The following is a 121,702-nucleotide window of genomic DNA, read 5'->3' on the forward strand; positions in this document are numbered from 1 at the left end:
AACTCACACCAGCTGCCAGGAAGACATTTTATGAAATTGCCACAGGTATAGTATCCTGGTCCATAACTTTGCCTGTGTTGTGGCAAATTTTGTTGTCCCTTGTTCTATGGTGAGGCACATCTCTAAGACAGGGCTATGGGTCAGTTTACACCAGATTTGCCCTTCATCGAATGCTTTATGAGTTTAGATACAGTATAGCAAGTAATAACCTCTTCCTCTGCCCTACAAAGGAAAGAACAACATACCAGGCCAGTGGTACATGGGAATGACTGAAGATCTAAATGCAGACCAGTCTGTCACAGGTAAATAACTTGGAATGAATATGCGGTTCATTTGACAATCAGCCATAGTTTCATAAGAAAAAAAAAAAAATTCTTTTAAATTTTAAAGTAGATCCCCTTTGTGCAGCTGCAGCGGAGAGCCCAGAAAGCCCAGCCCGAGGAGTGGACGAGGCTGGCGATAGTGATGACTGCTCAGCTGGTGAGGGCTCATCTGAACAATCCAACAGGCAGAGGTGGGCAGAAATCAAATTAAAAGTGTTTTTAATGTTATATAGTTTTTCACCTAAACAGAACAGCAGATAAATAATAAAAATAAGTGGGAGAGAGATGGATGGGCTAGGCTTGCTCTGATAGTGACTTTCAGGTCATCTTTATTGTTGGGTGAGCTGTAACTCATCTCCCTCACCTCACGACATTATCGCATAGATGTAGTTCAGGTCAGGTGAGTTTACTGGCTAGTGTTGGCAAGAGAGAGAGACGGGGGGGATGTGGGTGTTGTTTGCATTCCCTGTTTGGGGGCATAAAAGGTATGCGTTAATGTGTGTGTGTGTGTGTGTGTTTGTTTGCGGTGACAGAAATTATGTCTGTTTGAGGGGCAGTGGTGACTCTCACACACTCACTCGCACACTCTCTCACACACTCACTCACATACACACACACACACTCACTCACACACACACACACTCACACTCACACACACACACACTCACACACACACCAGAAGTTACTACCTTAAAGGACTAGTTCATCCTCAAAAAAATTTTTGCTGATAATTGACTCATCCAAGATATCCATGTCTTTCTTTCTTCAACTGAAAAGAAATTATGTTTTTTGAGGAAAACATTCCAGGATTTATAATGGTCTTCATTGGCAACCACAGCTTTACAAATGTTCAAAGAAGGTTCAAATGTCTGTCTCAGTGCAGCTTCAAATGCTCGACACAATCCCAGACAAGAAATAAGGGTCTTATCCAGTGAAACGATCACTTATTTTCATAAAAAAAAATCAATTATATACTTTTTAACCACAAATGCCCGTCTTGTACCATCTCTGAGATGTGCCACGCATTGCGTCATCACGTTGGAAAGGTCATGAGTCACATCATCAAGTTATTTGTCTGTGTACTCTGGTTCAAAAAAGTAGGAAAGGGTGAAAAGCTCCATCTCATTTTTTCCTCCAACTTCAAAATTGTCTGACATCTTTTGTTTTATTTATTTATTTAATTTTAAAAAATTGTGTGACCTTTCCAACGTGATGACGCAATACGTGGCGCATCTCAGAGATGGTAAAAGACGGGCATTTGTGGTTTAAAAGTATATAATTGATTTTGTTTGTGTGAAAATAACCAATCATTTCGCGCAGATGGGAGTTTTACTTACTCAAACATGTTCTGAGGGCAGAAAGGAAAATGATTGGTTTACAGCTTCAACCAATGATTGCTGTTATTTTAGTGCATTACGCGTTGCTCTCAGGGCAGGAGTACTCAATAGATTCAAATCGCTTTTATTTTTTGTGTATTACACGCTGCTCTCAGGGCAGGAGAACTCAATAGATTCAAATTGCTGTTATTTTTAGTGTATTACGCGCTGCTCTCAGGGCAGGAGTACTCAATAGATTCAAATCGCTTTTATTTTAGTGTATTACGCGCTGCTCTCAGGGCAGGAGTTCTCAATAGATTCAAATCGCTGTTATTTTTAGTGTATTACGCGCTGCTCTCAGGGCAGGAGTACTCAATAGATTCAAATCTATTTTATTTTAGTGTATTACGCGCTGCTCTCAGGGCAGGAGTACTCAATAGATTCAAATCGCTGTTATTTTTAGTGTATTATCCGCTGCTCTCAGGGCAGGAGTACTCAATAGATTCAAATCGCTGTTATTTTTAGTGTATTATCCGCTATCCAATTTGAATCTATTGAGTACTCCTGCTCTGAGAGCAGCGCATAATACACCAAAATAACAGCAATTTGAATCTATTGAGTACTCCTGCCCTGAGAGCAGCGTGTAATACACTAAAATAACAGCGATTTGAATCTATTGAGTACTCCTGCCCTGAGAGCAGCATGCAATACACTAAAATAACAGCGATTTGAATCTATACTCCTGCCCTGAGAGCAGCGCGTAATACACTAAAAATAACAGCAATTTGAATCTATTGAGTACTCCTGCCCTGAGAGCAGCGCATAATACACTAAAATAACAGCAATTTGAATATATTGAGTACTCCTGCCCTGAGAGCAGCGCGTAAAAATAACAGCGATTTGAATCTATACTCCTGCCCTGAGAGCAGCGCGTAATACACTAAAAATAACAGCAAATTGAATCTATTGAGTACTCCTGCCCTGAGAGCAGCGTGCAATACACTAAAATAACAGCGATTTGAATCTATACTCCTGCCCTGAGAGCAGCGCGTAATACACTAAAAATAACAGCAATTTGAATCTATTGAGTACTCCTGCCCTGAGAGCAGCGCGTAATACACTAAAAATAACAGCAATTTGAATCTATTGAGTACTCCTGCCCTGAGAGCAACGCGTAATGCACTAAAATAACAGCAATTTGAATCTATTGAGTACTCCTGCCCTGAGAGCAGCGCGTAATACACTAAAATAAAAGAGATTTGAATCTATTGAGTACTCCTGCCCTGAGAGCAGCATGTAGTACACAAAAATAAAAGTGATTTGAACATATTGAGTACTCCTGCCCTGAGAACAGTGCGTAATACACTAAAAATAACTGCGATTTTAATCTATTGAGTACTCCTGCCCTGAGAGAAGCGCGTAATACAGTAAAAATAACTGCGATTTTTTTAATCTATTGAGTACTCCTGCCCTGAGAGCAGCGCGTAATACACTAAAAATAACAGCGATTTGAATCTATTGAGTACTCCTGCCCTGAGAGCAGCGCGTAATACACTAAAATAACAGCGATTTGAATCTATACTCCTGCCCTGAGAGCAGCGCGTAATACACTAAAAATAACAGCAATTTGAATCTATTGAGTACTCCTGCCCTGAGAGCAGTGCGTAATACACTAAAACTAAAAGCGATTTGAATCGAGCTCCTGCCCTGAGAGCAGCGCGTAATACACTAAAAATAACAGCTATTTGAATCGAGCTCCTGTCCTGAGAGAAGCGCTAAGGCGGGAGATGTATCATTTTGACCGGCGTTGAAATATCACGGAAATTTTGAACGAGTTCTGTTCTCGCATAGCAATTTAACAGACAGCGAGATAGCATTGGAAAAGCATGTTCTCTTACGAGAGTTCTCTCGTACTGCGTTGAAAACGTTACGGGAAAAGTCTCTTTTCACGAAACACTGAAGCAAAAATTATCCTTTAATTTTTCATATATGTAAAACGCGTTGCGGCAGCAGCAGACAGCTGAAGCAAGACGGCTTGTCTGCTCATTGGCTGCTCTGCGGCAACTGCATAAGCCTATCGAGCGCAGGCTGATGCAACATCAGACCAATGAGGGCGCTTCGCGCCCTCCTCGCCACTTCCCGCCGAGACGGGCGTGGCTTACCTCTATAAAAGGAGCTCGAGAAGGCTGATTCACTTGATTTTAATCTCTTCAGCGAAGCGCACGCATCGCTGGATCACGAGGAAGCACGCGTCGTCTGATGCAAGCACTTCAGCGGGACGAGCCCTTGAAGCCGCTGGCCAACGCCGCCTTCTACCGCCGTACCTGCTGCGCTTTCCGACGCCATATCCTTTACATTCTTGTTCTTGTGTTTGTGTGTGTGTGTTCGCTTTGCAACACACACCCCTAAAAGAGCTGCGTCTTTTTCAAGATGCCTTCTCATGCAGTGCTCGCGCTCGCTGACGGCGAACGCCTTCACTCCGAGCCAATTGCCTACGGTGACTCTGAGGACTCACCGGGCATCCTTCCGAGGCTGCCCTTCCTGGAAGCGGAGGGCGGGATTAGTTTTTCTTTACGTTACAAGAAAAGCTACCCTGCCTCTGCACGCATCATTCACCGGCGAAGGAGAAAAGAGTGTTCTTAGTCCCACCGTTGGTCGGTCTGACCTCTTTTCTCTCACATTTCTCAGTTCCCTGTTCGGCGACTGGAAATATTATTGCAGCAAGTGAGTCTGTTACACGCTTGCCTGCCAGCAAACGCCGAAGAATACATCTTGACGCCGCCTTCAAAGCCTGTATCCCCCTGTGGCTCAGTGGTGGAATTATAGGTTCTCTACGCGGGAGACCGGGGTTCGGATCCCGGTCTGGCGGCATATATATTTATGCCGCCAATGCTTTGCTCTGTAAGTCCCCTGAAGGCGACTGCAGAGATGCATTTTGCAGCCAGCGAGCGCGTAGTACCCGCTTGCCTGCAACCGAACACCGTTTCTACGGTTCCCGCGCGTCACTGGCGAAAGGAGAATGGAGTGTTTTCAGCCCCGCTGAAACTGGGCGATTTCCACTCTTCTCACATTCTGGCATTTTGCAGGCGTCTGAAAATGCAAATCACTCTGTCTGTTCCCCGAGAGGCAACTGCAGACGTGTTTTTTGTTGCCCACGAGCATGTGGTACACGCCTGCAAGCAAACGCCAGTGTTGATAATACTCGCGCTGACTTTGTCTATGTATCTTCACTGTGGTCCAGTGGTAGATTCTTAGACTTGCGCGCGGGCGATCGGAGGTTCGAACCTCAGGCCGGCTGGCAGAAAATATTTATGCCGCCGAATGCAAATCACTCTGTTTGTTCCCCGAGAGGCAACTGCAGACGTGTTTTTTGCTGCCCACAAGCACGTGGTACATGCCTGACAAGCAAACGCCAGTGCGGATAATACTCGCGCTGACTTGGTCAATGTATCTTCACTGTGGTCCAGTGGTAGATTCTTAGACTTGCACACGGGGGATCGGAGGTTCGAACCCCAGGCCGGCCGGCAGAAAATATTTATGCCGCCGAATGCAAATCACTCTGTTTGTTCCCCGAGAGGCAACTGCAGACGTGTTTTTTTGCTGCCCACGAGCACGGCCAATGATGCTATATGTGTAGAGAAGATGCCCACTGCTAGTGCCCATCCCTACACACTAGCACAGCCCTTCACACAGGGCCCGCGCTCATATATTCGACTCGGGTCGATCACGCACGCAACATAGTGAACGTGCCCACTGCCTAGTGCCCACAAACACTATGTTCTGCATGCCTTGTGGTTTCTGTGAAGACGAAACCTGTGTGCATTCACTCTGCTCAGACAGACAGTGCACTCATTGCAGTAACTGTGCCCGCTCTCCCGCGCCCACACTTACTCACGGTATTTCTGGTGTCCCGGCCACGGCCGATGGTGCTATAAATGTAGTGTCGATGCCCACTTCTCAGTGCCCATCCCTACACACAAGCACAGCCCTGCACTTAGGGCTCGCGCAAATAAAATCGACTCAGGTCGATTGCGCTCCCCACATAGTAAAAGTGCCCACTACTCAGTGCCCACGAACACTATGTCTATCAGATCACAGGCTCTCTGTAAAAACGAGACCTGTGAGCGCGCGCGCTGCTTACACAAGCAGCGCGCCCCAAGCAGTAAATGTGCCCGCTCACAGCCCACATCTACTCACACACATGAGTCCCACGGGACTCGCGCAGCCCCCCCTCACTCAGCCAAACACTGTTGTAAGGTCGAGGGCGAGCGCTCCGCCCGCTGTATTAAGCGCGGCCCCCGCCTCAAATGCCACAGGCATAACGCCTATGTTTGTGAGCCCCATAGCACCTCTGTCGCACGGCGAACAGAGCGCGCTCTGTATCCGGCCCTTAGCCAACCATGCAGATGCATGGGCAGCGCTTCCAGGGGTTTCGGACTGGGTCTTTAGGCATTATAAAGAGAGGCTTCTCGCTACAGTTTTGTCGACGCCCTCCGCGCTTCACAGCGCGCGTCGAAACTTCGGTTCCGCTGAATGTAGCACACCTACTTCGCGCCGAAATATCAAAACTGATAAGCAAAGGGGCGATAGAGCTTGTTCCCCGAGTTCAAAGCGAACAGGGGATATACAGCAGATACTTTCTAGTCCCCAAAAAGGACGGCGGTATCAGACCCATTCTGGATCTAAGACGACTGAACAGAGTATTAGTGAAACGCCGTTTCAAAATGCTCACAACCAGCAAAATTCTCGCGCATGTTCGCCGAGAAGACTGGTTCATGTCGATAGATCTGAAGGACGCGTATTTTCAAATACAGATAGCGTCACATCACAGGCGATTCTTGAGATTCGCCTTCGAGGGTCAGACATACCAGTATACAGTCCTGCCTTTCGGCTTGTCCCTGGCACCTCGTACATTTACGAAATGCATGGACGCAGCGCTCGCTCCTCTCAGACTCAGAGGCATGCGAGTGCTGAACTATTTGGACGACTGGTTGATCCTAGCCCAATCATGATCTCAGCTCATAGAGCACAGAGCCATTTTACTCGATCACCTCGAGAATCTTGGTATCACGGTCAATTGGGCGGAGAGTTCACTGAACCCCAGCCAAACGATTCCGTTTCTGGGTATAGTTCTGGACTCACAGTCTATGACAGCGCGGCTGTCGCCACAGCACGTGCTGAACATTCAGCGCGCGGCGATGTCTTTCCGCCGCGGCGCTTTCACCCCGCTCAGAAAATTTCAAAGGATGCTGGGTCTCATGGCCTCAGCATCGTCAGTTCTCCGGCTGGGCTTGCTCCGCATGCGCCCGCTGCAGTTCTGGTTGAAAGCGCGGGTTCCGCGCAGAGCGTGGGTGTCCGGTCATTACGCCTCAAGGTCGATCAGGACTGTGTCACAGCCCTGGTGCCTTGGATGGCGAACGACTGGTACCAATCAGGTGTAAGCCTGGGGACTTCCTCGAGGGTGAGGATGGTGTCTACGGACGCATCCACCTCGGGATGGGGAGCGCTGCTCGAGGGCAGACCGTCCTTCGGCCTATGGTCGGAACGGGAAAAGCTCCAACACATAAACTGCCTAGAAATGCTGGCAGTGCACAACGCGCTGACGCGTTTTTGTCCCCACATCAAGGACCAACACGTCATAGTCCGTTCGGACAACATGGCAGTGGTGTCCTACATAAATCGCCAGGGCGGTCTGAATTCCATACCCCTGTACAGGCTGGCGAAACGCCTCCTGCTATGGGCTCAGCACAACCTGCGCTCGCTGAGAGCAGTACATGTGCCCGGGCTGCTGAATGTGGGCCCGGACAGACTGTCCAGGAACAACGTTCCTACGGGCGAATGGTCTCTACACCCACAAACAGTCTGGCTGTTGTGGGAGAGATTCGGCAAAGCGGAGGTGGACCTATTCGCGTCCCGCGAAAACGCTCACTGCCCCGCATTCTTTTCAAAGACCGACAGCGCGCTGTCCCAAAAGTGGCCGCGCTGCCCGCTATATGCTTTTCCCCCCGTCTCCCTCCTGCCTCAGGTGTTGGAACGGGTCAGGAAAAAGAAATGCCCAGTGCTGCTTGTAGCACCGTTCTGGAAGAACCAGGCATGGTTCCCAGTTCTGATGCAGTTAGCAGACATCGCTCCATGGCCAGTGCCGTTGAGGAGAGATCTCCTCTCGCAGGCCAGGGGCTCGATCTGGCACCCACACCCGGAACTATGGTCCCTTCATGTGTGGGCGCTCAACGGATACCCGTTGGTCTCGCAGAGGGAGTCATGAGTACCATCACGGAGGCTAGAGCGCCGTGACCAGGCGACTCTATGCTTCAAAGTGGTCGGTTTTCTCCGGCTGGTGTACAGCTCGGAGCCTTTCACCCCTCGAATGTGAGGTAACGGAGGTTCTCTCCTTCTTACAAGAGCTGTTGGATAAGGGCAGATCCCCTTCCACGCTCAAAGTGTATGTGGCGGCTATTTCAGCGTTCTCCGGTTCAACGCTGGGTCAGTCACTAGGAAGGAATGATTTAGTCATCCGCTTCCTCAGGGGAGCTAGGAGACTGAATCCACCCAGACCTCCGTCAGTCCCTATGTGGGACCTTTCTACGGTCCTGGCGGCCATGAAAGGTGCCCCTTTCGAGCCTATCCAGTCAATCAGCCTCAAACATTTGTCTTTCAAACAGTGTTTTTGATGGCTCTCGCTTCAGTGAAGCGCATAGGCGATCTGCACGCGCTCTCCGTGAGCCCGACATGCTTGGAGTTTGGTCCTAATGACTCTAAAGTCATACTCAAACCTAAGCACGGCTATGTGCCGAAATCCCTCAACACGCCTTTTCGGGCTCAGGTCATTTCCCTGGCTGCCCTGCCGGCGTCGAGTGAGGAAGGGGACTCGAGTTTTCTTTGCCCTGTTAGGGCTTTAAGAACTTATATGTCCCGCTCTGCTGCCTTTAGACAGACAGAGCAGCTCTTTGTCTCGTTCAGCGGACGTTCCAAAGGAACGGCTGTTTCGAAACAAAGTCTATCCAGATGGATAGTTGACGCCATAGCGCTGGCTTATACTGCCAAGGGCATTCAATGCCCGTTGGGAGTCAGAGCGCACTCTACGAGAGGCGTTGCCTCCTCGTGGGCTTGGTCCAGCGGGATTTCCTTACAGGATACATGTACGGCGGCAGGCTGGGCCTCTCCGTCTACATTTATCAGGTTTTATAACCTAGAGGTTCCCGCCTTACAGGCTAAGCTTTTGTCGGTGTAATCTAATTACAGGCGCAATGCGCTACCGACTATACTGGGCAGAACTGTGTAAGACCCACGTTTTCCCACATTAGTGCAGGCTCCCTACCCTGGCTATGTGATGTCATATTCGCGTCTGTGGACATGTCTATATAAGGACGGAGGAAACCCCTCCTGTCTTTAGACTCTCCCTGTGAGGTCATGTTAAGCCTGCGGACGCTACAATATAGGGAATTAAGGCTCCCCCCCTTTATTCCCTGACTCTGTGTGGGTCTATCTGGTGATTATGCACTGTATGCCTGAAATAGCTTCCGGTGATCAGTGTTCTTATCCCAGCACGCACGGCGTTTTGCAAGGGGTTCCCGTAGCGTTTTCAACGCAGTACGAGAGAACTCTCGTAAGAGAACGTACTCGGTTACTAACGTAACCTCGGTTCTCTCTAGAAGAGGGAACGAGTACTGCGTTCCCTTGCCGTGCGTTTGGTTCACTCTGGTTCGCTTCGGCGATCAAAATCAAGTGAATCAGCCTTCTCGAGCTCCTTTTATAGAGGTAAGCCACGCCCGTCTCGGCGGGAAGTGGCGAGGAGGGCGCGAAGCGCCCTCATTGGTCTGATGTTGCATCAGCCTGCGCTCGATAGGCTTATGCAGTTGCCGCAGAGCAGCCAATGAGCAGACAAGCCGTCTTGCTTCAGCTGTCTGCTGCTGCCGCAACGCGTTTTACATATATGAAAAATTAAAGGATAATTTTTGCTTCAGTGTTTCGTGAAAAGAGACTTTTCCCGTAGCGTTTTCAACGCAGTACTCGTTCCCTCTTCTAGAGAGAACCGAGGTTACGTTAGTAACCGAGTACGTTTTACACCAGTTACCCCATAAGCAGCTTTGTTTTGGGTACTATTGAGTACTCCTGCTCTGAGAGCAGCACGTAATACACTGAAAATAACAGCGATTTGAATCTATACTCCTGCCCTAAGAGCAGCGCGTAATACACAAAAAATAACAGCAATTTGAATCTATTGAGTACTCCTGCCCTGAGAGCAGCGCGTAATACACTAAAATAACAGCAATTTGAATCTATTGAGTACTCCTGCCCTAAGAGCAGTGCGTAATACACTAAAAATAACAGCAATTTGAATCTGTTGAGTACTCCTGCCCTGAGAGCAGCGCGTAATACACTAAAATAACAGCGATTTGAATCTATACTCCTGCCCTGAGAGCAGCGCGTAATACACTAAAAATAACAGCAATTTGAATCTATTGAGTACTCCTGCCCTGAGAGCAGCGCGTAATACACTAAAAATAACAGCAATTTGAATCTATTGAGTACTCCTGCCCTGAGAGCAGCGCGTAATACACTAAAAATAACAGCGATTTGAATCTATACTCCTGCCCTGAGAGCAGCGCGTAATACACTAAAAATAACAGCAATTTGAATCTATTGAGTACTCCTGCCCTGAGAGCAGCGCGTTATACACTAAAAATAACAGCAATTTGAATCTATTGAGTACTCCTGCTCTGAGAGCAGCGCATAATACACTGAAAATAACAGCGATTTGAATCTATACTCCTGCCCTAAGAGCAGCGCGTAATACACAAAAAATAACAGCAATTTGAATCTATTGAGTACTCCTGCCCTGAGAGCAGCGCATAATACACTAAAATAACAGCGATTTGAATCTATTGAGTACTCCTGCCCTGAGAGCAGCGCGTAAAAATAACAGCGATTTGAATCTATACTCCTGCCCTGAGAGCAGCGCGTAATACAGTAAAAATAAAAGCAATTTGAATCTATTGAGTACTCCTGTCCTGAGAGCAGCGTGCAATACACTAAAATAACAGCGATTTGAATCTATACTCCTGCCCTGAGAGCAGCGCGTAATGCACTAAAAATAACCGCAATTTGAATCTATTGAGTACTCCTGCCCTGAGAGCAGCGCGTAATACACTAAAAATAACAGCGATTTTAATCTATTGAGTACTCCTGCCCTGAGAGCAGTGCGTAATACACTAAAAATAAAAGCGATTTGAATCGAGCTCCTGCCCTGAGAGCAGCGCGTAATACACTAAAAATAACAGCAATTTGAATCTATTGAGTACTCCTGCTCTGAGAGCAGCACGTAATACACTGAAAATAACAGCAATTTGAATCTATACTCCTGCCCTGAGAGCAGCGCGTAATACACTAAAATAACAGCAATTTGAATCTATTGAGTACTCCTGCCCTGAGAGCAGCGTGCAATACACTAAAATAACAGCGATTTGATCTATACCCCTGCCCTAAGAGCAGCGCGTAATAAACAAAAAATAACAGCAATTTGAATCTATTGAGTACTCCTGCCCTGAGAGCAGCGCGTAATACACTAAAATAACAGCGATTTGAATCTATTGAGTACTCCTGCCCTGAGAGCAGCCCGTAAAAATAACAGCGATTTGAATCTATACTCCTGCCCTGAGAGCAGCGCGTAATACACTAAAAATAACAGCAATTTGAATCTATTGAGTACTCCTGCCCTGAGAGCAGCGTGCAATACACTGAAATAACAGCGATTTGAATCTATACTCCTGCCCTGAGAGCAGCGCGTAATACACTAAAAATAACAGCAATTTGAATCTATTGAGTACTCCTGCTCTGAGAGCAGCGCGTAATACACTAAAAATAACAGCGATTTTAATCTATTGAGTACTCCTGCCCTGAGAGCAGTGCGTAATACACTAAAACTAAAAGCGATTTGAATCGAGCTCCTGCCCTGAGAGCAGCGCGTAATACACTAAAAATAACAGCTATTTGAATCGAGCTCCTGCCCTGAGAGAAGCGCTAAGGCGGGAGATGTATCATTTTGACCGGCGTTGAAATATCGCGGAAATTTTGAACGAGTTCTGTTCTCGCATAGCAATTTAACAGACAGCGAGGTAGCATTGGAAAAGCATGTTTTACACCAGTTACCCCATAAGCAGCTTTGTTTTGGTCGACTGATGAAACAGTCAAATCAAAATGCATACAATACGATATTTAGACGATGATATTAGTTCTGTGCATTTTAAATGTTCGCTTATTATCTTAGTAAACGTTAGAGGATGTTGAATTGTAACAAAATATAGTAGTAAATTCACTTACCTTGCAATAAATGCGTTCTCCCACGCACGAACATCTGTCTTTTATTCCGACTATTCCTCAAGAATCCCTCCGCAGACCGCAGCGCACATCAAATTCAAACGTCTAAACCCCGCCCTTGCTTCAGTTTCATTGGTTGAAGCTGTAAACCAATCATTTTCCTTTCTGCCCTCAGAACATGTTTGAGTAAGTAAAACTCCCATCTGCTCATTTCGCTGGATAAGACCCTTATTTCTCGACCGGGATCGTGTAGAGACTTTGAAGCTGTATTGTGACCGACATTTGAACCTTCTTTGAACATTTGAATAGCTGGTTGCAATTGAAGTCCATTCTGTGTAGAAAAATCCTGGAATGTTTTCCTCAAAAGCCTTAATTTATTTTCGACTGAAGAAAGAAAGACATTGGGGTGAGTAAATTATCAGCAAAACATTTTTTGGAGGTGAACTAATCCTTTAAGAAGTTACTACACACACACACACACACACACAAACCAGAAGTTACTACCATTTACACACACACACACCATCACAAAAAATGTACTTGTTACTAGTAACCATTAACCAATACTTGTTGATGTATGTTGTTGTGCCTATTGTCAGTAGGCTGGAAATTCGGGTCAGGGGGATGATGGAGGGCTGTCGAAAATTACAGGCTGAGCCTGACTTGTACAAGGCTCCAATGGAGAAGATGCTGGCCTCCTATGACAGACTGACTACCGACAGCCAGCTAATCTCTGCACTGGCCACATTTGGCCGGCAAAGTGCATCTGCCGGATCAGGTGCTTGGAAGATGGCAAGAAGGGGCATGCAAACGAGCACGAAAATTTGAGTGCAGCAGACAGCAGGGGCTCGTCGGAAAACACCACTTGGAGGCAGACGTGCCCTCATTACTGGGCGACCAACAAAAAGCTCAAGACGAGAGCACAGCTATGGAAGGGCAAGGGGCAATTCACTTCTGAAAAGGCAGGCACCACATAGACTATCGCAGTGTGTCACTGACTGTGTTGCACTTGCCAAAAAACATAGTAAATAGAAAAGTTCTTTTTTTCTTTTCTTTTTTTTTTCTTGTTTAAATTTGACGAACTTTAAATGAACTGAGCACTTGCAGTTACTGTTAGTTCACAATGTCACACACAAAGTAAAATTCAATAAGTTAAGCTAACTTAGTACATATGAGGACACCGATTGCCTTAATTCTTTTAATTTTAAAAAACAATAGTTATGAGTACTCTGCAATTATTTCAGTTGCGTTTACTAAAAGTAGATATACATTGCAGTCAAGAAATTAAGTGATTAATTAAGTGATTATTGAGCATTAGTGATTAACACCTGCTGTTAACGAGCAAAATCAATGAAGGAAAGAGAAACAAAAGAACTACAACTGAAGAAAATATGAGCATGTGGTTGTGTTTAGATGATAAAACTCATCATTTAGTGACTTGATTCTCTGATCTTTTCCAGAGCCTAATCTCTGATTAGACAGGTAATGTATTACTTGTATTCAGAGGTGGGAAATCCAGGGGCCAGTGAGTAGAAGTCCTTCCATATGTTTATTCCACCCATGAACTCAGTCAGCTGATTTCACTAATTAGTTCTCTCTCCTGTCTGAATTAGTAAATCCAGGTGATTGGAACACAATACTGAGGAGGACTTTTACTTTCTGAACCTGGACTTTACACCTCTGCATAGCAATGCCACACGTCAGCCAAGAGCAAAGAAACAAACCAGAACTGGACCTTATCGAAGCCACAAAAAAAAAAAAAAAAAAAAAGTAATTTCAGCCACAGCCTCAGATGAAATCCACTGAAGAGAAAAAAAGACATTAAATCTGTGAAGATCTCAGCAGAGGAGGATTAAACAACTCCACACACAGCATTACCAGCTTCACTTATTACTAACCAGGGGTGCGTTTCCCGAAAGCATTGTTAGCCAACTAGCCAAATATGAAATACATTAGAGTTAATCCTCTGTTAATTCTCAATAAAACTTTTGTAGACGTCTGACAGAAATAAAGTCAGTCTGGGGTGCGTTTCCCGAAAGCATCGTTAGCCAACTATGGTCGCAAGTTCATCGCAATGTCCATTGAACTCTATTGGTAACGAGGAAACTTGCGACCATAGTTGGCTAACGATGCTTTCGGGAAACGCACCCCTGGTTAGTAATAAGTGAAGCTGGTAATGCTGTGTGTGGAGTTGTTTAATCCTCCTCTGCTGAGATCTTCACAGATTTAATGTCTTCTTTTCTCTTCAGTGGATTTCATCTGAGGCTGTGGCTGAAATTACTAATTTTTTTTTTTTTTTTTTTTGTGGCTTCGATAAGGTCCAGTTCTGGTTTGTTTCTTTGCTCTTGGCTGACGTGTGGCATTGCTATGCAGAGGTGTAAAGTCCAGGTTCAGAAAGTAAAAGTCCTCCTCAGTATTGTGTTCCAATCACCTGGATTTGCTAATTCAGACAGGAGAGAGAACTAATTAGTGAAATCAGCTGACTGAGTTAATGGGTGGAATAAACATATGGAAGGACTTCTACTCACTGGCCCCTGGATTTCCCACCTCTGCTTGTATTATTCATTATAATAGAACTGATTTTGCTGTAAGGCCCATTGTTGTGACAATCAGATTTTAATAACCTCTCAGGTATTATGCTGACTTACACAGACATCAATAATCAGCATATGAATCTCAAAAATGGTGACCATTAAAAAAGTATTCATACCGCAATGCATGCTGGGAGCCATGGATAAGTTTTGTATTATGCTAGTACCCAGCATGCATTGCAGCATGAATCATTTTTAATGGTCACCATTGTTGAGATTCATATGCTGATTCTTGATGTCTGTGTGAGTCTTAGTAATGCAATACCTTTTCTGTGAAACTTTTTGTGCACAACTATTTGTAAAATTCTTCATATTATCTGATGGCCACAACATGGCTAGCTCTTATGCTGTAGAATCACAGTTTTGAGTAAAACTAATATGTTGCCCTTTTAATCAGAGATCAGACTCTGAATAAAATCAGTGAATCAAGTCACTAAATGATGATTGTTATCATCAGTCCTTCGCCATCAACACCCGATCAGACTTTTCCTTGCCTTTTGTGCCATAACAAATATGTTCTATAAACACTCAATTATAGCAACCAAAGAAAATCTTAAGTGCAAAAGATAAGGGTCAAGAGCCCAACTAAAGCAAACGCTGATCTCCATCATGGTGACCTTAATTGAAACTTAAATCATCAACTTCTAAACCTTTGTTAATTCTAATAAGAACTTCTGTAGACGAATGGCAGTAATAAAGTCAAAGTGGTTAGTAATAAGTGATGCTGGTAATGCTGTTCATGGAGTTGTTTAATCCTCCTCTGCTGAGATCTTGAGATATTTAATGTCTTCTTTTATCTCCAGTTGATTGTGCTGTGGCTGGAAGTCAGTTGTAGTTCTTGTGTTTCTCTTTCCTTCAGTGATTCTGCTTGTTAACAGCAGGTGCTCATCACTAATGCTCAATCATCACTTAATTAATCACTTAATTATACAATTAGCATTCTGTGATCTAGAAATGTTCTATAATTCATTCAGTTTGAGTTCTGTTTCAGTCTTTCAAGTTTCGGTAATATTTGAGTGCTGTTAAACTCAGTTTTATTTAGTACATATTACTATTAGGTTTAAAGTGTATCTATAGAAAATGTAATTTGCATATTGGTACATAGTGCACTGACTGAAGTAGGCCCTAATTGCATGGGATATCTGAATAAATGTTTTAAAGTTTGTTTAATGTTTGTTGTCTCCCATTTCATCCGCCCCAATGACAGTCTTCCAGCCTGAGAAATAAACTACTTGGTCAATATTCTGCTTATTTACCAGGCTAGTGATGACTCAATTAAATGAAAAACATTTTCTCATTTCTCAAACTCAAGAATGAAATAACTTCAGATAGACTAAATAAATATATCAGTCTACTACTACAGGGACCACAGAATAATCAAGCTGACCATTTTGAACTTTCTATTTTGCATTGGCTCATGAAGGCCAAAAGACTTTGGCAAAGTCCCCACTGTTACAGTTTTTCTCAATTGCTAAAACACAATTTCTGAAACCTTGCTCCTTTTTCTGAAAACTAAAGACAAAATCATCTTCAAGCACTATTTACAAAACCTCTGACTCCTCTTGCAAAATGAAACTTTTGCCTCAAAACAGTTTTACCTGTGTTCAAAATCAAACTCTCAAATCATAAACAAAGTGGTCAAAATGATATACACTATCAAGCATGAACGAAAACACGTTCTATCATTGTAGCTCAAAATTGATCTGAAACTACTACTCTGCTTTGCTCTTTGCAATTTTTTGTGTTCTTCCTCCTCCGTGTAGGCTACCTCTATTTTTACAGTATTGTACCCTGCATCTCACAAACTTGTCTTTTGTCTCTGTGATACTGTAATTCTTGTTCTTTGTTGATATGAAACTGCAACCAGTCAAAATCTATTGAGCAGTCAGTGCTGTTAACAAATGGAAAGCACAATGTTCAGGGCCTTACAATGTGTTCATTGTACAGTATACAGCCTACAATGCACTGTACTACCGTATACAATACTAAAAGGGATAACAAAGGAATGAACATGTGATCAGTGTGCTTTCTTGTCTTTGGGCATCTTTTGAAACAGGTTAAATCAGTTTTGAGAGGTTGTGGTCAATCAATGACGTGTTCTCTATTTGTATTTGATTGTTGCCTCTTGTGTTTACCAGTGTGGATGACGTGCATTAGAGTGCAGAATGTGTTTTGAGAATGAGAATGTGTTTAGCGTTTTTTGTCTAAGTGAGATCTGCAAATTGTGTTTTACCATGTGAAATGGTTTAAGGTATTGACAGCAGACTGCACAATTAGCTAAATGAGTTCAGGCAACTGAGAACTTTGTTCAGCCAATGGGTTTTAGTGTTTTAGCAATTGAGAAAAACTGTAATACAATGAATCGTGTTGGTCGATAACAACACGACTCATTTATTTGCGTTCGTGATTGTCATCGCTAATCCAATGAAATTAATAACATTAATCATGTAGGTCAATCACAATCCCTCTCGACACGTCATCTATCTAAGTTATTTGTCACAGCGATCTGATATCTCATTGTTTGGGGTTACCATGGCTTCTCAGAACATTGGAGTAGTCTTCAGAACGGCGAGCCAATCAGGGATGAGTTCTCTATGAATATTAATGAGTCTTCCGCTACCACCCAAGCGTGCCGCACAAGCCATGAAAAGTGAAGCCAAAACGTCTCGATCGCCCCCCGGTGACTGGTCCTAGTATAGGTCATAAGTCCCGCCTCCCCGTGTTATTCAATGGGACGTGAGACCAACTAAACAATTAAATTACACTTCAAATATCTTTTTTCCAAAGGTGGTTTCTTTCATTTGCTGTCGTTTTTATCATGCTGATGTAAGTTCAAGTGTCTGTTTCAAAAATAAGTTGGTTTTTAGTTAGTTACGTGATGCGGTGGTGTAACGTCATGATTGACAGCTGTGATTGACAGGTTCTCTGAGCGAAGTAGTCACTGAAGCACCAACGGACATTTTTTTCGGGATCTTCGGAGGACTGAGGAGATTGTATTTACTTTATTTTAACAAGCCTCTTGTCGTACTGCAATCAATTTTTAAAAAAGTGTGCAGAATCCACTCTCCCTGCGAGAGTGAGGGCGGAGAGTTGATTTCACGGCTTTACTTCCTGCTCACTACTGCGCAGGTCTGGTCCCGAAATCGCTACTGCGCAGACTCAAGTTACAATATGTCAGCGCCATATCGGGACTCTGGCGGCTTCAGTTCTCATCAATGGAAGAGAGCGAAGGGGCGTCGTCCATCTTTTTTTACAGTCTATGCTACCACCCTGCAAAAAAAAAAAAATCCGCAGGCCGGACTCCCGCATCACTGTCGTGATTGGTCTGTCAACTGACAGACGTGGTGTGATTGGTGCTTCCAGGTCTATCACGCCCAGAGGCGTTTCCCATAGTGAGATACCGAGCAAATGTTTGAAAGAGAGCAATGGCTATCTGACATCTTTGCCAAGTCAAGTGCAAACCAGTACAGAAGTAGGCTAATCAATAAATTATCTGGGAGGGTCATGCCTTTTTTTCACAATCATTTTGGAGGGTCATAGAAAAATGTATTGCTGGTGAAGGGAGGGTCAAGTCTATTTTGACAATAGATCTCAAAACTCCCCTTTAGCCCCTTAAATAAAAAACGAACAGTCCCTTAAACAGCGAGTAGCCTAGCCTATGTGACGTATTTAATGTAAAATAAAAAGAACCATTTAATACAAAGCCTGAACAAGTGAAACATAATACATATATGAACAGAAAAGTGACTGATCTTGTATTTTATTTTTTTGTAGGCCTATTTATTTTTTTATGATGTTGTTGCTTTGTTGTCATGTATTGTATGTTAACTTCTTTGCTACTGCAGCAAAACTAATCGCCCCTTGGGGAAAAAATAAATGTTTTGGACTTGAACTTGAACTTTATTTAAATTTATTGTTGTTAAATAGTGTAGACATCCGATCAAAATCCATGTGAAAACAGCTTACCCTATATTTAACAGAAGAAAATGAAGCCCCGCCCATCACTTCTGATTCTGAAACTGCGGTTCTGCTGATACTATTGGATTTCCTAAAAACTTTTATAGCCGCCAACTCTCTAAACGCAAAGCAGGAATTTCTTTCTGTTTCCTCCAGTTGATTGTGAAAAAGGTTCTGGAACATTTGCTGTGTTCAGAAGAGCAATGAGCTGCCAATACAATCTCTTGTTTTTATTCCTCTGTGGCTTCGCTGCACTCTCTGGTAGGTTCTGACTTCATTTTGTTTTAAAGTTTGTTTAATGTTTGTTGTCTCCCATTTCATCCGCCCCAATGACAGTCTTCCAGCCTGAGAAATAAACTACTTGGTTGAAGTAGAAGAATTAAGAATAGTAATCCATATTAACATTTGTTTAATGCATACTGCTTTATAATAACTCTAAAATTCGTCTAACATCTAAATTGTTAGAAAAATTTGTTAAGGGCATTTTTTAGTGTCAGATCAAGAAAAATATGTCCATGAAGCAACAAATTCGCTTATACTGTAGTTTTTGGACACTTTTAAATGACGTTTACATGCAAACTGCTGCAATGAGTGTTTGTTCGTGTCGGTCTTTAATAAAAGACACACAGAAAGTCGAACATTTAGATATGTAGCCAAATTATAGAGTTACAATAAAGGTTATTTATTTGACTTTATGTTTCTGTGAAGAAGATTTTAACAACGATGGAATCTTGGAAATGATGGAAAGTGGAAAAAGGCTCTTTAGATTATTAAAATGTTCTTCGAAATAAGAAAGAAATGCTTCTTTAGAGCTTTTGACTGAAATGTTCTTTCGAGACCCAAAATGTTTTGTCTATCGCTGCTGAAACTCCTTTTACTTTCATAGTTCAGCACAAAGTCTGTATTTCAGGAACTATTTTGAGTCTTGTTTTATCAAGCACTGATTTGTTGGTTTCAAACATCTAGTTCAAAACAGTCTTAAATTATAATAATTTGTGAAGTTTCAGTATCATATTATTTTTTGTCACTATATAACAAAGGCAGATTTTAAATCAGAACGGTTTCTTTATAGATATATAAATGTCAGGTCAGGGCATGTGTGTTATAATTTTACACAACTTTAAGTTCTGTTGGCCATAACAATGGTTTGGTATTTTTAAGTTACCTTTTACCTTTCAGCTGTTTTTATAATAATTTTACTGTTTAAGTTCTGATTTATTTGGCTGTCTTACGCAGATCCCCATTTGTGACAACTTACCCCGTACAGTGTGATGAAAGAATATAATATTGAACTGTGTTGTCTAAAGTTAGTGTCTGAACCGAAATTTACTTTTAAAAAGAAACTCACCCTGAGAATTATTCATTCTCTGTTTTTATGCTTTTTCCTCATAGTGAACCAAACATGAGCAGTTGAACCCTGTTGAGTTTTATTAAATGCTTTTGATTTTATTTATTATAGTCTCAACAGAGACATGTGGAAAAGATCTACTAGTGGGAACGTCCTGCATCATTAAGCTGACAACAAGAAACAAAGAGAAACCTCCTGAGTTTAGATGGATCCATGACACACGCGGCGTCATTCTTCGCTGGAAAGGTGGGAAAATCAGAGAACAAGCTGAAGGTGTATCTATGGAAGAAGATGGATCATTGAGATTTTCAAGTGTTAGTCTGAAGGACACGGGCAAATATACATTCAGCGCATTTCATGCTGATGGTAAAGAGCTTGGTAGAGGAGAAGTGGAAATTAAAGTATATGGTAAGATGACAAATATTTCTATCCTTCCAACACAATAATAATAACAAAATCAGACTGTATATTTCTATAGTAGTTACAGTATTAGGAAATAAAACGGAATAATAAGAAATTTTCTGTTACAGAAAAGGCCCCAAAACCTGCTGTGAAGTTCAGCTGCACAAAAGATGGGAATGCGACTCTCACCTGTGTCATCGGAGAAAGAGAAGATCTGACTCTATCCTGGTATAAAGAAGACAAAATTATCCAGAATGAAAAAAACCCTCAAGTGTTCTTGTCATCTACTCAAGCACAGGAGAATAAACTGTACTCATGCGAGGCACACAATCCTGTCAGCAACAACAAAAGTGAGAGTGTTACAGTGTCATGTAAGTATTTCTCATTTCACATGCTTTTTATTCTTAATGTTCTGATTTTATGCTATAATTACTTAATCTTCATCTTTTAAAATAATAAAATGTGTGCGTTGTCTCAAAGACAAGATAAAACATCTAAATCATGACCTTTAAGAGTTTTGAACATATCTGAAATTAAATATTGATGTTAAAAATAATCATGTCTGTAAACTGTGTGTGTGACTTTTCGCGGTTTCACTTTAGTCTCATGAAGTATATGAACTGGTTTCTGGGCCATTTCCTGTTTTTGCTGCTGACCTTTCAATCATGAATCTATGACAGTAAAATAACCGTATTTTGGTGCTTAACCGCAAAATGGTGGTAAACTGTGAACTAACTGAATATAGGTCAAAAGTGTGGACACACTTATTTATTCACAATTAGCTTTCACAACTTAAAATTTAGCATTAGAATAACTTCCCTAGAATGAACTTGCTGAGATAACTCAAATATCCAAGCTGTCACTTAATACAGTTTCACAATTCAAGTTGAATATAACTTAAAATTAAGGCAGCACAAACGCTTAATAGTGTTCTTTATTCAACATCAAATTCATGGAAACTATGAAATGACACAAGTCTGGGAATTATGTAGTCACCAAAAAAAGTTAACAGATACAATTAATAAAAAAAAAAAAAAAATATGTTTCCTTTATGTTGATGTCGAAGTTTGTGTTCATTCAGAATCAATGGCATTTAATTTTGCCAACATGCTTGACATTCCCTCATCTTTACAAGGAAAAAGACTATGCGAAGTAAGAGAAAATACAACCCAGATAAGGTTAACTTGGTACTGTATTGGGTCGTACTGTAGATTCCATACTGTAGATTACGGTTTAACTTAATGAATTTAAACTCTGCTAAGTTTTCTTCAATACCTGTTTGAGTCGGCCCACGTCTCGACCTGTTTGAACACTATCACTCGGGAATAAGGTCTCTAGTGCATCCCTAAACACTATCACTTGAGATCTCTAGTGTCTAGCCTGAGCAATAATCAAACAGACTCCAGACAATGCCTTTGAATGTGCTTTCATCATTAATTAATTCATGAAATAATGTTGGATCTTTCAGTATTACCCATGATGCGGATTGTAGGATTTTAAGCAGCTTAAAATAGATGTTTTTTTAATGATCCACTTGTCTGTTATTGATTTCATGTGGTCCATGTCTTACAGGTTCAGGTCCAGGTTTTGGTAAACTCTTTGGCTTTGATTTCTGGGTCATGGTAATCATTGTAGCCGGCGGAGGAGCTCTTCTGCTTCTGCTGATCTGTGTTCTCATCATCTGTGCGTATCGAAGCTGTTGGCAACGTATGAAGCACCAACAAGGTTAGCAACGTCTCCATCGCCTCTAAATAAATCAATGAGCATTTGCGTTTTCAACAAAAGATCAAACTGAAGCTGTAGTTGTCCTTGTTGAGCTTGAAAAGTTCCCGGCACAATCATCAACGTATTTCAATGCCAACTCTTAAATACAGTCATTTAAATAAAATTAAACATATCTGAATGTTCCAGGTTTCTTTGTCTTCAGAGACCGCATTGTGTGTGTGTGTGTGTGTGTGTGTGTGTGTGTGTGTGTGTGTGTGTGTGTGTGTGTGTGTGTGTGTGTGTGTGTGTGTGCTACACTATCTGTCCTGTCCACTTTGGGAGTTGGAATTCCAGTTGTCAGTGTGGAGAAAATTTCTCAGTGTGAGAAAGAGAGAAAAAAAGAGAACATCATGTCGCAAACAATCAGGAGATGCGTGCCTCCCTGTTTACGGCGCATCGCTGTTAATGATATACATGAGTTCTGCTTTGAGTGTATGGGGAAAGAGCATGACACGTGCGAGCACCAGTGGCGGCTGGTGAAAAATATCTTAGGTGGGGCTGTGTCATATTCAAACCATGGGAATAGGCTATTAGGCCTACTTTCTGCCCTTGGTATGTGTATTGTGCTTTGATGTTTATTTTGTTCTATTCCTTAACCCAGTCCCAGTGGTTCTCAAACTTTTTAGAGTTGTACCCCAAGAGGCTTTAATATCCTTCTGCGTACCCACTCTTCAGTCACACCTTTTTCAGTAAGGGACAATATTTGCCCCCTTAAATCGATTTTTTCAACTGCATTTTTGCCTTTACAAATACCTTTATAACATAAATAATGCTTAAAAAAAAAAAAAAGTTAAATAGATAAATATGCAATGATGGTAAAAACGAAATGATGCTTTTAAATATTAAATTAAAAACGCCAGTAGGTGGTGAGTCATTGAATCATTCAGAAATGAAGCAAGTGGCTGTATTTGTGAATTAATCATTGAATCATTGACTCTAATGATTCGTTCAAAGCCGCAGATTCGTTCACAAACACCGCTGTGTGCTGCAGTTCTGCTGTGGCTTTCGTTACTTGGAGCTATTATTTTATTGTAAAAATACTGACAACTGTGTTGAAAATGAACATCACTTAATATTAATATTTCGTTTGTTGAACTGTTGTATAAAATCAATGTGACATTTGCAATCGTGTGGATCTTCATATAATGTGATCAACATTAAACACAGGAACTCGCACAGGGTAGGGGAGAGCGGGGCACAACCTAACGCTTTTTGACTTTCTCAGTTTGTGTAAATCTACTTATGGTTCAGAGTATTTATTTTTTCCCACATTAATTTCCCACATGTCTAGTACAATTATGTGTTTTTGTTTTATTAATACAGTATATACTTTTTTCTTGATATACCCCGAAAGAATGGAAGTGAAATGTGACAACATGCCCCATAGGTGGGGTACATTGTAACATGTGTGGGGCACATTGTAACATGACATATGACAGCTTAAAATGTTATCTGATCTAATAAAAAATATATACAAAACAAACTAAAATATTTTCTAAATAAAATACAATTAAAAAACTTTTTCATATAAAATAATGGCAATTTTTAATAATTAAATAGAAACTCATTTTTGAGTTTTGACTACGAACACATGAAAACACAGCTATACAACATAGTTCAAAACAAATAAATAATTAGTAATTTCTGAACATTGACTCTCAGTCTTTATTCACCTTTTTCTCACGTTTTCTCAATAAAATTAATAAAAGTATAGAATATAATAGCATATTTCTAATAGGGGCACATTGTAACGCAGTGTTACAACATGCCCCCGCCTGCACAACTGGGATTTAAACCCTGCTGGTGTCTTCTGCTAGTTAGCGAAGCATTAAATAACTATCTCAACTGTTAAATAACATCTTGGAGATTAAAATAATATCAGATTTGTCTTATTTTAAATAAACACAAAAAATAGAGATGAAAAATTAACTTAAGTAAGAAATTTACTTTTGCTATGGTTTAATAAATGTCTATGGATATCTTCCAAAAAAAACTAATTTTGGCGGATTTTTTTTTTCTATATAGTGTTGATATGGCAACTAGTAAATAAACAAAGTTCCGTCATCCAAGCATGTGCGGAAGTATTTAAAACAAGCGTGTTACAACTAACCCCGCGTTAGGTTGTGCCCCGCGCTCCCCTATGTCTTTGTATCGAAGAGAGTTTGATTCTTTATATCGATCTCCATGCACAGCCTGTGTCTATATTTGTTCTTCATGCTAGTAAGTGCTAAATCCCTACTTTTACAAACATTGTCGAGAACGGCAGTATAGCGCGATTTGCTGAGGCAGCAATCTGCTCAAGACCTGTCATATAGCCTATACACGCTGCTTAAACGCAGACAGTTTTGACCGCAAAAGATGAGGTAATTTGATCGGATTTCATGTATTTACAGCATTTAACCTGAGAGTTTAAATCGCTGTTTAAATCGTATTTTAAGATGAGGTAGTATTAAAGGAACGGCAAAATTCAGCATTTTGTTCCCGCACCCCCTTCTGTCACCTCACGGTTTGAGAACCACCACAAACCCAGTTTGAGAACCACTGCCTTTACATATCTTTTTAAACCGAAAAATAATAATAATAGTATTACAAATAATTATTAGTATTAACCACCCAAACACAATTTAACACAAACTGCATGATACCAGTGCTCTGTCAAAACGTCAGTAATTATTTAATGCCATATTACAAGACTGAGGCATTCTTACACAAAAACAAACAAACTGCACAAACTTTCCATTTGCATCTGAAATTTAACTCAAACAGTTTAGTTACTTTCTCAGACAGGTCCCTCACTCCGGTAACTGTCCATGCTGGATCTGTCGCTGTTGTTTTAAAAAGTAATCACGGAAAGCATAACAAGGCATTAGCATGACCGCATCCAGCTAGCCAGGGGTGCCTTTCCCGAAAGCATCGTTGGCCAACTATGGTCGCAAGTTCATCGCAATGTCCATTGAACTCTATTGGTAACGACGGAACTTGCGACCATAGTTGGCCAACGATGCTTTCGGGAAACGCACCCCAGGCCGATAGATCGCTGTCTGATAGAGATGTGCTCGGCTCGGGCACGCGCAGCTTGGGGCGCTAAACAGAAGCGCCCATAGCTGACTAGATTTGAGCTCGCTGATTGGCTACAGTTTATGTCAAACATGTATATCTTAAATCAGCAATTGGCTAAGCTGCTTCACAGACCCGCCTTCCTGGGGCGCTTTCTCCCAGTGCCCCAGAGCTGATGAGACGTGGGGGATGTGTAGAAAAAGCAGATATTTTGAATTTCTATGATATTTTTCACATATACTGGATGTATTTAATATCTCAAACACACAAATACTGACAATTTGTATGTATGATTTATGTATGTATTTACTTATTTAATGAGTGTGGCTCATAAACTGTGGTCTGACTCATGGGGGGGCGGCGCCCTAGCGCCCTCTATTTGCCAGCCGCCCCTGGCGAGCACTGTGCGTTTTTCTCCATTAAAGTTTGCGAGTCGAGCTGAGGAGCGAGAGACGGGTCTGTTCCGTTCTCTTGCTCTCTCTCCAGATCGGGATTTCCTTTTGCCTGATTCCGAAGCGGCCCGGGGCTTCTTCGGATCAGGCAGAGGACTCTACATAACTTGTTGCTGGTGCCGCCTCCGAGCATTCCTCCCATGATGATAAAGCGCAGGAGGAACTACTCGAGGTGGTGGCAAAGTTACAACCTTAGACTGTAAAAAATCTGGGACATGGGTGGAGAGCTGAGGTGCCTGGTTGCTGAAACCACGCCCGCCTAGCCTAGCTCAGGCTAAGGAGCTAATGCTATATGCCAATTCCAGTGACGTCATCGTCAGATGTTATCTGAGGCCAAGTTCCTTGGCATGTTTGCACACATGCTTCACAACCGGTCACACACAAAGGTGTTCCCAAAGCGCAATCAAGTAACCCCGAGACATTTTCTAAGAATCCACACTTTCAAAAATGAGTAGAAAAGCTGATCATCAAATTTATCATATTCACTGTCTACTGTATGTAGATTTAGCATTACTTGGTATTAATTTGAGAAAATATAATTCCCAGTGCACGCAAACTTACCAGATTACTAAACACTCTGTTTATATTTTCCAGATAAAAAGGAGTTCAGGCTATCAGAACTTACCCCATGTCATACCAGTACAAACAACTCCAAACAGACCACTAGAGAGCAACCGGCGGCCCCCATCCTGTAAGAAGACCCCATGCCCTGCAGCCCATCTCCGCAAACCCCGCCTCGAACCCAGACTCAACCCAAAGCCCAGATCCATGCTCGACCACCCCCCCCACACACACACCCCCCACCCCCCCACCACCACCTCAGGACAAGGACGATCCGCCTTGCTTACCTCGGCCGAGGAACATACAGCACCGAACCAAGAGGAATCAAGAGCCGTACCGACCAATGGAATGAGACTGAACGATAGTATATGGGACTTTCTTAAAATGGTTTTCATTGACTAAAATCCATATTTTGATGGTAGTTTAGTGTCATTAAAGAAAGAGTTTTATAAAAATGAACATTCGGTCAAATACTCACCCTCATGTTGTTCCAAACTATTAGCTATTATTACTAAACTATTAAAAGTACTAGTAAAAGTGGACAGCAGAGCCACACCTGATTAATTGGGTGAACCGGAATCAATCGAACGCTGGAAAGTGCTCACGGAAAGATTTTGAGTAAGCCATAATTACAGGGCACTGGAAAGTGCAGACCTGGCCGATTTTGGGTTAAAAAATTGTATCTGTCTGAGACGTCTGACAGATTAGTAAGACGCGTGTCGAAAAATCCATGGAAAGTAGTGTAACGAATTACGACTCTGGGTTAATTTGAATTAGCTCAAGAATATAGGGAATTTTGGAAATATTAATAATTATGACTCATGGTCATAATTCATAAGTCGCATGTACATTTATTTGATCATTTATAGAGATTACCTTGTTCTGTAACTGGTCTGACCGTTATTCGTCCAGCGAATAAAGGTGAGATTATCACAGTTAAAAAGGGGTATCTCTTTACAAACTCCACGAAAGTTTGATCTTCTGGCCACGGACATCAAACTTTCTGAGTTTATTAATTAAAACTACTCCATGTAGTCTATATCGAGCTTGTAGCAAGATCTTTTGTCTCATTGACTTTATAAAAGTGGGCTTTCAAATACAGAGACAGTTAAAAGGATATATGGATTTTAATACATGTAAAACTAAAGATTATATGAGCTACAAATACAAACGTACGTAAAAATACAAACAATAAAACAAACACACATTTAACCAAACAAAGAAAATACGTGATCAGGATAACATGAAATGAAAGAAAGAAAGGAAGAAAGAAAGAAAGAAAAGCTAGTAATTATTACATACAGAAACCTAGATTCACGAGACACCGGGAAAACAGCTTTTATCAACTCAATATACTTGCAGAATTCTGTGCTCTTTCTGGTGAGGCTGAGGCAGGAAGCGGACAGCGCGGACGTGTCCTGTTTCTGCTGGGTCTTCCAGTGCCGCGAAGTTTAAAAGGCTTACTGACTGTAATGTTACCGAGAAAGTTCATCTCCCGGGACGGGAGAGGTTGCAAATCTTGGTTGCAAAGACGGCAGGCTTTTACATGACGCGGGCCATGTGTCCCAGAGGCCAAGGCGAGGCCTGTCCAACCGGAGCAGCGCTGCATGTGGAGAAGGAGGAGGAGACCGGAGAAGCGAGAAAGTGGGATCGATGAGAGAGGAGAGAGGTCAGGGATGAGAGCGACCGGAGAAGAGAAGAGAGCGAGAAAACAGGGTCTCTTGCTTTTTAAAGACATCTGTTTACGCCCTATTTTCGGTGACAACAGCCAATCAAATCTTCTGATCTGTAGCGGGAAGAAGTCTTCTTTGTGTGAAGAAAAACACGCCCCCTTGTACCATATGTCTTATGAGGGAAAGGATTCATACTTAGAAATATGATATTTCCTGTAACAAATGCATATTATTGTACTTTGCAGTCAAGATTCGACTCCGTTAGATGGAGAGGATTACAGAGATATCAATTATGACAGGTAAAGATTGGGGAAACATAACGTTACATTTATATGCATAATTACACACAAATAAAGTTTGATTAAACACACAATAAAGTTGTCAGTGTTTCCGTTATGGCAAGTGACGACACTTTGAGAAACATAGGAATACATATCAACATTTTAGTGGCTTGTTATGTGGGGGAATATCTGTTTCAAAGTCCAGAGTGTGTGTGTGTGTGTAATTCTGGAATGTCTGCTTTCTTGGGTCGTAAGGTGTTATGGTCTGAGGTAGGGTTACCACAAGACACTATTGATGAAACTTCTTTCAGTGAACATTTAGAATTCAAACCTATACGCAAACCACACTTCTATTATAAAGCAAAGCTAATCACACACATACATATCGGAAGGTATACACTCAAGAGCCATATTTCTACATGAAATTGTACTCAAAGGAGGTTTTGTGTGTGTGTGTGTGTGTGTGTGTGTGTGTGTGTGTGTGTGGGTCATGAGGTTGTAAAGTCACAGGGAGTCCATGCTGACATGGGGGTTTTAGAACGGATTGTCCAGAACAGGGTTCCTTTGGTGACTAAAATGTCCCTCTGGGGAACAACAGATTGCAATTTTGACTGTTCATGGCAGACTTAGCGACGCCATGGACAGACCCGTTGTCTGAAAAGACAACGAAGGATGTGTTTGGAGACAAGGATTTACTAATTGGAACAGCATGTGACCGCATGTCAGGCATTGTCGCTACAGTAGAATCAGCCAGTATGGGGTCATCTCACAGTAAGCTCGATCATTTTTATACACCAGTTTTCTGTTTTCTGATATGTTTAATGAAAAAAAATGACGGACATAAATGTATGCTGGACATACAAAAGCTGATCAAATATCATGATTATCCCGAAGAGGGAACACGGAGCAAAATAAGATTGAATGTGGTAAAAGGGTCAGTTGAAAAGAGCAGTGAAAAGAGACAGGGTTGTTGCGGCTGTGTTCGTCATGTGTGCAAAGAATGTGAGCAGACTGTGGGTTGTTGGATTGAGGAAGCAGACAGGAGAGAACGAAAGAAAATGCAGAATGAATTAGCAGCTAAAAGCAAAAAAGTGAAAGAGGATGTGTGTGAGAAAACGGGTCCACCAGAGCAGAATGCTACTAATGAACAGTGTGTTTGTGGTTTCCCACATGCAACCGAGATCGTGTCGGCACCGCCGGCATATAATCATCACTATCCTGTGGCGGAACTGAAAGCCCTGAAACTGGACCACGATCTCGACTGCTCTCCGATCAGGAGACCAAGACAACCACAACCACAAAGGCAACCACAAGACCAAGTACAACAGCGGAGGGGGGCAGAACCATCAGCGCCCTTCCCGACACCCCTGATCCGGAAAGAACGGAACCAAGCAAATGACATGTTCTAAATTTGAGCCGCAGTGGGCTTACGAATGGCAGATAAAAGATGTTGATTGGGCAGAAATTATTTTGACATTGGCTAAGGATCGAACAAAACCACTCAACACAGAGTTTATGGTGCCTGATAAAATGCATTGCACGTCACATGTCATAAATGAGCGCGACCCACAGTATGAAGAAACTTGGTTTAATGGAATGGAGAATGAAAGTGTGAAATTTGACAAGATTTCTGGACAGAAAACACGCAGTGCGTTGTCTGCGTGTTTGGATGAGAACCAGCTGCTGTGTTATTTAGTGCCAGGAGAAGCTGTTCCAGGGGCGGATCTAGAAAAATATTTATGGGGTGGCGAGAGGGGGGCAGGAATTTTTGAGGGGTGGCAACATAGGGCAGACGTATATATACTGAATTTAATCACAGTTAAATTGGCCATAACGTTTAATCCGTTGCTGCCAATAGGGATGGGTATCGTTAAGGTTTTAACGGTAGGCTATTACTACTCTTACCGATACTCCTTATATCGATCCTGTACTTTAACGGTATTCTTATCGGTTCTTTTTGTTATATTAAAAAAAAGGGGGGGAAATGATTTAGAACACAATAAATATTGCTTTATATTTTGAAATGTAAAATAAATAAAACATGCATGTAATGCTTTTGTGTTTTATATTCAGAAGACATAGGACACCAAAAACAAAGTACAAACACATGGACAAAAAAAGTATACAATTAAACAAATATACCAATTATATACCCAGTGCTTTAATTTCAGTAACGTCTACTGGCATTACTGTTCAGGATTAATATTGGCTAAAAAGACATCTAATAAAGTCAGATGTAAAATAACACTGCATAGTTTATCATCTTAGATAGATTAAAGCTTATAAAAGCCAAAATTATTCATTCAAGAGCTGCGACTGATTTTCTCTTTGCCTTTTGTTGTTTGATTCACATTAATGGAGCAATCGTCAGCAGGTTTATTAGACTGCTGCCTCTTTAAGACCAAATGCAGATCTAATCATTATTACGCATCATATTTTCTCCCCTTCTAATGCCCATTTAAGACATAAACTGTATTTAAGTGAATAAACTGTTTAAGTGAATCTCCAAGACAGCCATTTTGACATATTAGATCGTTTAGATGCGCACACGAAGCCCAAAATATACGTTGCTTGTCTCGCTGCGGTGTGTTTCCGTGCGCGCGCCGCATTTGGAACAGAGTCTATTGCGTCAATTTTGGTACTTTTAATAGCCTTTTATTATCAAACGCGTCCCGCAGTTTAGCAACAGTATAGACTACATTTTACATAAATCACCGATCATGCAGATTCTGACGTTATGTTTGGGTATCAAAGAAAGTGTAACCGTTTGAATGTTTAGTTCTGTCCTCAATAACAAATATAAAATCTGAAAGATTTATCACATGCACACACCAGTTATGTTTATACTACTTAATCCTATTGTATTTGTTATTTCCCCAGTTGTAACCTGGTTTCATTGCTGTGATATCTGAGAGGAATTGGATTTAATAGGACTGCTTAGCTAATCAAATGATCGATCTCCTAACTGGCACTGTATTGTGTGTTGTAACGTAACGTCGGCGTAACGGCGACCATCAGTAAACGTTATGGATACAAACAATATTTTATATATTTTATTAAGCTGTGATTGTCATTACTAAAATCAAAATTAGGCTAATCAAAGGGTGCTCTTATCACGAGGGTGCGAGGAGATATATAAACATAAAACATATACAGTATGTCACGGCACAAGGGAAGTCTCACGTATATGTTCCGTTTAGTTAATTTTCTGTGTCGTCTGTATTAATTCTCATTAGTTGCCATAGTCTCTGATTTGGTCCAGCTGTTGCTGTTTAGTGTCCTCATTTACCATGTGTGTATATATACTCCATTTTCTGTTAAAGGGATACTTCAGGATTTAGCATTAAGCTTTGTATTAGTAGAAAACCTGTAGTATTTTCGAATTACCGTGCTTTCCACCCTCATATCCCCCTGAGACGAGAGATTTATGTATTTTTTGTCTGGAAAAAATCGCAAAAATCGTCATTTTGCCTCATCATAGGATTTTTTGGCCAGAGGCGAGAGACTACAGCCAGTAGGAGGAGCTGTCCCGCATGTTCTCAACCCGCCCATAGAGGGTGAGATCTCACTCACAGAATGTACACATAGTATCAGCCGTATTTCTTTGGAAGCTAAGTTAACAGGCTCTTGTTCTGTGTGTGGAGAAAGCTGAGTAGTAGGAGAAAGCTGAATGGGTTACCATCCTCTTTTTCCCGGACATGTCCTGCCGTCGAGATAGTTCAAAATGTCCGGGATTCGGCTTTTGCTTTCTGCAGTCACCATTCATTGTTTACATGCACACCTTTTGTTTCAATCTAACTGAATTCATTCCGATTGGTGAATCTGAATGTAGTGTTTACATGAACGCTAAACAAGTGATCGGTTGATGTGCGTTTTACCATTGCTAAGAAAATTCCCGCTCCTCCGTGAGAGATACGAGACCGGCGCGTCTCAGTAATGACGCCACAGGCCTCGCGCCGTTCTCCCGCGGCCCTCAGCCTCGTCCTGCTCGCCACAGTAAACATAATTAATGGCGACTGTAGAACGCAAAAGCCGAATCCCAGACATTTTGGCTGATCTCGAAATCCCGGGCGCGAGATTTTTTTTCCCAGGATGGTAGGGGAAGACTCATGAATATTCATTAGGGAAGGCATCCCCGATTGGTCTGATGACCTACCACTAACCCCGCCCCTAAACCTACCCGTCACTGGGGTTAAGACTAATCAGGAATGACTTCCCTAATGAATATTCATGAGTCTTCCCCTACCATCCTGGGAAAAAAAATATCGGATCCCGGGCAAACTCGTCACGGAGTCTCACTAGTAGCCTAGCCTTGTCGTTTTCAACTGCGCTCTCTTACCGGTAGGTGCGGCTTGGGAGTGGCCTCCTAGGGCAGCGAAGCAAGTGCATTCTGGGAGTTGTTGTCTTTCATCATTTTCTGGCTTTTCTCAGTCTAGAAAGCTCCAAATTCAAAAATAATTTCACATTTTTTCTACATAAATGACCTATTTTAAATACACATTCATCTTTCCAAAGGTGAAGTATCCCTTTAAGTCCCTTGTCAGTTCTTGTTTGTGTGAAAGTGGTTATCATCTTCTGAGTGTGTTACTTGATTAAAAACACTGTAATTCTCACCATTTCCTTCATTGTGCGCCTAGTGGTGGGCAGATCGAGGCGAAACAGGTTAAATACTATGTGAAACACTGAAAAAGTTGAAGCAAATGTGCTGTATTGTGTAATCCGACACCCGTCTCCACAGTGACCTCTAGTGGTCAGAACAGTGTAAATGCAACAAAAACCAGGACAAAACATTCATAAAAACACCTTTTACATATCTATTGCATATTTTTTATTGAGAGTCAAATCTTTCAAATTCAGTAATCTAATCATCATATAAGATTATCAAGTGTCTATATGTTATTTTATCAATTGTCAGGGTTTGTTTTGTTTGTTCTATGAATGGCTCAGCTAAACGGGCCAATAAGAGACTCTTAACAATCATTATTCATTTTAATAGGCTATTAATGTCTAATTAAAATGTCTACAAATGTATAAAACAGATATCAGGTAACACCCACAGACACTTGTTCACTTACAGAGTATGGATATTTGATGCCAAATATACGTTTATTTTATCATTTAAGATAAACATTACATTTTTAAAAAATGTGCAACATGTACAATGTGACAGATGGGGAATAGTGCCAGAAAAGTTTACAAGCATTTTGGTACTTTAACAAGATATTCCCAAATTAGCTTGAAGTATATTAAAAGATTACGAGTAAACGTCTTTCTATGAGTGTTGATAAAGTAAAATAATGTAAAATGTAACATATTTGCACATAAGAAATGGTATACTTTTATATAGTAATGATAAAGAATCAGGATAAATTGACTTACATTATCACATTATACCCCTTTTTAATTTAATACACAATAACATTCATGTCACACCATAAGACAATTTTAGTCACTAAGACAGTAAACTAGTGAATAAATGTAAATTTCAGGACAAAATCTACAAGACCACATATATATTTGGAAATATAAGAGTTGGTAGAATATAATTCCATGACTTACATTTGAGATTATTTTTTAAAACTTTTTTTTTAGCCAAATATGTCAACCACCCATATATATATATATACACACACACACACACACACACACACAAAATAGAAATCATAGTTAATTGTGACACTTAACAATAAGGTTCATTTAACATTAGTTAATGTACCTAACATGAACTAACAATGAGAAATACATTTTACAATATTTATTAATCTTTGGGTAACACTTTACAATAAGGTTCATTAATTAACATTAGTTAAGTCCATTAGTTAACATGAACTAAGAATGAACAATACTTCAGCATTTATTAATCTTAGTTAATATTAATTTCAACATTTAGTAATACGTTATTAAAATCAAAGGTTGTATTTGTTAACATTAGTTAAGGCACTGTGAACTAACATGAACAAACAATGAACAGCTGGATTTGTATTACCTAACATTAACAAAGATTAATGTATAGTATAGCCTACTGTAACAAATGTATTGCTCACTGTTAGTTCATGTTAGTTAATACATTAACTAATGTTAACTACTGAACCTTATTGTAAAGTGTTACCAATCTTTGTTAATCTTTGTAGCGGCACATAAAAATTATCCAAAAACCGCTAAGGAGCTGAGCGCAGGAATAACTTCTGTGACACGTGTCGTGGAAATTTTAAACTGTATATTAAAAATATGATGAAATATAACTGATGTTTCTAACATCTAACCTTATTTAACATCTAACATTTGAACAGGATGTACTGTATGAAACCAATGGAAAACTTGTTGCTTTGAGTGTGTCCATAAGTGTGTATATGTCACAGTGTCTGGTTTGAGTTCCTTGGGTCACCACTAGATGTCCTCCTTCCCCACGGTGTCTGTCACATTCTGAACTACATTCCCCACGATCCTTGTTCTTCATTGCACTCAGCTGTCCCTTGTCACTAATCATTGCACTCAGCCGATTCACCATTAGCATTGTCATTTCCCTGTGTATATAACCCTGTCTGTTTTAGTATGTGTCACGGAGTCCTTGTTATGTATCACACCACTTTGGATATCTGTTCTACCTGGTTCTGTTCTTGCCTGTTTCTTTGTTTTGTGTCTTCTGTTGGATTGCCTTTTGGATTTTGACCTTTGCTTGGACTGGATAATGATTTACAGATTACCCTATTAAATACTGCATTTTGGATCTACCCCTGTTTCCTGTGTGTGGATCGTGACAGTATAAATTACATAGTTTGGGAAATGAAACTAGAGTCTGTTAGAATCTTGTGATTAACAAATGAAGTCATAATTAAAACAAAGTTTGCTTTACCTAGTAACAGAGGGGTTTGCATATGAAGAACCAATCAAATAGTGGGGAAATTATGTAATGCAGCCTGACATTTATGCCATACGTCTATACTATAAAAACTGTTGTATTCTTGTGTACTGTGGGATTTTCTCAATGGAATTTGTCTGAGATCCTCCGGCCTTGATTCTTGGGTTCATCCTTCACCATCATAACATCTTCAGCCTGTATCCCTGCCTCATCACTTCCGGGGCCCGGATAAAATTGAATTGACTAAAATCCTCTGTCAAATGTAAAATTTGTTTAAGACATTTTTACATTTTTAAGACAATTTCAAATTCAGATGGAGTCTTTAGGGAAGTATGAATCTCACACACAAGTGGTTCTGTTTTTGCACTTCCTCGGCATTTTCTGTTCTTACGTGTAAAAGACATTCTGAGCTAAATATTGTGTACTTTGTCTAACAGAAATGTCACATCGATGCTTGCTGGTCACCATCGTTGTGTTCATCACCACAGAAGCTATTTCAGGTAAGTGAAGTTTATAATGTTTTATTGAAGATGACGCAGCATCTCTTTTTGTTGTTTTTTTTCTTTTCTTTTTTGACGAACCTAAAGCAGTTTAGTTTTACCGTGTTGTTGAGGGTAACGCATTGCAAGTTAAGTATTCAGATTACTTTTTAAAGTAACTAGCAGCACATTACTTTTAAATTTACAACAAAATATCTGAGTTACTTTTTCAAATATGTAAGAAAAAATTATGTGGACGTCGAAGATCTCAAAAATGAAGTTTATTACAGCATAGCAGTGGTAAGGTACACATCTTGGGTGTGTAACCCAAATGGTGAAGAAACAATATAACTTGACTTTCTTTCATCTATATGATAATTAAGCCATTTTGGGGATGAGCTCATTCTAAAATATATTTTGGAGTGGAATCTGGGTCGAGGCAGACTTCAATTTCTTACTGATAAGTAACACAAGTTCCTGTTTTCCCATTGACTGACAGCTCTCCTGTCCTCAGGCTGAGAGAAATTGGGATAAAGGCTGAGGTGTTGTGTGCGCTGTGTGTGAGCATGATGCTAATTGTCAGTCTGATATATGCGTCTCTATAACACGCATTGTGTTTATCGTGCAATTTATACGTTTTAAATAAAATGTGTGTTATATGCATGTGAAAACTGCGTGTCAAAACCATAGACTGAAAAAAAATAATACGCATTTTATTACGTGTAATGCGCACGTTCCCCACACCCCTACCCAAACGTATAATACGCACATATAGGCCTACCTCACACACAAGGGCTTTACAGTGCGTATCATAACTATTTTTTTACATATACATTGCACAATATACACAATGCGTGCTATAGAGACGCATCTAATGAGAACGTGTTGTTATTGTAGTTCTGGACTAAATGTGAGCATGCATTTTCTCATCTCACATGTACAAAACAAATGAACTATTCCTCAAAATGAATAAAAACTTCTTTTAAAAGTAACTTTCCCCAACACTGTAGTTTTAAATTTTATTATAATATTGTAACCTAATTGTCAAATATTAAATGACTGTAGTGGATGACAGAGTCTTTATTGTTGAATGTTGACTAACAAACTGTCTCCTATTTTAATTATTAGGTACAGAGGTGGTGGGTGCAGTGGGTGGTGAAGTTTCCTTTGGTCCAGATCATCCTCCTCCTGCTTCTGTCTCCAGCATCACATGGAAACACATTAAAGATGGTGAAACTCTTAAGGCGATTGAATGGGAAGACGGAGAAACTGAAACACCGAATCCGAGATTCAAAGGCATCACGACTCTTGATACAGCGACCGGACAAATCACGATTACTAAACTAACAGTCGAACATAGTGGAGTTTATACCATTGACATCAGCGGTAAAGAGCAGGAACAAAGATTCACATTGACTGTTATGGGTGAGTGAATATTGATTATTATATTAATATATTACTGTAAAAGCATCATATTGTTATTATGATTTTTACTTAACTATACAGCTAGTAATTCTTTCATCTTTTTTTAATCTATATTTTTGAAACAAAATGTATTATATAAATGTTAATATATGTAATTTAACTGCTATTACCCAAACAAAATCTACCACACTATCATCATGTGTTTTGAACAGTACTGCAGTGTTCTTTGACATACCTTGAACTACAGTAAATACCATATGTGGTAATTATTCAGTACCAGGTATTCTGTATACTTACTGTCACTGTATTAAGGCAGTACTATGGTACACTGATGATATCATATAATGAAACCATGGTGCTTTATAAGTACTTTCAAGAATACCGTGATACATGTCCAAAAACATGGAAGTACAATGGTTGTTTTTTTAACATTATGGTTCTTATTAAAATTGTAGTAAATATGCCATCTGATACCAGTGTAAATGTTTTCATTGTTTCTTTCTTTCACAGAACGGGTCCCCCAACCTGTGATTAAAATAGAGCCGAGTGTTAACCCTGATGTTGTGTATTTAATATGTGAGTACAGTGAAACAATCATCTGGAAGAATTCTGCTGGAGAAACACTGACGGGTTCAGCGCATCAACCGAAAGGAGAGTCCATTACTGTCAAAAACAAAAGAAATCCAGAAATCTTCTACACCTGTACACTCCAGAACGCAGTGAGTGAGGAGACCAGTGAACGGGTCTATGAGAGAGATCTGTTTCAAGGTGAGACAGCGCTTTAATCACTGATTATTATTTAAAATTGATTTTTAATACCCTTTAGTTGCTCTCTTCCACCCAGACTTATTTTGATGTTTGTTTGTTCTGAGAGACACTAAGCAGGTTTACAGTAATTTGAAGAAGAGATGGAGCAGGAGATCTGATCCGCCATCATCTGCCGTGGTCATTTTTCATGCATTATGGTCGTGGTTAATATTCTTGCTGGACTCAGACACTGATATTAAACATTTGCAATGAACGTAAACAAGATGGCAGTAAATCTTGCTTATGAAAGACCAACACATTAATGCTGTTTGTTTGCGGTTTCTGTTTTCGAACTTCCTCTATAGTCTCTGTTCTTACACTGCATCAGTTTATTTAAAAAAATAATTCTGATCATTTACATGTTTTTCCCAGGTTTGATAATGTTTTATAAGCTTAATGTGGTGTTGTTGGGTTTTTTTTGCATTAGTTTTAAACAGTGAGTTTGTCATTTGGATTTCCATTGTTTTGATCTGCTTGGTTTTTATCCTGCTTTTCCTGTTTATACCATCTTACACTTTCACAGTTTATTTTTAAAAATGTAATTCTGATTATTTAAAATGTGTTTCTCAGGGTTGAATTTGTTTATAACATATGATTTTTTTTTGCCTTAGGTTTTGAAAAACACATTTTGAAAAACATGTTTTTTATTTGGATTTCCATTGTTTTGATCTGCTTGGTTTTTATCCTCCTTTTCCTGTTTTTACCACCTTTATATGGTAAGAATATTGTGTTTTAATCTTTTAAAACATTTCAAACATATATCTGTGCTTATCATTTGCTTAATACTCAAAACAAACATTCGATCCACTGGGTAATTTGCCATTTGCAACCTGTTTTACTTCCATAATATGACATTGTTCTGTGCAAAATCAGATATTCAGAAAGAAAACAGTTATTTTATTTATTGATTTTATGGTTTAAAAAAAAAAAATCTAGAATGGAGCCAATTTTGCAGGTTAATATTAAAAAAGGAAGATGAAAGATTGTGAAGATAAACATTTTTAGAACAGCATGCACTCATTAATTGTTCACTAGGAATGTGTATTAATAGAGTAAATAGGCTTGATTGTGGTTTCATATTGACTGTATTTGACTGATCGTGTCCCTGTTGTTCTTTAAGGCTCTTGTGCTGCTCGCTGTGGGAAACTAAAGACTTCCAGAGTAAGTTTACTTCTTGATTCCTTGTGGAAAATCATTAATATGTGCAATATTACAAACCAAATGGATCTGATCAACCTGAACTGTTTTAAAATATACATTAAAAATGAGCATTTTTCCCCTCAGAAATGACATGCATGAGTGAATGACTGATGCTCATCATGAACCTCCAGACTCTTCAAATTCAAAGCCACGTGTGGATCTTCTTGACACGTTCACCTGGTCATCGGCTCTGAATCCCAGCTTTACTAAAGCCTCTGCTCTTAACCGTCTGTGCTTCATAACTTCATAACTTTGACTGTTGCTCTTTGACCTTTCTGTCTATAGGCCGCACTGATACTGTTGGACATTCATCCTCAGGTTATGAATATGATGTAACATATGCAAATACATTGTTATTAGAATCAACAATACAAGATTAGAATCTCTTTACAAAACCTTCTGCTTAGTTTTTATCTTTTGGCTCGGAGAATAGAGGAGGCATTTTGCAAAATTTAGATTCCAAAGTAATGAGTTTGAATGTTTTTGTTGTTTTTGTACATTACATCTCTGTATGCGCTGTATGTACATGAATCGCAGTGTGTTTGTATGTGTTTCTCCTGTTTTAATGGTCCATTTTCCCATCATGAGGACATGCTTTCCACTGACAGGTTCTCATGACTGCCATCTTATTCACTTTGTGGATTTTTTACCTGTTGTGATTGGCTGGTGACGGGAGAGAAATAAAGCTTCAACGGTCACTGAGAAGAGGAGAAAATGACTGAAATCAGTGTCCGTCTGGAGAGAATGTCTCCTGCCTTTAGATCTGTTTGTGGATTGAGTTTTAATGTGTGACAGTTTTGATTTTCTATGTGCCAAAGTTTGATTTTAAGATATTATAGTCTCTAAGCAATTATCTTTCTTTATATAATGAGTTGGATAGCAGTTTTGTGACATTTTTCTCCTGGTTTTGGACTAATAAAGGATATTTCATGTAGAATGTTTTTTTTTCTTTTTGGTTCAGCCAACATGTAAGAACTTAAAGGGTTAGTTCACCCAAAAATGAAAATTCTGTCAGTAATTACTCTCCCTCATGTTGTTCCAACCCCGTAAGACCTTCGTTCATCTTCAGAACACAAATTAAGATATTTTTGATTAAATCTGAGAGCTGGATCACCTCTCCATAGGCTTCTAAGGCATTATAACTTTATAACTTGCTGGCCCAGAAAATGTATTAAAGAAATCGTTAATATAGTCCAAGTGACTACAGTGGCTCAATCTTAAGTTTATAAAGTGACGATGTAACAAGGTATGTTGTTTATGGGAAGAAGGAGGCAGGAACCGGCGAACATTCAAAGATTTTAATAAGAAAATAAAACAAATACAAAACGAAAGTAAAAGAATAATAAAACAGAAACAAAACAGAACATAAATTCAGGCCTGTCCTCTCTCTCTCTCTTCACTGTCGTCGCTCCTCCTTTATGCTTCCGCTCCTCCATGGGGGTGCGGGTGGAGAGTCCATTCTCCATACAGAGGATTTCCTCTGGACAGGAGATCCACCTCCACATTCATTATTCCCGGGACATGGGTTGCCCGTAGTGAATGAAAATGCTTCACGCCCTACACGATTAGTTTCCGTGCCAGACTGTGAAGCAGATGGGAACGTGTGCCTCCCTGGCGATTTATGTATGCCACCGCCGTTGTGTTGTCTGATCTGATCAAAATGTGGTGGTTCCTTAGAAACCGCACAAAATGTTTCAGTGCCAGAAACACCGTTAACAGTTCCAGGAAGTTTATGTGTGCGTTTAGTAGCAAGACGAGTCCCTGACTCGAGAAAAGAGCGATCTCTCCACTGACGGAGAGCGCGCATGCAGAGTGACGTCACTATCACTTTGCGGTTGAGGTGGCGTTTTGGACACAAGCCCTGCGCCGCCGTCCAGTTCTGAAACTCCCTCATTCGCAACAGACCCAGTTGAATGACAGAAACTGTCGAGGCCATCAGCCCCAGAAGACGTAAACACAGTCTGAAAAAGGGATAGACAGCTGTGAATTCGCTCCTCGGACAGAAATGCTTGATATAGGTCCGAGTTCAGTCTGAGACCCAGGTAAATTATCTCTTGCATGGGCACCAAGCAGCTTTTGTCTTGAAGCCTAAGCTCTCCAAATGAGACACGAGCATTTTTGTCTCTTTCTCTGCCTGTTACCTTGACGGTGCACACAGCAGCAGATCGTCCAAATATGCTGACACTCTTAGATCCATTATTCTCAACAGTGTGAGCGCTACTTTCACACATTTGCTGAAAACCCTTGGAGCTAAAGACAAGCCGAATGGAACTGTCAAAAACTTGTAGGCTGTTCCCCGATAGGCAAACCTGAGGAATTTTCTGTGTGCCGGGTAGATGCTTATGTGAAAATATGCATCCTTCAGATCGACTGACATAAGCCAGTCCATGGGACGAATAATTTGAGATAACGTCTTTAAGGTCAACATTTTGAACTTGTATTTTCTGAGGTGTTTCTTGAGGTTCCGTAAATCCAGAATGGGACAGAGACCCCCCCTGTCTTGGGAATGACAAAGTACCGGGAGTAAAAACCCTGATGGCTGTCCTCCGGCTGCACAACTCGAATTGCTCCTTTGCTCAATAAAGAGGTTATTTCTTCCTCTACAACCTGAGATGACTCCCCTTCTGCCGCTGACATTAACACACTGTTGAAAAGTGGAGGTTTTACAGCAAATTGCAGACGATAACCCCGGCTTATTGTGGATAAAACCCAGGGGTGTACTGCGCATGCGCGCCAGCTCTCTGTATGAGCAGCGAGCGGACCGCAGTAGCTCTCGTCCACTAGTGATGTGGTAGCGCCATCTAGCGGTAGAGCTGGGGACTGCAGCTCTGATCTGGACCATTTTGTTTTTGTGTGTGTTTTTCTTTTCAAACATTGCTGTGTCCTCGGCCCACTGCCTGGATGCACAGGAAACATGTTTATTATTTTCATAGCACACATGTCTTCTAGAAAACAGCCCTCTGCCCTCTGTTGTAACCCCGTGGGTGGAGGGAGGGAAACTTCTCTGTGAGGCACTGGGGGAACTGGTGCAAACTTCACAATTGAACTGGTCATTGGATAACTTTTTCCTGTGAACAATTCCCGTGTCCAACGCCTTTTCTTGGCGGGAGGGGGAGAAAATGACCGCTCTTTTTGAGGGAGGATATCAACAGATACTCTGTGAGTGCTGTTGTTCATCCCTTTTTCCTGAACATAATGAAGCATTAGGTTGCTCGCCGTTTCTTCCCTCCCTGAGGGTTTGCTGGTCGGTGTCTGGCTGCAGCCGCTGCGAAGCATGGTTTTCCCCTCGGCTGAGCTGGCTTAGACTGTGGCTCAGTCTGCTGAGGCTGAGAAGGCCTAAGGCCTCTGAAATCTGACCGACCACTCCTCTGGGGGGCTTCAAACCTGGACCGTGGTGGTTGAGGAACCCTAGCAGCGGATCTGCGAGGGAGGCAAGTTTGGAAAGCCTCTCCCTTCTGCTTTTTCAGATCACATCGTTGTCGCATAGCAGTGACAGATGCCCCGAAAAGGGCTTTGGGCTCAACCGGAGCATCCAAGAATTCCACTTTTTCTCTGTCTGACAACCCTGACAGTCCCAGCCAGAGAGATCGCTCGCCGACCACTGCCAGACCCATGCTGCGGCCACAGCTCTGGACCGCACCTCTGGAAGTTCTCAGGTTGAGATCCGCAATGACACAAATCTCTTCCCAGAGGGCTGGGTTTGGTGTCCCAGCATCCATTTGCCTCCCCATCTCTTCCATAAGCTCTGCTTGATAAGCAGTGAGGAGAGAGGTGGCATTAAGAGCTCTCACTGCCAGTGCAGAAGAGCGATAAATCTTCTGAAAAACTGAGGCTGATAGGTGCTCAGTGCGTCCTGGCAGTGAAGCTGAAGCTGAGGAAAAGGCTGCCCTGCGGTTAGGGTGGAGATGATGTGCAACTGACAGCTCAACAGGAGGGGAATTTGACATCCCTAACTCCTCCATGTTAACCACATCCAGCCTAGAAAATCCTTTTACAGGAACCCTGTGTGAAAAAGGCTTATCCCAGAAACGTTTCATCTCTGAAACGCACGCGGGGACCGCTGGAATGAGTTGTTTCACTGGTGGGGCACGTGACGGCAGTCTCTTGCCATCATAGAGATCTCTCTCTGCCCCCTGGCCCATTTGCTGCGACGGCCAGTCTATGGAGAGTTTAGCCGCCGCCTTCTGGCACATTTCCAGCAGGTCGAGCTCCGCCTGAGCTGGGGAGGGTGAACCTTTGCTTAACGCGCTGCCTGGCCGGGAGGGATTCGGCGGGTGGATCGCGTCGTCGTCATCCTCCTCACCATCGTCCTCCAACAGACGAGCGATGACCTCGTTATCCTAACCCGATATCATTGAACCGCACACACACGGACGTGAAGTTTCTGCTTTCGACCCGACCCGGCCCGTGGCTTTTAAAGCCCAGACCCGATGTAACCCGACACATCAACATGAATTATCTGCCCGAACCCGGCCCGCGGCCCGACACCGTGTCAGATTTATTTTTTTTCTCATACACGTATTATCATGACCAGCAGACGGGAATTCAAATCAACCTTTAATGTTCACGCCTTTTAACAATACAAACAATACAAACAACAGAAACAATAAACTTTAAATATATAAATAGGCTGTAGTAGCGACGGTGAATTCACCTGCGGCAAGTTTACTTTTCACCAACTCCATCTTCTTCTCTCCAGGCTAAAGAAAGGCGTGCACGCAGCGGCGTCAGGTCTGCCCCCGCCCCTCTCCATGATGCACGTTGCACGCAGCAGCCAGACTTTCTTTATGGTGAACAGCAGCGATGATTAATAAATGTTTGTTTTGTTTTTTTCACTGAGCGGAAAAGATTAAGCCCGAGGTCCGACCCGACCCGAGTCATTTGATTATATTTTCGACCCGAACCCGCGGGTCCCGCCGGGTTTGTCGGGCCGACCCGACCCGTTGAGAACTCTAGTAGGGACCATCGGCAGTGGTATATATAAGGGAGGCCGGACTCCCGCATCACTGTCGTGATTGGTCTGTCAACTGACAGACGTGGTGTGATTGGTGCTTCCAGGTCTGTCACGCCCAGAGACGTTTCCCATAGTGAGATACCGAGCAAATGTTTGAAAGAGAACAATGGCTATCTGACATCTTTGCCAAGTGTAAACCAGTACAGAAGTAGGCTAATCAATAAATTATCTGGGAGGGTCATGCCTTTTTTTCACAATCATTTTGGAGGGTCATAGAAAAATGTATTGCTGGTGAAGGGAGGGTCAAGTCTATTTTGACAATAGATCTCAAAACTCCTCCGGTAGCCCCTTAAATAAAAAACGAACAGTCCCTTAAACAGCGAGTAGCCTAGCCTATGTGACGTATTTAATGTAAAATAAAAAGAACCATTTAATACAAAGCCTGACCAAGTGAAACATAATACATATATGAACAGAAAAGTGACTGATCTTGTATTTTATTTTTTGTAGGCCTATTTATTTTTTTATGATGTTGTTGCTTTGTTGTCATGTATTGTATGTTAACTTCTTTGCTTCTGCAGCAAAACTAATCGCCCCTTGGGGACAAATAAATGTTTTGGACTTGAACTTGAACTTTATTTAAATTTATTGTTGTTAAATATTGTAGACATCCGATCAAAATCCATGTGAAAACAGCTTAGCCTATATTTAACAGAAGAAAATTAAGCCCCGCCCATCACTTCTGATTCTGAAACTGCGGTTCTGCTGATACTATTGGATTTCCTAAAAACTTTTATAACCGCCAACTCTCTAAACGCAAAGCAGGAAATTATTTCTGTTTCCTCCAGTTTGTGAAAAAGTTTCTGCAACATTTGCTGTGTTCAGAAGAGCAATGAGCTGCCAATACAATCTCTTGTTTTTATTCCTCTGTGGCTTCGCTGCACTCTCTGGTAGGTTCTGACTTCATTTTGTATAGAAATATGTTAATAGACTGAAGTGGAGAAACAGTTTTTCTTATATATTTTGTAAATATATTTTTGTAGTTGAGATCAAAAGTTGCGATCAAAGGATATTAAGAATAGTAATCCATATTAACATTTGTTTAATGCATACTGCTTTATAATAAATCTTAAATTCACCTAACATCTAAATTGTTAGAAAAATTTGTTAAGGCCATTTTTTAGTGTCAGATCAAGAAAAATATATCTATGAAGCAACAAATGCACTTATACTGTAGTTTTTGGACACTTTTAAATGCAAATCTATGACGTTTACATGCAAACTGCTGCAATGAGTGTTTGTTCGTGTCAGTCTTTAATAAAAGACACAGAAAGTCGAACATTTAGATATGTAGTCAAATTATAGAGTTACAATAAAGGTTATTTATTGGACTTTAAATATCTTTTTTTGTGAAGAAGATTTAAACAACGATGGAATCTTGGAAATGATGAAAAGTGGACAAAAGGTTCTTTAGATTATTAAAATGTTCTTCGAAATAAGAAAGAAATGCTTCTTTTTAGACCTTATGACTGAAATGTTCTTTGGAGACCCAAAATGTTTTTTCTATCGCTGCTGAAACTTCCTTTACTTTCATAGTTCAGCACAAAGTCTGTATTTCAGGAACTATTTTGAGTCTTTTTTTATCAAGCACTGATTTGTTGGTTTCAAACATCTAGTTCAAAACAGTCTTAAATTATAATAATTTGTGAAGTTTCAGTATCATATTATTTTTTGTCACTATATAACAAAGGCAGATTTTAACTCAGAACGGTTTCTTTATAGATATATAAATGTCAGGTCAGGGCATATGTGTTGTAATTTTACACAAATTTAAGTTATGTTGGCCATAACAATGGTTTGGTATTTTTAAGTTACCTTTTACCTTTCAGCTGTTTTTATAATAATTTTACTGTTTAAGTTCTGATTTATTAGGCTGTCTTACGCAAATCCCCATTTGTGACAACTTACCCCGTACAGTGTGATGAAAGAATATAATATTGAACTGTGTTGTCTAAAGTTAGTGCCTGAACCGAAATTGACTTTTAAAAGAATTATTGAGAATTATTCATTCTCTGTTTTTATGCTTTTTCCTCATAGTGAACCAAACATGAGCAGTTGAACCCTGTTGAGTTTTATTAAATGCTTTTGATTTTATTTATTATAGTCTCAACAAAGATATGTGGAAAAGATCTACTAGTGGGAACGTCGTGCATCATTAAGCTGACAACAAAAAACAATGAGAAACCTCCTGAGTTTAGATGGATCCATGACACACACGGCACCATTCTTCGCTGGAAACTTGGGACTATCAAAGAACAAGCTGAAGGTGTATCTATGGAAGAAGATGGATCATTGAGATTTTCAAGTGTTAGTCTGAAGGACACGGGCAAATATACATTCTACGCATTTAGTGATGCTGGTACAGAGCTTGGTAGAGGAGAAGTGGAAATTAAAGTATATGGTAAGATGACAAATATTTCTATCCTTCCAACACAATAATAATAACAAAATCAGACTGTATATTTCTATAGTTGTTACAGTAGGAAATATCCACCATGTTTCTGTTACAGAAAAGGCCCCTAAACCTACTGTGAAGTTCAACTGCACAAAAGATGGGAATGCGAATATCATCTGTGACATCGGAGAAAGAGAAGATCTGACTCTATCCTGGTATAAAGAAGACACAATGACCCAGAATGAAAAAAACCCTCAAGTGTTCTTGTCATCTACTCAAGTCCAGGAGAATAAACCGTACTCATGCGAGGCACACAATCCTGTCAGCAAAGTCAAAAGTGAGAGTGTTACAGTGTCATGTAAGTATTTCTCATTTCACATGCTTTTTATTCTTAGTTAAATGGTTAAAAATGCTCTTGTGTTGTCTGTAAGGTGACATCTAAATCTAGACCTTAAACAGACCTGAACTTAAACATTGATGTAAAGCATTAAGAAGTGCAGCTCTGGCACTTTTCACGATTTCACTTTTGTTTCATAAAGTATATGAACTGGTTTTTGGCCCATTTCCTGTTTTTGCTGCTGACCAATCATGAATCTATGACAGTAAAATAACCGTATTTTGGTGCTTAACCGCAAAATGGTGGTAAACTGTGAACTAACTGAAGATAAGTCAAAAGTGTGGACACACTTATTTATTCACAATTAGCTTTCACAACTTAACATTTAGCATTAGAATAACTTCCCTAGAATGAACTTGCTGAGATAAATCAAATATCCAAGTTGTCACTTAATGCAATTTCACAATTCAAGTTGAATATAACTTAAAATTAAGGCAGCACAAACGCTTAATAGTGTTCTTTATTCAACATCAAAGTCATGGAAACTATGAAATGACACAAGTCTGGGAATTATGTAGTCACCAAAAAAAGTTAACAGATACAATTATTTAAAAAAAAAGAGGTTTCCTTTATGTTGATGTCAAAGTTTGTGTTCATTCAGACTCAATGGCATTTAATTTTGCCAACATGCTTGACATTCCCTCATCTTTACAAGGAAAAAGACTATGCGAAGTAAGAGAAAATACAACCCAGATAAGGTTAACTTGGTACTGTATTGGGTCATACTGTGGATTCCATACTGTAGATTACGGTTTAACTTAATGAATTTAAACTCTGCTAAGTTTTCTTCAATACCTGTTTGAGTCTGCCCACGTCTCGACCTGTTTGAACTAGTGTTGTCATGATACCAAAATTATGACTTCGATACGATACCAGACCAAAATACCTCGATACTGATACTGAATCAATACCACGGCAAAAAAACTAAAACAGTAAAAGTAATTGAAAAATATGACAGAACTTAATCATTGTTTTATAACTTAATTTTAAAAAGCTAAAAACTCTCATGACCAGTATGATCACATGACCTGCCCTGCTTTATGACCATTCCCTCCCCTTTATTAAAAATAATAATAATAATAATTACATGTCAGTGTAAACGTCCATACCAAGATGTTTGCAACATTCACATTATCAATATACATTATCATTATATATTATCAATCATGCTAACATTTGCAAACCTTTCACAACTCTGAACAGGTTGGGATGACCAAAATCTTTAAATGAGTCATTTAATATTTTTTAAATGTAATTTTATAATTATAATATAGATATTTAATTTAATTGTATCTTTGTAATTAAAAATCAGCAAAAAAGCAAATTACAACCAATATGACAAATACTATAAGAGACAAATAAAATAAACAGTGCTTAATTTCTTTTTTGAAAGCTATAGACCTTCTGTAGCTGAAACAATAAGGTCTTCACTCTAAATTAACTATAGACTGATTCTTAATAAATAGATTAAATTTATTCAGTCAAGCATTGGGTGCCTGTCTATTTTCTTTTGTTGTTGGATTAACATTAATCACACAGAATATTACGCTGCCGGTCCTGTATGGAGCGAATTATGTGCCATAATTTAACAAACAAATCCAGCATTTTGCAAACGAACTCAATCTACTTCGCAAAGGAAAACTCGACTCGCAAACAAACTCGATCCGCTTTGCAAAGGAAAACTCGACTCGCAAACAAACAGAAAGCAATGTGCAAGCACAAAGGTCAGTTTGAGTGAAAATGCAGTGGAGTAACAAATATGTATTGTGTTTTACAAATATAAATAAATGAACCAAGATAATACTTCACAAATATATACAAACCATCCTTCAAATTGCATGTAACCTTTGAACAAATACCAAATCTAGTGCATACAAATGCATATCTGTCTGTTATGATTGTGTGACGCTTCGCTTTTTATGAGATCTCTCGGCTCGATTTTCTCACAAATGTGTCCAGGCAGATTTTCTCACAAATGTGTCCAGGCAGATTTTCTCACAAATGCATCCAGGCAGATTTTCTCACAAATGCAGTTGAGCAACTTCCTCTTCTAAAACAGTAGATGGCGCTAAACTAGAGGCTAATTTAGCGCTAGTCTCCCAGGAGAAGCACTGATCTGAAACTTGCCTTTGCCTACAGCTGAGGAAAATGACCGGTGAACGGGTGTGTTTCTGTCTTATTTGATCTATAATTAACCTTTTTGAGGTTTTCTCTTGCAAAATATTTATTGCATATCTAGACAGAAATCCACATTAGCACTTAGTAGCACTTCATTCTCTCTAGGATCGGGGAATCTATAAGCTGAAAGCTCTGCCATCATGTTGCTTTTTGTCATTTTTTTCTGCATCGGACTCATGCAAAATTACTAAATTAGTTTACTAATGTTCTCATTCATTTATGGAGAACGAAAGAAATAGATTTGTTCAAGTATAGACATAATCACTAATTTAGTAATTTCGCATGACTCCTGGGAGAATTAGCCTCTAGTTTAGCGCCATCTACTGTTTTAGAAGAGGAAGTTGGTCAACTGCATTTGTGAGAAAATCTGCCTGGACACATTTGTGAGAAAATCACAAATGTGATTTATTTCACTTTATTTTCTCATGCATGCACGTTTCTTTGTCAGTGCTTCGCGTATATATTTTACTGTTCTGCTTCCGTTGTTTAGTAGTGAATGTACACGTCCTGACTCCTGCTGTCACACAGCTACACAAATTAAGAAATACTGCTCTTATTATTTACTGTCACTCTTAAAGTAGCCTACCGGTAGCCTACTAATAAAAGTTAATATTGTATCGTTTTTAATAGCAGGGTATTGCGATACCTTCCTAGTACCGGTACATCATGCAACACTAGTTTGAACACTATCACTCGGGAATAAGGGTTCTAGTGCATCCCTAAACATCACTTTGAGATCTCTAGTGTCTAGCCTGAGCAATAATCAAACAGACTCCAGACAATGCCTTTGAATGTGCTTTCATCATTAATTAATTCATGAAATAATGTTGGATCTTACAGTATTACCCATGATGCGGACTGTAGGATTTTAAGCAGCTTAAAATAGATGTTTTTTAATGATCCACTTGTCTGTTATTGATTTCATGTGGTCCATGTCTTACAGGTTCAGGTCCAGGTTTTGGTAAATGCTTTGACTTTGATTTCTGGGTCATGGTAAGCACCCTAGCCAGCGTAGGAGCCCTTCTGCTTCTGCTGATCTGTGTTCTCATCATCTGTGCGTATCGAAGCTGTCGGCAATGTATGAAGCACCAACAAGGTTAGCAACGTCTCCATCGCCTCTAAATAAATCAATGAGCATTTGTGTTTTCAACAAAAGATCAAACTGAAGCTGTAGTTGTCCTTGTTGAGCTTGAAAAGTTCCCGGCACAATCATCAACGTATTTCAATGCCAACTCTTAAATACAGTCATTTAAATAAAATTAAACATATCTGAATGTTCCAGGTTTCTTTGTCTTCAGAGACCGCATTGTTTGTGTGTGTGTGTGTGTGTGTGTGTGTGTGTGTGTGTGTGTGTGTGTGTGTGTGTGTACTTGTCTACCTATCTAATTGGGGACCTTGGTGTCGTTACACACTCACCAACAGGGGACCGCCGAGCCAAGTGGGGACATTTTTCAAGTCCCCTGTTGGTCATGCTTTAAAACATGTTAAAATCAGCTAAAACACGCTCTGGTGAATTTTTTACATTTTTGACCAAGTGGGGACCTACATGTGTGTGTGTGTTTAAGTCCATACTCAGCAGCGCTCCTGTAGGCTGGAGCAGGAACTGCAGTGGCCCATTAACACACGTCGTTCACACTTCTCTATTGTTTGAATGGCTGCTGTCCCAGAGAGGCTCTGAGACTGTAGAGCTGATGTTTAACTGGAGCTTTCAGTAACACTTTATAATAACTCCACGCTATTAATCATTAGTTAAGAATTAGTAAACAGTTAATAATTTTATAAAGTTTTATAAATTAATAGACATTAATAAGCAGTATATAAATACAGATATAAATGCTTTATTCTTGTTTTAAAAGCATATCTATAATGTGTTTAATAATTGTATTTTCATACTTTATTAATGATCAATTTATCATTTCTAAATAAAGTATAGGATCATTTACAAAGCAGTTATTTAGGAGTTGTCAGTGGTTCATAAGATCACTTAGAAAGTGTGAGTAAATGATTAAACTATTTAAATTTACATTCATACATATTATTATTCAGACATAGAGTAATAGTTACTCAGTGTGTTAATAAATGCTTTATTAACATGTATTTCTACTGTAATTCAGGTAGTTATAAATATATATATAGTATATTATATATTATGCCTTTTATCATTCATAATATTATTTCTCTTATTTAAAGCTTATTTTCTCTCTTCATAGATACTTTCTATGCTTGGTTATGCAGTCCCTTTAGGGTTTATGGGATTAATCAAACAGAAATAGCTCTTTAAGGTAACAATTTCAGGTGACTTATATTTAGTATAGTGTAAAGCATACTTTAAACAGTGAATAATGATTTTATTAATCAAAATGAACTTCGCATCCCCAGTTGGATGGTAAAGAACGATACGTGTTTGGCTGCTTTGTACATTTCTTGCCATCACAAACACACTGTAAAGATTTTGGAGGTCAGTCTCAAAATGTTATGTAGACTTGCTGCACTGAACATTTTTAGTTGGTTCAGTTGAAATATATGAAGTAGTGATGTTCATTTAACATTTTGTTTTCTGACTGACAGCTGATGCTTGTTAACCAGTCAGATCAGTTAACTGACATGATTTGAAGGTTAGATTAGAATTAAATGGAATTAGAATAGATAATAGTCTGTGACCGATTCAAATACCTCAAACATGTAGACTTACATGTGCAAATAGCAGCATAAACAACAGAACATGAGGATTCACACACCGTCACATCAAGCACCCGCAGTGCTTCTGTGAACACAGTAAACCAGAATAAAACTGTATATATATAACTGTATATATAATAAATAGGCCAACTTAAATGAACAATTAACAAAACTAAAGTGCAATAAATAATAATATAATTCCCTCCACAGACGCACGTCGGTTAACTAAGAAATACACTTGCGCTCCCCGGGGCGGTTCAGCGCAAAGAGGAGGCGTGTTCCGGCGCAAACGTTCCCTCATGCTATTTTACAGGTTTAGAAAACAATTGCGCCACTGACCGAAAAAAAACAGTTTAAAGTCAGTGGCGCGCTGCGCATGTTATTCATATGCTATTTTAAGGGTGCATGCTTGGCCATAATCAATGTAGCGTGTGCACAACGCGCATATACTTTGATTCTCTCATCTACACAGAAGCAGCAGTTCTCATTTTTGCAAATCATACATTATTACGATAGATAGATAGATAGATAGATAGATAGATAGATAGATAGATAGATAGATAGATAGTTTATTATAAAAGCATACATCTAGCTTACACATTTACCCAAATTATCATACGCATGTTTAATGTTTAACCAAAGTTAATTTGGGTGTGTTTCTCCATCCCCAACGTCCCTGACGAGAACGTCGGTCTCCTCGGCTGTGAACCGCTCCTCGCGTGCGCCTGGCAAATCCGCCGTTATAATAGGACTCCGCTATAGAACAAGCGCGCCTGCTCTTAAAGGGAATGTGAGATGACGCTCTGATTGGTTTATTTCACGTCACGCCCAAACCACACCTATGAATAATGAAGCTACTTCAGACCATCCCCTTTTAGATTTGCGCCGGGCGCAAGAGTCATTTATCCCACCGGGAAAATAGCAACAGCGCCGAGACCCGCCCACAAAGTTACTTGCGCTTTGCGCTTTGACACTTGCGTTTCAGATCGTTAAAATAGGGCCCATTGTGCTTATTGTGCAATTTATACGCGGAAATGAGTTTTTACGTGTATGTGATACGCATGGGTGGGTTTAGGGTAGGTTTAGTAGTGGTGTGTAATATGTAATATGTATTATATGTTTGGTTAGGATTAGTGTTGTAGGGTGTGTGTACACGCAATAAAGTGCGTATCATATGCATGTAAAAAACTAATTTTCGCATAAAACATTGCACGATAAACAATGCGTGCTATAGAGATGCATGTTCATGAGATCAGGCTGGTCATGCACAAGTATATAACATGTTCACATGTGTACTTATCATCAGGTGTTCACATGGTCATGAGTATTACGTGTTTGGGGTTTTTTTTTTTTTTTTTTTTTTTTTTTTTTTTTTTACAAAGTGAACTACTGGCCTGGCTTGCATAATACAGCCCTTTTAGTGTTTATAGGGTTTGTTTGTAAACAATGTTATAGTTGTATTTAACAATATTTTACATTTTGCACGCAGTTGTGTAGTGTATTACTTTAGTTTGAAAATTACTTGCATTATCTTTTTAACTGTTAAATTCTCATTCATTTCTCTTTCATTATGCTTAGATGAGGTTAAATCTTGGCTTGCTCAAAACTTTTTGTCTTTAAATGAAGACAAAACTGAGGTGATCGTTTTTGGCCGGGGGTGAATAGAGCAGAAATATTGCTTTAAGGTAACAATTGCAGGTCACCACACAAGTTAAACTGTACATGATCTAGACTCTAGATAAATATAATGCGACCGCAGCAGTAAGTCAGGGGAATGCTTATATTTATTCCTTTGGTTTCAATTTTGAACATGTTGCAGTTCTTTTTAAAAAGGTATACATTTTAATACAATTATAAAATGATATAACATGATTTGATACTGTATATTAGCAGCAATTACGGTACACATTTTTCACTTTAGCAACAAGTGGAGACCCTCTTTTCTGTAATGAAAGACCAATCTTATGGGTTGTGGTCTCTCAGACATTGGCAGTAATAAAAATAAAATAAAAACATTGTTTCCCTTTGGACTTAAATTACACTTTGATACTGGGCATCATTACATTTTTCCCCTGACTGACAGGAGATGCTTGTAACCCGATCATAATCTGTTATCCGACAAGATTAGAATGTTATATTCTAATTAAATTAAATTAGAATGTATGTATTTCTCAATACTTATCACTTCTTTCAAAGCTCTTCACTCCCATTGTCTTAACCAACTTTCAGCTTCACTGCAGTTAATTTCACATTTAAAACGCATTAAAACTACCAGAACACATCATTCATGTCTCAAATTAAGTCATTCTTTCAGAACTCTAGTGAAGGTTTCAGCCAACAAACTTAAATTAAAGGGTAAATTAAGGGTAAATCCCAGCGTTTTCTCTAGTTTATTTTAGTTTATTTGAGAAGTTGCACATATATTGGTAACAGTACTGTGAGGGTTGTTGGCCTGTTTTCTCACCTGAGACAAACACTGGCCTTTCAGGCCTTCCTGCATTGATATGTAAATTGTGTGTGGGGGGAAGTGCAACAACTCAATACACACACTAGAGTCTACATACACATGAAACATACCTATTTTAGAATATCAAGGATAATAATGAGTTATGGTTAAATCATTCAATCATTTATACGACAGTCTTAAATGATATCTTAAATGATATCAGGTTAAAAGACCATGACATCTTCTCCAAACCAACTTACAGCTTGACAGCAGTTCATTTCACATTCAAAATGCACTGAAACTTCATTCATGTCTCAGATCAACTCATTCTTCCAGAACACTAGAAAAGGTTTTACCCAAAAAACACACATTAAATAAATTTAAAAAAACACAAATAACAGGTAGCATTATAACATTTTTCTGTTGTTCAGAATTCACAGCATTTTATGTCACATGTTCATTGTTTACAGTACAGTACACATTTTCCCCCCAAGTTTCCCCTTTTTATAGATGGTGATGAAACTGAAAGATTAATACCTGTATGTGTTCAGCTACATCTAATTGTTTTGATAGTATTTAATTTTTTAGATTCTGAATATATTTTAATACGGTATTACTGTAGAAGTGTTGCAAATGTCTGTGTCATTCAATGTTGTATTAATGCATTCAGTGACTACATCTTCCAAACTACATATTTCACTTAGACACAACCACTACCAAAACTCAGAGCCCATTTTTATACACTCTTTTATACGCTCAAAACTGTTAAACATAATTGAAAGATCTTATAAACATTGAGATCTTTCAATTTAAATGAATTAATTTCTCACTTAAACACAAAGACCAACAGAACTTGATTTACTATACAGGCTTATTTGCACATGCTTACATATTTTTCCAAGACTGTGTTATTTAATTTAAAAACCTAAGCTAGACTGAAATGTGCAATATTTCTACCGTATACCACATTGATATATATTCTGAATATTCTTTTTTGAAAAAAAATCAGAAAAATGAAGATGTAACTAAACGCATACACAAGTCTTAGTCTTTCATTTTCATCACCATCTATACAAAAGGAAATAATTTTGTACATTAATGTAAACATGAACCATGTAACATAAACTGCATTGAAACTGAATTCTGAACAGCAGAAAATAGTGCATATTGCTGCCTGTTGTTTGTGTGTGTTTTTGTTTTGTATATTTAATTTATGTTTGTTGGCTGAAACTTTCACTAGAGTTCTGAAAGAATGACTTAATTTGAGACATGAATGATGTGTTCTGGTAGTTTTAATGCGTTTTAAATGTGAAATTAACTGCAGTGAAGCTGAAAGTTGGTTAAGACAATGGGAGTGAAGAGCTTTGAAAGAAGTGATAAGTATTGAGAAATACATACATTCTAATTTAATTTAATTAGAATATAACATTCTAATCTTGTCGGATAACAGATTATGATCGGGTTACAAGCATCTCCTGTCAGTCAGGGGAAAAATGTAATGATGCCCAGTATCAAGTGTAATTTAAGTCCAAAGGGAAACAATGTTTTTATTTTATTTTTATTACTGCCAATGAGACCACAACCCATAAGATTGGTCTTTCATTACAGAAAAGAGGGTCTCCACTTGTTGCTAAAGTGAAAAATGTGTACCGTAATTGCTGCTAATATACAGTATCAAATCATGTTATATCATTTTATAATTGTATTAAAATGTATACCTTTTTAAAAAGAACTGCAACATGTTCAAAATTGAAACCAAAGGAATAAATATAAGCATTCCCCTGACTTACAGCTGCGGTCGCATTATATTTATCTAGAGTCTAGATCATGTACAGTTTAACTTGTGTGGTGACCTGCAATTGTTACCTTAAAGCAATATTTCTGCTCTATTCACCCCCGGCCAAAAACGATCACCTCAGTTTTGTCTTCATTTAAAGACAAAAAGTTTTGAGCAAGCCAAGATTTAACCTCATCTAAGCATAATGAAAGAGAAATGAATGAGAATTTAACAGTTAAAAAGATAATGCAAGTAATTTTCAAACTAAAGTAATACACTACCCCAACTGCGTGCAAAATGTAAAATATTGTTAAATACAACTATAACATTGTTTACAAACAAACCCTATAAACACTAAAAGGGCTGTATTATGCAAGCCAGGTCAGTAGTTCACTTTGTAAAAAAAATAAAAAAATAAAAATAATCTGCAAACACGTAATACTCATGACCATGTGAACACCTGATGATAAGTACACATGTGAACATGTCATATACTTGTGCATGACCAGCCTGATCTCATGAACATGCATCTCTATAGCACGCATTGTTTATCGTGCAATGTTTTATGCGAAAATTAGTTTTTTACATGCATATGATACGCACTTTATTGCGTGTACACACACCCTACAACACTAATCCTAACCAAACATACAGTGAGGAAAATAAGTATTTGAACACCCTGCTATTTTGCAAGTTCTCCCACTTGGAAATCATGGAGGGGTCTGAAATTGTCATCATAGGTGCATGTCCACTGTGAGAGACATAATCTAAAAAAAAAAATCCAGAAATCACAATGTATGATTTTTTAACTATTTATTTGTATGATACAGCTGCAAATAAGTATTTGAACACCTGTCTATCAGCTAGAATTCTGACCCTCAAAGACCTGTTAGTCTGCCTTTAAAATGTCCACCTCCACTCCATTTATTATCCTAAATTAGATGCACCTGTTTGAGGTCGTTAGCTGCATAAAGACACCTGTCCACCCCATACAATCAGTAAGAATCCAACTACTAACATGGCCAAGACCAAAGAGCTGTCCAAAGACACTAGAGACAAAATTGTACACCTCCACAAGGCTGGAAAGGGCTACGGGGAAATTGCCAAGCAGCTTGGTGAAAAAAGGTCCACTGTTGGAGCAATCATTAGAAAATGGAAGAAGCTAAACATGACTGTCATTCTCCCTCAGACTGGGGCTCCATGCAAGATCTCACCTCGTGGGGTCTCAATGATCCTAAGAAAGGTGAGAAATCAGCCCAGAACTACACGGGAGGAGCTGGTCAATGACCTGAAAAGAGCTGGGACCACCGTTTCCAAGGTTACTGTTGGTAATACACTAAGACGGTCATGGTTTGAAATCATGCATGGCACGGAAGGTTCCCCAGCTTAAACCAGCACGTCAAGGCCCGTCTTAAGTTTGCCAATGACCATTTGGATGATCCAGAGGAGTCATGGGAGAAAGTCATGTGGTCAGATGAGACCAAAATAGAACTTTTTGGTCATAATTCCACTAAACGTGTTTGGAGGAAAAAGAATGATGAGTACCATCCCAAGAACACCATCCCTACTGTGAAGCATGGGGGTGGTAGCATCATGCTTTGGGGGTGTTTTTTCTGCACATGGGACAGGGCGACTGCACTGTATTAAGGAGAGGATGACCGGGGCCATGTATTGCGAGATTTTGGGGAACAACCTCCTTCCCTCAGTTAGAGCATTGAAGATGGGTCGAGGCTGGGTCTTCCAACATGACAATGGCCCGAAGCACACAGCCAGGATAACCAAGGAGTGGCTCTGTAAGAAGCATGTCAAGGTTCTGGCGTGGCCTAGCCAGTCTCCAGACCTAAACCCAATAGAGAATCTTTGGAGGGAGCTCAAACTGTTTCTCAGCGACAGCCCAGAAACCTGACTGATCTAGAGAAGATCTGTGTGGAGGAGTGGGCCAAAATCCCTCTTGCAGTGTGTGCAAACCTGGTGAAAAACTACAGGAAACGTTTGACCTCTGTAATTGCAAACAAAGGCTACTGTACCAAATATTAACATTGATTTTCTCAGGTGTTCAAATACTTATTTGCAGCTGTATCATACAAATAAATAGTTAAAAAATCATACATTGTGATTTCTGGATTTTTTTTTAAGATTACGTCTCTCACAGTGGACATGCACCTACGATGACAATTTCAGACCCCTCCATGATTTCTAAGTGGGAGAACTTGCAAAATAGCAGGGTGTTCAAATACTTATTTTCCTCACTGTATAATACATATTACATATTACACACCACTACTAAACCTACCCTACACCCACCCATGCGTATCACATACACGTAAAAACTCATTTCCGCGTATAAATTGCACAATAAACACAATGGGCCCTATTTTAACGATCTGAAACGCAAGTGTCAAAGTGCAAAGCGCAAGTAACTTTGTGGGCGGGTCTCGGCGCTGTTGCTATTTTCCCGGTGGGATAAATGACTCTTGCGCCCGGCACAAATCTAAAAGGGGTTGGTCTGAAGTAGCTTCATTATTCATAGGTGTGGTTTGGGCGTGACGTGAAATAAACCAATCAGAGCGTCATCTCACATTCCCTTTAAGAGCAGGCGCGCTTGTTCTATAGCGGAGTCCTATTATAACGGCGGATTTGCCAGGCGCACGCGAGGAGCGGTTCACAGCCGAGGAGACCGACGTTCTCGTCAGGGACGTTGGGGATGGAGAAACACACCCAAATTAACTTCGGTTAAACATTAAACAGGCGTATGATAATTTGGGTAAATGTGTAAACTAGATGTATGCTTTTATAATAAACTATCTATCTATCTATCTATCTATCTATCTATCGTAATAATGTATGATTTGCAAAAATGAGAACTGCTGCTTCTGTGTAGATGAGAGAATCAAAGTGTATGCGCGTTGTGCACACGCTACATTGATTATGGCCAAGCATGCACCCTTAAAATAGCATATGAATAACATGCGCAACGCGCCACTGACTTTAAACTGTTTTTTTTCGGTCAGTGGCACAATTGTTTTCTAAACCTGTAAAATAGCATGAGGGAACGTTTGCGCCGGAACACGCCTCCTCTTTGCGCTGAACCGCCCCGGGGAGCGCAAGTGTATTTCTTAGTTAACCGACGTGCGTCTGTGGAGGGAAAAGTCCGCTTTGCGCGGGTGCAAAATAGGAATGATACATGCGTCGCTGTACAAAGTCAATTGCGCTGGGTGCGAGATAGGGCCCAATGTGTGCTATAGAGAAGCATTTAGTGTGACCGGGTTGGAATGACATACCAATTTCACAAATTCACGTTTATGTTGTTTACATGCAGATGGTAAAGGCATCATTTTCAAAACCTTGCACTTTAAAACTCGCTTTTAAAAGCTTGCATTGTCAGGCCCCCAAAATGGCATTTTCGTTGAAATGAACGGCCAAAACGTTTTCAGTTTTCAGTTGAAAATGATGTCGTGTAAACAGACCCTAAAGCGTGTATTATTTATTGCACTTTAGTTTTGTTAATTGTTCATTTAAGTTGGCCTATTTATTATATATACAGTTATATATATACAGTTTTATTCTGGTTTACTGTGTTCACAGAAGCACTGCGGGTGCTTGATGTGACGGTGTGTGAATCCTCATGTTCTGTTGTTTATGCTGCTATTTGCACATGTAAGTCTACATGTTTGAGGTATTTGAATCGGTCACAGACTATTATCTATTCTAATTCCATTTAATTCTAATCTAACCTTCAAATCATGTCAGTTAACTGATCTGACTGGTTAACAAGCATCAGCTGTCAGTCAGAAAACAAAATGTTAAATGAACATCCCTACTTCATATATTTCAACTGAACCAACTAAAAATGTTCAGTGCAGCAAGTCTACATAACATTTTGAGACTGACCTCCAAAATCTTTACAGTGTGTTTGTGATGTCAAGAAATGTACAAAGCAGCCAAACACGTATCGTTCTTTACCATCCAACTGGGGACGCGAAGTTCATTTTGATTAATAAAATCATTATTCACTGTTTAAAGTATGCTTTACACTATACTAAATATAAGTCACCTGAAATTGTTACCTTAAAGAGCTATTTCTGTTTGATTAATCCCATAAACCCTAAAGGGACTGCATAACCAAGCATAGAAAGTATCTATGAAGAGAGAAAATAAGCTTTAAATAAGAGAAATAATATTATGAATGATAAAAGGCATAATATATATATATATATATTGTATATATAGTTACATAATGAAGGCAGGCTTCACTGCCAGTTCACTTCACTGTTCACACACACACAGCTCCATTGCAGCCTATTGTGAGTCCCCACTTGGTCAGTGTAGAGCGACATTGGTCTGTTAGTAATATAGACATGTATGTGTGTGTGTGCAATGGCACATAACAATGACAAGTAAATTGTTAGGGACTGCATAACCAAGCTTAGAAAGTATCTATGAAGAGAGAGCGTTAAATAAGAAAAATAATATTATGAATGATAAGAGGATATTCTCACCTCTGATTTTGAACTGTTGCTGCCGGTGTCACGATTTTGGGTTTGTTCTTGTCATGTTTTTGTGTCATGTCATGTTTCCATGTCTGTCATGTGATTCCCTGTTTGTCATGTGATCCTGCCATGTGTCTTGTCATTGGTTAATTGTCTGATCACTGTTCACAGGTGTCCCTTGTCTTGTCATTAGTCTTTGTATTTAGCCCTCATGTTTTCCAGGGGTGCTTCTCATTTCTTATTTGTGCATCCTCGTTTCCTTTCCTTGTTTCCTTTCCTCGCGTCTCAGCTCCGCCCCCTGTAGGATGCGAGGGAAGGCTGCAAGGAAAAGACGCGAGGACGGAGGAATCGAATGTAACTTTTTTATACATTGGAATACTTGATCACTCAAGCGTCACTTCATTGCGTCATCAGCAGCGCTCAAAGGATCTGCCCTTATGTTGTTTAAGTTTGTTTATTTAAGAAATTCATAATAAATAATAATAAAGCAAGATACCCTGTTGAAATATGTGAGATTGCAAATATATAAACTGCAAAGGTAAAGTATAAATTAAAATGATTGTGACCGATGTGAAGGGGGAGGAGAATTTAGACGTGCGTCACGTTTAAGTCGATAAAACTTTTCCGCATAGGATACACCTGTGTATCCTCGCTCATGACTCCTCGGGAAGCCTCCTAACTCCTCGATCCTCGACTCCTCGCGGTGCAATTAAAGAATTGAGATGTCCTTCAAGATGGCTGAGCTCGATCGGTTTCCGGGTCATAGGATGGAGGACGGAGGAGAGAGGAGACGAGGAGGGATATTGAGAAGCACCCCATGTGTCTTTGTAAAGTATTGTTTCCTGTAGACCACTGTTTGTAAGTCTTTGTTCATGTTCTGGTTTTTTAGGGTTTTTTCATGCCACGCCATGTTTTTGTTTTATCTTTGCTTTTGTTTGTAATAAACTGCACTTGGGTTCTCATTTACACTTGCCTTCAGTGGATCCTTATTACAGCCGGGCCGTCTGTATTTTTTACCCCGTTGTAGATTTAAATGGTCTTTCCTCAAGCAATTAAGTTTTTGATAACTGATGATGTTCGTCATTCTTTTTAAAAAAAATTTATTGTATATGTTTAACTATGCATATTGTGATCTCTGATGCCTGTGTGAACATATATTATATATATGTTATTATATATTATATATATGAACATAAAGACATAAAGACATACAAAATAAAGACAGACTTAACTGTTCACACACACACACACACAGTTCCATTGCAGGCTATTGTGAGTCCCCACTTGTATAGGTAGAGATCGTTCAGAAAGTCCCCACTTGGTCAGTGTAGAGCGACATTGGTCTGTTAGTAATATAGACATGTATGTGTGTGTGTGCAATGGCACATAACAATGGCAAGTAAATTGTTAGGGACTGCATAACCAAGCATAGAAAGTATCTCTGAAGAGAGAGCGTTAAATAAAAAAAATAATATTATGAATGATAAGAGGATATTCTCGCCTCTGATTTTGATGTTGCTGCCAGGCCGTCTGTATTTTTTACCCCGTTGTAGCAATAAATTATAGTTACAAAATAAAGACAGACTTAACTGTTCACACACACACACACACACACACAGTTCCATTGCAGGCTATTGTGAGTCCCCACTTGTATAGGTAGAGATCGTTCAGAGTTGAGATTCCATCTTGGCATGTTTAAGTTTTTTTTTTTTTTTTTGCGTATTTGAAGTTATATTATGAAAAAAGACCTTAAAAGAAAATTGTGTATTTCATTTTTGTTTCTTCAAAATGACCAGATGCAGCAAGTCAACTTAAAAGTTTTGAATTTGATCTTCAAGAAAGGTCCACTGTTGGATGGTAATGAGCGACATACAGTATGTTTGGTTGCATTTAAATTGAGCAATATTTCAAACACTGAATATCTCTGTATATCAACATCCTAGAAACAAAGGAAATAGAAAAAAATGACATGTCTATTGATTTTATTAGAGTAGAAATTATGTTTTAATTAATAGGCCACAACAGAGAATGAATTTCTTAAAGCAATAACTTTGCTGTAATGTCCACATCATAACGCTTCTGATGTTTTTATAGTGCTTTCATTGTAAGTGTTATGATATTCTGTATTATTTGTTGGTATGGAACTGCTACTGAGTTACAGAAGAAATTATTAAGAAAATTAGTAACAAGTAAATTGTTAGGGACTGCATAACCAAGCTTAGAAAGTATCTCTGAAGAGAGAGCGTTAAATAAGAAAAATAATATTATGAATGATAAGAGGATATTCTCGCCTCTACTTTTGAACTGTTGCCGTCGGGCCGTCTGCATTTTTTACCCCGTTGTAGATTTAAATGGTCTTTCCTAAAAAAAATCATTTTTTTTATTTTTTGATAACTGATGGGTTATATATATATATGTATTAATGATACATGAGTTCTGCTTTGAGTGTATGGGGAAAGAGCATGACAAGTGCGAGCACTGTGTGTTTTTCGCCATTAAAGTTTGCGAGTCGATCTGAGGAGCGAGAGACGGGTCATTTCCATTATCTTGCTCTCTCTCCAGATCGGGATTTCCTTTTGCCTGACTCCGAAGCGCGGCCCGGGGCTTCTTCGGATCAGGCAGAAGACTCTGCATAACTTGTTGCTGGTGCCGCCTCCGAGCATTCCTCCCATGATGATAAAGCGCAGGAGGAACTACTCGAGGTGTTGGCAAGGTTACAACCTTAGATTGTAAAAAATCTGGGACATCGGTGGAGCTGAGGTGCCTGTTTGCTGAAACCACGCCCGCCTAGCCTAGCTCAGGCTAAGGAGCTAATGCTATATGCCAATTCCAGTGACGTCATTGTCAGATGTTATCTGAGGCCAAGTTCCTTGGCATGTTTGCACACATGCTTCACAACCGGTCACACACAAAGGTGTTCCCAAAGCGCAATCAAGTAACCCGAGACATTTTCTAAGAATCCACACTTTCAAAAATGAGTAGAATAGCTGATCATCAAATATATCATATTCACTGTCTACCGTATGTAGATTTAGCATTACTTGGTATTAATTTGAGAAAATATAATTCCCAGTGCACGCAAACTTACCAGATTACTAAACACTCTGTTGATATTTTCCAGATATAAAGGAGTTCAGGCTATCAGAACTTACCCCAGGTCATACCAGTACAAACAACTCTAGAGAGCAACCGGCGGGCCCCATCCTGTAAGAAGACCCCATGCCCTGCAGCCCGTCTCCGCAAACGCCGCCTCGAACCCAGACTCAACCCAAAGCCCAGATCCATGCTCGACCCCACCGCCACCGCCTCAGGACGAGGACGATCTGCCTTGCTTACCTCGGCCGAGGAACATACAGCACCGAACCAAGAGGAATCAAGAGCCGTACCGACCAATGGAATGAGACTTAATGATAGTATATGGGACTTTCCTAAAATGGTTTTCATTGACTAAAATCCATATTTTGATGGTAGTTTAGTGTCATTAAAGAAAAAGTTTTATAAAAATGAACATTCGGTCAAATACTCACCCTCATGTTGTTCCAAACTATTAGCTAATATTACTAAACTATTATTTTCTTTTTTCATGATTTACAATACCACTAGTGGGCACATATCTTTCACTTTACTGATACCCATTTCCCTTTAAGACCATGCGCTTCATACACCGCACATGCTTGGTCAGGATAAGCATCTAAACTTTAAAGCTGTGGGTGTTCAATGCAGAGTTTATTTCTCAATACAGAATTAAGTCCCAGCGCTGCATTAAGCAGAAGGAGATGGAGCTGCAGAAAGCGTGCCTCATTGCATCACTTCTTCGAGAATCAGAGACTGAAAATACAACAGCTGTTCCCACAAACCAGAAGTGAACTTGACCCAGGGCAGATAGAGACTGATATACTCTGTTCACAGAAGGTAGAGTTTGCTCACCACATACCGCATAGTCAGGTGCCCAACCTTTCTACCTAGACCATATATGTCTCAGTATTCCACAGGGACCAGCTATGCCCAGCCACCTCCTTTTGCTGGCCCAGTCCAGTCTCAACCTCATCCTTCAACAGGTCAGTTACATCAACCTGTTAGGCAACTGCAGTTTGACCCACAGCTATTTTCAGTGCCTAGTATTCCATATTTTTTCATTAACTTTCTTAGACATTGTGTGGTTTTAAGCATTGTTTCTCTTCTGGAATGTATGTATGTTTGTACACGTGACATAAGCAAGACACACACAGTAAGACAAATGGTTATGAACCTTTAACTCTGTAGGTATGGAAGATAATTTAGCCAAGGGAGGTTAGAAGGGTCATTCTATTCTAAATCAGCTAGATGTAGCCATGCTGGGTGAGTGGAAAACTACAGAGAAAAGACCTTGAAGAAGGAGTATAAGAAGGGAATTTCCTGGGCTGGGTGTCAGGTCTTGCTCACGTCACGGGGTGGCTGCTGTGATTTTGTGACTAAGCCTCTTGCATGAGAATAAATATCTTTTAAAATACAATTTGATTCTTGGTGTCTCTTATGCAGTGATGATGATTGTTTAATGCTTGTTTTTGCCACAACAATTGGTGTCAGAAGTTGGGATTCCATGTTTCTTCTGGCCCTGAGTAAAGCGGATTGACGATTGATCATCCTGAAGCACTAGGCTTTAGTCTTACCTCGCAGATTTGAGAGAGAAGAGCCAACTGCTATCAGGGCCGGGAGGAACTCCACTGGAATCAGAAAGAACCCGGTGGCAATAGAAGCTTCTTTGGTAAGAGACAGTCAAATTTATTTTTTGTGGTGGTGTAATTTTGGTATGACTGTGAGTGAACCATAGTGGCTGAGACTATTTCTTTGGTGCGGGCATAGAAAGTTACCGATGGTCCGGTAACTAGCTTGTAAAAGTGGACAGAAGAGCCACACCTGATTAATTGGGTGAACCGGAATCAATCGAGCGCTGGAAAGTGCTCACGAAAAGATTTTGAGTAAGCCATAATTACAGGGCACTGGAAAGTGCAGACCTGGCCGATTTTGGGTTAAAAAAACGTATCTGTCTGAGACGTCTTACAGATTAGTAAGACGCGTGTCGAAAAATCCAGGGAAAGTAGAATCAGCCAGTATGGGGTCATCTCACAGTAAGCTCGATCATTTTTATACACCACGGACATAACGGACATAAATGTATGCTGGACATACAAAAGCTGATCAAATATCATGATTATCCCGAAGAGGGAACACTGAGCAAAATAAGATTGAATGTGGTAAAAGGGTCAGTTGAAAAGAGCAGTGAAAAGAGACAGGGTTGTTGCGGCTGTGTTCGTCATGTGTGCAAAGAATGTGTGCAGACTGTGGGTTGTTGGATTGAGGAAGCAGACAGGAGAGAACGAAAGAAAATGCAGAATGAATTAGCAGCTAAAAGCAAAGAAGTGAAAGAGGATGTGTGTGAGAAAACAGCTCCACCAGAGCAGAATGCTACTAATGAACAGTGTGTTTGTGTTTTCCCACATGCAACCGAGATCGTGCCAGCACCGCCGGCATATAATCATCACTATCCTGTGGCGGAACTGAAAGCCCTGAAACTGGACCACGATCTCGACTGCTCTCCGATCAGAAGACCAAGACAACCACAACCACAAGCACAAAGACAACCACAAGACCAAGCACAACAGCGGAGGGGGGCAGAACCATCAGCGCCCTCTGGCACAACCCGCTAAGAAGAGGAAGAGAAAGAAGAGGAAGTTTTCCGGGATGCATCTGAAATGGATTCCGACACCCCTGATCCGGAAAGAACGGAACCAAGCAAATGACATGTTCTAAATTTGAGCCGCAAGTGGGCTTACGAATGGCAGATAAAATATGTTGATTGGGCAGAAATGATTTTGACATTGGCTAAGGATCGAGCAAAACCAGTCAACACAGAGTTTATGGTGCCTGATAAAATGTATTGCACGTCACATGTCGTAAATGAGCGTGACCCACAGTATAAAGAAACTTGGTTTAATGGAATGGAGAATGAAAGTGTGAAATTTGACAAGATTTTCTGGACAGAAAATGTGTGTGCGTTGTCTGCGTGTTTGGATCAGAACCAGCTGCATTTCTGCCTCAGACATTGATATTTCTCTGGCAGACATACCTTCAAAATTGTGGGCAAAACACAAGTACGATGTGGGTTTGATCAAGGGACGCGAACAGGTTGTAATCACCCCAAAATCTGATTACAGACCAAAATCTGATTATGTAATTTTTATCATCCGTTTTTTTGTTTGTTTGTTTTTATATATAATTCCTTTTTTACTGTAACACTGCTATTAAATTTAATCTTAAAACATTTCAAATGTGTGTTGGTTTCTTTCATCTGTGCTTATCATTTGCTCAAAACCCAAAACAAGCATTCTAACCATTTATAACATAAATGTTCTGAGTATATCTATTGTTACATATGCAGATAGTTTATTTTCAAGGAAGGACAAGATGAAAATATCTTACTGGCACCAAGCAGAGAGAAAAATAAATAGCTACTAAAATTTAGTATTGTGTATATATATGTACATATATATATATATATGAAGAGGTCAGATGCAAAAGCCTCTAAGTGCCATCTGCAATTTTCTTCTATGATAATTTTTATAAAGCTTGTATATTTAAGTTAAGTAATTTCACTTAAATGACAATTAATAGGTAATTTGCATTGCCATTTAAGTAAAATTATTGAACTTAAATATACAAGCTTGATAAAAATTATCATTCTAGAAGAAAATTGCAGATGGCATTTTCAGATGTTACTTAGAGGCTTTTGCATCTGAACTCTTCATATATATATATATATATATATAAACATAAAACATATACAGTATGTCACGGCACAAGGGAAGTGTCACGTATATGTTCCATTTAGTTAATTTTCTGTCTCATCTGTATTAATTCTCATTAGTTGCCATAGTCTCTGATTTGGTCCAGCTGTTGCTGTTTAGTGTCCTCATTTACCATGTGTGTATATATACTCCATTTTCTGTTCAGTCCCTTGTCGGTTCTTGTTTTTGTGAAAGTGGTTATTATCTTCTGAGTGTGTTACTTGATTAAAAACACTGTAATTCTCACCATTTCCTTCATTGTGCGCCTAGTGGTGGGCAGATCGAGGTGAAACAGGTGAAATACTATGTGAAACACTGAAAAAGTTGAAGCAAATGTGTATGGGATTAATATCCTGCCATGATTCAAAACTGAAAATAAAGTTCTGAAAGGTTGAAACTAAGTGTTCGAAAACTCAAAATCTTACAAAAGTTTTGCAAGATCGAAAAATAGGATTTGCAAGCTTGCAAAATGTAAAAAAATTAAAATATCTCTGCAAACATTGTTGTTTTTGAGATTTCCTTCTTCAGAACTGCAACATTTTTTTTTACGATGTTGCGCAAACAATTTTTCAGAGTTTCAAATTTGTCAGTGTTCTCCCACTGTATTAGTTTGTTTTCCAGGTTTGAAACCTTGTAAATGGTGACCTGAAAACTGGTGTGCGAATGTGTGAAAAAAAGTTTTGAAACTCTGAAAACAGAGTTTTGCAGGCTTGCAAAGTGGTAAAAATTATAAAATCTCTGCAAACATAATTTTGTTTTTGAGTTTTCCTTCTTCAGAAGTGCAACACTCTTTTTTACGGTGTTGTGCAATCATTTTTTCAGAGTTTCGAATGTGTCACTGTTCTCCCAGTGTATAGTTTGTTTTCCAGATTTGAAACCTTGTAAATGGTGATCTGAAAACTGGTGTGCGAATAGGTGAAAAAAAGTTTTGAAACTCTGAAAACTGAGGATCGAAAGGGCGAAACTTATTACATTACATTACTTTTGCACTCCTATTGCAGACTATTTTTTCAGAGCTGAGTTTACAACACCCACTTTGCGGAGATACGCCCACACAGTTGCGAGCTTGCGACTCACGTGATTTGTGGCAGCGTTGTCACGCAGCTCTGCTCTGAAACTCAGACTGAGCGAAAATGAAGCTTCGCAACTTCGCAACTTAAAAAAAAAGCCTGGAGGGAGGGCCTTCTGCTCTTGGCCAATGCTTTGCTGTCTGCTGACGTACAGTCCAATCACAAGTCGTATTTACTGGAAAGGTGGGATTGACCGACTGCTCCCCCAATGACGAAATTCTCTCGAAATTCTCATGCTCACTCCTCACACAGCGAGCGACTCACTTTCTTCAGCTGGCGAATCACTCTCCTCACACAGCGAGCGACTCACTTTCCTCAGCTGGCGACTCACTCTCCTCACACAGCGAGCGACTCACTCTCCTCAGCTGGCGAATCACTCTCCTCACACAGCGAGCAACTCACTCTCCTCACACAGCGAGCGACTCACTTTCCTCAGCTGGCGACTCACTCTCCTCACACAGCGAGCGACTCACTTTCCTCAGCTGGCGAATCACTCTCCTCACACAGCGAGCGACTCACTTTCCTCACACAGCGAGCGACTCACTTTCCTCAGCTGGCGAATCACTCTCCTCACACAGCGAGCGACTCACTTTCCTCACACAGCGAGCGACTCACTCTCCTCACACAGCGAGCGACTCACTTTCCTCAGCTGGCGAATCACTCTCCTCACACAGCGAGCGACTCACTTTCCTCAGCTGGCGAATCACTCTCCTCACACAGCGAGCGACTCAGTCATGTACATTGGCCTAATATTATAATAAAATCTCAAGTAGCTGCTACTGTATTGGTGCAATAACTAACTTCAGTAAACTGTTAAATTTTTGTGTTGTAAAAGTCATTTATTCTGAAGCAATAATCTTAAATTGATTCTCATTGCATTTTTTAAAAACATTTATAAAGGCAATTTCCCCCTAACTGTCATCTTTCAAGTCAAATTCTATACATTTTAAGTCACTATATTGCTTTTACCAATCAAATTGACTAGTATCAACAAAAAAAAAAAAAAAAATGCAAAACAAGCATAAAACAAACAAACAAACAAACAAACAAAAAAAAAACATTGTTTTGGTATCAAATATTCAACATGAATGCATGGGGCAAAAATTAAAAAATATTTTGTGTATATTATGTGTATTTTATGTTTGTTTAATGACTGCTGCTGGCCAATAGAAAAAAAAAACAATAAAACTTATGAATACAATTGTAGTTAAAAAACAAAAAATAATCATAAAACATAATGGGGCATTCATGTTGAATATTCTTTTGAATGGTGTTATCAAATAATGATCTGTTATAATCTGATAGAGAAAAACAACATGCAAGTAATTTATAGGCCTACAGTTAACTAATGTGATCTTTACAAAAAACATAATGGTGTATGTAACTTTGAATTGTGTTTTACCTTTTTTGATACCAATGTGAATCAGCAAAAACAGAAATGTCACTTTTTCAGAATATTCTATTTTAAAGATAATTTATAAAATAAACTTTTTAAAAAGCCGTGCATCCTGTTTGCGTATCCTGTGCGCTTTCGTCATTGGCGGAGCAGTCGGTCAATCCCACCTTTCCAGTAAATACGACTTGTGATTGGACTGTACGTCAGCAAAAAGCAAAGCATTGGCCAAGAGCAGAAGGCCCTCCCTCCAGGCTTTTTTTTAAGTTGCGAAGTTGCGATAGCCTGGTAATACCAGACTCTGCTACTTCACTTTGCTTCGTAGACAGAGTCTGGAATGGCATAACAGAGAAGTGTTTTCTCTCTTGCTAGGGGGCGCTTGTCTGAAGTTTAAAATCATTGGTTACCCGTAAGCCAATCACATAACGTTTGGTTATGGCGTGTGTTATGCGCATGCTCAGCCGCATTTAACTTTCACTGTAAACACATGTATGATGCGAAAACAAAACCATCGAGCGAAATACCGGAGTGAACATGGCTGTGAACGACTTTTGCAGATTATGTGAAGTAAATCTACGCATCCACGGTACAATCAGCGTGTACGTCACGGCTCTCAGCCCGCCCTCTGTTCGTTGATTGGCCCGGCTGTTTCCAGACCGGTGGCAAACAGAAAGCTCTGAAGCTGTCTCAGACTGAGTACAGAAGCGAAATGAAATTGAGGCTAAAGTTGCGAAGCTTCATTTTCGCTCAGTCTGAGTTTCAGAGTTTCAGAGCAGAGCTGCGTGACAACGCTGCCACAAATCACGTGAGTCGCAAGCTCGCAACTGTGTGGGCGTATCTCCGCAAAGTGGGTGTTGTAAAGTCAGCTCTGAAAAAATAGTCTGCAATAGGAGTGCAAAAGTAATGTAATGTAGAAAGTTTCGCCCTTTCGATCCTCAGTTTTCAGAGTTTCAAAACTTTTTTTCACCTATTCGCACACCAGTTTTCAGATCACCATTTACAAGGTTTCAAATCTGGAAAACAAACTATACACTGGGAGAACAGTGACACATTCTTTGGCTTGCTCAGTTGGGGATATTTTGGGGATATTAATTTAATTTTATCAATCAATAAATTTACACTAGAAACAACCTTGTTATGTTATTTTGGTTTAATGCTGTGAAGCTGCTTTGATGCAATCTGTATTGTGAAAAGCGCTATATAAATACACTTGACTTGACTTGACATTCGAAACTCTGAAAAAATGATTGCACAACACCGTAAAAAAGAGTGTTGCAGTTCTGAAGAAGGAAATCTCAAAAACAACATAATGTTTGCAGAGATATTTTTATTTTTTGACATTTTGCAAGCTTGCAAATCTTATTTTTCGATCTTGCAAAACTTTTTTTTGTAAGATTTTGAGTTTTCGAACACTTAGTTTCAACCTTTCAGAACTTTATTTTCAGTTTTGAATCATGGCAGGATATTAATCCCATAAATGTGCTGTATTGTGCAATCCGACACCCGTCTCCACAGTGACCTCTAGTGGTCAGAACAGTGTAAATGCAACAAAAACCAGGGCCAAACATTCATAAAAACACCTTTTACATATCTATTGCACCATTTTTATTGAGAGTCAAATCTTTCAAATTCAATTATCTAATCATCTTATAAGATTATCAAGTGTCTATATGTTCTTTTATCAATTGTTTTGTTTGTTCTATGAATGGCTCAGCTAAACGGGCCAATAAGAGACTATTAACAATTATTATTCATTTTAATTATAGGCTATTAATGTCTAATTAAAACGTCTACAAATGTATAAAACAGATATCAGGTAACACCCACAGATACTTGTTCATTTACAGAGTATGGATAGTTGATGCCAAATACATGTTTTATTTTATAATTTAAAATAAACATTACATTTAAAAAAATGTGCAACATGTACTTCTCATTTAAAAAGACACTGGTAACACTTTACAATGAGGTTTCATTTGTTAACATTAGTTATCTACATTATTTAAAAGGATAGTTCACCCAAAATGTAAAATTCTGTCATCATTTACTCGCCCTCAAGTTGTTCTGATAAACCTGTTTCTTTGTTCTGTTGAACACACACACACACACAAAGTTATTGTGAAGAATGATGGTTACCAAACCATGTCTGGTCCCTATTCCCTATTATGGAAGTCGATGGGGACCAGCACCTGTTTGGTTACCAACATTCTTCAAAATGTCTTCTTTTGTGTTTAGCAGAGGAAATAAACTCATACAGGTTTAGTCAGAACAACTTCAGGGTAAGTAAATGACAGAATTTTCATTTTTGGGTGAACTGTGCCTTTAACACGAACTAACAATGAGCAATACTTCTACAGCATTTATTAGCCTAATCTTAGTTCATCTCAACATTTACAAATACATTTTAAGATCAAACTGTGTATTTGTTAACATTAGTTAATACACTGAATTAACATATAAACATTTTCATTACCAAACACTAATAAAATATATTGCTTATTATTAATTCATGTTAATGCATTAACTAATGTAAACAAATGAAACATTACTACTAAGACATTTCAACAACAAATAATATGTTCAATTTAAAAAGAACAGTTTCCAACTGGTTCATGAGATTTCGGAGGGCCATTTCTTTGTCCTCCTCTTCCATTTTGAGGAAAAGAAGCTCTTCCATGGGGCCCTTGCACACGTCTGTTGAATGTATCCATTGCAGCCAATTTCATGTGTCTGATTATTGGGAGGTCCTTCATTATAAAATGGCAAAGAATAATGAAGTTTTAATATTTCATATAAATGTAATATTTGCAATCTATCTATCTGTATACTGGGACGCACCTAAGTGAGTCACCTAAACGAATGTCACGTCTGTCTTTTCGCTGATTGAAATGCCTGATGCCTTGCATATAACTATACAGTATATATATATATATATATATATATACACATACACATATACATAGTATATATATATACACTTAACAATAAGGTTAACTTAACATTAGTTAATGTACCTAACATGATCTAACAACGAGCAATACATTTTACAATATTTATTAATCTTTGTTAATCTTTGTAGCGGCACATAAAAACTATCCAAAAACCGCTAAGGAGCTGAGTGCAGGAATAACTTCTGTGACATGCTTATTCTTAAAGCTTGCATGTGGTTTTCTTTTGTACAGGTTGCACGGTCAACAAAATATGTGGTCACATGACTTTCCCATTACATGGCTCCTACAATCTTAGTTAATAAAAATCCAGCTGTTCATTGTTTGTTCATGTTAGTTCATGGTGCATTAACTAATGTTAACAAATAGGCCTACAACTTTTGATTTCCATTTTAGTAAAAGTTGAAATTAACATTAAGAAAGTGCAGTGAAGTGAAGTGAGCAATAGTGTCTTACTCTTAGACTTGCACTCTCAGACACCAGCGCTTCCTCTGCAAGTGACGTCTCTTGCAATCTGCTCTCCGATGCCTTTTTTTTTGTTTGTTTTTTTTTTTTGCAGAGGAAGAGCTGGTGTCTGAGAGTGCAAGTGCAATCCATCTCAGAGCCAGGAGCGGACCTGGACCTGATGAATCTGTGGTCCGCGGATCCAGTTCCCACCCAAGTCCACACCCTCGAGTCTTCATCTTCCTCGCCGCTGTTGTGCCGAATTTCGACTTGAGTCAGTACCTGATTGCCTAATCCCCACCCCTAATCATAACCCCTTCCCCGCAACTAATCCTAAACTTACCAATACTAGGAGGGTAATAATTTCGGAGGGTCAGAATTCGGCAGAACACCGTTCCCGTCCGGAAATAATCTTCTTCAGCCTGTATCCCTGCCTCATCACTTCCGGGACCCGGATAAAATTGAATTGAATAAAATCCTCTGTCAAATGTAAAATTTGTTAAGACATTTTTTAATTTTTAAAACAAAATGTCAAATTCAGATGGAGATTGATGTATCTTTAGGGAAGTATGAACATCCAAACATGCAGTTTAAAAGTGTTTTCTACATTAGATCAACTCGATACCATGTTTGTGGTTTGTTTTTGGACTTCCTCTTTATTCTCTGTTCTTACACTTTGTCTCAGGCTTTTAAAAGACGTTCTGAGCTAAATACTGAAGTGCATTAATGTGTACTTTGTCTAACAGAAATGTCACATCGATGCTTGATGGTCGCCATCGTTGTGTTCATCACCACAGAAGCTATTTCAGGTAAGTGAAGTTTATAATGTTTTATTGAAGATGACGCAGCATCTCTTTTTTTTTTCTTTTTTTTTTGTCGAACCTAAAGCAGTTTAGTTTTACAGTGTTGTTTAGGGTAACGCAGTATTGCAAAGTAACTAGCAGCACATTACTTTTAAATTTACAACAAAATACTACTTAGTATAGTTACTTTTTCAAATAAGTAACACAAGTTCCTATGTTTTCCCATTGACTGACAGCTCTCCTGTCCTCATGCTGAGAGAAATTGGGAGTAAAGGCTGAGGTGTTGTGTGCGCTGTGTGTTATTATAGTTTTGCATTTTTCATTCGTTTTTATTTTTATTTCGTTTTGACTTTTTGTTTTCCAATTCAGTTTAGTTTTAATTAGTTTTTAAAGTGGTTTTGCTAGTTTAGTTTAGTTTTTGAAAATGCTTAGTTTTAGTTTAGTTTTTATTAGTTTTAGTGTTAGTTTTAGTCTTTTTTGTAATTTGGGTTATTTGTCAGGGGCAAGATTCAAAAAGGTCAGAAAAAGTATTGTGTAATAATAGCTCAACAAAAACATCATACCATTTTAGAAATATGTATTCAACAATAACACCAGTACATAAAATGTACATATGGGCACAAATATCTAAACAGTTTACTCAAGACTCCACAGTAAGTGCAAAATGTGTAAGTGACGTGTGCCAGGAAGAAACCTAAATAGCCAACAGACTAAAGAAGACATACATGAACAGCATGTATTCAATCCATTTTTGAGCCACACAAGACATTGCTGTCAGTGTCAGGGAGCTCAATCTGAGAAAAGAACATGAAAAATGAAAATTAACTCTAGAGTGTCAACACATTTATATGAACCATCTCAAAATGAACTAGGCTACTCAATGAATTGGACTGCCCAGCATTAGATGCATGTGCTGCAGCTCTATGGCAAATCATTGCAGTTGAATAGCAATACTGCATATACTTGACATCATTAATTAACAGTGAATATTTTGAACACCTTATATATTTATTGTATTAAAGTTTAAATGCAAGAGAAAAGGCATGAGAGTCCGGTGTTTTTGTCAATTTTAAGTTTTAATTTAAAATGTTTGCAATTTAATACATGGTTAAATATTTCACCACTTGCTTGAGCAACTTAATATATAAATCTATTTAGAAGTAATGCATTGAATGATACGTTGTTTAAATTGTGTTAACGTGAATACGACTATTAAAGAGTATATATGTATAAAGAGAATCGCATATATAGAATTTTTTTTTTTTAATAAAAGTTGCTGATAACTTCTGGATTTGAAATAAAAATAGTGAGTATGTGTTTGTGGTGCAGCCGTGGATCAGTTACGCACTGCAAACGCATCATATGTGAAAGCACTATAGCGTGCTGCTCCTGCACCGCATACACACTGCACACGGAGTATGTGTGAAACAGGCGTTAACCTCTGCTTTCTCATCTTACACATCACACTCCACTGTTATGGTGGCCTTTTCAGTAGATTTACTCCCTAACATTGCTGTGGAAACATAATAAGCATGGAAACTAAAATATGGTAGTATCGTGCACAGCACACATTCTGCAGTTCTGGCGCCTCACTGTAAAACTCGACGTACATTCACATCACATGTTAATGCAGCTGTAGAGTTACACTCACAGGACACTGCACTTATTCACAATCACAAAAGTTCATTATTTGCTTGTCCTTTAAAGCTTTGCCGGGTAAAAATTTCATTGGCGTTTGGTGCAGGGGAAAAAGCTCAAAGGAACGGCGGTGTACATCAATGAACACCTAACATCTAAAAATGCCGAGATTGCCCGAGTTGCTCGGCAGCTATGGAAGGAACGCAAAATAAAAGCAACCTGGACTAGAGATTGCAAGGTGTTGATAAGATTGAATGGCCCCTCGCCTGAAGCAGAGAAAGTGTTGATGATTAGGGAGTTGAAAGATCTGGACCGCTACAAATGAAGATGATGGCAAACATGCTTTTTGGGAATATAGTATACTTTGGGCCAGGTGAAGACCAAAGGATTAGTCACGTTTTTGGCCGGATAGCCTATATATTTTATTTTTTACTTTTTTTGAGAGGCGCTCGAAAAGCTATCCTTGGCCGATGTCAAGGTAGGAAACACTTTTCTACTTTGACTATGACTGTATATAGTAGGGCTATTTTTTTTATTTTTTTTATTCATCGATCTGGATTTACAATGCTTTCCTGGAGACGCAGGCGCAAACTTTATAAACTGTTAATATTACACTGCCGCTGCTACCGCTGCTTTTTTGTAAACCTACTTTTTTTTCATTTTCTGCCACTGGGACTGCCACACAAATTTTTTTTTTTTTTTGGACTTATTGTGGACTAAATCATTTATTTTGTTTTCCATATGGCGGCACTTGTTGGTTAAACACAGCAGTTGTAAAAACAACATTTGTAGGGTATTATTATTTGTTTGCTTATAAAATTATGACTGAGACTGATTTCTCCGGGCCTACAGGGGGCTACACCAGGGCCGTGCAGAGACCTCTGGAGGGGCAGGTGCTCAAAGTATAAAAGGGGGCACATGGAACAAGGCTTTAAATGGGGCTGTGTTTTTCCTGGCTCAAAATGAGGCGGAGGTGGTAAAATCCTAATAATGTATTTTAATAAGATAATTAAATTTGTATTTTTTTGTAGATCATCATATAGCCTAATGTGTTTCCCACAGTATTTTTGTGGGTTGCGCTCGCTATCTCTAGGGAGGTCCGGGGGCATTTTTTTGTACATTTTAAAGATAAATTCATTAATCTGGTGCACTTTGAGTCACCCGAATCCACTGTTAAAAATAAATAATCCACCCGCAAACCGCCCATATTCTTTGATTTAGATATCTGCATCTGATCACCACATTACAATTATTCAAATTCTTAGTGTTAAGCATGATAATATGGTAACATATCACACTGAAGTTGTTACGCTGACGGCTGAAGCAGATGCAGAAGCAGGATCCAATTGCAGCAGGTTTTATTAAATAAACTCAAAAGATAAATATAGCTGCAAGCAGCAATTATCAGGGCCAAGCAGAATAAGAAAACAAGACATGCGAACATGTCTGAAAGTGTCAGACCAACTGCAACAATGAGCAATTTAAGACATTTAAAGAGGATTTTAGGCGAAATGGCTGAAAAATCATAGAAACAGTAATTAAAAATATGATTTAATTGATTATCACTTTTGACCAATAGGTGGCGCAGTTACAAAACTGGTGTGATGTGGTCAGAGTGAAGTGACAATGACACATACAAAGTTTGGTGTCAATATGTCAAGGCATTGCAGAGGTAAAGCCTGAATAGTGCTTTTGGCATCATGCCTCAACTTTGCTGCTGCGCTATACGAAAACGGTTTCGTCTATCGACACGAAATCCATAACTTTTAGTCGGCACGGTCTGGAGATGATACGAATCGATTTTGGTGAAAATCGGACAAACTGTCTAGGAGAAGTTCGAAAAAGTAGGTTTTGACTGAAAATCAAGATGGCGGACAGGAAGTTAGGCCAAATAAGGAAAACTTGGTATCTATGTTCTCGGCTTGACCCAAGGAATCTATTAAGATCAGTGGCATTTCAATAGCCAGATTTATTCAAAAGTTATTAGCCTTTTTTGGAAATTTTGTTATAACTTTTGACCACTAGGTGGACAGGTGGACAAACTTTGGACAGGTGGTGGCGCTAGAGGGATTGAGTTGGAGACTCCAGATTTGCCATGGTGACTTTTTAGACTGTCCTTTATCAGTGTGCCAAATTTCATAACTTTCCCGCAAGCGGTTCTATGGGCTGCCATAGACTCTCAGTCGGAAGAAGAAAAAGAAGAATAAGAACACTAACGATTACAATAGGTGCCTCCGCACCTTCGGTGCTTGGCCCCTAATAAACTCAGACAGAGACTAAGGAACAGCCAACATACAACATTAAGAACTCACAAAGACTGAAACAAGACACAGGGCTTAAATACACAGATAGACAAGCTAAACAAGATAACAAGGGGGCGTGGCTAATGAAAAACACCTGGGAAAACTAATCAACATAACGGGGAACTGCTAAACATAGAATGAGACAGGGGAACACAGACATGAATCGTGACAGAAATAGGCTGATTTAAAATTAACATTTATTTAAAATAAAAGTTCTTCTTTTGGCCAAATTACATTTCCTTAATAGCCTAAACAGAGGCTTTTCTCCCTTCAAACTTAAATTGTCAATGTTTCATTACATCACTGTTTGAAAATCCTCATTTTTTGTACCTTTTATAATGGGTATTTTCCCCCTAATTTTATTAAATGTATGCTCCATCTTTCATTTCAAATTCTTAAATTTGATCAATATATTCAATTAAAATAATAAGACACTAGGCTGTTACCAATCAAATTAAATAATTTACATTGAAAAATTATAACTGTATTAAATTAGATTATTTTAAATATTTTTGAATATACAAAAATAAGGAATGTTGAAAAGAATGATACTTTATGAAACTAAACCGCCAGTAGGAGGCGGCAGGCGACCGTTTTAATGAGCGAGTCATTGAGTCATTCATTCAAACGATTCGTTCAAAAAGCTGATTTATTCAGAATGAGGAAGTTTATGAATGGGTAATTGAATCTTTGACTCAACCGATTCGTTCAAAACGCTGAATCATTCAGTAATGCAATTATGCAACAAGTGTTGCTGTGAGATGCGCGATGGTTCTGCGGTGATCTTTGTTTGGAACTATTTTCGCTGCTGAAACAGAACAAAAACAGTCATTGCGTCTAAAATGTAAGTGACTTAATTTTAACTATTTGTTTATTGACCTGTTATGAAATCAGTCTCGGTTTCAATCTTGATGGCATTCAGGAAAACAGTTACTTCTACAGCCACACTGCAATATAAACAACATCTCTGCATGCTCTCTTCACGTCGTCCTTGTAAAATAATAATAATAAGTAAACAAACATCAAAATCACTTCGCTGAGAATGAAACGCCACTTACCAGCAGCCGCAGATTTGAAGATATCTTCTGGTAGTGCGCGTAGCCGCGCAAAATTAAAAAAATGTGCGTGCAGCCAGAGCCCGTCTACGGAGAGCCTTGGCACTTCCTATTAGCCCCATTGTATCGATCTTGGTTGCAGTTCCATTAGAATTCCACTGGAGGTGATCGCGGGCGAGTGCAGACTGAATGGGAGTCTATGGGGCTATACGGCTAAATTTGTCTCTTTCACCCGATTGCCGTTGAGAAATCTCAGATTTTATTGTAGGTTTTGCAAGTTCAACATGGGTTATAGGTCGAAAGTTGAATGAACGAGTACTTATGTCCTTTCGATTTCTTACAGGTTGAGTTGTTGTTGCCCATAACACGCTAGCATTCTGCTAATGAACGCTGATTGGTCAGTGAAGGACTGCTTACGACCAGAGATACCGCTTGATGGCATCGTGGCATCCGAAGCGGGACCAGAAACAAACAAAACAAAAACTCTTCTAGCACGTGTGTTTACCTGTGTCGGCTGTGTTGTGTGTTTCCCTGTGTCGGCTGTGTTGTGTGTTTGCCTGTGTCGGCTGTGTTGTGTGTTTCCCTGTGTCGGCTGTGTTGTGTGTTTGCCTGTGTCGGCTGTGTTGTGTGTTTGCCTGTGTCAGCTGTGTTGTGTGTTTGCCTGTGTCAGCTGTGTTGTGTGTTTGCCTGTGTCAGCTGTGTTGTGTGTTTGCCTGTGTCAGCTGTGTTGTGTGTTTGCCTGTGTCGGCTGTGTTGTGTGTTTGCCTGTGTCGGCTGTGTTGTGTGTTTGCCTGTGTCGGCTGTGTTGTGTGTTTGCCTGTGTCAGCTGTGTTGTGTGTTTGCCTGTGTCAGCTGTGTTGTGTGTTTGCCTGTGTCAGCTGTGTTGTGTGTTTGCCTGTGTCAGCTGTGTTGTGTGTTTACCTGTGTCAGCTGTGTTGTGTCTTTACCTGTGTCAGCTGTGTCAGCTGTGTTGTGTGTTTGCCTGTGTCAGCTGTGTTGTGTGTTTGCCTGTGTCAGCTGTGTTGTGTGTTTGCCTGTGTCAGCTGTGTTGTGTGTTTCCCTGTGTCAGCTGTGTTGTGTGTTTGCCTGTGTCAGCTGTGTTGTCGATGCCTCGAGAGAAAAGAAAGTGCAGAGTGCGAAAGCACCAAAGTGACTGAAGGATTGCCGTAAAGCAGTATCTCTGGTCGTACGATGTGTATGACGTCATTGACGTGTATGATCGTCATATAAAAGACTTTTTAAAGCAAATAAGTGACTCTAAAAAATCTAACACCCAGCAATGTGTCATTTCTTTGCATCTCCTTTCGAATACAACATTCAAATTACTAGAAAAAAAATTATATCCTGAGAAAAGTGGATTTTGATGGATATTTCGCCATAGACCTCCATTCATTCTGCACTCGCCTGCGAGCGCCCCTGCATGGACAGAGACGTGTTACTGCAGCCAGTCCAGAAACCGGAAGTAAGCAGAGAGTGCCAATTCTCTTCCTATTAGACATTCTCTGGTGCAGCGTGAGGAATCGTCCCGGATGAGTTCGTCAGGTGAAAGGTCATCATGTGGGTCATTTTATTTACGGCTGAATTATTTTTAATTAATTTTACTAATGGTTAGATTGGGTAAGCATCCACAAAAGGGCCTTTAATGACAAAAAAAGGAGAGGAAATTTTGCCTTGACAAAAGGGCACTTTGGACACCAAGGGGCAAAGGGGCAAAGGGGCAGGTGCTCGAACAGCATGAACAGCTAGAAAAGGTGTTATGTCAGCTGAATGAAAAGAAAAACTATATTTTGTGTGGGGACACAAACATCGATTTGTTGAGTGTGAATAGACAAGTTGCAGCTAGTGATTTTTTGGAGATGCTAGTAGAGGGTTGTTTCCATTGATCACCGAGCCAACTCGGATAACAACAACATGTTCGACATTGATCGACCATATTTTTACAAATGTTTTAGAAAGTAAAACCAAGAGTGGTTTGGTGATCAATGATATAAGCGACCATTTACCTGTTTTTTGTGTTTTGGATTGTCAAATACCCAATGAGAAGGAAGCTGGCTGTAGGACTAAATATGTTAGAAAAAGGACAGATGAAGCAATTTGTAGATTTAGAAATGACTTGAGTGAGCAAGACTGGAAAGAGGTGTATGTCGGGGAAGTAAATGCAGCATATGAAGCTTTTCTAGATAAATATCTTACATTATATGAAAGGCATTGTCCATATGTGCAATGTAGATATAAGGACAGCTTTAGCAAAAACCCTTGGATTACTAGGGGACTACAGAATGCATGCAAAAAGAAGAATAAACTTTATAGAGATTTGATCAAATTTAGGTCAAAAGAAGCAGAAATGAAGTATAAGCTGTATAAAAATAAATTAACAACAATAATGAGACAAGCGAAAAAAGATTACTTTGGTAGCCTATTAGAAAAAAACAAAACTGATATTAAAGGAACATGGAATATTTTGAATAAGCTGATTGGGAAAAGTACATCAGGTCAGGACAGTACACCACACCATTTCATAAACGAGGATAATAAGAAAATTAAAAACTTAAACGAAGTAGTAAATTAATTTAATTCCTTTTTTGTAAATGTGGGACCCAGGCTAGCAGAGAATATTGAAAAACATAACTCAGGGCCACAGAATGGAGGGACAAGGGGGAGTAGAGTACTCCAATCAATGTTTCTTGGAGATGTTAGTGAAAATAAAATTCTATCTATAGTAAATGCATTAAAAAACAAGACATCTACAGATACGGACGGGTTAGATGTGATCATTGTGAAAAAAAACATTGATTGCATTGTTAAACCTTTAAGTTACATATTTAATCTTTCATTTCAAACAGGGATCTTCCCTAATAGGATGAAGGTAGCAAAGGTGGTCCCACTATACAAAGACGGTGATAAGCATATGTTTACAAATTATAGACCAATTTCGTTATTATCTCAATTTTCTAAAGTCCTTGAAAAAAAATTTGTGCAAAAATTAGATGAATTTATTGAAAAAAAACAGTTGTTAAACGAGAGCCAGTATGGATTCCTTTCAGGTAGATCTACAGCTTCTGCGACCATGAATATAGCTGAGGACATAGTAAATGCAACTGACAACAAGAAACACACAATAGGTGTGTTCATCGACTTAAAGAAAGCATTTGATACAATTAATCATTCAATCTTGTTATTAAAGCTACAATTATATGGTGTGAGAGGAATAGTATTGGATTGGTTAAGTAGTTATTTGAACAAAAGACAACAGTATGTTCAGTATAATAATAACAAATCCAATAATATGCAAATTCAATGTGGTATACCGCAAGGTTCAGTTTTAGGACCAAAATTATTTATACTTTACATTAATGACATTTGTGATGTATCTAAGTTATTGAATTTTGTTCTATTCGCAGATGGTACAAACATTTACCTCTCAGGAAATTACTTAAATTAATTGGTAATTAGTATGGAACAAGAAATGGTTAAAGTGAAGGAATGGTTTGACATTAATAGGTTGTCATTAAATCTAAAGAAAACAAAGTTTATGATTTTTGGTAATAGAAAAAAAGATGAAAGTATAGTACTATCAATAGCAGGAACAAAAATAATGAAAGTTAGGGAAATTAGGTTTTTGGTTGTGCTGCTAGATGAAGGGTTGACTTGGAAACCACAAATCTCACACATACAAAAAAAGATATCTAGAGTATTTTTGTACTAAATAAGGTAAAACATGTGTTAGATTATAAGGCATTGAGAACTTTGTATTGTGCACTGGTGTTGCCTTACATCAGCTACTGTGTGGAGGTGTGGGGAAACACATACCAAAGCAACACAAAGTCACTCTTTCTATTACAAAAGAGAGTCATACGAATTATATTTAAAACAGATTATAGAGAACACACAAATATCTTTTTTTTTTTTTTTGCTCTAAACTGTTAAAATTTAAAGAATTGGTCGAATTACAGACACTTATTGTTATGTTTAAAGCAAAAGATAAAGTATTGCCCACAAACCTTCAACACTTGTTTATCCTTGAAATGAGGGAAGAAGAAAGGGACATTTTAGGTATCAAACTGCAAGGACAACAGCAAAACAAAAGTGTACTTCAGTGGTGGGAGTGAAAGTTTGGAATTCTCTGCAAAATGAACTAAAGCAATGTAAAAATATATTTCAGTTTAAAAAAAGATTTAAAGAGAAAACAATGGATTTGTATGAACACTTATAGAAATTGATGATGATGATGATGGTTGTGATCATGGTTTGCTTTTGCTTTGGAATTTGTTTCAGGTTGATGTTTTGGTTTCTAGTTTGTTTCATTTGTTATCGTCATGCATTGACGGGGACTTGATGTGTTGAGTTTTTTTTATTTATTTTTTATTGTTGAGGGGGCAGGAAATATAAGATATTCTTCACCCTGCCTCCTTTTCATCATGGTTTTATAAATTATATATATGAGGATGATGAAGTAAGTTTTGTTAGAAAATAGCCATGAATGAAATAAACATAATCAATCAATCAATCAAAAAATCAATCATAGATGCTAAGAAATTTAATAGTTGTAATAGTTTTTCTAATAAGAGAATGGATGATATGTTACTTTGCCGGACTAGGTCAGAATAGATAATTGGGTAAACTTCTATAGCGATGAATGAATGACTAAATTAAATATATTTTAGGTGTTTTCATTTGCTAAAATAGCAAAAGAAAAACTTTCAAAAAGGAGATTGATTTTGGGAAACATATTTAATTTCTAGATTATTATTAAGTTGAAGAGCTTTATAGTATAACCAAATAACCAAGATTTTTTAATGAAGCCCAGAGCATGAATTAAAGAAAATTATGTAGGGGGCACAAAGTTAAAACCTAGATCAAGAACAATGTGACCCAAACATGTTACATTTAAACTATAAAGAAAAATAAAATAAAAAAATCTTTCTTAATTCACAATGAAGTTACAGATTTAATGATCTGGATCAATGGATCCATTATGAACTATTCCGCATTGCCAAAAAATAGAGGCAGGACATGTTATGTCCATCAGTTAATTCTGGGGAAATAAGATGAAGATAGGTAGTTAAAGATTAAATGGCATGTCAGCAGCTATTCTCATGGCAAGAGCTGGGTTAAACAGAGTTCATTTTAAAATAATGACATTGTTTGAAACAAAATAAGGATAAGGATAAAAAATGAAAAATTCTAGAATTTCTTTTTTGGTTAGATTTATTACACAGATCCTTAAATAGACCTGACTAAGTAAAACCATCGCCTGCTTGAATTAAAAGCTAGCAAAATAAGGTTAAGAAAAATGGTTAATCACCTGTTAAAGGCCTAATAGGTCAATGCGATTCGAAATTCGCGATTCGAAACTTGACTCAATGTCTAAAGTTAAAAGGCAATGTACTATGGGATGATTTGGTAAAGAGTATCATGCAAGTATGAAAAAAAATCATTAGAAGAATTAAAAATCCCTGTATTGGTCGTGGATTACAACCAGAGAGGGGGAACTGTGGTAGATTTTTAATAAATAAAATAGTAAGCTGTATATTAAACTAACCATGTCTCAAACATCTAACCTTACTTCTCTTTTCAGGCCTAACATGATAACTTTGAAACACAATGTACTAAAACGTTCTGTTCTGTGTTTTTGGATGTTGTATTTTTGCCATACCCCTTTGACTTTGGTTGTGTGAGTGTATAAATAACACATTTGGGAATTAAAACCAGACAGATGACTAAATTTGAACCTTGTGATTAACAATGAAGTAATCATTAAAACAAAGTTTGCTTTACCTGGTAACAGAAGGGTTGGTCTATGAAAACCAATCAAATTGTGAGGAAATTATGTAATGCAGTATGACATTTTTGCCATACCTCCTTATTCTACACAAACTGTTGTATTCGTGTTAACTGGTGGGATTCTCAATGGAATTTGTCTGAGATCCTCCGGCCTTGCTTCTTTTTGGGAGAGATTCTCTGAGAACTGCTCGGGAAAATCTCTCGGCCGTGATTAAAGCATTTAAAGACATTTGCTAAGGTCTGTTTGTCGATTATTCCTGCGCAGGAAGTAAGCTAGTTACGGGAACAGGTATTAGTACCCAGCCTACGTCGATGTGTAGACGCGCTAGAGTACAAATATTATAGGCCCAGATAGACTTAGGTCAGATGAGATAGGACTTAGTTAGGTTTAGGGAAAAATCTACAACAAAGCTTAGTCATGAATGTTTATTTTTTTTAAATGTATGTACTTGTTTATTTGAATAGACAAATATTACCACCAAATGTGGCCTTTAATGTTAATCTTTGTTTGATTATGTGGAATATCATATACATAAACAGAAATGGGCTAAAGGAAAACAAAATAGATATGAAACATTAAATTGAGTTACAACTTGGGTTGAAAATAGTAAAGCAAAACACACTAGGTCTCAATGTGAAGCTTTTACATTATTTGTGTGTGTGTGTGTGTGTGTATGTGTATATGTGTATATGTGTATGTATATATATATATATATATATATATATATATATATATATATATATATATATATATATATATATATATATATGAGACTTGCTTTTTGAATGTTGACTAACATACTCTCTCATATTTTAATTATTAGGTACAGATGTGGTGGGTGCACTGGGTGATGAAGTTTCCTTTGGTCCAGATAAACCTCTTCCTGCTTCTGTCTCCAGCATCACATGGAAACACATTAAAGATGGTGAAACTGTTAAGGCGATTGAATGGGAAGACGGATTAACTGAAACACCGAATCCGAGATTCAACGGCATCACAACTCTTGATACGAAGACTGGAAAAATCACGATTACTAAACTAACAGTCGAACATAGTGGAGTTTATACCATTGACATCAGCGGTAAAGAGCAGGCACAAAGATTCACATTGACTCTAATAGGTGAGTAAATATTGATTATTGAAATACTTTAAAAGCCTAATTTTATGATCATATTATTATAAAGTTTTTTTTTTGTAATAGTATAAGAAGTGTTACTTTGTTCCATAGTTTTATTTATTTTTTATTTGTTTAAAGGCTAGATAAAATTTAAATGTAACAACAATAATTATTATTATTATGCTGACAAAATGAAAGTATGTGTGGCATTCTGTGATGTTTCTTGAAATACAATAGAAATAACAAGACATATGACTAGTAACATGGTGTAGCTATACTTGGAAATATCTTAGAGTACAATGAATCATGGTACAGTGATGGTATCTGATTCTTATATCTCTGTACTTTGTGATGATAGTTTGTTCTAAAAAAAAACATGTCACACTTTTTCCAAGGCTAGTGTTGTTGTTTTTAATCATATTTTGTTTTCTCTGTGGACTGAACATTCATTGACTTTTTCATTGTTTCTTTCACAGAGCCGGTCCCCCAACCTGAGATTACAATAGAGCCGAGTGGTAACTCTGGTGTTGTGTATTTAAGATGCGAGTACAGTGAGAAAATCATCTGGAGGAATTCTACTGGACAAACACTGACGGGTTCGAAAATCCTTCCAAAAGGAGAGTCCATTACAGTTAAAGAAAATGGAAATCCAGCAGACTTCTACACCTGTACACTCTGGAATGAAGCAGGTAGTAAGACCAGTGACCAGGTCTATGAGAGAGATCTGTTTAAAGGTAAGACTCAACATAACTTACTATAGAGCAAAGTCCCTGAGATTCCCAATAATTTTTATGTTTAACTGGTGCTGAGATGTTCCTTCTGTTCAGAAGTTGTATTTACATTCACAAGTGTTTGGACACACATCACACTTTTATTAGATAATAAAATATCAAAGTAAGTGTAATTTATTTTAAAAGACAACATATAGCAGTTCAACGGATCACAAAATTCACGGTTTTGATCATTTTACGGTTTTTGAGCCACGGACTGGATCATTTTTAGGATCAGCTAGAAAAAAAAAAAAAATCAGCAGAGTTGGTCTTTCATAAGCAAGATTTACTGCTACCATTTTGTTTACGTTCATTGCAAATGTTGCATATTTATTACAATTGTAATACGAACCATAACGTTAAAAAAAACAAAAAAAAAACATTGTACTTCCATGTTTTTGGACATGTATCACGGTATTCTTGAAAGTACTTATAAAGCACCATGGTTTCATGATCTGATATCATTGTGCTGACAAACTGCCTGGGAGCTCCTCAGTGGTGAAACTCCTCCTTCAATCAGTGGAGAACCAGGTGGAACAAATCTGAGGCAATCTGAGCGTGCCAGTACCTGGCTCTGTTGTTGTCTTTAGACCACAGTGAAAGGAGCATTTATAGCACCACTAGACCAAGGAAACTTCATACTTTGTCATCAAGGTGACTGTGCAAAACCAAGCCCTCCACAAAACAGTGAAGGACAGCCGGTAAGCGCCATATTGGCCATGTTTGGCTAGACTGACTTAAGTTGCAGTGCAAATGATACTCTGGAAAACACAGACTCTTAACTCTTGTTGACTTTGATAGGACTTTTACAGTGATATTTGTAACTTCAAATGTTGTTTGGTTTTATCAAACAAGTGGGGTATAAAGGAAAAGTAAGAAAAGCCAAATTCATTGACAAAGAATGTGTTTGAAATGGTTAAAAGTAATTTAAACTTTGTAGAAATCTTAATAAACCAAGTTCTTAATTCAGTTAATAATGTATAGTCTAAAAATCTTTGGCTAAAAATATGAGATCTATTAATTAACCTGAATATTAAACCAATTGAAGGTAAAAAAGTTATTTGGCTAAAGATACTTGGTTTAAAGATAAGAAAATATACATTTGAAAATTAAAATACCAACTGATTTGTTTTGGTAAAGCATATCTAGTTGTGTGGCTACAATGATACCTTAGAATAATTCTTTTCTATGAAAATACTGCTTAAAACTACTGATTAGAATAAAAGTGGAAACCTTGCATTTTATAATAGCAGAAATGTGTTTATCTGAGGTGAATGTGAATAATTTTGTTTATTTAATTTGGCTTTCAACTCAAATAACTTGTATTTGTCATCTCTCTTTTGAGGTTTTTCACCTGTTTACTGCCAACCAAAGAATGGTAAATAAAAGACAAACAACTGATTCCATGGCTGTTTATTGAGTGAAATCCAGTTAAGATCTTCATGTGGAGGGACTGTCCTTTTCAAGTGGGGAATTGCACAAAAAATAGTCACAACTTGACAATCATCAGTGTACCATAGTCATAGTACTGCCAAAATACAGTGATGTAATCGTTCAGTATACCTGGTACTGAATGATTACCACATATCATGGTATTTACTGTAGTTCAAGGTATGTCAAAGAACACTGCAGTACTGTTCAAAACACATGATGATAGTGTGGTAGATTTTGTTTGTGTAATAACAGTTCAATTAGGCTACATATATTAACATTTATATACATTTTATTTCACAAATATAAGTAAAAGAAAAGTTGACAGAATTACTAGCTATATAGTTAAGTAAAAATCATAATAACAATATGATGCTTTTACAGTAATAAAACCCTAACCCGTCACCCTGTGGACCCTGCCGACTGCGCCACATGTAGCAAGTGGCGCTCGGGAGCGGCAGCTCTATTTTATATGACATTGGGCGGAACAACAATTTATACCCACGCTCAATTCAGTTTATTATTTCCGACTACGCCACTTGGGGAATTTCGCCCCAAGAATTTAATATAACCTCTAAGCTAAGGCACACACAGATCCTAACCACAGTTGGAGTCAGAGCCATAGATGATTGAAAACATATATATTTTATTAATTGTTAAAAGACAGTTCTTTTTTTTATAAAAGGTGTTGACCAGCAATCACTCTATTCAATTTACTAAGTTCTAGAGTTGGCTGCAGAGGAACCTGGGCGTACCCAAGGGGCAGTCTCAAGATATCACCTCTATGAAGAGTACTCTATTCAGTGCACACACACCAGCACAGCACACACTCCACAACTCATGTCAGAGAAGACCACGACTATAGTGAGGACCCTACCACCTAATTGGTCACTCGTCTGCCCCCCGGGTGCCCAGGTCCTGTCAACAAACAAAAGAAAAAAGACATTAAAGAGCAGTGTTATGCAAAACAAAATAACAGCAAAATAATGAAATTGTCACAATCCCAGGGCGGAACCAACTCCTTGATCGTCACCAATCAAAACCAAAAATAACACACAAAAAAAATCACATAAATTCAGCAATATAATTCAATCACAATAAATGGAAAAAATATATAAATTCACTAATACGATAATTGGATTCAAAACACAAATTCAAAAGTACTCAGTCTTTGAAAGTAGTTAAAGAAATAAACAAGAAAAGGAAAACAACAAAAACTCAAAACATATCACGGAACAGAGTCACCGTTTGCTGGAAACAGTTCACTCGAAATGGTTCACTTGAACGGCTCACTTAGAACGGTTCACTCAAGACAGTTCGATCGAGATGATTCACTCGAGACGACTCGCTCGTGACAGAGCAGCACGCACCAAAAACAGAACCAAAACAGAACAGCAGCTGATGAGGCCCAGCGCGAACAAAGCCTTATGACGAAGCACAGGGCCGATAATGCTCATTCAGAAAGTCGGCATCGTCCTTATCGCATGCCTAAAAGCAAAACAGAAGGTGTTACACTGAGAGTTCTTCTCCCTTGGCTTACGCTCGAACAGTATACTCACAACAAAGCATGCTGTCCCAGAATCACTATCCCCAAGCTATGCGGTAGATGGAGCCGAAGGTCTCTGACAAGCTCGTTGGCATGAAGCGCCAATAGATCATACACTAAGCATACAGATCAGTCAGATTACTCGCCTAGTCAAAGCAAACCATAAAACTTCATCTACAAACCACCGTCGCATACAAATACTTCTCTTACCTGTCTCAAATGTCCACATTCAACTCTCCAAACAAGCGCATAGACCCGCCAACAGCACCGCCAGTGGATAAACAGCTTCTGCAAATTTTTACAAGCAGCACATTTTACGCTGACTCCAACAGAAAGCAGCAGGGCGCATGGATGACGTCACGACCCCGGATAATGATGCATACCAAGGAACTGGTAGCTCATGCTCTTATACGCACCGGGCGCCTGGCCATTGGCCAAACACTAAACGATGACGTAGGAGGTAGGAGGGGTAATAACCCTTCCTGCCACATGTTGATGTCAAAGTTTGTGTTCATTCAGACTCAATGGCATTTAATTTTGCCAACATGCTTGACATTCCCTCATCTTTACAAGGAAAAAGACTATGCAAAGTAAGAGAAAATACAACCCAGATAAGGTTAACTTGGTACTGTATTGGGTAATACTGTAGATTCAATACTGTAGATTATGGTTTAACTTAATGAATTTAAACTCTGCTAAGTTTTCTTCAATACCTGTTTGAGTCTGCCCACGTCTCGACCTGTTTGAAGTGAACACTATCACTTGGGAATAAGGTCTCTAGTGCATCCCTAAACACTACCACTTGAGATCTCTAGTGTCTAGCCTGAGCAATAATCAAACAGACTCCAGACAATGCCTTTGAATGTGCTTTCATCATTAATTAATTCATGAAATAATGTTGGATCTTACAGTATTACCCATGATGCGGATTGTAGGATTTTAAGCAGCTTAAAATAGATGTTTTTTAATGATCCACTTGTCTGTTATTGATTTCATGTGGTCCATGTCTTACAGGTTCAGGTCCAGGTCTTAGTAAACTCTTTGGCTTTGATTTCTGGGTCATGGTAAGCACCCTAGCCGGCGGAGGAGCCCTTCTGCTTCTGCTGATCTGTGTTCTCATCATCTGTGAGTGTCGAAGCTGTCGGCAACGTATGAAGCACCAACAAGGTTAGCAACGTCTCCATCGCCTCTAAATAAATCAATGAGCATTTGCATTTTCAACAAAAGATCAAACTGAAGCTGTAGTTGTCTTTGTTGAGCTTGAAAAGTTCCCGGCACAATCATCAACGTTTTTCAATGCCATTTAAAATAAATTTAAAATAAAATTAAAACATTTCTGAACGTTCCAGGTTTCTTTGTCTTCAGAGACCGCATTGTGTGTGTGTGTGTGTGCTACACTATCTGTCTGTCCACTTTGGGAGTTGGAATTCCAGTTGTCAGTGTGGAGAAAATTTCTCAGTGTGAGAAAATAGAGAAAAAAAGAGAACATCATGTCGCAAACAATCAGGAGATGTGTGCCTCCCTGTTCACGGCCCATCGCTGTTAATGATACATGAGTTCTGCTTTGAGTGTATGGGGAAAGAGCATGACAAGTGCGAGCACTGTGCGTTTTTCGCCATTAAAGTTTGCTAGTCGATCTGAGGAGCGAGAGACGGGTCATTTCCGTTCTCTTGCTCTCTCTCCAGATCGGGATTTCCTTTTGCCTGATTCCGAAGCGGTCCGGGGCTTCTTCGGATCAGGCAGAGGACTCTGCATCACTTGTTGCTGGTGCCGCCTCCGAGCATTCCTCCCATGATGATAAAGCGCAGGAGGAACTACTCGAGGTGGTGGCAAGGTTACAACCTTAGACTGTAAAAAATCTGGGACATGGGTGGAGCTGAGGTGCCTGGTTGCTGAAACCACGCCCGCCTAGCCTAGCTCAGGCTAAAAAGCTGATGCTATATGCCAATTCCAGTGACGTCATCGTCAGATGTTATCTGAGGCCAAGTTCCTTGGCATGTTTGCACACATGCTTCACAACCGGTCACACACAAAGGTGTTCCCAAAGCGCAATCAAGTAACCCGAGACATTTTCTAAGAATCCACACTTTCAAAAATGAGTAGAATAGCTGATCATCAAATATATCATATTCACTGTCTACCGTATGTAGATTTAGAATTACTTGGTATTAATTTGAGAAAATATAATTCCCAGTGCACGCAAACTTACCAGATTACTAAACACTCTGTTGATATTTTCCAGATAAAAAGGAGTTCAGGCTATCAGAACTTACCCCAGGTCATACCAGTACAAACAACTCCAAACAGACCACTAGAGGGCCACCGGCGGCCCCCATCCTGTAAGAAGACCCCATGCCCTGCAGCCCATCTCCGCAAACCCCGCCTCGAACCCAGACTCAACCCAAAGCCCAGATCCATGCTCGACCCCACCACCACCACCTCAGGGCGAGGATGATCCGCCTTGCTTACCTCGGCCGAGGAACATACAGCACTGAACCAAGAGGAATCAAGAGCTGTACAGACCAATGAAATGAGACTGAACGATAGTATATGGGACTTTCCTAAAATGGTTTTCATTGACTAAAATTCATATTTTGATGGTAGTTTAGTGTCATTAAAGAAAAAGTTTGATGAAAATGAACATTCGGTAAAATACTCACCCTCATGTTGTTCCAACCTATTAGCTATTATTACTAAACTATTATTTTCTTTTTTCATGATTTACAATACCACTAGTGGGCACATATCTTTCACTTTACTTGCTTGGTCAGGATAAGCATCTAAACTTTAAAGCTGTGTGCGTTCAACAGAGTTTATTTCTCAATACAGAATTAAGTCCCAGCGCTGCATTAAGCAGAAGGAGATGGAGCTGCAGAAAGCGTGCCTCATTGCATCACTTCTTCGAGAATCAGAGACTGAAAATGCAACAGCTGTTCCCACAAACCAGAAGTGAACTTGACCCAGGGCGATAGAGACTGATATACTCTGTTCACAGAAGGTAGAGTTTGCTCACCACATACCGCATAGTCAGGTGCTCAACCTTTCTACCTAGACCATATATGTCTCAGTATTCCACAGGGACCAGCTATGCCCAGCCACCTACTTTTGCTGGCCCAGTCCAGTCTCAACCACATCCTTCAACAAGTCAGTTACATCAACCTGTTAGGCAACTGCAGTTTGACCCACAGCTATTGTCAGTGCCTAGTGTTCCATATTTTTTCATTAACTTTCTTAGACATTGTGTGGTTTTAAGCATTGTTTCTCTTCTGGAATTTATGTATGTTTGTACACGTGACATAAGCAAGACACACATAGTAAGACAAATGGTTATGAACCTTTAACTCTGTAGGTATGGAAGATAATTTAGCCAAGGGAGGTTAGAAGGGTCATTCTATTCTAAATCAGCTAGATGTAGCCATGCTGGGTGAGTGGAAAACTACAGAGAAAAGACCTTGAAGAAGGAGTATAAGAAGGGAATTTCCTGGGCTGGGTGTCAGGTCTTGCTCACGTCACGGGGTGGCTGCTGTGATTTTGTGACTAAGCCTCTAGCATGAGAATAAATATCTTTTAAAATACAATTTGATTCTTGGTGTCTCTTATGCAGTGATGATGATTGTTTAATGATTGTTTTTGCCACAACAATTGGTGTCAGAAGTTGGGATTCCATGCTTCTTCTGGCCCTGAGTAAAGCGGATTGATGATTGATCATCCTGAAGCATTAGGCTTTAGTCTTATGTCACGAAATTCCAACTTTTTCCCTTGCAAGGCGGAACTAATGTTCGCCGAGATTGCCTCCCGCCGGACCCATAACAACGGAACACCGGGCTAGTTCCGGGTTAGCGCAAAATCCCCGCGAATGGGGTGATTAGCCAAAATCGCCGGCAGCTGTGCACGAGGGGATTGAAGCCCCGCGATTGGGACACGTTGCCATTAGGGGAGGATAAAAGGAGAGAGTACAGACCAAAGAGGAGGTAGTTTTTGGGGACTGTGTATCTCGGAGGAAGCGTGAGCGGTGGAGAAGAGGAAGTGGGGCTGGCAAACACTGTGAGTTTGGGAGAAAGAGCACGCTGACTCAACCGGAGGAAGGAAATCGCTGTACAGTAAGATCGTTTGTGAGAGACTGTGAGTAGTCCAATCGATCTCCATCCTCTCTCTCTTGTCTATGGGACTTCCTGATGTGAATGCCAGGTCAGAAAATGGGCGACGGCCATCTATATATGTATTTCCCACTGAGTGCTGAATTGCAGTGATGAAGTGATGTGATGCACTGTCTTGATGTGTGAAGTGTGAACTTAAACCCGCTGGATGTCCAGTACTTACCTGAGTTTTCTATCACGTTCTAAGACGTAAGAAGAGGTTAACACTGTTGTACTCCACAGATATTTGAGTGTACTATCTGACAGCCCATTGTGAAGAGGGACACGTAGGTGAATGCTTAACCGACTGCTTTGCAGTAAATTCCTCCAGCCGTAAGTTCTCTGTCTGTCATTGCTGAAGAAGAGGATTACGTGCCTGTATATTCACCTGTCTGCTTTGCAGCGAACTTCTCCCTGTCGTAAGCTCTGTGTCTGCCAGCCCTTCAAGAGGATTTCATACCTGAAGACTCACCGACTGCTTTGCAGTAAATTCCTCCAGCCGTAAGTTCTCTGTCTGTCACCTGTAGAAGAAGAGGATTACGTGCCTGTATATTCATCTGTCTGCTTTGCAGCGAACTTCTCCCTGTCGTAAGCTCTGTGTCTGCCAGCCCTTCAAGAGGATTTCATACCTGAAGACTCACCGACTGCTTTGCAGTCAATTCCTCCAGCCGTAAGTTCTCTGTCTGTCACCTGTAGAAGAAGAGGATTACGTGCCTGTATACTCACCTGACTGCTTTGTAGTGAAGCCCCCTAGCCGTAAGTTCTCTGTCTGTCACCTGTAGAAGAAGAGGATTACGTGCCTGTATACTCACCTGACTGCTTTGTAGTGAAGCCCCCTAGCCGTAAGTTCTCTGTCTGTCACCTGTAGAAGAAGAGGATTACGTGCCTGTACACTCACCTGACTGCTCTGCAGTGAAGCCCTCCAGCCGCAAGTTCTCTGTCTGTCACCTGTAGAAGAAGAGGATTACGTGCCTGAACACTCACCTGACTGCTCTGCAGTGAAGCTCCCCAGCCCAAGTTCTCTGCTTGTCGCCGGACGAAGAAGGGGATTACATACCCGACTATCCACCTGACTGCTCGCAGGAATTTCCCTCATCGTACCCCTCTGTCTGCTTCCCGCTGCGAAGAAGAGGAGTACGTACCCGAAACACGCACCTCAACTGTTCCACCACAGTCCTTCCGGTCGTAAGTCCCGACCCGTCCTCCCCCTGGGAAGAAGAAGGGAGTACGTCACCCGAAATACGCACCTGAACTGTCCTGCAGCAGCCTCCTCCCAGTCGTGAGCCCCGACTCGTCCCTTCCACTGGAAGACAGCGAAGCCACTCACCAGAGCACCCCCTACACTGCACTCTGTGGGCCTTCGGCGGGTCCGCAGGACGGAACGACCCTGCCCAGAAGATTCACCATTTTAAATCTTCTTATCCATTTTTATACTCAATAAAATACTGTTTACTTGAAGTCTTGTTGTCTGTCATCCTTGCCTGGCCTCTGTCCGACTCCCCAAGGGTGGTAACGGGTCTCAGGGGTGGGTGCAGCCTGATTGGCCCGCCCCGACCTGTGACACTTACCTCGCAGAATTGAGAGAGAAGAGCCAACTGCTATCAGGGCTGGGAGGAAATCACTGGAATCAGAAAGAACCCGGTGGCAATAGAAGCATCTTTGGTAAGAGACAGTCAAATTTATTTTTTGTGGTGGTGTAATTTTGGTATGACTGTGAGTGAACCATAGTGGCTGAGACTATTTCTTTGGTGCGGGCATAGAAAGTTACCGGCGGTCCTGTAACTAGCTCGTAAAAGTGGATAGAAGAGCCACACCTGATTAATTGGGTGAACCGGAATCAATCGAGTGCTGGAAAGTGCTCACGAAAAGATTTTGAGTAAGCCGGAATTACAGGGCACTGGAAAGTGCAGACCTGGCCGATTTTGGGTTAAAGGGATAGTTCACCCAAAAATGAAAATTCTGTCAGTAATTACTCACCCTCATGTTGTTCCAACCGCATAAGACCTTCGTTCATCTTCAGAACATAAATTAAGATATTTTTGATGAAATCTGAGAGCTGATCACTTCTCCATAGGCTGCTAGGTGGCCCAAACTTGCTGGCCCAGAAAAGTTATTAAAGAGATCGTTAATATAGTCCAAGTGACTACAGTGGCTCAATCTTAAGTATATCAAGCGACGAGAATACTTTTTGTGTGCAAAAACAAACAAAAATAACGACTTTATTCCACTATTCATTTCCTTCTCTCTGGGCCTCGTAGTGTTTTTGCGCTGCGTGTCTGTGTTATACGTCATCACGCATCACACACATGACCAGCGTCGGCCAATAGTGAGCCTACGTGGTGACGTGTAACACAGACGCGCAGCCCAAAAACACTACGCGAACCAACTAGAGGCCCAGAGAGAAGGAAATGAATAGTGGAATAAAGTCGTTATTTTTGTATGTTTTTGCACACAAAAAGTATTCTCGTCGCTTGATATAGTTAAGATTGAACCACTGTAGTCACTTGGACTATATTAACGATCTCTTTAATAACTTTTCTGGGCCAGCAAGTTTGGGCCACCTAGCAGCCTATGGAGAAGTGATCAGCTCTCAGATTTCATCAAAAATATCTTAATTTATGTTCTGAAGATGAACGAAGGTCTTATGCGGTTGGAACAACATGAGGGTGAGTAATTACTGACAGAATTTTCATTTTTGGGTGAACTATCCCTTTAAAAAATCGTAACTGTCTGAGACGTCAGATTAGTAAGACGCGTGTCGAAGAAAAATCCAGGGAAAGTAGAATCAGCCAGTATGGGGTCGTCTCACAGTAAGCTCGATCATTTTTATACACCAATTTTCTGTCAAATGAAAAAGAATTACGGACATAAATGTATGCTGGACATACAAAAGCTGATCAAATATCATGATTATCCCGAAGAGGGAACACTGAGCAAAATAAGATTGAATATGGTAAAAGGGTCAGTTGAAAAGAGCAGTGAAAAGAGACAGGGTTGTTGCGGATGTGTTCGTCAGGTGTGCAAAGAATGTGAGCAGACTGTGGGTTGTTGGATTGAGGAAGCAGACAGGAGAGAACGAAAGAAAATGCAAAATGAATTAGCAGCTAAAAGCAAAGAAGTGAAAGAGGATGTGTGTGAGAAAACGGCTCCACCAGAGCAGAATGCTACTAATGAACAGTGTGTTTGTGTTTTCCCACATGCAACCGAGATCGTGCCAGCACCGCCGGCATATAATCATCACTATCCTGTGGCTGAACTGAAAGCCCTGAAACTGGACCACGATCTCGACTGCTCTCCGATCAGAAGACCAAGACAACCACAACCACAAAGACAACCACAAGACCAAGCACAACAGCGGAGGGGGGCAGAACCATCAGCGCCCTCTGGCACAGCCCGCGAAGAACAGGAAGAGAAAGAAGAGGAAGTTTTCCGGGATGCATCTGAAATGGATCCCGACACCCCTGATCCGGAAAGAACGGAACCAAGCAAATGACATGTTTTAAATTTGAGCCGCAAGTGGGCTTACGAATGGCAGATAAAAGATGTTGATTGGGCAGAAATTATTTTGACATTGGCTAAGGATCGAACAAAACTAGTCAACACAGTTTATGGTGCCTGATAAAATGCATTGCACGTCACATGTCATAAATGAGCGCGACCCACAGTATGAAGAAACTTGGTTTAATGGAATGGAGAATGAAAGTGTGAAATTTGACAAGATTTTCCGGACAGAAAATGTGTGTGCGTTGTCTGCGTGTTTGGATGAGAACCAGCTGCTGTGTTATTTAGTGCCAGGAGAAGCTGTTCCCCACTTATCTGTGTCCAAGGCCATAAATCAGCAGTGGGCAGACTTGGGCCCTTTTGTGAACGACTGCCTGAAAGCTACAGACTGGGTTGAAATAAGTGCAGAACAGAGCTCTATATATATATGTGATAGATGTGACCAGTAAAGGAAAAGGAACACGGAGGCAGCAGGCTACTGCAAACGTATAGGGGTTTATTTCCACAGAATGGGGTTACAAAAGTAAAGCAAATGTTGACCCAACTGAGGTAAACCAAACATACCAAAAAAAAACCAAAAAAACCAAACATACAATAAAGACGAGTCACTGCATTTGCCTCTCAAACAATTACAGAGGTCTAGGGTCTACAGGACCTGTTCTCTCACAGAACACTACTAACTCATACAGAAACAATTAACAAATTTATACATTGGTGGCCAGCACCAATTAACACAAAAAGGGGAATACGCAGACATATAATGGCCATTACACACAATAAACAAATAGGAAAACATCAAATATACATAAACAAATAGTTCAAATAATACTATGAAATAACTTCACTTAATAAATGTACTTATACATAAACAACAACAAAAAAGAAGCAAAATAGTAGTTGGAGTTCCCCCGGAGCAGAAACCGGAATGGTCGCGGCCCGATCATTGGCCGGAACCATATATATATGTCCGATGTTTCCACCCGAACCCCTTTTGACGGTGCACCAGCTTACGGGACTCCGACATAACAAACAGACAAAAAGAACGGTAAGAATAAACTCAAACTAAACATTAAAGAGTGTGCGCACTTAACTCCAAATGAAAGTTTAAATAAAGTTTATTCAACCCATAATAATTTTGTTGTGTATTCTTTACTGTAAACCCATTCCCTTTAAAAAGACACAAACTGACCTGACCCAGGCTCACCAACATCCGCCACAATATATAAAACATAAAACATATACAGTATGTCATGGCACAAGGGAAGTCTCACGTATATGTTCCGTTTAGTTCATTTTCTGTGTCGTCTGTATTAATTCTCATTAGCTGCCATAGTCTCTGATTTGGTCCAGCTGTTGCTGTTTAGTGTCCTCATTTACCATGTGTGTATATTCATGGGTTTCAGTCACGTGACTTTTTTGTTGTGGCCACCATCTTTAGGACCTAGTGTAAGTGTAGCACATTAAATTAAAAGATTAATGCTGATGTTATATTTGTATATTTAAATGATAATTCAGCAGTATAGTGGATGTTGATGTTAGGACTTTTATTATGAAGGGGGTTACAGAGAGGAGAGCGGAAGAGAAAGGGTTAATAAAGTGAGAAAAGAGGCTAAAGAAGAACTCGTCCGTGTCCGAGGGTTTTATTGTTATATTTCTAAAGTTATTTTTGGATTAAAGCCCCAAGAACACCCACAAACAAGTATTACACTGGTGGCAGCGGTGTTTTTCGTCGGATATTCGAGTTTCTTTTTTTTCTGTATTTTTTTCTCTCTCGCCTACACCTCGGGCGATCGCTGTCTGTAAGTTACATTACTGTGATTTCAGCGAGGCTGTGAACGTTGTTGTGCCGTGAATAAACGTCAGCAATGTCAGATGAGGAAGCACAAGCGCCGCGGGAGAACAGTGCGCGGACGCGCCGTGCACATACTCCAAAAGACATTCCTTTACCGCCGCCATTTCGCAACGATGGCTCTGAGTCTTTTCAGCTGTGGGCCCGTCGGTATGAGGTAATTCAAGAGGCTCGCTATAAAGATAGCGGTGTTGATTTGGATGCAGTGTTAGCAGCTGAGTTGCCTACTAGATTGCCACCTGAACTGTTTATTGTTTGGGACAATTTTCCATCCGAAATTCAGCACTCTTTTGCTGCAGCGAAAAAACAATTACAAGAAGCTTTTGGTCAGAAGGATGTAATTGCGTCTTTTCAAACATTTCCAAATTCACGCCACAAATTGCCCAATGAACCAATGGAAGTGTACGCAGCAGACATATGTAGACTGGTCAAAGAAGCTTTTCCTGATTTTGAGCAGAATGCTTCCGAATACATGAAACTGTCGAGATTTCTGGCTGGTTTAGATCAAGAACTCCAGATTAAATGCCATGAGAGAGGCGTGAACACGTTCAAAGATGCCTTCCAAGTCGCTACTCAAGCTGAACGAGCGCGCCAGGCCGCCAGATTGGTGCAGCCGGTTCCATCTGCGGTGAGAGGCAATTCAGCAGCACAGACAGTGAATGTTATTTCTGACACTGACACTCTTTTTCTGAAGCAAGCGGTTGTTGATCTAACTAACACAGTTAAAGACTTAAGCAAGGATGTATCAGCATTGAAACTGCAGTTGCTTGATGAACGCAGCCGATCTCGACAAACTCCATCACCACATCGGCGCAGTCCAACGAGATATGCTATGGAATGGAGTGCACCATATGGACATTCGCCAACCAGACATTCAAATGCTCGTTCTCCTTCACCTGACAGCTACAGAAGATCTCCCAGCCGTCGCAGAGACCTTTGCAGACGACGCGATGACACATACCAGCATAATGTCAGAGTGGATGTTTCGCCTCACCGTAGGGAGAGGTTCAAGGATTGCTATTCCCCAAAATACTCCACTGCAGTCTGCACTGACTACTACGAGGATGACAGACGGGGACAACGAAATGACACCATGTCTTTCAACCGCTCATCATTTCAACGACGCAGTCCAAGCCCTAATCACAAGCGTGTCACCTTTGAGGAGTACAAAGCCCATCATTACAAACCTCAGCATTCAAGCCTGGATCTTCAGAGTGGTCCACATGATGTCTACCCAGATCATCACAACCATCATCAGGGAAACTTCCACTAGCTGATGAGGCGGGGCACACATCAGCTGTTTCACTACCAGCCCCACACAAAGACACTGTACAAATGACAACCACAGACACCAGCCGTCCAGAGACTGAACACTGTCCTGCTACAAGCATGAAGGACATTTGTACAGCACACATCAATGGCATTGTTGAAGGTACTGACATGCACATCATGATAGACACTGGTTCTAGTATTTCATTCATTAATGAATCTACCCGTATGGCAATTCCTTTGTTGTGCAAAAGACCACTAAAGGGTAATTTCATTCTGTCAAAGTCTGTAACTGGTCAGAATCTAGATACTCTGGGAACTGTGACTGTTAACCTGAGATTAGGTGCACTGACGTTACAACATGACATGCAGGTCATCAGAAATGTGAGTCAGGGTATCATACTTGGTTGGGATTTTCTCCAGAAGTACGAGGTAATCTTGAATGTTGGTAAGGGGCTATGTTGCCTTTATGATCAGACTTTACAATTGTTAAGCACATCTCAACTTGCCCCTGTACATTGCATAGCTCAAATTACTGCAACTACTACCATTCCTCCCCAATGTGAGATGCACTGTACAGCTCAGCTTATCCCGTTTGCTGTTAATGCAGGTTTAGCAGACGGTTACAGTGGGTTGCTTGAGCCATATCCATCTAAGTTGGATGGTATTGCAGTTGCACGCACCCTTACAGTAGCTGAAAATGGTCAAACTGTAGTGCGAGTCATGAATCCAACAAATAGCCCTTTTGTTCTGCAACCAGGTATGCAGTTGGGGGAATTCACCCCAATAAACCAAGAGGATGTTGTTCAGCACTCAGATTCTGTATGTAATGTGTCCACCCCTTCTACACAGGTGCCGCCTCTTCCATTTGAGATTCATAGTGGGAATCTTTCTGACCCTCAGGTGAACGAACTACACTCACTGTTGCATGAGTATTGTGATGTGTTTAGTAAGAACCCTACAGATTTTGGTAATACAGATATGGTCAAACACAAAATCAATACCGACAATGCAATTCCCATTAAAAAACGTACTTCTCCTCAGATGCAAGAGGTGATTCAGGCACAGGTGGATGACATGTTGGCAAAAGGTATTGTGGAAGTCAGTCATAGCCCTTGGGCTGCACCTGTCGTTATGGTGAGGAAAAAAGATGGCACCTGGCGCTTTTGTGTTGATTATAGGGGCCTTAATTCTGTCACCATTAAGGATGCCCATCCTTTACCCAGAACAGATGATACCTTGGATGCGCTTAGAGGTTCCTCTATATTCAGTACCATGGATCTTTCATCCGGATATTGGCAAGTGCAGCTTAATGAGGCAGACAAACCAAAAACGGCCTTCACTACTGGTCGTTCTTTATATCAGTTTACAGTGATGCCAATGGGTCTTGTCAATGCTCCGCCCACTTTTCAACATTTGATGCAGCTAGTGTTGCAGGGTCTGTCCTGGAAAACATGTCTTGTGTATTTAGACGATATCATCGTCTACAGCAAGAATTTTGCAGAGCACATTCAACATTTGAGGGAGGTCTTCCAGCGTTTGAAATCAGCAAACTTGAAGCTGAAACCAGTTAAATGTTCTTTTGCCCAACAGCAAGTGACATTTCTGGGCCATATTGTGTCTTCTGCAGGCCTTCAGCCTGATGTTAAAAATATTCAGAAGGTTAAGGAATGACCTACTCCTGGAAATCCTACAGAAGTTCGAGCATTCTTAGGCTTGTGTTCATATTACAGACGTTTCATTCGCTGCTTTGCTCAAATGTCACAGCCACTGCATGCTCTAACTCAGAAAGCGAAGATGTTTGTTTGGACTGAATTAGAACAGGAAGCTTTCAATTCTTTGCGACATGCACTTACCAATGCTCCAATTCTTTCCTACCCAGACTTTTCAAAGGAGTTTTTGTCTCGTCGACCTGACAGGGAGAGCAACATTTCCAATGACTTGGAGATCAAGCCTGTCCATTGTGTTTCTATATCGACGCAGACTGAGGTAGCCGAATCACATCCTACTTTTGCACAGCCTGTTTCTTCTGGTGCCGGTTCTGGGTTTGAGCCTTCAAATTCTGCGTTTTCTGCCTTTTCCAGTGTTACACGCCTGGGTATGGATAGTGACGAAATGCTACAGGCTCAGAAAGATGACCCTGTTTTGAGCATTGTCTCTGAATGGGTGTTAATGCAGAAAAGACCCCCATATGCAACGCTCAAAGGGGCTGCTAATGGATTCAGGCATTTCTGGAAAGAGTTCGAAAGGCTTACCTTTGTAGATCGTGTCCTTTGTCGAAGAGTCAGACCTCCACCAGGTGAACAGATTTTGCAAGTTGTAGTTCCAACTGCACTACAAGGTAACGTGTTTGAGACTTTGCATGGTCATTCACTCTCTGGACATTTCAGTGCACAAAAGACATTGCAACGTGCTCTAGTGAGATGCTACTGGCCCCACATGTCTAGGGACATTACACAATGGTGTGCTCAATGTCAAGCTTGTGAATCAAGGAGACCACAAACACCTCATCAGCAGGCCCCAATGCAAAACATAGTCACAAGCATGCCTTTTGAAAAAGTTGCTGCAGATCTAACGGAGTTGCCCATTACACAAAAAGGTAATCGGTATGTTCTTGTAGTAATGGATTACTTCACCAAATACCTCAATCTCTATGCAGTTACTGATCAACGTGCAACGACTGTCGCCAAGTGCTTATTTGAAGACTATGTGAGCCAACATGGTGTGCCCCAGAGTTTGCACACTGACCAAGGCCGACAGTTTGATTCTGATTTGGTGAAAGAACTGTGTTCCCTGCTTGGGATTCGTAAAACACGGACATCCCCATATCATGCCATGTCAGACGGTATGGTAGAACGTGCAAATAGGTCCATAAAAGATCAACTTGCAAAATATTTGTATGCCAAAGGTGGGGAATGGGATGACCACTTAAAACAGGTTGAATTTGCCTACAATACTAGTGTTCATTCCTCAACCAAACATACACCTTTCTTCTTAGCACATGGCAGAGAAGCTCGCTTACCTGCTGATTTTCTTCTTGGTGTGCCCCCAGCAACTTCCAGGGCTACACCCGGAACCCCAGCTGAATATGCACATTCTATGCTGGGACGACTACGCTCTGCTTTTACCACCGTTGAAGATAACATCCAGACAGCGGGAGCACAGCAAAAGCATTACTACGACCGTCATGTCCGACATGTGGCTTATCAACCTCATGATCTTGTATGGGTTGATCTTCCAGCTATGTCAAGACACAAACTCTCTCCGAAATGGACTGGTCCATACAAAGTCTTGAGCAGGTTGGACTTACCGACTGGTGACATTGGAGTGACGTATAAAGTGAAAGATCTGCTTGATTCTAGGTCAAAGCCTAAAGTGATTCACTATAATCGGCTGAAACCTTATCGCTCTGTGTGGTCACCTGATCCCCATCCAGTTATGCCATCCCCTCATATGGGACGCCCTCCACTTACAGCACTCTCAGGCTCCAGACCTTATGTTTTTCATGACTCTGTAAGGCCAACTCCACAGATTCAAAGGCAGGATGGTACATTACCTCCTGTTCAGGCTCAGGTTGAAATTTCTAGGGCTGACTCCCGTATAGAACTCCCTACAGAACAGCCAGCAAATGTCATTAGAACAAGGTCAGGACATTCGGTGCGCCCTCCATTACGATATAGGGATGTATAATGTCTTTAATATCCATCTCCACATATTCTTGTTCATATACAACAAAATTCTTGAGTATGTGATTGTGTAATGTATAGTTGAAAGAGTGGAGTAATGTCAAATGAGTTCAGAAAAACTGACACATTCAAAGTGTTCGCTGTATTTTGTTTAAAAAAAATAAAATAATAATTCATGTTTGCATTCTGAACTGTTTTCTCACTTTTTTTTTTTTTTTTTTTTTTTTTGTACCCCCCCAAAGTGTTTTGTTTTGAATTGCAAAGATAAGGAACGCATATTTTGTTACAGATGTATTGTTTCTGTTCTGTATATCCGGAAACGAGGACGTTTCTTTTCATAAGGGGGAAGTAGTGTAAGAGTTAAAAGTGTAGCACATTAAATTAAAAGATTAATGCTGATGTTATATTTGTATATTTAAATGATAATTCAGCAGTATAGTGGATGTTGATGTTAGGACTTTTATTATGACGGGGGTTACAGAGAGGAGAGTGGAAGAGAAAGGGTTAATAAAGTGAGAAAAGAGGCTAAAGAAGAACTCGTCCGTATCCGAGGGATTTATTGTTATATTTCTAAAATTATTTTTGGATTAAAGCCCCAAGAACACCCACAAACAAGTATTACACTAGCCTCTCCCTGGTGTGATTGGAAAGATGTCGCACACTAAAATAGCACACCTCAGTACAGACGAAAAGCAACGGTATTTAAATAAAATAGATACTTTAGGTATAGATCCTTATTTACTGCCAAACGAACTGCTGACTCCACTTAAGTCTTGTAAAAACTTGCTAGATTTGACGTTTGCTGATATTTATATCTACCTCGTCCACAATCCCTCTCCATACACCGGCGAAGCTCTCAAGGCATTTAAAAGCACTGAAGCCTACCTCTACTTCACTTCGGGATGGGTTAATGATCCCAAAATCTATCATCTGGAGATGAAGAAAATGTTCTTGATAATAGGACGGGTAAGTGATATTAACGTTACACGAGTAATCGCTGCATCGCTGAACTGAATTGCTAATAATGTCGGTAAAGCACATCTCCTGTATTATTAGTGAGGTTTGGACACCTTTATTTTCAATTCTCATTTATTTGTAAAGCGCTTTTCACAATATCGTTTCAAAGCAGCTTTACAGAAAATGCATCTACATTACAATTTAGAGGGTCCAAGTTATGCATTTCAGAAATGTTTAAAAATCACGCAGTTAGCTATAATCTATTAATTTAAACAATGTATTAATTTAAGGCAGAAACAGTGAGCAGTAGTTTAGTATAATGTTCCAATTGTAAACTACATGTTTTAATTTAGCTAGCTAACCTGTATTAAAAGTAATTTTACTTGTATTAAATTTCCAGGTGAAGCATTCACAAAGCCTCAGTGTAACACCAACACACCCCTGGATAACACTACAGGAAGATGGGACTGTTCTCATGGCTCATTGCACCTGTAAGGCTGGTTTAGGAGAGGTTTGCTCTCATGCAGCAGCTCTAATGTATTGTGTTTTGGCTTCTGTTGATGTCAATAAGGGGCAGGCTTGCACCCAGAAGCCCTGTGCATGGGCCCAGCCAAGTATGGAGTCTGTCCGAGGTGTCCAATATGCCGAGATCCGTAACATCAGTTTCTGTCATAAACAAGAGCCCCGTCATGTTCAAGGCCCTGGTTTTCCTGACATTACACCATCAGATGAAGAGTGCAGGGTGTTTTTTGAGATGCTTCATCACAGTGAAATGCAAGAGACAAAGCCAAAGAAAAGTGCCATCCTTTCTGTCATCGAGGGCCACTCCCACAGGTACACCGTGTTGAAATATAACTAAGTGCATCCAATAACATAATGCATATGATACTTTAATGAAGTATATACCTGAGTTTTGTGTCAGTTTTACCTGACACAACATATTTTACTATGGTATTTTTTAAAGGGATAGTTCACTCAAATATGAAAATTCTGTCATCATTTACTCACCCTCAAGTTGTTTCAAACCTGTATAAATAGATATACAATATCATGCTTACAACATCTTGCATATGCACACAAAAATGTATTTTAAAGAATGTTTGTAATCAAACAGATGATGGCACTCATTAACTTTTTATAGTAGGAAAAAAAATACTATGGAAGTCAGTAGCTACCGTCAACCCTCTGGTTACCAGCATTATTTAAAATATCATCTTTTGTGTTCAGCAGAGGAAAGAAATGTATAAAAGGTTGGAACAACTTGAGGGTGAGTAAATGATGACTATCACTTTTTCAAGTCAAATATCTGAATACATCTTCCACCACTGCAGGTACATGCCAAAAGTGATGCAGCTGGACTTGCCCACTCCTTTGTCAAACATATATTCAAGCACCTGGCTGGAGATGGACTTGCCCACGCTACTGGTTGAGAGTGCCAAGGTCTTTGATAACCTACATCTGACACAGCAACAGGTAAGTATAAAAACTAGGGCTGTCAAAAGATTAATCTCGATTAATCGCAGCCAAAATAAAAGTTTGTGTTTACATAATATATGTGTGTGTACTGTGTATAATTATTTTGTATATATAAATACACACACGCTTGTATATATTTAAGGAAAATGTGTAATTTATATATAAAAAAAACTTATATTTATATATAATATAAATTATATATAAATATATACAGTATATGTATGCAAATATTTCTTAAATATATACAAGCATGTGTGTGTATCTATATATATATACAAAATAATTATACATATTATGTAAACACAAACTTTTATTTTGGATGCGATTAATCGCGATTAATCTTTTGACAGCCCTAATAAAAACGTTACCAACTAATTACTACTAATATTTCTACCTGTGCAGTTTAAATTCATGACTATCTAGATAACTGACTAAATAACTAACAAACCTTTCTCCAGTGTTTGGTAGTTGAGGAGGAGACCAGGGAGCAAAGTAAAAGTAGGGTATGGTTTGATCAAAGGGCAGGGAGAGTCACAGGGTCAGTATTCTACGAGGCAGCCAAAGCAAACAGACCGGTATCCTTGATCAAAAGAATTTGCTATCCACGCTCTTCTCAGTTTTCCACTGAGGCAACAAGGTAAATAGAATAAAGCACAATTAAACATGGTTACTTACCATGATGTAACCTCTTTAGCCATTCAATACAAGTAAATGAAAAGCAGTTTACAAGCAAATTAGAAGCATAAAGGCATTTATGACAGTTTTGCGGTCAGAGTGCAACACCTTAAGGTAAATGTTGATAGGCAGTAAATGTCATTCTAACAAATACATTTTAATAAACAGTTTGTATTTCAATTTTTGTCAGATGGGGTCAAGTGAATGAAACTTGTGCATTACAAACTAAAATAATATTTGACGGTTACTAAAGTATATACATTTTTTTTTACCATGACTTAATGAAGTTGTAATATACCTTATTTTATGAATTATTTGATTATTATGAATAATTAACAATGAATAGAATAAAAGCAATGTAGTTTACTGAAACCTGTTTTTTTATTGCAAATATAAAACAGAATTGTATAAAAACAAACAACAATTCATATTATTATCTGTTACACTGGGAACACAATGTTACTCTCTATTCTGAGGGCACAACAGATGGGCAAATATTACACAAAGCACAGCAGACTTTGACCATCTTGTCCAGAGATGTAAGTTCTCCTGGAATTGTAGTCTGGCAAAGAGAGATTGGTATTGTGCTTTGCAAAATTGTGTACTTGTTTCTTACAAGACCAATGACGCGTTCCACATGGATCCGAACAGCTGCTAGTCCCCTTGTAGTTTCAAGTTCACTTGGGTGCAGTTGCTGTTTCCCTTTATGAAGGCAGGTAATTTGAGATGAGCACTGTACAAGCCCACAGCATCTCCTATGGTAAACCCTCGATCTCCCAAGACGACATCACCAGGTGACAGGTTTTCCAGGTAGCCGCAGTTTTCAGTCAGATGCTTATCACTTGTTCGCCCCCCCCAACCAGTAGAAACAAATGATATGACTCCCTGTGGTGTTATCGAGATCAAATACTTAACAGTATTATGATGTTTGTACTGTGAATAAGTTTGTGCTCGCGCTCTCATGTTCTTAGGCTTCTCAATGAAAATTTCAAAACAATCTATTATGGAAGTACAATTTCTGTAATTGCTGTTTTTGAAACACATAGGTAAACTGATTTGAATCTGCTCCTTGCTGGGCCACACTATGAATGAAGACAACCTACTGTTCATGACATTTAATGTACTGTTAAAAATTCGACTTACAGTAGGCTTTGACATGTGAAATATATATGTAAAAAAGTGGAGAGGTAGATTCAATCTCATTCTCATCAGAGTCATTAAAAAGCAGTGAAAAGGAGTCAGCCCAGGCCCCGCCTTTAGGAATCCTGACAAGAAGGTGAAGACGACCATCATCTTGGAATAGGATGGAAGTCCAGTTAAGTCCTGGACCATCTCATCATTTTCTTTGAACACCTCCTGCTGGAAAGATAACTTGCTTGCCCTGTCCCTAAGCTGATGAACCTCAGCCCTCAGTCTGGTACACTCTTCCGTCAGTTTCTTCACAGTTTCTCGACAGGCTTCATCAGTGCATGCTACACGGCTCTCAGTATGGATAGGTTCTTTAGAGTAGCTGTGTTCCCCACTCTGCCCGCTGTCAGTATTGTCAATTTCAATGTCAGTAAGGTTATCATGGGGTGACACTGACACATCACTGGTACATCTCTTCCTTTTAACAGCCTGTGTCTGCTCATATTTTTTATAGCAATTTATTCTTCTTTGTCGTTGCTCAGATGACAGGTAGCCAAAAATACTTGGCACATAATTGGGGTTCAGAGGGTTTTCACTTTTTTTGCCTGCAGTGGTAGAAGATGAGACACCAATTAACGTTACCTACTCAGAATTAGTTACTGTCTAACAGTGGATATAGTTAACTTAACGTTAGCAGAGACACAGATGACCTATTTTGTCTGGAAATGTTAGCTAGCTACACATTAACTAATTCAATTTGTATGCAAAGGCTGATTGGTAAGGAACTAGTGCTAATGTTAGAACAGCTAACGCTAACCTAGCCATTATTTACCTGAAATAAAGTGCTCACTGCAGAGTCTGGAGTGTTCTGTAGGTGTCCAGTGATCCCTCTTTATAGCAGCAATCCATCTCTGACGACGCTCAGGGTTTTTGGAGATATTGTAAAATGTTAATTTCTCATTTCTTTGAGATTTGCTGTTATCGCAGCTTACAGCACAGCAGATAGACGGCATGTTTGGATTCGGTCCTACAAATGGCGACCACACCGCTGTGTGACGTCACGTGAAACCCGTGAATATACTCCATTTTCTGTTAAAGGGATACTTTAGGATTTAGCATTAAGCTTTGTATTAGTAGAAAACCTGTAGTATTTTTTGAATTACCGTGCTTTCCACCCTCATATCCCCCTGAGACGAGAGATTTATGTATTTTTTGTCTGGAAAAAATCCTCAGATGACGCAAAAATCGTCATTTTGCCTCATCATAGGATTTTTTGGCCAGAGGCGAGAGACTACAGCCAGTAGGAGGAGCTGTCCCGCATGTTCTCAACCCGCCCATAGGAGGTGGGATCTCACTCACAGAATGTACACAGTGTCAGCCATCTTTCTTTGGAAGCTAAGCTAGCAGGCTCTTGTTCTGTGTGTGGAGAAAGCTGAGTAGTAGGAGAAAGCTGAGTAGTAGGGGTTACCATCCTCTTTTTTTTCCGGACATGTCCTGCCATCGAGATCGTCCAAAATGTCTGGGATTCGGCTTTTGCTTTCTGCAGTCGCCATTCATTGTTTATATGCACACTCGTCCTGCTCACCACAGTAAACATGATGAATGGCGACTGTAGAACGCAAAAGCGAATCCCGGACATTTTGGCTGATCTCAAAATCCCGACCGCGATATTTTTTTCCCAGGATGGTAGGGGAAGACTCATGAATATTCATTAGGGAAGGCATCCCTGATTGGTCTGATGACCTACCACTAACCCCGCCCCTAAACCTACCCGTCACTGGGGTTAAGACTAATCAGGAATGACTTCCCTAATGAATATTCATGAGTCTTACCCTACCATCCTGGGAAAAATATCACATCCCGGGCAAACTCGTCACGGAGACTCACTAGTAGCCTAGCCTTGTCGTTTTCAACTGCGCTCTCTTACCGATAGGCGCGGCTTGGGAGTGGCCTCCTAGGGCAGCGAAGCAAGTGCATTCTGGGAGTTGTTGTCTTTCATCCACATAAGCCAAAAATACATTTTCTGACTTTTCTCAGTCTAGAAAGCTCCAAATTCAAAAATAATTTCACATTTCTTCTACATAAATTACCTATTTTAAATACACATTCATCTTTCCAAAGGTGAAGTATCCCTTTAAGTCCCTTGTCAGTTCTTGTTTGTGTGAAAGTGGTTATCATCTTTTGAGTGTGTAACTTGATTAAAAACACTGTAATTCTCACCATTTCCTTCATTGTGCGCCTAGTGGTGGGCAGATCGAGGTGAAACAGGTGAAATACTATGTGAAACACTGAAAGAGTTGAAGCAAATGTGCTGTATTGTGTAATCCGACACCCGTCTCCACAGTGACCTCTAGTGGTCAGAGCAGTGTAAATGCAACAAAAACCAGGGCCAAACATGCATAAAAACACCTTTTACAAATCTATTGCATATTTTTTATTGAGAGTCAAATCTTTCAAATTCAGTAATCTAATCATCATATAAGATTATCAAGTGTCTATATGTTATTTTATCAGTTGTCAGGGTTTGTTTTGTTTGTTCTATGAATGGCTCAGCTAAACGGGCCAATAAGAGACTCTTAACAATCATTATTCATTTTAATAGGCTATTAATGTCTAATTAAAATGTCTACAAATATATAAAATAGATATCAGGTAACACCCACAGACACTTGTTCATTTACAGAGTATGGATATTTGATGCCAAATATACGTTTATTTTATCATTTAAGATAAACATTACATTTAAAAAAAAAATGTTTCAACATGCACAATGTGACAGATGGCGAATAGTGCCAGCAAAGGTTACAAGCATTTTGGTACTTTTATAACAAGGTATTCCCAAATTAACTTGAAGTATATTGAAAGATTACGAGTAAACGTCTTTCTATGAGTGTTGATAAAGTAAAATAATGTAAAATGTAACATATTTGCATGTAAGAAATGGTATACTTTTATATAGTAATGACAAAGAATCAATTATACCCCTTTTTAATTTAATACACAATAACATTCATGTCACACCATAAGGCAATTTTAGTCACTAAGACAGTAAACTGGTGAATAAATGTAAGTTTCAGGACAAAATCTACAAGACCACATATATATTTGGAAATATAGGAGTTGGTAGAATATAATTCCATGACTTACATTTGAGATTTTTTTTAAAAACTTTTTTTAGCCAAATATGTCAACCACAAATATGACGCGAGCGCCACGTGGAGTTTCAAGTGGAGCGGGGGATTGGATGAGAGCAGTTGACCAATGTAAGCTGTCCGGCCGGACAGCTTACATTGGTCAACTTCTCTGCAGCTGTACACCCAATAGAGTGAATGGATTTTTTTCATTATTTTTTCTCTTCATATTGTTAGGATTGTACTGTAGAACCATAACCAGCATCTAAACGAGGTTATTAATAATGAACAATCTTTGAAATCGTAGACCATATAGCTTTAACAATAAGGTTAATTTAACATTATTGTACCTAACATGAACTCACAATGAGAAATACATTTTACAATATTTATTAATCTTTGGGTAACACTTTACAATAAGGTTCATTAATTAACATTAGTCAACTCCATTAGTTAACATGAACTAAGAATGAACAATACTTCTTCAGCATTTATTAATCTTAGTTAATATTAATTTCAACATTTAGTAATACGTTATTAAAAATCAAAGGTTGTATTTGTTAACATTAGTTAAGGCACTGTGAACTAACATTAAAAACAATGAACAGCTGGATTTGTATTAACTAACATTAACAAAGATTAATGTATAGCCTACTGACCTAATGTATTGCTCAGTTCATGTTAGTTAATAATACATTAACTAATGTTAACTACTGAACCTTATTGTAAAGTGTTACCAATCTTAGTTGAAAACTATCCAAAAACCGCTAAGGAGCTGAGCGCAGGAATAACTTCTGTGACACGTGTCATGGAAATTTTAAACTGTATATTAAACTAACCATGTTTCTAACATCTAACCTTATTTAACATCTAACATTTGAACAGGATGTACTGTATGAAACCAATGGAAAACTTGTTGCTTTGAGTGTGTGCGTAAGTGTGTAGGCTATAAATTACATAGTTTGGGAAATGAAACTAGAGTATGTTAGAATCTTGTGATTAACAAATGAAGTCATAATTAAAACAAGTTCTTTACCTAGTAACAGAGGGGTTTGCATATGAAGAGCCAATCAAGTAGTGGGAAAATTATGCAGCCTGACATTTATGCCAAACCTCTATACTATAAAAACTGTTGTATTCTTGTGCACTGTGAGATTTTCTCAATGGAATTTGTCTGAGATCCTCCGGCCTTGATTCTTCTTGGGAGAGTTTCTCTGAGAACTGCTCGAAGACTCTCCCGGCCGTTATTAAAGCATTTAGAGGACATTTGCTGATGTCTGTCTGTTAATTTCTGCTGTGCAGCAGGTCAGTTTAGGGAAGCTAGTAAGTCAGAGTAAGAGACTCGGCCAGTTGTCGACGGAAGACGCAAAGAGTATAAAGGTTATTAAGTGTCGATTGGAAGACACTATGGGTGTCGATTGGTATGCCTTTATTTTTTACTGTTAGAAAACACGGCTAGAATTGTGTGGCACAGGTAATAGCAAACCAAATTGTGCAACAACTAAAATGTAATCTACTCAGAGAAGTACATTTACGAGGAGGGTGTGAAATGCTAACAGCAGACAGAAGTACCACAGTTTTTTGCAGGTCGAAAAATATCTGCACGAAATAAAATGTGTGAACGACACCATAAACAGCAAATGCTAACCAGACAACCCAGAGATCTGGCTGTAATGAGAGAAAGCAATGAGCATTGCACATGCAGCGGACTGAAGGCTGGACTAAAAAAGCAGCTTCAGGTGTCACAACACACTGAAACAACAGCAACGATTCAGACTTTGTCAATGAAACTCGGCTTCATGTGACATCTGGAATTAAAATTGCAACTGACATGATAATGGAACAAGTAAAAGAATTCCACACGTCTGAATTTAATGCTTTTGAAATATTGGAATTTTCTGTGGTTCGCTCTCCTCTGTTTTCTGTCTCAGGCTTACTTCTGCAAATTCCTCGGAAGACGAATGCCAGGAGGGGCAGGAGCCCACCTGGAGCAAATCCAGGACAGTGGAATTGTTAGAACATAACCTGAGACTCGGGAGATGGGTGAAAAGACATTACAAAAGGCCTTTTCACACGTCACACTATTACATTACTGCATAAATATGGCCTCCCAGTTTAGAACTGGATCGAAATTTGCAGCACAATTGTTATAGATTAGATTTCACCCATCTCCTAGACATGAACACTGAACACACCCCTCCATCACTATACCCTCACAGCATCATCACCTGGGGTAGATACAGTAGAGTCTATCCAGGCTGAACACTGCACATCAGACGAAGATGTGTCATCATCACACTAACAGATCCAGATAGCTTCACACACACAGGATGGAGCTGATCTCATGATCATGGTCTAACAGAGACACAGAGAATAGCATACGCTATACACAACAAACTGCCAACTAATGCAACACACATGGACAACTGAATGGCTACAGTCACAAATCAAGACAAATTCTAAGGCAGACCTGCCATTAAATTTCAAACTGTATGATTGTTGGTGGGAGTTGGAAAATCAGAGGGCCCCTGATTTCTCAACATACCTACTAATAACAGAAACATAATTAAAATAGATAAATCTGAAGTGTGACCGCTTCAATCAATTACAAAATTTACAATTCAACTCTGTCATCGACTGTGACTTAGCCAGATCAATACACACACACTCTCAAACACACTAGGATTGTTTGAGATGCGCCTTGCCTCGCCTGAAATGTACGCGAGAGTAGGCGGCTGCAGTGAGAGGAGGAGTGAAAAAAAGAGCAGGCAAGCCGGACAGATCTCTCTTCTCGCAGTGGATCTGACAACTGCGAGATCAAAGATGGATATCGCGGGATTCACGCTCGTGCACAGTGTTGCTAATAAACTGGATGTAATTCAAGTTCTGTTGCTTTATATATGAAAATAAATAAAATGAACAAGACACCCAAAGTACTTGTTATTTAATTCCATTCCAAAATACATGTTTATCAATATTTGTTTCTTTTATACAGACATAGGCTATGTGTTTTTATTTTTTTATAAAAATTAAATTGCATAACCCAAAGAGATCGCACTGTCTGATAGTTTGGGAATATTCACACATAACATATACACATAAAACATGATATTAGAGTTTTAAAATCAAACATTTTAAAAGAGAACAATACATCACAGTTGTTTAAACCAATGAGCATTAAGCTGTGTTGTCAGCAAGTCGTTTCCCATCGTGCTTTTGATCAGCGCAGTCGGTGGAGAGCAACTGCGCTCGACTGCAGAATCCGACATGTGCGCCTTGCGCTCTCGAGAGATTTTTGACATACATCAGCATGACATCAGAGCAAGGCGGACCGCACTCGGACACATTTCTAACCGGCATGCATCTCGCGCTGATCACCGGTGATCGGTTCTGCGCAGATTTTGCTCATCTCAAACAAGCCTACTCTCTCACAGACACACAAACACACTCACACACACACAAACACTCTCTGTCACAGACACAGATAAACACAAACACACACACACACACACACACACTCACAGACAAAAACACACTCTGACATTCTAAAAAACACTCTCACACAAACACACAAAACCATTGATCCTACCATTTATTTGATTTATTTGGTTTACACCAACCTCTTGCTGCATTTCTGAAACTTATTTTGACATTTGATTATTCTAACTGACTTTGATATTATTTTCATTGAAGAGTTAAACGGAATAGTCAAACATTCACTCATGATTAATGATCCACAGATATCATTAAAACCTTTTCATTTATGGAATCAGATGAAATAAACGAGAGAATACATAACTAAATGTATTGTAAATTTAACCAACCAATACTTTGCATGAGTGAGGACAGAACACGTGATAACCTTCCCCGTGTATTGGCAAACCGGCAGATTGGACCAATTTAGCGGGCCTTACAAAGACGCCAGATTTATATTTATTAAGTGTCGATTTGCAGACGCTAGATACTGTAGTCAGGTTTAGGGAAAAATCCACTACACACGCTTATCCTTAAAGCTTGCATGTTGTTTTATTTTGTACAGGTTGCACAGTCAACAAAATATGTGGTCACATGACTTTCCCATTACATGGCTCCTACAATCTTAGTTAATAAAAATCCAGCTGTTCATTGTTTTTTTCAGTTAGTTCACAATGCATTAACTAATGTAAAAAATAGGCCTACAACTCTTGATTTCCATATTAGTAAAAGTTGAAATTTGTTGAACATTAACAAAGTGCAGTGAAGTGACCAATAGCGTCTGGCTGCAGTCTCTTGCAATCGACACCTGCTCTCCGATGCCTTTTTTTGCAGAGGAAGAGCTGGTGTCTGAGAGTGCAAGTGCAATCCATCTCAGAGCCAGGAGCGGACCTGGACCTGATGAATCTGTGGTCCGCGAATCCAGTTCCCACCCAAGTCCACACCCTCGAGTCTTCATCTTCCTCGCCGCTGTTGTGCCGAATTTCGACTTGAGTCAGTACCTGATTGCCTAATCCCCACCCCTAATCATAACCCCTTCCCCACAGCTAATCCTAAACTTACCAATACTAGGAGGGTAATAGTTTGGCGGGGGTCAGAATTCGGCAGAACACCGGTCCCGGCCGGAAATAATCTTCTTCAGCCTGTATCCCTGCCTCATCACTTCTGGGGCCCGAATACAATTTAATTGAATGAAATCATCTGTCAAATGCAAAATTTGTTAAGACATTTTTACATTTTTAAAACAAAATGTCAAATTCAGATGGAGATTGATGTGTCTTTAGGAAGTATGAACATAAAAACGTGCAGTTTAAAAGTGTATTCTACATTAGATCAACTTCCACATGTTTGTGGTTTCTGTTTTTGCACTTCCTCAGCATTTTCTGTTCTTACACTTTGTCTCAGACGTGTAAAAGACATTCTGAGCTAAATACTGAAGTGCATTAATGTGTAGTTTGTCTAACAGAAATGTCACATCGATGCTTGCTGGTCACCATCATTGTGTTCATCACCACAGAAGCTATTTCAGGTAAGTGAAGTATAAAGTATAAAGTATAACGTTCTATTGAAGATGGCGCAGCATCTCTTTTTTTTTTCTTTTTTTTTGTCGAACCTAAAGCAGTTTAGTTTTACCGTGTTGTTGAGGGTAACGCATTGCAAGTTAAGTATTCAGATTACTTTTTAAAGTAACTAGCAGCACATTACTTTTAAATTTACAACAAAATATCTGAGTTACTTTTTCAAATATGTAAGAAAAAATTATGTGGACGTCGAAGATCTCAAAAATGAAGTTTATTACAGCATAGCAGTGGTAAGGTACACACCTTGGGTTCACCGGCATCAGAATAAACCCTGAACATCCAAATCTTAAACCTTTTATCCTGTTTTTAAAGTAAATGAAGTTGCTCTTGATGCAACAGCTGTGGTCTGTATGTTAATGAAGCTGTGACACCCCATTGTCTGTGAATGTTCTCTGTGTCCCACACCCGTTCCCATTCTACAATTGACCATTTGTTCAGGATGTGATCAACCCAAATGGTGAAGAAACAATATAACTTGACTTTCTTTCATCTCTATGATAATTAAGCCATTTTGGGGATGAGCTCATTCTAAAATATATTTTGGAGTGGAATCTGGGTCGAGGCAGACTTCAATTTCTTACTAATAAGTAACACAAGTTCCTGTTTTCCCATTGACTGACAGCTCTCCTGTCCTCAGGCTGAGAGAAATTGGGATAAAGGCTGAGGTGTTGTGTGCGCTGTGTGTGAACATGATGCTAATTGTCAGTCTGATGTCATTAAATGCGTCTCTATAACACGCATTGTGTTTATCGTGCAATTTATACGTTTTAAATAAAATGTGTATTATATGCATGTGAAAACTGCGTGTCAAAACCATAGACTGAAAAAAAATAATACGCATTTTATTACATGTAATACGCACGTTCCCCACACCCCTACCCAAACGCACATAGGCCTACCTCACACACAAGGGCTTTACAGTGCGTATCATAACTAATTTTCACATATACATTGCACGATATACACAATGCGTGCTATAGAGACGCATCTAATGAGAACGCGTTGTTATTGTAGTTCTGGACTAAATGTGAGCATGCATTTTCTCATCTCACATGTACAAAACAAATGAGCTATTCCTCAAAATGAATAAAAACTTATTTTAAAAGTAACTTTCCCCAACACTGTAGTTTTAAATTATATTATAATATTGTAACCTAATTGTGAAATATTAAATGACTGTATGGATGACAGAGACTTTCTTGTTGAATGTTGACTAACATACTCTCTCATATTTTAATTATTAGGTACAGAGGAGAAGAAAGAATGGGGTGCAGTGGGTGATGAAGTTTCCTTTGGTCCAGATAAACCTCTTCCTGCTTCTGTCTCCAGCATCACATGGAAACACATTAAAGATGGTGAAACTCTTAAGGCGATTGAATGGGAAGACGGAGTAACTGAAACACCGAATCCGAGATTCAAAGACATCACGACTCTTGATACAGCGACCGGACAAATCACGATTACTAAACTAACAGTCGAACATAGTGGAGTTTATACCATTGACATCAGCGGTAAAGAGCTAGCACAAAGATTCACATTGACTGTTATGGGTGAGTGAATATTGATTATTATATTAATATTATTACAGTAAAAGCAGCATTATGATTTTTACTTAACTATATAGCTAGTAATTATTTCAACTTTTCTTTTACCTATATTTTTGAAACAAAATGTATTATATAAATGTTAATATATGTAATTTCACTGTATTACACACACAAAATCTACCACACTATCATCATGTGTTTTGAGCAGTACTGCAGTGTTCTTTGACATACCTTGAACTACAGTAAATACCATGATATGTGGTAATCATTCAGTACCAGGTATTCTGTATACTTACTGTCACTGTATTTTGGCAGTACTATGGTACACTGATGATATCATATAATGAAACCATGGTGCTTTATAAGTACTTTCAAGAATACTGTGATACATGTCCAAAAACATGGAAGTACAATGGTTCTTTTTTTAAATGTTATGGTTCTTATTAAAATTGTAGTAAATATGCCATCTGATACCAACAGTGTAAATGTTTTCATTGTTTCTTTCTTTCACAGAACGGGTCCCCAAACCTGTGATTAAAGTAGAGCCGAGTGTTAACCCTGATGTTGTGTATTTAATATGTGAGTACAGTGAAACAATCATCTGGAAGAATTCTGCTGGAGAAACACTGACGGGTTCAGCGCATCAACCGAAAGGAGAGTCCATTACTGTCACAAACAAAAGAAATCCAGAAATCTTCTACACCTGTACACTCCAGAACGCAGTGAGTGAGGAGACCAGTGAACGTGTCTATGAGAGAGATCTGTTTCAAGGTGAGACAGCACTTTAATCACTGATTTTTACTTAAAATTGATTTTTAATACCCTCAGTTGCTCTCTTCCACCCAGACTTATTTTGATGTTTGTTTGTTCTGAGAGACACTAAGCAGGTTTACAGTAATTTGAAGAAGAGATGAAGCAGGAGATCTGATCCGCCATCATCTGCCGTGGTCATTTTTCATGCATTATGGTCGTGGTTAATATTCTTGCTGGACTCAGACATTGATATTAAACATTTGCAATGAACGTAAACAAAATGGCAGTAAATCTTGCTTATGAAAGACCAACACATTAATGCTGTTTGTTTGCGGTTTCTGTTTTCGAACTTCCTCTATAATCTGTTCTTACACTGCATCAGTTTATTTAAAAAAATAATTCTGATCATTTACATGTTTTTCCCAGGTTTGATAATGTTTTATAAGCTTAATGTGTTGTTGTTGGGGTTTTTTTGCATTAGTTTTAAACAGTGAGTTTGTCATTTGGATTTCCATTGTTTTGATCTGCTTGGTTTTTATCCTGCTTTTCCTGTTTATACCATCTTACACTTTCACAGTTTATTTTTAAAAATGTAATTCTGATTATTTAAAATGTGTTTCTCAGGGTTGAATTTATTTATAACATATGATTTTTTTTTGCCTTAGGTTTTGAAAAACACATTTTGAAAAACAAGTTTTTCATTTGGATTTCCATTGTTTTGATCTGCTTGGTTTTTATCCTCCTTTTCCTGTTTATACCACCTTTATATGGTAAGAATATTGTGTTTTAATCTTTTAAAACATTTCAAACATATATTTGTGCTTATCATTTGCTTTAAACTCAAAACAAACATTCAAACCACTGGGTAATTTGCCATTTGCAACCTGTTTTACTTCCATAATATGACATTGTTCTGTGCAAAATTAGATATTCAGAAAAAAAAAAAATCTAGAATGGAGCCAATTTTGCTACAGGTTAATATTAAAAAAAGGAAGGTGAAAGATTGTGAAGATAAACATTTTTAGAACAGCATGCACTCATTAATTGTTGTGTATTAATAGAGTAAATAGGCTTGATTGTGGTTTCATATTGACTGTATTTGACTGATCGTGTCCCTGTTGTTCTTTAAGGCTCTTGTGCTGCTCGCTGTGGGAGACAAAAGACTTCCAGAGTAAGTTTACTTCTTGAGTCCTTGTGGAAAATCATTAATATGTGCAATATTACAAACCAAATGGATCTGATCAACCTGAACTGTTTTAAAATATACATTTAAAATGAGCATTTTTCCCCTCAGAAATGACATGCATGAGTGAATGACTGATGCTCATCATGAACCTCCAGACTCTTCAAATGCAAAGCCACATGTGGATCTTCCCGAAACGTTCACCTGATCATCGGCTCTGAATCCCAGCTTTACTAAAGCCTCTGTTCTTAGCCGTCTGTGCTTCATAACTTTCTTCATAACCGTCTGTGCTTCATAACTTTCTTCATAACTGTCTGTGCTTCATAACTTTCTTCATAACTGTCTGTGCTTCATGATCTTTCTGTCTGCTAGGCCGCACTGACACTGTTGGACATTCATCCTCAGGTTATGAATATATAAACCTGCTGTATTATGCAAATACATTGTTTTCAAAGTGACAAGATGAGAATCTCTTTACAAAACGTTCTGCTTAGTTTTTATCTTTTGGCTCTGAGAATAGAGGAGGCATTTTGCAAAATTTAGATTCCAAGGTAATGAGTTCGAATGTTTTTGTTGTTTTTGTACATCTCTGTATGCGCTGTATGTACATGAATCGCAGTGTTTGTATGTGTTTCTCCTGTTTTTCCCATTTTCCCATCATGAGGACATGCTTTCCACTAACAGGTTCTCATGACTGCCATCTTATACACGGGTTTCTTGTATACAAACAATACCGGATGCGCGCGCATCCAGGAGGCAGAAAACCGCTAGCTGTTATGCCGAGTTCTGTAAAAGAACATTGTATTTAACGTAGATTTCGCATTGTTTGTAATTTCTTGTTGACTCAATAATAAACTGCAATTTCAGAGTTGGATCTGTTTGTTTGTGTTTCATATTAATATAACATTATGTAAAACGTCCAACTGTTTACGAATCAAAATCCGGACATACTGTGATGTATGTATGAATTATCATGTTAGACTAAGTTAGTAATGTAATTAGGGTGACCACCATCAAACAAACCAAATGTGGGACGATTATAAGTTTGTGTGGGACAATGTGGGACATGTTACCAACACCAAAACATAACCTGAAACTGTTATATAATGTTTATCTAATTTAATAAAAACATTTGTATTCTGCCTTTCAGCTGATAAAAATTCTTTGTTCTTTAGTTCCTTTCCTTCCAGAAAACACCATTACATCACTATGTAACATAACATCTTTATTTTACATGTCATTTAAATTCAACATCACTGAGCCCAAAGGCAGCAGGCATCATGCATATATATATATATATATATATATATATATATATATATATATATATATATATATATAAAATGTATTATTATTATTATTATTATTATTATTTTAACAGTTCTGACCAACTCCAACTAAAACCCAACAAAATAAACAATGAACAAATAAAATATAAAACATGAAATTAGATCATTGACAGTCTTATATATTAAGAATATATTAAACCAAAAACGTTCATATTTTTTAGAAAGGATGTAAATTAATACAACCACAGCAGGCAACAAGTTGATAAATTCTGTTAAATTTAAATTTACCAAATTATCTATTTGTTTTCTGACAGGAAACACATGGAACGAATACACCGCTCCACATTTTGATTGACAGCCGTCACAACCTACTAGTGACCGTGTTTACTCCTTTCCTTACAACCATTGGATAGGATTTAAAAAACGGCTGTTGTATTTGTACTTCTGACGAAGCGCTGTTAAATATAGGTGAAAAACTACACCGCAAAAAGAATAAATAAAACTTACTCTCAGCAATGGTGAGATCTTGCCGGATCCCTACGCAATACATGACGATCTTTTGGATTGTGGATGACAAGAAGTGGCCAGCAATTGTATGGCCTGATATATAGCCATAATTATCTTATTCAAGCAAGTGTGTATACAAGAGAAATTATTATAGCGTACAAATCCCTTGATGCATACAACTACGTGCTATGTGGTCATGTGCAGCTCGTCAAATTATGAATAGAAAGAATATAACATACAACTTCC

At 39.3% G+C, this 121,702-nt stretch overlaps 5 protein-coding genes across 8 annotated transcripts; all 5 read left to right on the plus strand.

Annotated features, from left to right (window-relative positions):
- The first annotated feature begins 18,543 nt into the window (after positions 1–18,543).
- Positions 18,544–28,132, plus strand: LOC311075277 (T-lymphocyte surface antigen Ly-9-like). Of its 2 annotated transcripts, none has more exons than XM_084102549.1 (5): positions 18,544–18,765; positions 19,964–20,260; positions 20,383–20,625; positions 21,827–21,979; positions 26,122–28,132. In XM_084102549.1, the coding sequence occupies exons 1-5, from the start codon at positions 18,708–18,710 to the stop codon at positions 26,220–26,222; spliced, it is 852 nt and encodes a 283-aa protein (XP_083958675.1). In that variant the 5' UTR covers positions 18,544–18,707; the 3' UTR covers positions 26,223–28,132. The 2 variants fall into 2 exon arrangements, with proteins under 2 accessions (XP_083958675.1, XP_083958674.1); XM_084102548.1 differs by having other exon boundaries at positions 18,569–18,765; positions 21,827–21,876; positions 26,122–28,126.
- Positions 28,133–34,981: 6,849 nt separating this feature from the next.
- Positions 34,982–39,749, plus strand: LOC311071364 (CD48 antigen-like). 2 transcript variants are annotated; one of them, XM_084095757.1, is made up of 7 exons: positions 34,982–35,163; positions 35,339–35,401; positions 36,509–36,805; positions 37,316–37,573; positions 38,224–38,328; positions 38,733–38,773; positions 38,897–39,749. In XM_084095757.1, the coding sequence occupies exons 2-7, from the start codon at positions 35,341–35,343 to the stop codon at positions 38,900–38,902; spliced, it is 768 nt and encodes a 255-aa protein (XP_083951883.1). In that variant the 5' UTR covers positions 34,982–35,163; positions 35,339–35,340; the 3' UTR covers positions 38,903–39,749. The 2 variants fall into 2 exon arrangements, with proteins under 2 accessions (XP_083951883.1, XP_083951882.1); XM_084095756.1 differs by having other exon boundaries at positions 35,011–35,401.
- Positions 39,750–44,504: 4,755 nt separating this feature from the next.
- On the plus strand, positions 44,505–64,680 carry LOC311075329 (T-lymphocyte surface antigen Ly-9-like). Its single transcript, XM_084102646.1, has 5 exons — positions 44,505–44,716; positions 45,931–46,227; positions 46,337–46,579; positions 49,740–49,892; positions 63,310–64,680. Exons 1-5 carry the CDS (start codon positions 44,659–44,661, stop codon positions 63,396–63,398), a joined length of 840 nt encoding a protein of 279 aa, XP_083958772.1. The 5' UTR covers positions 44,505–44,658; the 3' UTR covers positions 63,399–64,680.
- On the plus strand, positions 64,162–92,932 carry LOC311078023 (uncharacterized protein; the record flags this gene model as incomplete). Its single annotated transcript, XM_084106666.1, has 7 exons — positions 64,162–64,246; positions 72,983–73,141; positions 73,614–73,676; positions 85,275–85,571; positions 86,045–86,302; positions 90,330–90,482; positions 91,558–92,932. The coding sequence occupies 7 exons, from the start codon at positions 64,162–64,164 to the stop codon at positions 91,656–91,658; spliced, it is 1,116 nt and encodes a 371-aa protein (XP_083962792.1). The 3' UTR covers positions 91,659–92,932.
- Positions 92,933–115,996: 23,064 nt separating this feature from the next.
- Positions 115,997–120,803, plus strand: LOC311078094 (CD48 antigen-like). Of its 2 annotated transcripts, XM_084106779.1 has the most exons (6): positions 115,997–116,125; positions 117,422–117,727; positions 118,238–118,495; positions 119,143–119,247; positions 119,608–119,648; positions 119,772–120,803. In XM_084106779.1, the coding sequence occupies exons 1-6, from the start codon at positions 116,065–116,067 to the stop codon at positions 119,775–119,777; spliced, it is 777 nt and encodes a 258-aa protein (XP_083962905.1). In that variant the 5' UTR covers positions 115,997–116,064; the 3' UTR covers positions 119,778–120,803. The 2 variants fall into 2 exon arrangements, with proteins under 2 accessions (XP_083962905.1, XP_083962906.1); XM_084106780.1 differs by lacking the exon at positions 119,143–119,247.
- The last annotated feature ends 899 nt before the right edge of the window (positions 120,804–121,702 follow it).

Source organism: Abramis brama (genome assembly GCF_963993115.1).
Source record: "Abramis brama genome assembly, chromosome: 2".
Lineage (NCBI taxonomy): Eukaryota > Metazoa > Chordata > Actinopteri > Cypriniformes > Leuciscidae > Abramis > Abramis brama.

Excerpts from the sequence above, each read along its gene's own strand:
- LOC311075329 (XM_084102646.1), top strand. The coding sequence starts at position 44,659 with ATGAGCTGCCAATACAATCTCTTGTTTTTATTCCTCTGTGGCTTCGCT. Across the intron at positions 44,717-45,930 it reads TGGCTTCGCTGCACTCTCTG|TCTCAACAAAGATATGTGGA; the intron begins GTAGGTTCTGAC and ends TATTTATTATAG. Across the intron at positions 46,228-46,336 it reads AGTGGAAATTAAAGTATATG|AAAAGGCCCCTAAACCTACT; the intron begins GTAAGATGACAA and ends TTTCTGTTACAG.
- LOC311071364 (XM_084095757.1), top strand. The coding sequence starts at position 35,341 with ATGTCACATCGATGCTTGCTGGTCACCATCGTTGTGTTCATCACCACA. Across the intron at positions 37,574-38,223 it reads TGAGAGAGATCTGTTTCAAG|GTTTTGAAAAACACATTTTG; the intron begins GTGAGACAGCGC and ends TTTTTGCCTTAG. Across the intron at positions 38,329-38,732 it reads GTTTTTACCACCTTTATATG|GCTCTTGTGCTGCTCGCTGT; the intron begins GTAAGAATATTG and ends TTGTTCTTTAAG.
- LOC311078094 (XM_084106779.1), top strand. The coding sequence starts at position 116,065 with ATGTCACATCGATGCTTGCTGGTCACCATCATTGTGTTCATCACCACA. Across the intron at positions 116,126-117,421 it reads CACCACAGAAGCTATTTCAG|GTACAGAGGAGAAGAAAGAA; the intron begins GTAAGTGAAGTA and ends TTTAATTATTAG. Across the intron at positions 118,496-119,142 it reads TGAGAGAGATCTGTTTCAAG|GTTTTGAAAAACACATTTTG; the intron begins GTGAGACAGCAC and ends TTTTTGCCTTAG.
- LOC311075277 (XM_084102548.1), top strand. The coding sequence starts at position 18,708 with ATGAGCTGCCAATACAATCTCTTGTTTTTATTCCTCTGTGGCTTCGCT. Across the intron at positions 20,261-20,382 it reads AGTGGAAATTAAAGTATATG|AAAAGGCCCCAAAACCTGCT; the intron begins GTAAGATGACAA and ends TTTCTGTTACAG. Across the intron at positions 21,877-26,121 it reads GCTTTGATTTCTGGGTCATG|ATAAAAAGGAGTTCAGGCTA; the intron begins GTAATCATTGTA and ends TATATTTTCCAG.